Genomic DNA, 144,179 nt, shown 5'->3' on the forward strand with positions numbered 1-144,179 from the left:
GTGACGGAGGACACTTCCCTCCACCTCCGACCCGAAATTGGTGTGTGCTGGTGACCGCGGACCACAGGTGTGGCCTCCCGAACTTACGGCGATCTAAACTCATCCACGGACCTCACCGCTACGGAGCTGCTGCTGGCCTGGGCTGGCGACTACAGGCCGTGGCTTGAGGGGCCCTCCGGAATCCGAGCGTGATTGCTGCGGGGTCCGCGGTGAGCCTGCGCCGCCGCATGTGCGGACAACCGCTGGACTGCAGATGAGCTGGAGCGCGACCGAGAGCTGCGTGTGCCCAAGAGACCCGGATTGGACTGCTGCTGAGGGTCCCGGTGCGAAAGGAGGGCGCGAACTCGAGGTGAGCACGCCATTTTGGAGGCGCTTGGCTGCATTAATTTACGAGGCGGCTGGGACCTGATCTGACTCCCGTGTCCGGGGGGCTGCGATATTGGGACATTGCTGACACCAGGGAGGCCCCTAGAAGAGGCCCCCTGGTCAGAATTAATACACCCCTGGCTGCAGATAGAGCCCGCTCCCACCCGCCGGGACCTTCTCCTAGCTGTTGGGACAGACGATCTAAGCCTGCTGGTTCACCGAAGCGAAGCTCTAGTTGCGGGGAATTGCTGTGGGCCTCGCACCTACTGGTGAATGCGGAGACCTTCCTTTTGCCGACACATTGGGAGCTGGAGGTGCCCGCCGGGACCGACGCTGCGACTCTTCCACCCCCCGCCTACCTGCACTAACAGTGAACACTCGTACATAGGCTGGGAGGCCTAACTAGGCTGAATGTGACACGCGCTTACGGAAACCTACGCCTAAAGCTGCCCTGATCTTTGCTGACCGTCCCGACACAAAGGTTGTTCCGCTTTATAACATCTCAGGGGCCACTAACTTAGCTGCACAATGGGGAAAAACAACGCCAAACAGCCCAAGATTACTTTTGAGCAGAAACGCTCTGATAAACAGATTCCGCCAGACCAAGCCGAGATAACTCCACTACCGCTGGGTACAGGTGCGGGCATTGACTTTAATACGCTGATGTTGGAGGTTCGAACGAGCCTCAAGAGCATCGACGCAAAACTGGATGCGATGGCCACTCAGCTGGAATCTGTAAAAGCCAAAGTGGACACCCACGAAACAAGGCTAGACTGCTTGGAGAACAGGCAAACTGAATGCAGCGAATTTCAACAACACACCAAACAGCATGCTGCTAGCGTCGAAAAAGAACTAGAAGCCCTACGAGCCAAGGCAGATGATTTGGAGGCGCGCTCCAGACGATCGAATATCCGCATCACGGGAATTCCTGAGACGGACAATACAGGCAAGATGGAGGTGTTTGTAACGGAGCTCCTCCACGAACTCTTTGACCCGCACCTCTCACAGGTCTTCACAGTCGAGCGAGCACACAGGTCGCTTGGGAAGATTCCAGCACTGGGCACCCCGCCCAGGCCTATTCTCGCCAAATTGCTTAATTTCCAGGATAGGGACCTCATTCTACGTCTCGCGAGGGAGAAGGGTAAGATTATACACAAAGGTAATAACATCTCCTTTTACCCGGACTTTACCCCCCTGGTCCAAGCTGCGCGTAAAGATTCATGCCAGCGAAGAAAATTCTTCTGCAAGCTAACATCAAATACGCCCTGCTGTACCCAGCCAAGTTGAGGGTAATTCATGAGCATACCTCGCACTTTTTCACTGACGCGAAATCAGCACTCAAATTTGCTAAGCACATTAGTGGGCCTGGTGCGAGGCGAAAGTCGCCTAGACTTGAAACTGATTCTGATCGACTGAGTGACAATGATTAATGTGCTGGCATTGATATAGTACTGTGCTTGATATCTAATTTCTCTAATTTTGCCTTTCTGCCATAGGTTCCCTGTAAAGATGAGGCGGAAGCAGGAATTAGTTGATGGAGATTTATTCATTCAGGAGGAAAGAGCCGTCCAGCTTGAGGGAAAGACAGAGCAGCTGCAACTGCCAAAACAGGGAACACTGGGGAGGAATGTTCAGTACATAGGAATCCAATGAATCCAATGGGTGACATCACAGCAGTACAGATCACCACACACCTCCCCCCTTTTATAAAAAAAAACAATTTTGAGAACATAGAAAAGCAATAAGGAAAAGTAAATCAGATGAAATCACGATATTTGTTAGGCCTAACAGTTGCCCTAGAACTTTTCCTTAAACAATTATCAATATTAACATCCGAATCTTCAACTAAGTCATTACCAACATTGAAATTTGACGGGGAAGCAGTTGCACGGGAAGGATCTTTAGCAACCCGAGAAGTGCTCCACCAATTGCCATTAGACAGTTTGACAGCATTTTTGCGAACATCAACAACCTGTTGGGATTCAAGAAACTTTGAAAAACCTTTCTTGACTATGACAGGATTCTTGATTCTGACCCAGTCACCAGCGTGAATGTTGTGGGAAGACTTTTTTCCTGACTCCACATAGCGAGGCAGAGAACCAGAACCAGAAGATTTTTTATTGGCACACCCCCACACTTCTTCTAAATCACAGCCACGGTGGAGACTTTTGACCATCCAAAAGGGGAAAGCTTGGGAGCAAGCTTTTCTTCCTCTCATCAATTCGAAAGGAGAAAAGCCTGTGGCAACATGGGGAGAAATCCGATAAGACCATATAAGATCTTTTACAGCTTGAAAGATACAGTTATTCGATCTGAAAGCAGCTTGCACACATTCAACAATAACTCTATTAAATCTCTCAGTTTTGCCATTGCTCTGGGGATGGTACAACGGAGTTCTGGTATGTTTAATGCAGCAATTATTCAAGAAAACACCCATTTCCTTAGAAATGAATTGTACCCCGTTGTCGGTGAGAATTTCTTCCGGACAACCCTCCCTGAGAAAGATTCTGCTTAAACAATCAATAACACTCTTAGAGTTGGGAATATTGATGGGTTCAACTTCAACCCACCTGGAAAGATGATCAACAAGAACCAAAAAATATTTGGAAGTGTTGGGAAGGACATGGAACGGACCCAAAAAGTCCAGACCAATTTTTTTGCCAAGCTCTAGCGGGAGGGAGAACAACAGAATCACAAACACCTTCTAAAATGAGAACTTTGTCACTAGTGTTGCAACGTGAACAAAGTTTGATGGTTTCGACAATCTGGCTGTCCATCCTTGGCCACCAAAAATTCGATCTGACATTTCTTTTGGTAATGGTGGCTCCTAGATGTCCAGAATGTGCATCAGCAATAATCTTCTCCCTGTACACAGAAGGGGGAATGAATTTATCACCCCTAACAATTTTGCTATTTTCCAAAGAAAGTTCTGAATTAATTTTCCAATAAATTTGAAGTTCAGGAGAGAGGGATTTTTCTTTGGGCCAACCTTTTTGTATGAAAGAGATAACATCTTTGAGAATGGCATCATTTTCAACAGCCTTGATCCAATCACATTCAGCAAAGGAAATAGAACTTTGAGAAATATTGGCTACAAAACATTCCTCAATGTCAGTTTCACAATCATTTCCATCAGGTTCTTGTAAGGGTAACCTGGACAAACAGTCAGCCCGCTTGTTTTTACCACCCGGGATATAGATGGCTTGGAAGTTGAATTCCAATAGTTTAGTGGAAAGTCTAGCCAAACGTGCAGTGGTGCGATTGGTGTTTCTGCCTGACAAGATATCAACAAGGGGACGATGGTCAGTTTGAAGAATGAACGGTCTACCCCATAAGTAAGACTTGAATTTCTCAACACTCCAAGCACAAGCAAGCAGTTCCTTCTCTATAACGGAATATTTTCTTTCAACAGGACGGAGAGTCCTGGAGGCAAATCCGACAGTAAATTCTTTACCATAGGCCACCTGAGAAAGAACAGCTCCTAAGCCATATTCGCAGGCATCAACAGTGACAACAGTTTCTCTATTGCTATTAAAAGGTTGAAGAGCTGGAGCGTTGGTAATGTGCTCTTTAATGAGTTGAAAGCCCTTTTGACACTCCTCAGACCAGCTGAAGGTGGCACCCTTTTTCAATAAAAGTCTAAAACATTCAGTGGTCTTGGCATAGTCTCTCATGAATTTTGAATAAAACTCACAAAGGCCAAGGAAGGACAAGAGCTGCTCTTTGTTGGAAGGAGCGGGAGCTTCAATGATGCTTTTCACTAGACCTGATCTTGGTCTGATGCCATTTTCAGAAATGGTATGACCAAGATATTCTACTTCTCTGGTTTTGAAAATACACTTACTCTTCTGTAAGGTCACACCTCTTTGTTCTAGAATACGAAAAACTTGGTCAATAACTTTGTCATGTTCGCTCTCAGTTTGAGTGAAAATAAGAATATCATCTTGGAAGATGACTACATTGGAGAGTTCTTCAAACATTTCGGACATGATACGCTGAAAAACAGCGGCGGCAGAAGCCAACCCGAAAGGGAGGCGACGAAATTGGAAAACACCATCAGGTGTTACGAAGGCAGTGAGGTGTCGTGAGAGAGGATGCAACTCAATCTGGTGGTAAGCCGCCTTTAGATCAAATTTTGAAAACCACGTAGATGACCCTACTCGTGCTATTAAGTCTTCAATACGAGGAAGGGGAAAGCCATCAACCCAGATAACCTGATTGAGACTGCGTAAATCCACACACATCCTAAGGTCACCAGACCTTTTTCTTGCAAGAACAATGGGAGAAAGCCATAATGTTGATTCTACTTTCTCGATAATTCCTTGTTCGCATAATGATTTTAAATGTTTGGACAGATCCTCTCTGATACTGAGTGGGACATTTCTGAGTTTGTGTTTAACTGGGGTAATGTCATCTTTGACTTTGATAAAGTGTTGAAAGTTAGTGATCTTACCCAGACGATTTTCAAAAACTTTTTTATATTTGTGCTCCCACAATTTGTCATTCATAATATTGCAAACAGGGGCAGAAGATGAAGACATAGAACAAGGAAGATTGCATTCTTCAATGAATACTGGATTAGGTAAACCAGGTTTAATGGTAACACCAAATTCTGCCTGGTGAATGAGACCTAGAACATTGATGCCTCGCTTGGCAACATAAACTTTCCCTTTAATAAATTTCCCAAAAATGGAAATTTCGACCCAGAAATAACCTAAAAGGTTAATTCTACTTCCTTCAAAGGCTACAGAAAGAACATCAGGAGGAAGCAAATACTTGTCTTGCCAGAAGTGAGAATATTTTTCGTGTGAAACTATAGTGATGCGAGCACCGGTGTCAACAAGAAGTTGCACATGATGTTTTTCAATAATGGCATCAACTTCAGGATCAGGAACAAGAAAGGTATGACTAACAACATCATTGTCTTTCACAACAACTACATACTCCTGATTGGTTACATCACACTCCGGATATTCAGTTGAATGCTCAATGGAATTTAAATCAGGGGAAGATTCATTTTCATTCATAACACAACGCACATTACCTCTTCTACCTCTCATGCAGACCTTAGAAAAATGGCCATTTTTGCCACATTGACTGCATTGTTGATTGACGGCAGGACAATTTTTGAAGTTAGAAACATGGTAAGAAGAACTGCATCTAAAGCAAAAAGTACTTTGACTGAATTGTCTATTGGGCATGAAAGGTCTCCTAGTACTGGTATTTCCCATTCTTCTAAAATAACCACGTGAATCACGAGGAACAAAATTAGAAGTCTTAACAGGAGTAGGAGTTTTAGTGGAAACTGCACTAGAAATGGAAGTATTAGAGAGAGAAACTTCTAATTGTTTGGAATCCTCCAAAGTTGTTTCAATACTTTTAGCTATGTCAATAGCTTTATCTAGAGAAGGATCTTTGCAGGATAATAATTTCCCTTGAATTTGTTTACAAGAGCAACGAGCAACAAGTTGATCCCTAATAAGTTGAGAAGTGAAATTGTCAAATTCGCATTTAGAAGCAAGTATTTTCAAAGCAGTAACAAACGTATCAATGCTTTCTTCAGGTTTCTGAGCCCTGGTGAAGAATTTGTAACGATGTACAACCATATTTTTTGTTTTAACAAAATACTTGTCCAATTTGGCTATAGCTATGTCGAATTCATCAGGAGCTTCACCAGAGGGTGGAACATAAGGAGGAAGATGATCGAAAACATTCTGGCCTTCTACACCAAGATGGTAATACATTAAGCTCTTTTTCCTTTCTGCACGATATCTAAGACCGTCAATTGCACCTAAGTAGGCCATGAAAGATCTTAACCAAAGCTTCCATTCAAGGGGAGGATCTCCGGGAGTCTGAAGGAATGGAGCTGGAGGAGAAACACTTTGCATTATGATATCTTCTATTTTCCTTTAAAATTGAAAGGTTTAAATTCAAGAAACAACCTAAAACAAAAATGTAAATGTGAGAAAAAAAAATAAATGTAAACTGTGCCCAACAGAGTGCAGAAGCTGTGCACTTCAGCGTGATAAAGATGATGTGCACATTATTATGCAAAAGTAGTGTTTTGATGCTGTTCAGCGTGTAGATACTGTGTACGTCAGCGTGCAGATGCTGTGCACATCAGCGTGCAGATGTTGTAGATGCTGTGCACGTCAGCGTGCAGATGTTGTGCACATCAGCGTGTAAATGTTGGTAGAAAGAGTAAAGACTGTGCGCATCTGATGCTGTGCACATCAGCGTGCAAACGTTGGTAAAAATGGTAAAGGCTGTGTGCATCAGCGCGAAGTTGTAGTTTTATTTTTGTAGTGGGTATGAAAAAACTGAGCACATCAGCGTGAAGAGGAGTAAATGATTCAAAATGTGCTTAACCCAACGTTGTTTAAACTGTGCTTGAGCTGTGCACATCAGCGTAAATGAGTGAAGCAAGGTGCAGGAGGTTGAATCAGCGAAGGAAAAGGCTCAAAGGCTGATTAGCTATACACGGCAAGGAGAGACCTTTGTGACGTGTTGCAGTTGAGAAACCCGGCAAAGACAATGAAAACTGGAATGTAGAAATTGAAGGCTTTATGACGTGAAGACGTGGGACGTCGGAGACAAGTAGTGAATGACACGCAGAAAGAGTGTCTAAGTTTCCATGGTGACAGGAATGCGTGTTGCGTGAAGACGCTGGATAGCTTGACGACGTTCGATGTGAAGATTCTACTACGTCATCATTCTGAGGCGCAGCCCGAGGGAGGAAGAGCAAACGGAGGGAGAGCACACAGCGTGGAGAAGATGAAGGTAGAGGTAGGAAAGTCTTTAAATCGTGGCAAAACGTGGCAGGAAAATCTTGCGGGAGTCAGGTGGAAGCAGTGCGGGCTTGCGTAGAAAGTAAAGTAGATTGTACAAAGCCGGGTGAAGCGCCGTTAGGAAACGCGCAAATGAGTTCAATTGGCAAAAATTGTAGCAGGGCCAATAAAAATGAAAGGAGTTCAGAGGCTGCGACGGCTCTTGCAGAAAGAATAATTAGTAAATGTACTCACATGGCCGTGAAGATCGTAGGAAGAGAAAAAAAATCCTGAATTTCAAAATGTTTTCCTTAACGAAGTTGTTTTGAAACAGCAGCTGAAGAACCGTATCCCATCCTCTGTCGCCAATGTAAAGATGAGGCGGAAGCAGGAATTAGTTGATGGAGATTTATTCATTCAGGAGGAAAGAGCCGTCCAGCTTGAGGGAAAGACAGAGCAGCTGCAACTGCCAAAACAGGGAACACTGGGGAGGAATGTTCAGTACATAGGAATCCAATGAATCCAATGGGTGACATCACAGCAGTACAGATCACCACACTCCCCTTTTCCAATATGATATAATGGGCGTCTCGCCTGAGGGGGATGGAGGAATCTGAATGGCTACCCCACAGCGCTGTAGAGCCTTGTGGGACGCATGATGTTTTTAGTATTTCGATATACCATCCTTTTGCGGCCCTGTGCACTGATGGCTGTTAGTGACGTGGAGATTTCTAATTGAATGTAGCCACCCTGTGCAAACAGGGGTGTAAACCTGGAGCGCCGCGCCTCACGGGGTGTCTCCCACCGTTTGAGTGTCAAGTTTGCGACACGACATGGGTTTTGAAGGATGGGCTTTGTCACAACCTGATTGGGGGGTTGGTGAGGGTGGGGGGTGGAGGGGGGTGTTGCTTTGTTTGTTAACTGTTCATAGTTGGTGCTTTACAGGATACGATCATACTGCGGTCATGATTACTGTACTACTACATTTGATTTGGGCGGGGAGGATTGATGCAGAGGGCGCTGACACTGGCCCAATAATTGCTGTGCTAACTGTAGAGAAACATGGGAAGTGTTAAAATGTGGACTTGGAACATTAGAGGGCTGGGGGACCACAAGAAGGCCAGATTGATGCATGGCATGCTTGCTAGACACTAAGTCGATATATGTTTTTTGCAGGAGACTCATGTAAATTCCTCCCCTTCATCTAGACTGAAACACTCAAGATGGGCACAGGTGTATTCTGCGATCTATTCAAATTACGCCAGGGGTGTAACTGTACTCATTCGCAGAGGCCTCGACTGGCGAGAACATGATGTTGTACTGGATGGGGAGGGCAGATATGTCATTGTGCATGGTTCTCTGCAGGGTAGGCCTCTGATATTTGCTGCCATCTATGGCCCGAATGTGGATGACCCAGAGTTTTTTAGAACTGTCTGGGCCCGGATGATGCTATTGGATTGCCCACATATTGTCATCGGTGGGGACTTTAATGTTACACTTAATGATGATTTGGACCGTAGGGGGATGGGTAGGCCCACACACACTAGGGCCAGACAGGCCATTCTCGATGTGATGGAGGAGGGGGCGCTGACTGACGTGTGGAGAGCTAGACACCAAGCTGACACTGTGGGTACATGTATAACTGGCCACCATGCAGCCTGGTCCCGACTAGATTACTGGCTGGTGTCCCCGGCCGTGGCATCGTGGACGATAGACACTTCCATACAGGCTAGATCCCTCTCAGACCATGCCCCCTGCCAATTGGACTTGAGCATACCCGGGGTACCTAAACGGGCGTTTACTTGGCGGCTACCCCCGCATGCCCTAACTGACACTGTATTCACAGAGGAAATATGCGAGGACATTGTGAATTATTTTGTAGAAAATGAGGGTTCGGCGTCCTCGGTGGCTACGGTATGGGACGCCTTCAAGGCGGTGATCCGCGGACAGTGTATTGCTAGACAAGCTGGAGTGTTACGATCTATACGTCTCTCGCTGGCTAACCTCGAATCGGAACTGCGGGAACTAGATCTGAAGTTCTGCCGAGATCCCTCTCCGGAAACGGCGGGTCGGATGAAGGAAAAATTGCTTACCTATAATGAGGAAGCAAAGCGAGAGATAGCCTTCCTGGGCAAATATGCCGAGGCCCGCAGATATGGGGAGGAGGACAGGCCGAGCAGAACACTGGCGCGAATGATAGCTCCTCGCTCTCAATCAAACTACATACACTCCATCAGAAGGGGTGATGGAACGATGGTTGTTGGCCAAGAGGCAGTGCTGGAAACGTTCGCTACATTTTACGAATCTTTATACACCTCCAGGCAGCCCGAGGTCCCTGAGTCACTTGATGGCTTTCTGGACTCCATCGCCGTTGTCTGGTTCAATGACTTCCACCGCCAGTACATGGACGTCCCGATTACTGTCCAAGATATAGCCCAGGTTATTAAGAGCATGCCTGCAAGCAAGGCCCCGGGCCCAGATGGTCTGACTGCGGCCTTCTACAAGACATTTGCCGAGGAATTGGCGCCTAAACTGCATTCTGTCTTTGTTGAAGCTCTAGAGCTGGGTGCCCTACCAGAGACAATGCGAGAGGCCTTGATTATAGCGTTGCTTAAACCAGATAAGGACGGCTTGAACCTTGATTCTTACCGCCCTCTTTCCTTAATCAATGTGGACGCGAAGATCTATGCCAAGATCATTGCGGACAGGTTGCAGCCCTTGCTGCCGATGGTGGCACTGCCTGATCAATCTGGTTTTATCCCTGGTAGAGCGACGTCCCACAACCTTAGGACGATTTTCTCAGTTCTTCATTACTTACACCCCTCTACACAGGCTGCGGTGGTGTTTCTAGATGCTACCAAAGCATTTGATTCGCTAGAGTGGCCCTTCCTTTTTAGGATTCTTGCAAGAATGGGATTCAGCCCACTCTTTATAAACTTGATCAAGTTGCTATACGTCGTGCCTAGAGCTAGAGTAAGCATAAACGGGCTTGTCTCGGAATCATTTGCCATATCCCGCGGGACCAGACAGGGCTGCCCTTTATCCCCGCTACTATTTGCGATCGCAATGGAGCCCCTTGCCGCTCGAATTCGTCAACACCACACAGCGAGAGGGATACGATTCAGTTCGCGAAGCCTGCTTATATCTATGTACGCAGATGACGTCACGCTGTACGTTCTCGATCCCTTGGAGAACCTGAACCCCCTACTGCGCGAGTTTGTCCGGTTTGAGGGGTTGGCTGGGATATCCATCAACTGGTCTAAGTCTGTAATCTTCCCTCTAACTGACGCCACACGCGAGACGCCCTCTGATTACCCTTTGCGCTGGGAAGTTGATGCTGTAAAATACCTGGGAGTTTGGGTGAAGCGTGATTTGCAGGAACTGTGGTCTCTTAACTTTGGGAGAGCAGTAAACTGGCTTGAGGGCAAGGTGGAAGTATGGAACAAACTACCCTTATCGCTGGTAGCAAGAATAGCTCTAGCGAAGATGGTTGTCCTCCCCAAATTCTTGTATTTATTTGTTAACATTCCCATACCACTGACGTCGCACTTTCACGCTAGAGTAAGATCGCTACTTCTGACACTTGTGTGGGCGGGCGGACAGGCGAGGGTGTCTTGGGCACTACTCACGCTTCCGCTGCGGCAGGGAGGCCTGGGAGCTCCAGACATGAAATTATATTCGTTATGTGCACAGGCGCAGTTCCTGCACTTCTGGGTTTTTCCTACCCCTTACCAACCGCATGTTGCGGTGGAGATGGATGTGGCGGCCCCATCCCCCCTTACTGTAGCACTGTATGGAAAGGTGTCTCGCCCTACGACGGACGTGGATACGGTGGATATGCTTTGCTGGACATGGCGCGAATTGCGAAACCGGGCCAAGCTGCCCCTGCTATATGCACCTGCGATCCCGCTCCGTGGAAACCCTATGTTGCCCTGTTTGTGTATGGGCGGAGGCGTACTTAGGCTTCGAGGGCAGACACTGCATACGTTTGCTGATCTCTACCCGGGGGGCAACTTTCGAGACCTGGGTGCATGGGAGGAGGGGCACCCGGAATCTTTTTCGGACTTGCTTCTATACCACTCATTGAAGGAGACCTGTAAGGCGATGTGGCCCCAGTTCCCTGAGGAACCGCCGCAACTCGTGGCTCTTCAGAATCTGCTCTCGAGGCCCTCCCCCAAGAAGCTTGTGTCCCGACTGTACAGCTGTATGCAGGACCAGTCCCCCGTCTTGGTGCCTTCTTCCATGCAGGCCTGGAATGCGGAACTGGATGTGCCCCTTACAGATGAGCAGTGGGACTTCTGTTGCGGACAACTTGCTATGTTGTCGCCCAATTACAGGCTGAGACTAGTACATTTTAAGTTTCTGCACAGATATTACCGCACGCCGATCTCGATACATCGCATGGGCCTTAGGGATGACACTAAGGGGTCGATTAGGATCGCGGACGGACTTGAGTCCGTCCGCGACCCCTGAGGAGGAGGGAACGTCCGCATGGGCTGCAGCGTTCCCTCCGATCTGATTAGGATGTGACCGCCAGGGTGGCGGTCACATCCTCTATCTCTAACATTGCGGCGGGTGCAGCTTCAAGCTGCACCCGCCGCAATGTTAAAAATGCATGCACCGCATTTGCATGCACAAAGCGGCAGGCACCGCCCGGTGCCTGCTGCATTGTGCACGCAAATGCAGGGGGGTACCATAGGTACCCCCCATGTGCACCCCCCACCACCCCTTCACCCAGGGTGCCCGCAACGGGCCCCCGAAGTGACGGTCGGTATGCTTTTTCACGGCGGAAAAGCCGCCGTGGAAAAGCATAGAATTGCAGACATCCTAATATGCCTGGCGGTGTCTGATAGACACCGCCAGCCATGTTAGTGCTTTTCCGCCGTGGTCGCCTTCCGACCGCGGCGGAAAAGCGGCGGACAGATTGTGAGACCCACCAGTCATCCTGATTTGGCGGTGGGTCTTTCAGGCCTCCTCGGCGGATTTCCCGCATACTCCGGGCCGGCGGTGGCTTCCGCCGGCCCGGAGTATGCGGAAAATCCGCCATCATAATGACCCCCTAAATGTTGGAAATGCGGCAGCGAGAATGCCTCTTTTCTACATGTGGCATGGAGTTGCCCTGTACTGGAGCAATACTGGCTAGACATCTTCACTGCTATCAACCAGATACTCCATAGGTCTGACGCACCGTCCCCACTACTGGGAATACTAGGCTGGGTTCATGGCACATTGCCCGCGCACAGAAAGTTACACGCGCTATTGCTCCTTTATGCTAAGAGGCAGGTGGCGGTTAACTGGGGCAGGCTAGCGACTCCTACATTTGCTGCATGGGTTCGGGATGTGACATACGGTAATGCACAGCTTGATTGCTACTGGGAGCTGATGCCTTCCGCCTCCAGGCCTAACGATATCTGGGAGCCATTTGTGCTGTGGACACATGAACGTCATTCCTCTCCTGCCTCTACACAATCGATACCAGGAGAAATATCAGATGATATGGGATGATCCCTCTGTCCCTGCAGCTGCACTCGGCTGAGACGGCGCGCCTTGGGGAAAAGTTGCATTGCATGTGAGTTATCCATTTATGTTGAGGTCATGCGTGTGGCTTTGCGCCTGTGAGTGGCCAGGAAGTGGTCTGCCTTTCCCAGGCACTGGACCTTCTCCCCCCCCCCCCCACACGAGTGCACTCCTCTCCATCCTCTGCGCTTCCATGCCCCCCCCTCTACTGCACAAATTTCTGCTTCCACCGACATGTACACTCTGTGTCACCCCGCCCCAAGACATCAATACTTCCTTACACCTGGTCTGCTGCCCGTTAGTAGTTTTATCCCACGCACCAGAGTTAGGTTTTGTTCCTGTTTATCTTTTTTAGAAGGAGGGATGGGGAGGGAGGGTGGGGGGAATACATGGTAGATAGACGTTACTAGATTTGGACTGGGCTGCTTTCTGCTCTTAAGATATTCGTACGTACACAGACACCCTGTACTCCTGTTTCTTTGCCTACGGAGTGTTGCATGCCTATCTACCGGATACCTGTAACCGTTAACGTTTGTTTCTTGCTGTTGCATATGCTCATTGTTGATGTACTCGAGGCGCTGCCGCTGTTCGCATATTGCATTCTGTGGACTATGATATGTCCTTAACGTTGATCTGTTGCTTGATAGCGGCCGGCCTCAGGGTTGTTGGCATGACGCTGTGTGATTATAACGTGATCTCAATAAAAACTTTAAAAAATTTTTTTTTAAAAAAAGCATGTCATGAAGTGAATGACTAGTGGCTGGCCTCGTTCATATTTTTTTTTTTAATCAGAGTTCAGTGTAGTTGATCTGAGCAATTGTACTTGATTTCAAATTGTTGGTGCTAATGTATTAAGGTTTTGAAGATAATTGCCCTAGAAGGTCTTGTGCAGGTTGTACAATCGGTCAACATCATGGTAGTGGTTGAGTATATGTTAATTCAGTTAATGTATATGCTGGCCACTTGAGTCTGTATCTCTGAAACTGTTGTATGCTCAGTAATATTGCTGTAGTCTAGTCCCAAGAGGACCAGATATCTGTTAAGGTCTATGAAGGGAGCAGGATAAGTACGTTTTCAATAAGGCGAGTTAATAACGATTGATGGGAGCCATGTTCACTTTGCAGGCAGGATTAAATCAGCAATTTAGAGTAACAATTTTCTGATGTGAGTGCACTAGATCATGGACTGACCGTTTTTAGGTCTCGGCCTGCGTAGGCTGCACTTGCGCATTCTCGCTGGTGAGACATTTTGTTTTACAGTATGGGGGGTTGAACCCGCCCCTCTTCTCCATTGGCTGGCTTCCTAAACCGAGGCCAGCCATTGGAGGAGAGGGGCGTCACTCCGTTCAAGCCCGGATTTGGGGTGGTGTTTTTTACGTTCTTTCTATTTTCTTTCTCTCCTCTTCCAATTGGATGGAATTTTACATTCCAGCCAATGGGAAGAGGAGAGAATGAAAAACACGCCCCCCAGTCCTAAAATGTCGGGGCTTTTTCGGAAGCCATTTCTGCTGGAACGCCACCGGAAGAAGTAGAGAAGCTGCCGAGTCCTCCGGTGAGTGCTCGCTTTTCTTGCCTCTGTTCCCTGATTGTGTCCGTTTTCTGGCGTCTGCCCCCTCGTTGTTCTTGCTTTCCTGCCCCCTCGTTCTTTGTGCTTGCTCTCCTGCCCCCTCGTTCTTTGTGCTTGCTCTCCTGCCCCCTCGTTCTTTGTGCTTGCTCTCCTGCCCCCTCGTTCTTTGTGCTTGCTCTCCTGCCCCCTCGTTCTTTGTGCTTGCTCTCCTGCCCCCTCGTTCTTTGTGCTTGCTCTCCTGCCCCCTCGTTGGTTGTGCTTGCTCTCCTGCACCTCGTTCTTTGTGCTTGCTCTCCTGCCCCCTCGTTCGTTGTGCTTGCTCTCCTGCCCCCTGGCTGTGCTTGCTCTCCTGCCCCCTTTTCTGCTTGCTCTCCTGCCCCCTGGTTGTGCTTGCTTTCCTGCCCCCTGTTCCCTCGTTGTGATCGTTTTTTCAGGCCTCTGTTCCCTGTGTGTGTCTCTGTGTGTGTGTCTGTGTGTGTGTGACTCTGTGTGTGTGTGGCTCTGTGTGTGTGTGTGTGTGTGGCTCTGTGTGTGTGTGGGGCTCTGTGTGTGTGTGGCTCTGTGTGTGTGGGGCTCTGTGTGTGTGGGGCTCTGTGTGTGGGGCTCTGTGTGTGGGGCTCTGTGTGTGGGGCTCTGTGTGTGGGGCTCTGTGTGTGTGTGTGGCTCTGTGTGTGGGTGGCTCTATGTGTGTGTGGGTGGCTGTGTGTGTGTGTGAATGACTGTGTGGGTGGCTTTGTATGTGTGTGTGGGTGGCTTTGTGTGTGTGGCTCTGTTTGGGTGCAAATGCAATAGGTCTCGCATTTGCGAGCGATTAAGCTATTGGCATTGTAAATTACAATGCCATTTATTTATGTTTTAAAAACAAAAAACATAAATAAAAATAATGTCATGAGCAATGCCAATAGCTCTAACTTTAAGAATGGGAAGACCATTGCATTGTAAATGCTTGTTTTTCTTTACCGTCATTACGTAATTGACAGGATATTCAGTCTGAGGACTGTTACCAGTTGCTGATCAGATGGTCCAACTGGATCTTAAGGATGCCTTATTCGTTGTCCCTGTTCATCAGGCAAACAGGAAATTTCTTCAACTCGTGCGATTAAGATATAATTTTCAACATACAGCACTTCCATTTAGCATTTTTCTGCACCAGAAATTGATAAAACCAGCTGAATATCACTTCAGATTTAACAAACCTAGTACTAATGTATCTAGAATACACCATTCCAATGACCCAGTATTAGACAAGGCTTCGCTCTCATCATTTATCGTATTTCAACCCTGATGATGGGTTTTGGATATGCTTAATTGATGTGAATTTGAGCTAGAGGTTGAATCCGAGGGTACAATTACGTTTTGATGAATTTGAAGTAAGAGGGACTTTCTCTCAAGGAAAATGGAAAGCTTTTGGGTATTATGACTGGGCATAACTTGAACCCAGATGAAGAGATGCATAATGATTTTATGAACAGTTATACTTTTACACCAATTCCTATCCATCAAACTTGTATACACTGGTGAGAACCTTAGAGGTTCCCCACCACAAAAGTTAATGACACCATCAACCTAACCTTGACTGTACTGTCAGAAGAGACACATTCCCAAAGTAGCAAGCCATTTCTGGGTAGGTCACTCTAATCTATGTAACTTGTACTAATTCTGTAATGCTAGAATATTTTGAAATATTGCAATCATTGGTCCAGTGGTACTCCGTGCTTTGGAAAGGCCTGAGAGGTGCAGAAGACCAAACTCTAGGCTAGGCCAAAATGGTGGTTCTGGCTGCCAAATTCAGAACATATGAGGTCAGGGACAAGGCCAGCGAACTGATATAATGACTGGCAAAGAGGGAGGTGGAAACAAGATTCATCCTCGGAATCTGTATTGAGGGTCACGGCTTGGTCAATGACCCAATGGGAATAGCTTCAGCATTTGCAAATTACTAAAGAATATTATATTAGACAAGGAATCGTCCGACTGCAGTGGTACAAAGCCTACCATCGAGGACTTGCCCCATCCCAGTTAACTACCCGGAGATAGAGAGGCATTAGATCAGCCAATATCTGAAGATTAAATCTGAGTGCAATAAGCAGTATGCCTATCGGGAAAACCCTGGGTTTCCCAATTAGTTCTACAGTTGTCCTTGTTATACCAGGAGGCCCTGCTGTATGATTTCCGCGGTGCCCATGTAGTTGTCATACATAAACAAGGTAGGGGGCGTGGCTGGCCGGCCAAGACGGCAGTCGCAGCCTGATAGAGCTCCGGTCCATCTTGGGGGAGAGTTATCCTGAAGGCGCATTTCCAGCGGTGCCTATACCTGCAGGGGGAGCTGCGAGAGGCCCTGGGCGAGGAGAGACAGAGGTGAGGAGCCATGCCGGGAGCTACGAGAGCTGTCGCACTTCGGCGAGACCCAGAGGCATCCTGCGGGTGCTGAGACCAATGACGCAGCCGGCTGGCCGCTGCGGGGGGCTGAGCACTGAGCACGCTTCGCAACTGCCGGACCCTGCGGGTAGGCCTTACCGTACGACGCTGTGGTGGGCCCAGGGTCGGGGAGGAGCAAAGGAACCCGAGGGACCGGAGGCCCATCTGACTCACCCACTAGGACCTAGATGCGGGCCGCGTGGGCCGGGTCCCCCGTTGCTATGCCCCGTCTGCGACTGCTGTGAGACAGGTTGGGATCGGCACGACAGGGGAAACACCCAACTGCGATGGCGGAGGCCTGGGTGGGCCGGTGGCGGTAAAACGCCTTCCTGTTTTGTGCGACTGCGGGCAGGGGAGTGAGCTGTAGTCACCGCTGCGGACTTGTGGAGCGGTGCGCCTGCTTGCTTGGACTGAAGTGCGGCCTGCAGGGGTCTGCCGCCTGCTCCCGTGGCGGTTTGATCCGTACCCCCTTGCTGCCACGGGCTGGAATAGAGACCTGTGACTGCTGAGACGGGGATACGCATTCCTGGGACCCGGCGGTGCCACCGTGAGAACGTTACCCCCTCCCCCCTGAGGGGTGGCCCTTCCCCCCCTCCCTGTTGCTTGGCTTGATCTACCCCTTGCCTGGTTTTGGATCACGACGCGACGTCCTCGCTGGGCCCTGGCTTGTGTCACCGGTCGATGCTGGTCCTGCTGAGGGCTGCTTCAGATACCTGGGTCTCTTGCTTCTGGGGAACCCGCCTGGAACTGTCTGCATTGCCTGCGCTGGGAGCTGTTCTGGACTGTTGCGTGGTGGCCTCTCCTAGTTTGGCGGGCCTGGTTGGGGTGGATTTTCTGCCTTCATCTGGCCTGTTACCCACCTGTCTCTATGGGCAGAAATCGGACGAGGGGTCAGGACCCACGAAGTAACTCTGCTGCCCCCCGCGTCATGTCGGGCGACGCCAGCGGGAGTTCCTCGCCGGGGGCCCCCTCGACTGGCCACGATGATGGACAACCTCCGGATAAATTGGACCTGATCCTTTAAGAGATCCGTGACTCGAGGGCAGCGATGGAGCTACAACTCGGCACTCTTACTAGTGGCTTGACCCTCCTGAAGGCAGACCATGGCAAACTGGCGGATAAAGTTAAAGAACATGGCCGAACCCTAACGGATCTTACCCCGACGGTGACGGAGCATTCCGCCTCCTTGAATCAGCTCCAACAGCAGGTCACTACGCTCTTCGATCGGGTGGAGGATGCCGAGGGGCGCAACAGGCGAAACAATATATGCGTTATTGGCCTGCCGGAGCACTGTGAAGGGGCTAAAGTGGCGGAATTTATGGAACAGTGGTTTAGGGACCATGTGGCGCCGGAAGGACTTTCCCCGTATTTTTGTGTGGAACGGGCGCACCGGATCCCGGCTGGCCAACCTAAACCCGGAGTGCCACTCCGACCCTTGATTGTGAGGGTCCTCAATTATAGGCACCGGGATGTTTTGCTGGTGAAAGCTCAGGAGAAGGCACTCATTCAATTCGAAAACCACCGGGTGTCCTTATATCCTGATTACACACTGCTGTTCCAGAGACAGTGATCCTCTTATCTCGCAGTGAAGAAGAAGCTCCAGACTGCGCAACTCAAGTATGCATTGTTATATCCCGCTCGCTTGAAGGTCATTCATGGGATGAAAACGCTTCTTCGAAAGCCCTGCTGACGTTGAAGAATGGATGGAAGTAATGTGTATAGGCTCCAGCCAAGTCAGCGCCTCGGAGGGATTCACGCAAGGCTCGGGGAAGGCCTCTGAACGGTCCCCCTACCATTCCCCGAAGCTTGATCGCGGTGGCAGAGGCGCTGGCCCTTCAAAAGAACAACAGCGGAGAGACCAAGAGGGGGCGGTGGCAGCGGTCGGAACATTTCGGGAGGACCCGCACAAGATAGCCATGGACTCAGAGGACAGTACCCTGCATTCAGATTCTGAACACAGTGCCATATTGTTTCCCACCCTTACGCCTAGAGCGGCTGATGACTTACTGGATAATTGATTGGTGATACTGTATCCTTATACCGGCTTGAGCTATACATATGTACACTGTTATTGTCATTGCTGTGTTGCTTTGAACTGAACAAACGGTTTGTGCCTCTGCGAAGGGGTCTACGAGACTACAGTCGAAGTCACGTTTGGAATAAGTATTGTGTGTTGAAGTGTTTGACAGTACACCTTATGTGTGCGTTTCATAGACTTAGTGATTCCGTTGTCAAACTCGGGGGTTAGGGAACTCCCGATTGTGGTAGGCCCTTCCGGAGGACTGGAAACACTTTGCCACTCCCCCTCATACTTATACTCATGGCTTTTATCCCCCCCAGGGATGGAGTACCGTAGAGCCGTCGGGCATCTATGGCTGACTGGTGGATGGCTGTGTGGGCGGCTAGCCACCTCCCTCGTAGCGTACGTACGCTCATTTGTTCTAGGTTTTGCTTGTTGCAAAACTGTTGGGCTCAGCGCGGTTCTAGCGCTATGCCGGGTTTAGTTCACGTTCTTGGGGATAGGGATTCCTGGTTATGCTTACCTGAACGCTTGCCACGAGAAAAGCTCCTACTTTACCATGAGCGACATGGCTCGATTGGTTAAACCTCCGGGGTCCTATAATCTGGTTACCTGGAACGTAAGAGGGTTGGGTTCCATCCAAAAGTGACACCGCATTCATGCATTCCTACTTCGCCACCAAACACACATTGCGTTCCTCCAGAAGTCTCACCTTATGGAGGCTCAAACACAGAAAATGCGGAAAACATTGAGGGGATGTATTTATTCTACAAACTACTCAGCCTTTGCTAGAGGGGCTGCTATTTGGATACGTCCTGTGGTTCCATTTGTTGAAATTGAGAGGCATGTGGATGACCAAGGGAGATATATTTTAGTGAAGGGAACGCTAGATGGCTCCCTGTTGATTCTGGGGAGTATTTACGCCCCTAATTTCGAACAAGACAAATTCCTGCAGAGGCTGGGGATGGCTCTGGCGGACTGGGATGGAGTCCCCTGGGTTCTGGGAGGGGACTGGAATGTGATACTAGTTATAGGATTGGATAGATCGAACCCCCCACTTCAGGCCTCCTCCACAATTAGACTGAACGGTTTACCTCCTGGACAGACGGCTGGTCTTTATCTGATGCCTGGCGGACACTCCTTCGCACACATAAGGAATACTCCTTTTACTCCCCTATGCACAATCTTCACACTAGAATTGACTGCTTCCTATATTCTAAGGCCATTATCACGAATATGGGTGGGTCGGAATACCTCGCTAAGACCTTCTCCGATCATAGGCCCCTCACACTGATGCTGCTCTGGGGCAGGGTACCGACCCCGGTACCTACCTGGAAACTGAACCCACGGTTGTTAGAGGACGCTCCCTTTCGTTCTTCCTTGTCCACCGCTATCTCTGACTACCTGAGGGAGAACTGGAACATGGCCTCCTCGAACCTGATAGTATGGGACGCCTTTAAGGTAGTGATAAGGGGGACGGCGATAGGTCAACTGGTAGGTGGCAGGCAGGAGATACACCAAAAACTGAAGGACATGGAGAATAGACTGCAAATACTAGTAAGGGAGGTGGCCCTCGATCCCGGGAAAAGAGCAGAGTTACAAACAGCCCACATTGACCACGCTGAAACACTAGAAACTGTCAGAGGGATAGACTACAAGGAGTACATAAGCCGGAAACACACTGAGGCGGATAGACCTAGTACGTTGCTTGCCCGACTGGTCAGAGACCAGCCTGATCCACCCCACATCACCAGCATAGGCGACCGGATGGGGGTCATGGTTCAAACACAGGCGGAAATAAATACCGCATTTCGTGCTCATCTCCAAACACTCTATTCACTCCCCGAGCCAATAGACATTGAAAGGATTATGAATACCTGCAAGACCTGCCATTCCCGACACTATCGGAAGCTACTAGGAAAGATATTGATGGCCCCATCACCCAATCTGAGATCCACTCAACAATTAAGGGTTTAAACCGAAATAAGATACCTGGCATGGATGGTCTCCCCGTGGAGTTTTATCTCACATATTCGGACCTCCTCGTCCCGGTACTAGAAGCGGTCTTTAAGGCGGCGTCCGATGCGGGTTGCTTGCCTGAATCCACCATGCAGGCGCTGGTTGCATCGATACCAAAGCCCGGGAGAGATTATTTGGACATGACCAATTATAGACCCCTTTCTCTGCTCTCGACCGAATACAAGATATTAAGTAAGGCCCTTGCAAACCGGATACAATCGCACCTCCCCACCCTTATCCACCACGACCAGTGCAGATTCCTTCCAAATCGTAGTACCTGAACACTCACCACTTGCACTCGATAATGTCGGCTGCTACTGGTACCTTCCCTCAGGCGGGATGTATAGCACTGGAACTCAAAACAACAAGCATTCGACTCCCTGTCTTGGGAGTTCATGTTTGAGTCCCTAAAACGTTTTGGGTTCCCGGACAATTTCCTGAGATGGATTAGCCTACTTTACACACGTCCCAAGGCCAGGGCTCGCACTGGTAGATACATCTCGGACAGCTATGAGGGGTGGAAGATGTTGGTTCTTTCTTTGGAGAGGAGGTGCTCCTCGACCACGATTCATTCATGCAGATCACGGGCGCTCCACCTCGTTTATATCTGTTACATGCCACGGTAGCGCATTTCATTAGGGCCACCTGGGCACCACAACAAATTAAACCCACACAACACGAACTAGTACACCTATTATATTACATGGGACCGGGAGGGCATTTGGTCCGCTGGCTTTATACCGGGATAAGGACACATGCAGCGATCCCTCTCGCGGCCCTGAGAACTAGATGGGTTGACGATACAACCACAGAAATAGCAGATAGAGCATGGCAAACTATACTGGAACATCCCAAAAGGGTATCACGCAATGTCATGCTTAAATTTATTCAAACAATGGTACTCCACAGAGCATATCTTACCCCCAAGAGAATACATCTTATGTTCCCGGATTCCTCTCACTGCTGCCCTCGCTGCGGGGAGGACGAAGCGGACTTTATCCATATGATATGGTTCTGCCCACGCTTACGCGATTACTGGAGTGAGATCTGCCGAGTCCTTAACTCCCTGGCACAATTGCCGGCCCCTACTGAGGCCTTACCCTGTTTATTGGTGTTAATACGCCGTTCCGGGAGGCAGAAAGTCAGATTAACATTTACAGACTTATCATATGTTTTGGCCATTAGGACCATAACCATGAAGTGGAAGTCCCCCAGACCTCCCTCAGTACCAACGTGGCAGGCTGAGTTGCTACAATGGGGTAGAGCGGAAGGGGCGGCCCTTCGTAGGGAGGAAGAGAGGGGGCTACGTAAACATCCTATAGCATTGGAGTGGGAAGCTATGCTGATCGCCCTAGAGGCAATGGACCTCTCCCCAGCTTTAGTGGCTAAGACCCAGTAGGACACATTTGCCCTCACCCTGTAGTCTAAGTGCTACCCGGAGTACCTACGGGCAGTGTGAGTTCGGGATGGAATGACCAGGAGTGGGTGGGGGGTGGGAGAGGTTAGGCTGGGACGGGTTAAGTTAATAGATTTGTTTATTGTAAAAAAAAATGTACGTCAATGTACTGACAATCGGATTGCACATTGAATGGTCCTGCACTGATCAGATGGAGGGCGATCGCGATATGCTGTTTATATGGACAGAGGATACATCGTACTGTACATGTACAATGATTGTAATTCGTTGCTTTTGATCGATCTGAGATTGGGGAGAAAAGTGAAAATGACTGGCTATGCTCTTAATTACTCTGTATTTTTTCACATGCCAAGTTGCAGTCGATAGTAAAGTGTGTTAAAAGAAATACATAAACAAGGTAAATCTACCCTTGAATGTGCCTCCTACCACCCAATCTCCCTGATCCAATACCGTATTGCTTCTTTTGTCACAGAATACAAAATCCTTGCTAAAGTGCTGCCCACGCACCTGGTGGGAGTGATCCGCACCTTGGTACACTGGGATCAAAAAGTCTTCATGCGCAGGAGGGGCATGCAGCATTGTATACTCCACCTACATGTGTTGCAGCCAATAATCTCGATTGATTTCGAGAAGGCATTTGATACGATCGAACGGCCCTATCTGATGGCTTTCCTCGAAAAGATGAATATCGGTCAGAGATTTTGTGCTATTGTTAAACTCCTCTATAAACTCCCATGGAAAGCAGGGTGGGTGAATGGAGCGATATCTCCCCTGTTCCCAATAAGGCGGGCCCGAGGCAGGGATGCCCCCATCCCCTCTCCTGTTTGCATTAGCAGTTGAGCAGCCGGCAGAATGGATACGCATCAACACCCGGTTCTTGGGAATCCAAGTACATAGAGACCATGAAGCGCTATATGCAGATAACTCCTTACCATATATTAGATGCCCAAAGTACACCATCCCCCGCCTAATGCAGATATTAAATATATATGAGGAAGACTCAGGCCTTAGGGTTAACTGAGATAAATCAGTGGTGTTCCTTGGAGGGGCCTGGGAAGGAGGTCTACGGCCCTTTGCGGTGGGCCTCTGCCTTTAAATACCTGAGGATACATGCGCCCCTAGATCCAATGCGCTGCCAGGAACATAATATAGATCCAATCCTCAGCCAGCTACACTCCCGGTTCGATGCATGGGACAAGTTGCTGGGTTTGATCATGGACTGGCTGGGCTGGGGTGCCCTTTTTACAGTGATTGATCTATCCCAATGGCTATATCTCCTTCACAATTACTCACGTACCCTCCCTGGGGGATTCTTCACCTAACTACAAGCTACTATTATATTTCAGGTGAGAAAGCCCCCACGATGGCATTCAATAAATGTGTGCAGCACCCATATGGTGGGGAGTTGGGGCTGGCGGACATTTGAGGATACTATCATGCCTCACAGTTATTGCCTATTAATGACTGGCTATACGCCGATAAGGTGGAATCCTCCATTCAGTTGCAGGTGACTTGGGTGGGTTTACCGATGCTCATTGCACAGTTATATAGCCACAGGGTGTCCAGGGATCTGCCTGAGGTTACCTGGACCATGACTGCTTGCTGGCACAAGGCACTGCGAGACATGACATAGTGTGGGAGGCTTACTAAGCAAACCACTCTATGGTTTGGGATGCGGCTACCTGCGGTCCCTGATCTGGGAGTATTTGCAGAGTGGGAAACTATTGGGATCTCTACAATAGGTGACATATGGGAGGCAACACACATTAAATCTTTTGGTACGTTGTAGGATGAGCTTGTGCTCCACAGAACACATTTTCTTTATATCTCCAGCTCCGACATGCCCTGGAGAAATCAGTTGAACGGTATGGGGAGATTCCAGATTTTAACTCAGACCTAAGCTCAAACCTAAGCTGTTGATGGAGCGGCGAGGGGGAGAGGCCTTCTCCTCTATCTATAGAACTCTCATAGTTAACATGCCGGACCCGATGCATTTACTGAGGGAAAAATGGGAAAGCGACCTTGGTCCACTGGAGGAGGAGGACAGGGAAGAGGAGAAAATGGCATCTAGGGAGCTAGTGATACTGGTTATGCTCCGCCTCATCCAGTTCAAATATTTCCACAGGGAGTATTTTACCGCCGGTACGTTTACAAAAAATGGGAAGGAGCCCCACCCCGGCTTGCACTAAATATGGAGGAGCTGAGGGTACTATCTTGCATATGGTATGGGAGTGCCCAGCAATAGCTAGATATTGGTCAAGGATACATGCAGGATGGCTGAGGTAGTGGGCATATCCATTGAGGTCACCCCCTGGATGGTATTACTGGGAATAATGTCAGGCTGGGAAGACATTGGGAGCACTGGCCTTGATGATTGCTAAATGGGGGATAGCACAGAAACAGAGAGCAGCTTCTACCCCAACTGTGGCAGATTAGAAGAAATATTACACAATCTAGTACCCATGGTGGAATATGGTGGACTAGCTGGAAAATGGGACTGCAGTGGTGAAGGGTGAGGGAGGGTGGGTTATTTTTTGTACTAGAAGGGATGGTTGGGGCAGAAACACCAGGTGGGGTCAGCTGTATTGTTGTTGTCTTTCTGCTGTTCTACCTGCCTAGTTTTCCAGGAGAAAGTTAATAAAAAGAGTTTTTTTTAAAAAAGATTCCAATCATCAAGGCACGGATCTATCTTTTCCACATACATTGAGATTACATATCACTCTCTTTAACACATGAAACCACGGTGTAGACATATTTCACATGCAGAGTGGCCCAAATGTAGAAGGAATGTTACTCACTCTCTCCGATTATGCCGCAGTACCTCTCGGATACTATGTGCGAAACTTTGAAAATATTTCAATGAAAATGTTTTTTTTCTCTGGCAATAATGAAAATAACGTATGAATGAACTATTTCCTGATTGACAATTCTGTGTTACTTAAAACTATGCCTTGGCTAGGTGAAATCAATATTTATATGTTTTACATGCAGCGTAACCCACATGCATTAGGGAAGATAGTAGTCCTCTGAGTTTGGTTCTCAGGCCCTCTGAAATATATATTTCATTTTTTTGAACAGCTGCAAAAAACGTACTTATTTTTCAATGATGACAATGAATATAATGTATGACCAACTTCATCGCTGTGATAAAGAGATGTTACTTTAAGGCATTAAACTCCCTTTCCACTCAAACAACTGTTAAAACTCACTCAATAAATGACTAATCACTACAGGCTGACAGAAATAAACTGTCGCTACTAGAGCCACACTTGACTTTAACACCCCCTCATAAAATAGGGTACGCACCTACTCCATTTACTGAAATTAAAATTACTATTTAATGATAGAACATTTCCTGTCATAAACACATGCCTACAAAATATCTCCTATGGACCAACTTCCTAGACAATCCAGATGCCAAGTACCTAAAGTACATTATCTAAGGAAGGCTCCAGACAGTCACCCTCCATAGACCACTTCTCCCACCTCACAGAGCGGGAGGGACAATAATGAGAATGGGAAGTTCATTCAAAAAGTTAAAGAATTCCTCAAAAGTGAATATAGCGGAAAGATGGTTTTATAGTTTTAGGTGACCTGTGTATACGCATTGTGGATAGGACAATTGTGTGATTTATATGGAATTTTTTATGATGTTTTAAGAATTGTGATTTTATGATTTGCATTTATGTACTTTTAAAAACGTTTAAAGACCATTGTTCTAAATAAACTTGTTCTTGTAAAAAAAAAAAGAAAATTAATTTTGATAGAATCCATTTGACGCAAGGACTAACAACATACCCTTCTGCACTGACTGCACTCATTTTCTGCCACCAACAGGTAAGGGCTTCCTCCATGAAAGCCAAAATGTTTCTACCCTGGATTGCCCTCCTCCCCTAAGATCTAGCTACCTTCTCGAGGACCATACATTTTAGTTTCCAACAGTTCTTTCTTGGGAAAATAGTCTGTCTTCCGCAAATTATACACTTGGCCATGATGGTAATTCTTTGGTGCATGACACAAGTATACAGTGTTACACAAGTGCAGGAGAAACAACACTGCTTGCACAGTCAGTATGATGGGTGCTTTTGCGTGAGAACTAGTGCTAACTATTCCATGTACGTTTTTACAAAATTAACTTACGCACAGGGTTTAGATGAACAGGACGAAACACATATTTGCTGTTTCTCTGGAACTCTGAAATTCTGAAGTCTATGATCATGATGAAACAAGGATTGTGCAAGCAAGAAGAGTAAAGACTACACTAAATGAAAAGTGTTTATGGTCATTTGACCATTTGAATTATTACGCCAAACTCAAGATTTTCAAACTGTACAAATACCTTTACATTATAACAAAGCATATGATTATTAATTACACTTGTGGAATTTCCAAACTGTAGACCTTTTGATGTGTCCATCAATATGTCTTCTTCTTCACACTTTAGTCATCTGTTACAAAACCTATTAGGTTAGTTCGAAGACGTTATCAAATTGGGAATTCTGGAAATAAAGTCTTTGAGGATTTTAGGACAAGATGGTTTATTTCAGTCTTTTCAGTACAATTTATGAACCTTATAAAAAAATATTGGGCACCAAATTCCATAAAATTGTACAAACCAGCTTGGAAGTCCTGTTCTCACAAGTGTGAGGTATCAAACATTAATTCCACTTTGACACAGGCAAGTATAATAGGACAATGAATACTCTTTAGTTAAATCCATGGGCAATCACCCTTTAATCTACAAATTAATAGAGGTATTAGATTATCAAAACCCATTTTCCAGTTATTCTTCGATGTGGTATGTGATCTTGGACTCCAATCCTGATTTATGCATTATATTTTAATATTTGCTTTTTTTCTGTAACACAGTCCTCAAAAGTACTCTGACATTGACATGATGTGGTCCTCGATGTACAAAACCTCAACTAAATAAATAAATGGTATAATCATGAGAACAATAAAGTTTAAGCTCTCTCGCAAAGTGTATTCATCATTTGCTATCCTCTCAGGTGTTGGGCTTCAGACGCATCCTTCAGATAATTTACCTTTTCTTTACACACATACGCAGTTAAACCTTTTCATATATTATCTTGGTCTATCACTTCCTAGCAATGTTAAGCGGTGACAGTCACTGTACATCTTTGTTTCCACTGATGGGTCACAGAGTCTGAAGGCAAGCTGCAGCAGTATCTAGCTGTGCTGCCTTTGTCACCTACTCCTATCAGAACACTAGTCTTTTTGGGAAAACAGAGGTATCACCTCCATGATTCCCTCAGGTTCTCTAGGGCAGAAAGCATAGCCTTCTCTATTACGGCCTATTCCGCAACCAGAAACAGTCACTACCAACTATCGGCAGGCTGGAGCCTTTATTTTGTTTTCATGCAAATTCAATTACAGACTTACATTTTACTCGTTTTCAGAGAGGGAAAAATGCAAATTCCACTCCTGTTTTTTTTAAATTTCCAAACATTTTATCACATGCTGAAAAATATTTTCCCTGACTTTTACCCTTGATTGAGTTGTACAAGAAATTATCGATTAACTGGAATATATTACGCATAGTAATATTTTATTTCTTTTTTTCTGTTATTTTTGTCTTGCAAGATGTTCCAATAATACAAATAAATGTGCATTTACTGCTCTTTAAAACTTGCCCAAAAAACGTTATACTTGCCAAAAGAAATTGAGAGTATAAAGGGGACTCTATACAAAAAGGATTTCTAGAGTGAAATCTTTTTTTTTAATTATAATATTTTCCAAGTAACCCACACCCCTATCGTTTACAAAACACAACATAACCATTCAATAAGCTCTCTGAACATTGCCTTGTTTAAGTGGGGAACTGATTAAACACCCCACCTTGACTCTCCAGAAAGTGGGTGTTTCTACACTACTGCTCTTAAGAGCCGAGATTGAAAGACTGCAGCTAATCAGCGTAGATGGTCAATTTCTCAAAGGTTAGCGTGCATACATTCTTCACAATGCCCTACACCTGGCCATTTTCAAACAACTTACAACCATCATAGTTACTTGATGTAATGATGTAATCAACTCAAGGACTTTTGCCCACCATTTTCCTGTAACTCTTCATAACAACTGCTGTTGTCCTAGTTTGTCTTCAATTGCAAACTTCTAGAAATAGATGCAACCAGCCAGTTGTAATGCTTCATTGAATGAAACGTGCTGGTCAAATCACTGAAACCAGGATGCACACTTGTTTGAGGCACTGATTCTGGGGTCGACTCATTGAAAGTCACTAATCATAGTTGTTATTGACATAGCTAAACTTCCAATGAGTGTCACTCTCCGCAAACACAAAATTGTTCTGAATTAAAGAACATTTAAAGACCTGTTGCTTCTCCAGCAAATGATGCAGGGCCACCATTTTCAATAACATGTACTCTATTGACTGCAGGAGGAAAGTGTAGAGATGATTCAGGACTAGATCAACCAAATAACAGGAATCCCTTCAAAAGCCTCAAGCATGATCATGTGTGTAACTCTCTCGCTCTACTTCATTGCACTTCCTGAGCACAGCTGCAAGAGTAGTGCATTCCACTACTCGTCATGTATGACACTCAATGTTAATAATGACCATTGACTAATGCACGCAATATCAATAAGTCAACCAAATCTCTTTTTTCAGGATTGACCTCTTGGACGGCTTGCGCTTCTTTGTTTTTTTAATAAACTCAACCTGGGGTGTTGTGCTTTTGCATCATGCACTAATTTAATCTCACAGTGCACTTTTCTCTTGCCAGTGCTCTCCATCCAGTCAAATCTTTGATGTCCTCTAACACACCCCTCAGTGTAGTTTTAGAAGTTTTAGAAGGTTGTATTGTTCCATAAATATGGAGTCCTTCTTTCGCTTTCACACATCTCTGTCATTTAATTTGACCTCTACATATATGCACTATTGACTAATGAAACTGTGATTGCCAAATACCTCTTTAGATAAGTATGGGCAGGGTGAAGATAATAGTTTATTTAAGCATTCAAAACTGATATTCCAGATAAATCTTAAATTTGCCAATCATCCATCTTTCTGATTACTGAATACAGGGGCGCCCTTTAATACTTAGAAGACAGACCACGACTGTAGGTTTCTGTCCTAACAACTCAGGCTGGTCCTTTGTCAATAAGAGAAAGACCATTATTTGTGTTGGTTAGCTTATGAAGACATCGTGCAGCAACCTTTAGGTTTTAAACCTCTATCAAACTAATATAAAAGAGGGAAGCTTCTGAGGGCAAACATCAGTGAAACTGTTTCATATGCCTGTCTTCAGCAATGATTTCTGTTGTGCCAGCTAATTGAAACACTTTTATTATAACTATTTATCACAAGGAAAGGGAGGGGAAAGTAGGCTCTCTGAGGGTTTATCGCTCCCCTCAAAATAGATTACAGGACAAATCCCTCCAGTCCTGTATAAGCAAACAACTAAACTTAGACTGTATTTGAAGTCAATCTAATGGTTAAATATGAATCTTAATAGTCAAGAATTCTTAAGTCAAGTAGAAAAATGTATTAATTTCAGAAATTCTTCTAAGGCCTATGAAGAATTTCTGAAATTAATGAATCTTCCTCCTTGACTTGAGATTTTTGGTTATATTTAATCATTAGATTGACCTCAAATACAGTCTAAGTTTACTTTTATTATAACCACCGCTTTGCAGATGTAGAGAACAGAAATGTGCTGGTTTGCTGTGTGTATCAAAGACAGCTGCAATAATGTAAGCACAAAAGATAAATATAATATTCCCAGAATGTTGGTATAAAAAACAGGCTATTGCTGCCGATGGGTGCTGCTATGATTTCCAGATATGTACTAACTGTGGACACTAAACAGATCTACAGAGATACAACTCCCTAAAAAAGAATGGGGTTCTGTGCTTTACAATAGTCCTATGCAGATTACAATTTCAGATTTGTATTGATAGTTTGGTGCATTTTCTGCAGGGATTTGTACACAAACAGCATGTCAAATACAGATGAAGCCTATTTAGTCTTTCACACTACTGCAACCATTTAAAGTAGTTTTAAGTTTATTGGGTATTTGTAGTTCTATTTCAGATGTTGTACATATTCCTAACAGATATTGACAGTTTTAAAAGTTATAACACTTATTATTAATTAATAAGAAGGTCTAGTGAAATAGGCATCTATTTTGGATCTTAAACAATTAAAATTATTTGTATTTCTACAGTGCTGCGAAAAGATGAAATGGAAAGGAGGGGAGCCATTTGCCTTACAAGCACCTGAACAGTTGAAAAATACATATAGTTTCACCAATATTGCAAAAGCAAACAAAGTACCACAGGCAAGGATGCAGATTCAGACCAGGTGGCTGAGATGGTTTCAATCAATCATCAAAGGACGTAATTGGTTGGAATAGAGAAATCCCTATAAATACCTGTTATACCTTTCCCATAAAAACATTTTCACAAACACAGAGAAGACTTATTTCTTAGTTATGTGCTCTTTATTTTCAATGAGACACACTGGTAAATACTGTACTGCGTTAACTTCCAAAAGAATAAGAATAATTTTTATTTTAAGAAGCTGAAAAATGCCATCTATATTTACAAAGAATATTAACATATATGAAAATGCAAAGAAACATGAAAAATACAGTTTCAATATATACAATCTATGCTTTCCAAACATTCACAAACAATAAATAACATTTTATGAAGAGTCATCTGTATTTGTAACAGTCTTCAAAATATTCAAGTTTCTTGGTACAAGGAAAACATGGTTGCAATGTGATTATTAAATCTATTCCTCATCAATAACATGTTGCATTTTTATTTCAAATTCAATAGTTTTATAAATCACGTTGTGCAACGACCTTTCCATTAATGAAGCAACATATTACTTGCAACCGCCTTCTATCTTCAAGTTATGTTTACAGCCTGCCATCCATATTCGCAAGTCCAGTGATGTGAGGCTGCGAGAGATTAACCAGTGTTTCACTTGGTCCGTGCATGCTCTTTTTTGTAGGCCGCAATGCAAAACAACCATCCCTGCGATATGATTTTTCATACATAATGAATAATGTTTTTGTGTTCCCCTTAACCCCTTCGCTGCGGGGGTTATTTTCCCGCTGTGCTGGGGGGCGCGCACGGCGCCCGCATGCTCATGGCGAGCTGAGCTCCTCATGAGGCACGGCGCTCCTGTGCTCATGACGAGCTCAGCTCATCACAGGTGCATTACCTGCTGTGGAACGCTCAGCACAGCAGGGGAATTATCCCCGCATGCAAGCGTTCCACGGCTCATGACGAGCTCAGCTCGTCATGCGCACCGGAGCGCCGTGGCTCATGACGAGCTCAGCTCGTCATGAGCATGGAAGAGGCTAGATGTAGAACATAACACAATATTCAAATTGGTTGGTGAATCTGAGAGAGGCTACCAAAAAGTCAATTATAGCCTGTATCCTAACTTTTGCCCAATAATTTCTGCTCACTATGCGACTGGTTATGGAGAGTGTCTGTGGGAATGTTTATCAATAGAGGGCTGGCCTTTAGGAGTGAGTGTGGCAAACCCGTGTTTGCTTTGTGTGCAAAACTGATTTAGAAAACAGGCTGGACAGAAAGTTAAGACAGTCTTAAAAGAATAAATGTCTCAGTAAAGTGGTGATTCAATCTTCAATATCTTCCCTTAACAGGAACACCATCAATTTGGAAAACACAAAGAGTGATTTATAGGTTGTCCTTACCCAAATATTTAAGACACAGTAAATTCTAATTCTTTAATAGCAGTCACTGCAATATTCCAGCAGAAATGAAATGGATCACACTAATTTCGTACAAAAACAGTTACATATTACTTTATTTCATATCGATGTTCTGGGAGGCAGAAGTTAGACATTTTCCAGTTTGATACACAAGAATGTAACAAGTATGTAATGCTGTCCTGTAGGAATTTAGGTCCTTTTTCAAATAACCACAATGTTTTCTCAGTCTATATAGCAATACGTACTATAGTAACTTATGTATGTTTACATATTCCAGCTTTTGTATTGTAAAATGCTTCAACTATGCATTTCTTTCCAGGTCATATTAAATATACTTTCCAGTATTGTAGCCAAAACATTTAACAGTGCACCAGAGCAATAGATAGGATTTCCAGTGAAATACTGATCTGCAGAAGTAGGAAAACTGGCTATTCCTATAGAATGCGTACGCATCTGGGGCTTATATAGCACACAGCAAAGCATGCAAAAGGCTTCCAGGTGCTGTATTTTAATTTCACGCCAGGAAGTGCCTAGATCAGGGGTCTCCAACCTTTTCTGTAGTGAGAGCTACTTCTGATCAGTGAAAATCATTGTGAGCTACTGAAGGTCAAGTCGCGCGCACAATGTTAACAGACACCCCCACGCCCAGTTTCATTGAATCTAAGCCTAATGTCCATAGAGCCAAATACTCTAGGGTTTAAACAATAAACTTTGACCAGGGGCACTATGACAGGGCTGCCATGTGTGTCAGTGAGAGCACGGTCTTTGGTGGATATATGAACATGTATGTGTGTGTATGAATGGGGTATATGTACATGGCTGAATGGGAGTCTGTGTTGTAGGTGCTGTGGCAGAGGACATACCTTTCACTATATGTGGCACTACTACATGCATAACACAAACATACAGCCACTGTTGTAAATGGGAGAAATGTACAGTGCAGAAAAAAGTTCTGCAAAACAAATTCAGAATATTAAACATTTGTCTGAACGTTAAATGTTTCCCACTTACAAAATGGCAGTATTTGTCAGCTATAAATATGACACAATGTCTACCAATCACTGGGAACAAGATCCCTGCTGTGTGAAAATGCGACACTTTGAAATGGAAGAACATTATACTGAAGAATTAACTTTATGTTTGTATGAATTTCATAAACCTCATCATTTAACTTTTCTCCCATTCCAAAGTGTGACATTTACAAACAGCAAGCATCGTGCACCCAGTGGCCTGTAGACACGCTGCCATGTTTTTAACAGAAAAATACCACCATTTGTTTAAATAGGAGGAATTTAAAGTGAAGAAACATGCTTCATAAAATATTAAGACACAATTGGCATTATTGAAAGTGGAGAAACACATTGGCTCAATGTTTCATAGAAACACTTTTATCCACTTAAAATGTCTACCATTTAAACAATGACAGTATTTTTCAGTTATAAATATATCATAGTGTCTACTGGGCATTGGGAGCAAAAGGCCTGATGTTTGTAAATGCAACACTGTGAAATGGGATAAAATGAAAATGAAAAGTTGACTTAATCATTAAGGGAACTCTTCATTTCAATTGTCTCCCATTTAAAAGCATTCAGAAACATCATTTTGTTCTCATTCTTCAATATTGAGTAGACAATGATTACTTGATAGTTAAATACCTCACTGCTTCGGTTCTTCACTTTTGTGCCCTGGGTCATAAGTCAGACTCCAGCACTGCTCATTATCAGGCCCTGCTATCTGCAGCCTAAAGATAATAATGTAAAATAAACATAGCCTTCCCCATAACTTTAAAAGGGAAATGTGACCCTGTGTTTATTTAAAATTTAACTTAAGTCTGTGAGCAACTCCTAAGGTGTCTGTCAGTTACTGGTAGCTCGTGATCAACTGGTTGGAGACGCTTTGCCTACATGTTTGGTGGAGCTGCTATGGTTAAAATACAACGTCATAAGGGTAACCTTGTTTCAGGAGTGGAGAATCCATGCTGGGCTTCAGAATACCTATATGAGGTGCCATTTAAATACTGTGTCCCTAAATGGAGATTAATTGCATAGTCAATGGCTAGCCTAAAATGTGTCAAAGACTCTGTCCTCCTGGTGCAATGTTGGGTTTCCTTGTCTCAAGCTCTTTGAGAAATAGGTGCACCTATTTATTCCAGGAGGTTGCTGCGATGTGTGTTGCAGGGTACAGAGGGTAGCTCCCTTGAAGGAGAGACTATTGGCCACTTCTGTGAACTGTGCGCACACATGGAATCACAGAGGGTTAAGGCAGGAACTGTGAAAAATATAAATCTGTCATAAGAATTCAGCATTATTTTATACACAAACAGAAAAACTGAGCCACCAAGGCCACTGAATAAACAGCTGCACATAGATCAGGAAGGTGTGGATACTGAGCTGAGGGCCATATAGAACATTACGTTTCTGTGTTTTTGCATATTTCTATATTTCAGCTTCCCATTTTACCACTGCTTTACTTTAGTCACCTTAACATTGATATTTTCTACAATTTTCTTACAACAGTGGCAAATATGAACAAGGAAAACAATAGCATCCTTTTCCAGGGTTGTTCTTTTTTGCAAGATAGTGACCGTACCCTCATCCATGGTCAGTTGTAAAGCAATGTTAGTGGTTATTGAGCACTGCATTATGGGTTGGGAATATAAGGTCAAACTACAGTAAAGTAGTTCCATTTGTCTAGCTGAAGGGCAAAATGTCACTTTGCCTAGAGTTGGAAAACCCTTTGCAATAGCCCAGATTATATCTGTATGCTGCTTCAATCACTGGCTCAGAATTCTGAGATATGGTTTTATTTAGAAGGTCATGTCTAAAATCAATAGAGCATAGAGCTAAGTCTGATGCACCAGTTCCTTACTTAAACATGTGGCAATAACTACATGGCTGTAGCATAAGATCACATTTTGTACTTCGAACAAAATCACGGTGGACCAAGACATCAGAAGAGTAAACCACATGTGAGATGCAAAATGAGTATGTCATTAAAGATATGTGCTCAAGTCATGAGTACATAACAAATTAATGATGCACAAGTATTTCTGTTATTGAATAATATGCCCTATACAAAAATGTTTTTGAGCTCTTACCCTTGCTCTAATGACAGGGGAATATATATCCAATTAAGACTCAAAAAGATATGCTTATGTTAATAACTGCTGGACACTACGACCTTTATTCGGTTTTTAAATCTGATCTTATATCGTCTCAAATGATTGGCTAAAATAAATAGAATTAAATATGATGTTTAACACCCAAGATCATTCTACTGTAAAGTGGTACATCAAAATGAGAACATCAATTATTCAGGCACCGAAAACATATGAATAAGTCATGTGATTATGTACTTCTTGAACCAGTTGAGATGGGTAACTGTTTTGCCAACAGGCAATACTGGTATCAAGCTTTGTGTGTGCTTGGTCAGTAACATCAAACTCCTTCTTGATTCTGAAAGTTGAAATTGTTTTTTAAATATTGAAGGTCTATTTCTTAAACAGCAAAATGTCTTCTTCCATACACCTTCTCCACTGCTCTGCAGCAGCTCTGTATTTGCAAATCGTAATCTATAACACAAATGAAAAGCATGTGTGAATTCCAGCAAAAGTGTGCATAAATAACATGAAAGGTAAGAAACAAATCAGTAGATACAATCGATAGACTTTCCCAATCATAACACTTTGATTCCACTCCACCAATCCCCCAACTTCTGAATATACATCAATGTTAAACAGTTGCATTGTTTGGTAGCTGTAAAAAACCTGAATGTTCAAGCAATAAAGTTATGTTAAATTTATGTTATTATTACATGTGTATATTGTAAAAGTAGAAAATACTAGAAAACAGCAGTGGCAGCAATTCAAGACCAGTCAAAACATTGCCTTGAACTGAATGCTTGAACTAAACATTACTCATGCAATTTTGTGAAATATTAAGCATGCAGAAATTTCCTAAAAAATGTTTCAGAATGTTAGGGACTTTCTTGAGTCAAAGGAATTTCAGAAAGAAAACATATTCTACAAAAAATGTAATTACATTCAATTGAACAAAGAGAAACAGCGGCCTCGCTAATTTAAAATGTTGTCCCAGTGACAGAAACAATTCAACTATACAACAGTGTTCCAAATAACTTTTGCAGTTTTCAAGAGTTAATCCCAAGGAAGTGGCAATAAAAAACAACGTTTGAAGTTTCACTAAAAGATATCTTTTAGTCATGGAAAATCCTCTTCAAAAGAACACTGGTACAAGTCATTAGCGAAAGATCTCGAAAAAGAATAGACTCAAGCAGATACCTCATCAAGTTCATAAACCTTATTCTAGATCATTACCCCATTTCCTACATGGAGGAAACTGGGCCGGTAAAAGCATGTGGAAATGCAATATGAAGCGCTAAAATGGTCGTAGAGACAGTTTTCCCACATTAGAAAGTAAAAATTAGAAGAGGCAAAACAGGGCATAAAGACAGATCCAATACTGTGCACCAACTGGGGGATTTCCATGCCAAACGCTACAACAGAACTTAAAATGAGACCGTTTGCGTAACAACACAATTTCAGCATATCATTAAAGAGAGATACAGATGAATACAATGAACTTCCATAAAATAATATGTGTTTCTGTGGCATGTCTGTGCTGAATTATCCTGGGGTAAGGAAAGAGTGTTTGCCATTGATGTGGGAGCACTCAGTGTGAGGTACTGTCCATAATCACGACAGGTTTACCTCGCACTGCACCTCTTTTAATAGTACCAGCCCGGGGTCTTGAATAAACTTTTTTCTAGTCAACCCACGAGCCAGGTGCTTTTTAATTTGTTCACCTCAATCCACCACTCACATATAATATACTCACTCACTTGCACCACATATAGTCATTTCTATAAGTGCTCCCGCGTAGTCGTAGGTCGCAGCACGCCGCATCCCGTTAGAGGGGTGCGAAGTCCCCGATGATGAAGCATGACACCAAGGGGCCTTTTGGTGTGTGAGGGGTATTTTACCAAACACTGAGTGCTCCCACATCAATGGCGAACACTCTTTCCTTACCCCAGTAGGATTCCTTTTGTTTATATGAATAAGTTTGTGGAGTAAGAATCCTTCTGTGTTACTCTACCTCCCTCTTTTGTTAATTTGTATGTGCTGAATTATCTGCACTTTCCACCAAAAAAGTGATGCAATTAGCTGTATGCTGAATTTCTGATCCGTTCAGCGTAGGTCACAGAAGGCCCAATTTCCAGCATATCCACATAAGATAAACTTTCACAAAAGGAACCTAAATAAAACTCCAGGTTCCTAGCACATGCATGTTATTAGTATGTCCAAAGTGCAGCGAGGGGGTCTCGGAGCCAACAAGGCAGAAAGGTGGATCCTTGTAGTATTGTACGAGTTAAGCATTGACAATATGAGAGCCACTCAAGAATTTAGTTTGAAGGAATGGAATGAAGGCAGGGAAAGAGAATATCTTTGTATTACTGGCTTATAAATTGTACAATAACATAATAAAGATGATGGGTTTAGTCAAAGGAAGGGGTGTAAATGGAAAAATGAGAGAACCTTGTTGCACAGACAAAGGAAGTTAGTAGTGATGGCTAAGAATGCCAAGGATACCACGAAGTGATGGCGGTGAGCAGAAAAGGAAGTGAACTCTTGCAGTGTCTTACCCTCCATGCTTTGGGAGAAACCATGGACATATTGCACAGCTTGTCTACTTGAAGAAGCCCCAAGTTGAGAAGTACATTGAATGTTAGAAATGGAATTGGCAATGTTTGGGAATACCATGATTATTACATCTTTGTTGGTGTCCCTCCCATTATCAATGGCGTCTCCCATTGCCGTTACATGGGAGCACCTATTTTGTCTTACCCATACCAACAACTACAAAAAACTCTGACCAATTAGTGGGTAGTCATATTCATAAGCACCATATGCTTGCACAAAAATCTATGGTTCTGATTATACGAGCCAGGGTATCTCATTTTCACGCCCTGACGACCATGAATGTCATAATGTACACAATATTTTAACAATCAGCCATATGGTCCATTATTGAAATATTCTCTAAAGAGCTCACCATAGAGACTTAAAGCCACAAGAAGCAATCATAACTAGATATTCTGGAAAATTATTTATAAAAGTGGAATTATTTTGCAATATTTTTAAAATGAACTATAATGCAGATCTGTGGCTTTATTATGTTTTTTTAATCTGTGTTAATATTTGAGAGTGGGAACATGAGGCCTTCTTCTCATTGTTTTTTAAAAATAAAAATTCCTCCAGCAAGCTCAACCATGTGTCAATAGCTTTGCAATGGCTTTGTAATAGAAGTATGCAATGAAGTACACAATAACATGTACTGTTTGGGGTCAGTTCAAGGAAGCAGCTGTAATTGCTTCATATATTTAGAAATGAAGTTCGAAGCTGAACTTGATCGAAGAGATGGGAAGTGCCTGGACCATTTTACAGGGGGCACTCTGACTAGAATTAGTCACAAGATTTATTGCAGTCATATAATAAAGTCTATGCACTAAGGCAGTTTGGAGTACGTTAAGTACTAGTACTAATTTTCTCCTCTTTTACACTTTCTTACACGCTTTTGTGATTTGGGTCAAAACATATAAAATGCCAATAAAAGGTAAATATTGATTGGAATATTCTTATAAAGTTACCACAAATAGAAAGCGCTATGCGCTTGTTGCAACTTCACTAATCGGGATTAGATGTTTTGTGGTTGATTCACGAAAGAATGTAAGAGTACGCAAAACATTACTCCTGTAGTACTTCTTCCCCTTCTCATAAATGCTACATTGATTTGGCCCCAGATGATTTTTGTTATGATGCTAGATTGAACTTAGCTCTTCTCATTCTGTTAAGTCTTAGCTCTTAAAATGTATTAAGAGGTGCTGTAGTGCGTTGTGCATCAACTCCTGATTACTTTTACCCTTAGGGTATATTCAGTGAATTCCACGGTCTACAACCCTGAATTCCTAAGACTCGGACCCCTTGTTCAATAATTTTTTAAGCTATTCAGCATAAAATTGTGAGCAGTCCATAGGTGTTTAAGGGTGTTCTAGGTTTTGTTGGGATCTGGCAGTCTCACCACAATAGGCTGGAGGATAGTGAAGGCTCTAAAAACTAGGTCTTGACATCTACTAGGAGCCAAATTAGCACTTAAAAGGCCGACTTAATGTGGTTGCAAATCCTCGGCCTCTGTCACAGCCTAGCAACCTGATTTTACAGGAGATGATGTGGCCTTATGGCTAGAGGGGTCTACCTTGAAGCTGGGAAACTGGGTTTGAGTCTTCGAAGGGAAGCTCAATATCCTGTGATTCTGGGCAAATCACTTAATCTCCCCGAGCCTAAACAAATTAATGTGTCCGGATGTAATGCAATTGGTGCTCGAGTAAAGTGTTCTGATACCTTTGGGTTGAGTTTGTGCTATATAAAACTCCCCCCCAAAAAAATGTGGAGCCTTTTCATATTGGCAATAAGATTTGAAGAGCATACTGTGCACACTGTTGCAGGTAGTACAAAGATCTTTTCAATTCTATCAAACTCTCAATTGTCTCATGAGATTTCTATTTCATACTGCATACTTTCTTTTCACTGCTAATATTAAAGAATCAAAATATTTGAACAATTCCAGCAAAGTCATTTAATGTTCCTTCCCTTGTCACAAAAAGGAATGTTTGTTGACAACTACGCTCTTCTGGGTTTTTTTAACTGCAAAACTAAACAAAGTGAAATATTTCACATTGATATTTATAGAGGAGGTGTAATGTAGAGGTCTTACCAGTCATTCTGTTTGCTGGATGCATGATCTTGACATTTCACAAATACCACATGTCCCTTGCCCCTTTTCAAATGGGCGAGTGTGCCGTCCTTCGAGCAGAACACCAACCTGTGAATAAACAAACAGAGCCAAAGAGATAAGTCCCAAATCCTGCTCTGTGATCAAATCTATCTTTTTAATTGACAATCAGGAGTCAGATCATCGCCAGGTATTCAGAATTACAACTAAGTAAATGATTGGCATTTGAAAATTTACCATGGAGCAAGCCATAATGAACCCCCAAGGACTGAATTAATCAAACTAAGATACTTATCTCAAATGATAACATGAACATGCCATACTGAGATTCAAACAAGTTGGATCAGCAGAAACGCAAGAGCTTGCATGTAGCTGTTTCACTGGACCAGTTAGGCAGAGGTCTTCAAACTTTTTGATGCCGAGACCCCCTTGTGAAAATGTTGTAGACGTAAGGAGCCCCTCCTGACAAACATTTGTAGAATCTAATACTCCTCGTCATTGACAACCATAAACACCCCCAATTCCCACAGCAAATAATTTTTACAGTGGGGAAATAATATTAAACAGTGTTTAGCAAACCAAAGGTCAGTGAGCGTGGAGACGTGGTCAGAGGTGTCGCTAAAAACGAAGGGTCTTGTTTATGAGGAATTGGCATAGGGCAGCGCTGCAAGTGTTCTTGCTGTGCTGCCTTATGCCAGTGTGAAAGGGCAGGAATGACCCCTATTTCTGAAATACGTTGCATTCCTGTCTTTCCTCTTGCGTTGGTGCACTCATTGCTGCCTAGCACCAACATAGGCAGGATTGTTTTTGTGCCAGAAGGGGCACCTTTCTTCACAAAAACAATCCTGAGAGGTGTTTTCTTCTTTCTACGTGAGCTGCAGAATGCAGCATACATGGAAAGAGGACAAAACGAGGTGAAATTAAAACAATTCTCCTCGTTACACCTCCGCTGTAGAGGCGTACGTTTTTGGGGCCGCCCCAGGTTTACATGATTTTGTAAATATGGGGCAGCATCAAAATCCATGAGAAGCCCCATGGAACGCCCATAGAACACCTCCTTGGCGCAGAGTAAGGGAGCGCAGTGCATTGCACTGCTTTGTCTTATTCATATCTATAAGGCCATGCAAAGCTGTGCCGGGTGATATTGCACCGCCTCATAGGTATGGTCGAGACGATTGTGCCGCTGGAGTGTTTTTCAGGTCTTTCACTATCAGGCCCTTACATATAAAATAATGGGCAGCGTAAATGAAAAATAAATGTAAAAAGTTGTTACTCAGTGGGAAATGCACTGTAGTACATCATGAAACCTCTATTAGTTAATGCACTGCAGATATCTGTGTGTAACCAGAGAGACACAGAATTAAATCTTGGTTGGTGCAGTGGAGAATAGTGACTTGTGTATTTTTCGTGCTATGAGGTCACAGCCTGTGACAGAAAGCACTGTGAATATGTAAGTCGTTATTTTATACTTGCATTGCATTACACACAGTAGAAGATAGACTGATACAAAATGTGTAAATAGTTTTACGATACAAATGGTGCTTCCAAATGTAGATATTAGTCATTCCAGGGCGCTTGTAATGTATTTTTTTTCTCACATAACTGTCCCTTCAACGCCTCCTCAGGGGTACTAAGGGCTGTGTAAATACAGTTATGATTGAAAGCAAGCACTTCACAGCCCAGTTGTTAACTCTTTGCACTACCACTAAAAAAAACAAATCTTTGTCAACACAAAGCGTGAAGTGATTCACTGGTCCCAAGCACCCTTTGCACTTGCAGATTAACTAATAGGGCACATTTGCATGTCTTTCAGCCAACCAGGCAACCTGGCCCAGAACCTTTTCACAGCACAGGAGACTCAGCTGGAGGATTGTAAAATCGAAATTAGCTCTTTCAAGATGGCTGTCTTTTTCCAAAACGAAAGCAAAGATTTTCGATTGCCGGCACAAGTGAGGCTAGGGAATGTGCAACCCCTTCCCAGGACTACTCAGCCCCACTGGGGGTCGCACCCCACAGATTGAAGACCACAAAACTGAATTTTATTTGCATACTCTGAGTATGCAAATAAAATTCAGTTTTGTGGGCCCATTCAAGCATAATTTTTGTTTACATAAGGCTTTTGATTACAGGGTGGCGGTAAAAGGCATTTTTACTGTTTGGATTTAAGAGGGAGGGAGAGAATATGAAACACTTTTCAGCAGAGTTAAGTATAATCTTTTTCACAGTTTGAAATGGGGTGCTTGGAGTAGTGGGGAGGCAGTCCTGGGTATAGGAATGTAAGACAGGAAAGGGTCAGAGACCTACAAATGGCACTTTAAGAAGGTGTTTGGAAAAGGGAAAAATGCTTCTTAGGAAAAAGGTGTGGTACTTCCAAGATTCCATTGTGTAGGGTGCCCATGGGTGAGAAACAGAAGGATTACAAAGGTAAACATAGAAAGATGGGACTGTTACTATGTGGACCATTAAAGTACTATGAATGAGGGAAAATAAACACACATTATGGCTTAAAAAGCGAGAATGAATGTTGAAATTAAAGTTATATACTGTGCCGTAATAAAACATAAGGAAAATTCTGAAACTATTAAGTTTGATTTAAGCAGGAACTCACAGCAAAGGAAAAGGCCCTACTTCATCCTGAGGTAGTTAACTCCAACAGCATCCTAGTGACAGACCACCATCTAGAAAGAGGAATTTATAAGGCCTTTCCCTTAAACTCATTGAGTTAGTTTAGCACCCACAGAAGAAGCCGAAGTATCACATCCTGTACCTAGATCTTAATTCCTCAGTCCTGCACTTTATGCCTGGTGTTCCATGCATCTTGCAAAACATACCTTGGGGTGGCAGTCACCAGAGCAGTACAGGTGGTGAGAACGATCAACCACATACAATATCCTATTTCTGCAATGATTTAATTGTGCAGCACGATTGCTAAAATCTAATTTCAATATGCTTTATGATAAATATTGCAGAAACATGCTTTAATGTGATGGAGATATGATACGCTGTGACAAAAAGAAATATAGAACATAAAAGCGCCCTACCCACCTCCATACCTATACCCAAATTTCTCTCAAGTAGGATGTTGTGGCCCTTTACTTATGTGTGGTCCTTTTTGTCCAACTTGCATTTCATTTTTAATTACTCTAGAACACTTCTCAATGTGTGACTGAATGATACATAAATGTAATATAACCTGGTTATGTGATTCATCCATCTCCCAGATCTATCATTCATACGGCCTATGTAACCCCCCTGCATCCATCCCTTTATTTATCATCCATCTACAATTAGTAATGTTTAATTGTCTTTATCAATCTTTCAACGTATCAACAAGAACTGGCCTTCAAAGGAATGGTAAGTTTGTGTCCAGGGAAAACCATTCGGTTTTTTAAAAGAACCCTCACCCAACAACCTAGTTGGTGGTATGCTTCATCATCGGCTTCACACCCAAGTCGCCGACTGCACCTCAGGTGTGCTGCGATGCCTGAACTACAGCGGTGCGGGATTCTTTGGTGTGTGTAGTGATTTGTGATTTAAAACTGTCTATAGGGTCCCCCTAAAAAAAGTGTACATTTAATAATGGGGCCCTATGGCAGGGTTAAAAATTACAGGGGAAGTGAACTAGCCTCCCAAATTCCTCACTCTCTTGTTGATATTGATTTAACAATCTTTCCCCATCTATCTATACACTTTTTGCTTTATTTTCCTATCTGATATTGATTTATCAATCTTTTCCCATCTATCTATACACTTTTTGCTTTATTTTCCTAAGTGTTCATCTTTCTTTAACCCCTTCCATGCGCATGACGAGCTGAGCTCGTCATGAGTTGCGCCGCTCGCATGCTCATGACGAGCTCAGCTCGTCATGTAACGCGGCTTTTCGCAAAAAGCCGCACAGCGCAAAAATAGCGGCCGCACGCATGCGGTTAATAGTTGTATCCATATATCTTCATCCATTTATTTTAATTGATCTTCAAGTATCCATTAACCTTTCTCAGTCAACTTTGATCCTTCTGTTATCCATCAGTTGTTTCCGCTGTCTTTATCCAACTACACAAAATAATGTGTATCTATAGCATTAGTCACTCACAAAACTTACCAGAAAAATTAAATCAAATCCTTCACATTTATTAATAATGCCAGCAATGCACATTTGATGGACATATTAATCTTATGATGCCTGTGGCTGCAGTTGATAAGCTAGTAGTCAGTTAATGTTACTGCTGCAGGAAACGTCACTCACTCTACAATAATGGATTGGTTGTAGACACTAAAGTATTCTTTTTCTAACTTGATAAATGAATGACAGTGACAGAGTAGAGAAAAACAATTACTTTTTTTGTGTTTCTCCTGATTTTACTCTGACTTTCTGGATGTCCAGCGTGTAGGTGGTCCACCAGTCTGACCAACTAAAGATTGAATCTTTTTCCCACTGCATCTTCAGCATTAGCAGATCTCCAATATCCACCTCAGTGTACAGTAAGAAGGAATAGGTCTTGTTCGTGGAAACCTCCGGCCTGCAAAATAAAACAGATGTATCACAGACTTTAATATTGTCAAAGTGTTAGGTCCTAGTGACGTAGGAAATTCTCAATGTGTGGGAACAAAATTACCACATCATATCCAATGAGTGTAGTCCTGCAAAGGTAGATATATGCTAGAGACTGATGTAATGATGATCAAGGTATTAGCTTCAGTGGTTAAAAAAGAGTGAGTTATTGGGTCATATTGGGTCATGCAAAGAGCCTTCTCTTATACTAAAACACGTAAGTGATTAAATATTCCGAAACCGACTTGGTTCTGAGCTTTGTGGAACTCATCTGATCCAATTAAGGATCGACCCAAGGCCATAAAAACCTAAAAGTTAACCATAGCATATGAACAATGTGAAAATTATAGATCTGTAAGAGTAGACAATTGTTGGAGTAAACGGAAAGCATACTGCATATTATCATAAACTCATCATTAGAAACTTGGATGAAACATGCAATGATAAGGATCCGAAAACATCATGGAGTTGACTCACAATATAATTGCCATGTCGACGTGCTCGTCGTGGGTGCCGTAAAGAGAGACCAGGAGTGGCTGATTGGTCATTGTGAAGTTCTTTTTCCCGAAGAAATGCACTTTCACTTGATAATGAAACACTGCAGTGGGAGAGTAAACACATTGTAATGAAACACTGCAGTGGGAGAGTAAACACATTGCATCACTACAAGTTCCTGAATATGTTGTAGCAGAAATCATTTACTCATTTCTGTTTCCTTTCAAAATGGGTGTCAGAGATGGAGGGTCCAATGTTAGTACATGAAGCCAGATTTTGATGATATTGATCTAGGATACATTTCTATACAATGAGTATCAAAGGGAGTCCTTCACATTTTTAAGGTCAACCTGAAAATCAGTCATGGTACAGGATGGGGTTTCATATTTTCACCTACCCATTAGGCCATACTGTAAGATGCTGCAGTTTAAGTCAAACATGTCTAAACAAACCTGTATGAATCTCAGTGAAGGATAAGTGTTGGTGTTAAATATACATCTGACTTTTTGACTAGTTAGTGTACGGAAAGTTTTGAGGTGTTCCGTTAAACAGGAGCCGAGAAAAAAGGGAGGTCCCAAGTCACAAAATCCCCATGCATTTTCCATAGACTTCTACAATAAGGTCTACAGCAAAAACTTCAGAACGGAACTACACCAAATTTAGCAGGAAACTAGATCTTGGTTCGCAGATTGTGCTTTTTGGTGATTTTGTGTAAATCCATTCAGTAGTTTTTGAGAAATTAAGGGTCCGAAATATTTGTATATCTGGATGGTTGGGTCTGTGATAGTCTCGCAAGACTCTCGCGGGTGCACCAATTAAAAAATAGAGTGTTCTGATTGGCCCGGGGAGCTATTTTTTTCTTGGGCAATTTGCTCCCGCAGGACTCAGATACCCGCGGGAGCGAAAACTCTGATTGGCTGCCAGCAACATCAGATTAATGTTGCTGGCAGCCATTACAGGACTCAGGACTTAATCCCCTGTCCTGAAATTTGCACAAAAAAAATAATATAGGTGGCAGGGTATGGAAACCCTGATACCCTGATATTCTGCCCACCTTGCCTCATGGGGTGAGTGGGACCCACCCAGCCAAAACTGAAAAAAATACTGTAATTTTTTCAGCAATCCTGCTGGATTGTTAAAAAAAACAAAAGAACTTTGAGCTTCTTTGTTACCCCACAGAACCTGTGCTTATTTTCATGGATGCTTTCAAATACCTTTTAAGGTTGAAATAGCTCACATTTAGCAGATCTGCCAGATTTAGACTAAAGTGCTTGAGTGTGTTCAAAAGATTTGTTATCAACGTGCAATCCCTCCTTATTGGGTCAACGCATTCTGTGCCTATAAAGTTCCTAAGAGTATCCTCCGGCGTATTATGGCTGCCAATCCCATTATAAAAGTACTTACCAGACCCATTACAAAGCGCAATGCCTCGATTGGTGCCATCATATTTAAATTGCAAGTAGAACGCAAGATCTACCCCGCACCATATAACAATGTCAGAGGGATTTTCATCTTATATACTGTTATTAAATGGTTAAAATACCTTCTTCCCATTTCGCCATAAAGTGGTTTATGTGCTTTAACATGAATCGTAATATTATATAATATAAGAAATAAAGGAAAGTACTTAAAGGCCTCTTTTTAATAGTCATATGGCCACTTTTTCTGTAGAAGTTTGTCCTTGGGACTAGAGATCACAATACACGACTGGAAGGGGGGAAACATCCTTTACAATGCAACTTTTACCACGCAGTGCTTTTACATCGCAACTTTTACAACGCAAACCATTACAACGCATTGCGCTGGGGGGCGCTCTAGGATAGGGAATAGATTTAATTTACTATCCAACACCTTCCCTAGTGTCCACGGGAACTGGAGTTGGAATAGTAAATTAAACTATTCACTATCCAGCACCCCAAAGCGCTACGCGTTGTAAAGGTTTGCGTTGTAAAAACTGCGATGTAAAAGCATGCGTTGTAATGTCATACATCCCTGGAAGGGGTAAGCAAGTGACGAAGGAGTAGCTTATTGCGAACTACATTTAGATGTAAAACACCAAGGGGAATGCACATAATAACCAGTGCTTAATTTGTCCAGGTGATGGGCACCAACTCTAATTTTTAGTGAGTGACTGAGATTTATATTTCACCACTGGTATTGTATTCCATAATCAGTGAGAGTGAAAGAAAGAAAAGAAAGGAAAGATGGTGGAAAATGACAAATGGAGAAAGCAATCTGTAGGATTGAGATAAAGAGACAGGAAGTGCAAGGTGGTGGAAGAGAAAGGCATGCGCTGGAAGCAAGAATAGGGAGCCTTGGTATTCGGTAACCATAGCATTTGGCAATTCCAGTGGCAGGCTTTTAAGAAACGCTTTGAACTCTTCTCTTCTGTTTTTTTTCACAATTTAAGCACCAGTACAACTTCCATGGTGGGTGAACATTAAGGGACACAAAACCATTACAACGCATAGTGCTGGGGGGCGCTCTAGGATAGGGAATGTATTTAATATACTATCCAACACCTTCCCTACTATCCACGGGGACTGGAGTTGGAATAGTAAATTAAATAAATCACTATCCAGCGCCTAAAAGCACTATGCGTTGTAATGGTATGCGATGTAAAAACCGCGTTGTAAAGGTAGGCGTTGTAAAAGTATGCGTTGTAACGTCATACATCCCTAAATACAGATGGACACTGCATATTCTTTATTGTCATGAAAATCATCATTACAATGTAAAATCTACCAGCTACGACCCCATTTCTTTTTCACTGAAAATTAGAACGTGGCGTATAAGAGATCACATACAAGAGATCACATACATGTGCAATCTACCTCAATGACTAAGTAGAGCCAGTTGGTACTCAATAGCGAAGAAGGAAAATACTCTAACCACCACAGTCAGACTGCTTTAGAGACATACCTTTGTATGGCATCTGAGATCGGGTCTTCAAATACATTTTGCTGCTTCGCTTGCCCCGAACCTTGTTGACCTTATAGCCCAGGGTATTGCAGCGGTTCTTCCGACAGCTGAGACAAAGCCCCTTCTCAAACGCTTCCTTCGAGTTGCAACGATAAGCCATACTTTGCTTCTCGTCATGAAGCAGAGAGTCAATAAAGAGGTGAATGGAACGTTCATGAGAACACTTGACTAGCTGGTCAATATCTTAGAAAAAGGAAACCGGAAATAAATTAAATTGACAAAAAGTGATATCATTCAATATAAGGCATTCCTGTCATGAGTTTAAATTACAGATATTTGGTGTCTCCTCCCTACCTGTAAAAGTAGTAAACTTAAAAGTAAGATTTATTGCTATATTAGAGCCATTCAAATATAATTCCTGGACTTGTATCATGAAGTAATAAATGACCAGAGATTCACATAACTCAAATTATATAAAACCTCCAACTACTGTAATACACTGGATCTTAATACATTTGAATACATTTATAAAATCACAAAATAGCTACCCCAAATTAAGATACTAAAAGTGAAAAAAAGTTAACTGCATGACATGGTTGCATAATTATCTAACACCTATCAAACAGAGGAAACCTTCTCTCTAGATTCTTAATGTCTCCAAGTGTTAAGCTGCAAGGGCATAAAAATAGGCTTTAACAGGTCTCTCATCCACTAGAAACACCTGGAGGAATGTTTCATCATTGAATCCTTGCCCTGATACCTCTAGCATATGAGCAGGTTCTACCTTGACCCTCAAGGGAGCACTTCCTGGGAGAGGGGATCTAAGAATTACAATTTCATAATGATTTCCCAATTCTATTTAATTCACATATCCTTTGAGAAGGTTAAAGGAAAGTACAGTGCTTTGGACGGTTAATTACTCCTGCAGGTCAACTTCTATCTGAAAGGACTATGGTAGTGGAAGTGGAGACAACCCTACAGCATACTTCCCTCTCCATATTGGTTTGATTTTGTGCATAAATATCTAGAAAAACACAGCAGAATATACCTGCTTTTCTATACATATTCAACATCCAGTCTTCTGAGATATTAAAAGATTCTTGAAATTTACGAGGAAGGTTGCAAGGTCTTAGAGACTCACCATAGAAAGATAAAACCTCAGTTGTCTCATCATTTAACTCACCCACCCTCTTGTATAAGGCTGATTGATCGCCTTGACTGGAGATATCATGTTTCTTAAATATTCATAGTCAAAGAAGCAAACCCTAATTTTGTCTGTCGTCCAAGACATACATTTGGTTATAATCTTGCCCAATATCTTTGGAACCTAAATTGCCTTCTTGCTCCATTTACAGGTAAATTTATCGTAATGTAATTCTATTTATTCTAGCAATGTTGACAAACTACTTTTTGGGTAATCAGTCTTTTGCCTTTCTCTGCAAATAACACTATCAACCTATCATGGCACGTGGCCTAATCTTCTGTAATACCACTCTCTTATTATTGAGAAAAAGATTCAATTGGATGGGGGATAAAACAAACTGGTGCCTGCCACCCACATCATGGGGAACAGTTGGAATGTGTAAGGGGTTGGTCTATATTACACTGCCTGAATTACTACTGTGTTGTAAACTGTAATTACAGTAAAATCGCTCTTCTCAGCAGAGAACCTCCCAAAGATCCATCCAGTCTACAGAATCAAATGCTATTTTCTGATTCACAAAAGCTAAACATAGAGACACTTCTTAAGAACAACAGACTTCGGTGAGAAAAATGAAGAATGGAAAGAGCTTCTCTCAGTTTATTCTTGCTCGTACGCCAGCTTAAGGGGCATATATATATATATATATATATATATATATATATATATATATATATATATATATATATATATATATATATATATATATATATATATATATATAATTTATTTTTTTTGTCTGCCGAGGCAGCGGAATAAAAGCAAATTTGAAAACCACGGAGAAGTGTGCGCCGCTCCTTTTTTGCTAGAAAAGTACTTTTGGAGTAAAAAAAGAAATATATATATATATAGAGATATATGTATATATTTATTTATATATATATATATATATATATATACACACATATACACACACCCCTTAAACTGGCGTACACCCACACAATAGTAATTCCCCACAGTGCTGCTTTACTGAAAAGGGGACACGGACTACACTTTGTGCTGATCCATCGATATTTATTAATCGGATGGCAGGATATGTATATATGTATATGTTCTTTTTATCCTTCCAATGAATCTATTGAGAAGCAACTTCACAAAAGCAGTACTTAACGTGTCAATAGGATAAGGAAAAACGTGTGTCACTAAGTATGAGGTTTAAGGGTTTTCTTTTAACGGAAGGCTTTGCTGTGAAATAACTGATTATGTTCATAACAAGGATAAGGAAACCATCAAAAACCGTAAATAATCTTTAAAGATTAAATATATTAAGGGAGGTAATGCTAAACAGTCTGAGATGTGTAAGATTGCGCATCAAGTTTATAGAGTCATTGGTCAAATTCAACCTTACTATAAATGTTGTTTTGTAATTGGAAATTCAGATATGGTGTTGAAATGGGCGGTGGTTACCATCTACTTTTGGAACTTGAGTGAAACATTGAGTAATAAAGTAATTCAGATATCCTAATGGGAGTATTATAAAGGAAGTATTTGGTTAAAAATATGCACTTAATTTTAAACCATGGGTATTTATTTATGAACTAATTTCTTTTTAGCTAGTGTTTTATGTACATGAAAAATGTATTGTTTTATCGTAAAGGCCCTTTTATAAAAATCCAGCCAAAACAATAAAGTGAATTTCTCTGCAAGTCTCTGGTTTAAACATGATTATAGCCCTGTTGGTGGTGTCGCTGTTATTCAAAACTTTTTTCGGTAATTACCAATCAGAGTACATAAAAGGATCTCAGCTGCCTGCTTGGTGGAAAGTCAAGTGCTACAAAATGAATTAGGGTGAAATATTCCGATGTCTGAACCCATTGGCAGTCATCATTTTCATAAAATTACTTGGATCAGTTGAAAACGGTAACCCCTTGTGGTGAACAGTCCTTATTAGCTAATTCTTCTAAAGTGTCCTGAATTTCAAAACTAACTGTAAAAAACTTAAGTTTCCAAGAAATACCTCCAAATCCATTTCCTGCTATTATCCGTAGAGCTTCTCCGAGGTTGCACCCTGGCTGGAAACTTCCTCCATTGGGATAGATGTCTATGTGCCCGACAGGTTTTTGAATACCGATACTGCGGTCTGGAGATCCCCTTGTGTACGTATGCAGAACATCGACAAAATCGGCATCATCAGGAGAAAGGCGAATTAGGTCTTCGGCATATTCAAAGTTTGGCCCTGCAGGATCCAGACCTGAAGGAAAGAAAAGTTGTAAGTGTTTTAATTCAAACAGCAGTTAACTTTGCAGAACATATTTTCAAGTTATGTGGGTGGACAGCTGGAACGAACGAGGTAATTTGTAAATACTTAGTTATGGATCTTGTATATATAGGATAGTCCTGTTCTAGTGGTTGTTAGATGAGGGAGTTTTGCTGTAAAATCGTGGAACTCCCCATCCTAAACCATTGCCCCTGCCCCCACGTCATTTAGAGTTGGGGACACTTTTGCAGTCAGAGGTGTAGGATTCGATAGTCCACACTGGACAGCGCAGACACTGGGACACCTATAGTTCCATCCGTGAAATGCCAGGTCAAAGAAGGAAAAATAATTGATGCACAAGCTAGGAGAAAGCTCCCTACACATCATGGAGGTTATTTTTTGTTGAATTTCAGAAACAAACTCCTGCATTGGGGTTTGTTTCTGAAAAGCCAGTAGGCCTTCTTTTTTACAGTTTGGCGTAAATGCTCCTTATGGACCAGCAGTAGCTTATTTGCCAAATGTATCCCCTCCACGGCCCTCAGTATGAGGCTTGGAAAATTGCCCACTATTTCACAAATCTTGAGATTATGGATAACATGAGTGATGAAAATCTGGCCCATTACGACTTGGGGCCTGAGGGTTCATTATAAAAGGAGGAATTACTGGGAAATTTGTAAATTCGAGCCTGATCCCTCAGTAATTCCTCATTTTATGTCTGCCCTTTAAGACTGAGATTTCAGCAGTTTCCACTAGTGAAAGTCTTCTTGTTAATTTAAGAGATCTGCTGTGTTCCCACAAACCTCCCAAATCCAATGGGAACTGATAACTGATGTCGACATCCTATCGGAATTATGGGGACCCGGGGGGACATTGGCGCGAGCCGGTGTCCCCTTGGGAGGTTTTGCGCGGTGGAACAATCCACCTTAGCGTGATTGGTCAGAAGGGTTGGGAATGGGGCGGGCTTAGTTAAGTTATTTAAGGAAGTGGTGGGCGGGTATGACGTCACGAGTGAAGGCGGGAGGAGTGTGGCGTACTTTGTTTCCCCACCCTCCCTTCCCTCTTTTGTAATTTTATTTCTTTTTCTTTATTGGTTTAAAAAAAAAAATGGTCACGTTAAGACAGTTTTACAGTTTTATCCTTTCTTGGTATATAATCTCGTTAGGCGCTCTGTGGGGGGTCAGGATAGTCTAGAGCGGGCTTATCCTTTCCCTCTGGGGGTGGGGGGAGGGTAGGAGAAAAAATGGTTATGGAAAGATAATGAGGAGAAAAACAATTGTTGGGATTGGACAGTATTGGGGGTATTTATTGATAAGTTTTTGGGAATGTTTTTGGTTTTACATTTATTATGGAAAATGTTTGGGAAAATTTACCAATGTGTGTTCTTTCGATCGTAGAAATGCAAAGAAATGGATTATCTGTTTTTGACTGTCTTAAATAAAAAGTGACCTTTTTTGCTATAAATATTTAAGTGTGGATTGTTCTTATGGCGCGAAGAGGCGACTTGTAAAGAGGGACCAAGTGGCTGCACCAGCAAAATGCCCATTACCTAGCAGTCTTAAAATGGCGATCTTGTATGTAAATGACCTAATACAGCATTTTCAAAGCTCCGTTGAGGTGATTGGCCAAGAATGAATGCTCAGCTCTGGGGCAGCACGTGCACCCACTCAAGGGCCTTGCCTCTCTAGACCAATCACAGGATAGCGGAGTCTTCATTAAAACCACCTGCGCGCGAGAAGTCACGCAACAATCTTCAGTGTCATGGCGTGCTACGTCTACCCTTTAACGAAGAACGTATGAACTATAATAACCTCAGTGCCCAGCTGGAGTCAGGAATGGCGGGAAACACGTTGGCAGAAGAGCAAAGGAGACCAATTCAACTCAATAAGGGCGGAAATTACAGGCCATGCTGCTATAGATTAAAAAATAAACAATACAAAATAAAGAGGGGCCGCCAAGAAGCTTGCTTACGCTATAAACAAACAAACTAATCAAATACAGAGTTTGAGAAAGAAAACCGTGCAGCTGTGAAATGAAATGAGTAACTTTAAAAGCGGGAACAAATGGCTGGCAGAGTTTTGAACATATGTCCGCTTTGAAAAATGGCAGGTTTGACGTGCAGGTCAAGCCTGAATTCATCCTCAAAGTTTAAACAGTTACAGCTGAAAATGTGTGTCAGTCAACCCATCTTTATTCGGCAGTAGGCCATAAAAAAAATTATAAATACAAAAATAAATACAAAAATATTATAATTTAAATCAGACACATTCAACAAACACATCGATTGCAGAAGGTAAAACGGAATCATTTATAATAACATAAATGAGTGATGTTTTAAAGAGACAAGGGTGGATGAAAAGAGGGTCGAATGAGATTAGTTAACCCCTTTAAAATCGTTTCTCCTCAATTGAGTTATAGAATATTTTAGATATTTACTGTAGCGCAGAACTACAGCCTAAAAAACGGGGAGAGGTTTTTGGACACAGGACCCCGCGATATATCTCCAGATGAAAACAAGCACTGGGAAAGCAATAAGTCTGGTCTTAGCAAACTGGGTTTGACAGTTATTGTTTATTTTTGATTGCAAGGGAAGTCCAAAAAGAAAACATGATCAATAAAAACAGTAAATGAAAAATAATATTATTCGTAGACTATAATGTTAATAGAAATGTTGGGGTGCTTTCAAGCAGCCTAATGTACTTAGGATAGGTAGGTAGAGAAACCCAGATTAGTTTCAATTATCATCAGAGAAAAATATATTAATATTGATGCTTGATTTACTGCAATCTGAAGACATCATAAAAAAACAATGGTCATGGATGGGAAGGAAAAAAGGAATTGGCAAAGCAAACTAATGGCCCACCAGTGAAGCAATTGAAGTGCATTATTTCCAGGCTACCATGCACATGTCATCAGGTAAAGTGCCATAACACACAGTACAAGAGTCGATGGCTCAAATAAGCTACTCTGTTTCGCACTACTGCATGATGTGGTGGGCTTAAACAAAATGCGAATGACAGCTGAACAGACCAATAGATAAAGTTGGCTAACAAAAGCCTTGATCCCACCTATTGCCTATTTTTTCATCCACATTACACTCCCTGTCTTTTTATCTCCCCACTGTTTCATCATGGTTTTGTTACTGCTGAACTCTCTTTCACTTCCTCCTTCACTTTTCCTTTGCTACTTTTCTATCATCCTCTGTTCTCCGATTGATGTCTTCTTCTCTTTGCTCTGGGTCAAAGTCTAAAGGTCAAATGTAGTCCTGGTGGCTACAAACGTGTGCAAGTGTCCACTACCTGCAAGTACCGGCACAAATTAAACACAGTACACTTTACTGAAAACCTGATCAATCACCAAACTGAAGATCCAACTCTCGGGGAAGCATCAGTTTGAGGATGTAATATCAAAACCATCCCAATGATCAGCTGTCCTTTGGTACATCAATAGATGTTAGGAGTAGATGTTTATATATTTACTTATTTATTTTATTTGAAAAGTTTCATAAAGCGCGAACAAGACCCAACAGGCTTACCAGAGCGCTGTACATAGTTGGCGAAAGCAAGGGTACAAACATAATGAAGGTAAGTCAAGTTACAACCTGTGGGAAAACTTTCAAGTTAAGGAGTAGTGGGGTATAAACAGTGCCATATAAGACGTAAAGTAAAAATATCATACAATAGTAAGAATTAGGACATGCTATATGACTCAGGGAATTTTAACAACAGAACAAGAGCAAGATCATCAGTTAATGCAGTTCCGGAGCCAACGAGGAATAGATCATAGAAAGATAAAAGAAAACATAAAATAAGGCATTGGTGTAATACCTATATTCTAAGGTACAGTTCTATGGCCGACGGTTCAAAGATTTTGGACTTTAATGGGAAGCTTAGTTAAAAAGTTGCTCAAGAAGGAGGTGCAGAGAAGAATCCTTCTCCTGCAATGATTAGAGAACAAGGTGTTGTGTCATGGTTCAGCGGATCTTCAAGAAGGGACACTTTCTAGCTCACTGCAGTGAAGCAGTTTGTAATCTCTGCAGAGGGCGAATCAATTCTCCTTTTTGGCGATCAATGGTAGAGACTATGGAACTTTGGAGGACTTATGGCATTTCTTCTTTTGACCGTTAAAGGTCCAACCTTAACCAGTGAGCAGTTTGTGAGCCCATTAATTCCATGTCAAGACCTGGTAATTTCACTGTGGAGAGTATGTCCCAAGCGTGAAGAAAACAGAGAGGGTGAGGTGGTAAAAATTAGAGTAAATGCTGCCATCACCCAATCTAGCAGTGTTTTAAAACCTCATAGGTGGAGGAACTGAGCAACAACCCTCCTTCATGAGTTCGGATTCATTCTTACAGCTCCGATCTGAGCTCCGGTGTTTACAAGGAGAACTTTTATAGCAACTGTTCGTCCATGAGAACTCATATAGTTATTTTTTCCCTATCGGCGTTCATAAAATCATAGCAAACTCATATGTGGCCAGATTGTAAAGCATATTTGACATGCGTTATTTGTATCACCTCTGTGGTAATTTAATGTTGTGCTTGGTGCACACACCTTATACCACCATATTATGGAAGTATATTTCTCTTGAGATGATAATATGTCATATATTTGTGAATGTTTTTTGATTAGCATTCTGATGTGGTGGTGATATGTTCAGTTGTTGTTTTTTGCAGCTTGCTTCTTGTCCAGCTATATTGCAATGTGATGTGTTGTTCTGTGGTTGTTGTTTTTGTTTCTATTTTGACTATTTAATTGTACTCTGACCTTTTATCTTTTCACTGTGCTATAATGCTTTGTATATGATATTGTGTTATTTTCTGTTGTTTACAGTAGCTGTTCTCTCATGACAATCAATCAGTATCCACTGTCTAAGGTGGTAAAATAGCACCGCTCCAGCTCTTGAACTTTGTAAAGTACAAGTCATCCCAAAACTTTGGAAGAGTCCTTGTCTTAATTAGAGTTTGTAGCCCACACTATACGTGAGAAGGCCCATAGTGTGCTGTATTTTATATTCACATCAAAGATAGCAAGGCGTGAGGACTAGCTGTGCCAAAAATGCATAGAAACTCAACCCAGGGAGAAGTCTCTTGTGAAACCCCATTCCATAATCATTTCCAGTGTTTGCAGGAAACATCTGAAGCAAATAAACCATTCCAGCACTCTGGCTGCCCCATTCACTGAAAGACACTGTAGCCACTCGCTGTGAAATGGCTGAGAAGTCATATACATAAGCTCTTTAGATGCCTACAAGCCTGGCTGGTACACAAAAGAGACAATATCTGCACAGCAGATGCACAGTGACCTCCCAGCACCAACCGAGAACAGAATAAGCAGATTAGGTCGAGGGAAGAGGCAGCCAAACTTCAGGGGTGCAGTCCTGAAATTGACAAGTCTTTAAAGGCACATCCCTTCCTTTTAGGATCCCATTTTCTATGTAGGCCAGCCCACCTCTATGCCATTCAAGTCACAGGGTATCAAGAGCAAACCACAAGGGGACGCTCCAGCACTATTGCAGCTGGGGCTCAACCAAAGTGGTGCCTATTCATCCAGAAGCCGTAGGTCGTTTTCCGTCCATGCTTCCTGTTGTATCAGTTATCTTATTACCCAGTTACAGGACTTTTGGTCCACCAGGAGGCATGCGCTGCAGGCACTTACAGGCATGTTATCTTAAAAAACACCAAAACCTGGTTTCTGAGGCGCCTCCTTGTAGGTTCAATACTTTTAAAAAACGTATGCGTGTTACTGTTGATTTCTAAATTCCATACGCTCCTCTTTTTTCCTTTTTATGAGGTAGCCACAAAACGTTTTCCGCCTTTTCTTAAAACCCAATTTTTACAATTGATAGTCTCCTAAGTGTTGAATGCAAAGTCCTTTCAACTTAACTCTGTGTACATTCAAAACCAAAGTGATTTCCCGAATCAGCAGGAAAAAATGTGTGAAAGACAAAATGACCCCTCACGTGTGCACCACCAACGGGGTCACTGGTTGGTACTCACCAGTTGTGCCCACACACAGGCATAGCAGGAAGTTGCAGGACCTGCTCATGTGGCCTGTGATGTATGCCCAGGAAATGGGTACTGCACATAGGTTGTGTCATGTGTAGCTGGAAGCAGAAGCTACACTATGTCCCGATAAAGCGCGCGGTAAGGCAGGAAGAAATAGATAATCTCAGAACCTGTGATGGAGCACGGACCAAGCACTGTATGCAGGCAGGTTGTCATGCATGCAGTAAGATGCAATAGCTGCACTATGTAGTCTTAAGGTGTGATGTGGTCCAACAATAACCAAGAGGTGGTCATAGACTCTTGGGTGTATCATGTGTCGCATCGAAGTATGCGGAGTCCCAGACTCCTGCACATATATTCCTGCTTGGACTTCTCCTGTCATTATAGTCAAGTGATATGATCAACAAGTTAATGCAGGTTAAATCCTGTGCTCAGAGGAGTGCATACTACCCACATAACGTGTCAGTGTGTCACATGTCAGTACACCTCCACCATACGCGCACTGCACCAGCACCCTTCACACATCCTCCAATCTAGCACATACCTTTTGCAAAAGGAGTAGTCCAAAATAAGTCTGACAGCGCTAGACGATGGCAGAGTTCATACCAGCTACTAGAAGAAACTGCATTTAGAAACTATGTAAAGGAGCACTGGCCTTCAGGGACAAATGGAGGGCTTGCCTCCATTTTAAAACCCAGCGGTCTGATGCACAATGTTGCGGGACGTGTTCTCAATGTTGCAGTGTATGCTCTGCACATCACAGAGAAACCTAAACAGGTTTGCCTGACTTTTGTCTTACAAAAGTGTTAAACAAGTTCCGGTACACATCAACAGGACACCTGAAAGTACAGATTATCTAGAAATTTCAGGAACCATTCATTCAAAGTCTCTGCTTTCAAGTTGAGAATTTGAGGCGGGGCCTTTCCTCAGAAAGATAGGGTTGTTGACAAAAGCTGTCATTATCTCACTGACTTGCAGATCCTCTAATGCATGGGTACTCGCAATCGTTTTCCCAAGGGGCCGAAACGTGTTGCTGACAGTAGGGTGAGGGTCAGTGTGGTATAAGATGGGCATGGGGGAAGCGAAATATGTAGATTTTTTTTTTTAAACAGATTTTTATTGGCTTTTCAAGGTGACATCATAGGAAAAACAGCCCAGAGGGCACAACATGTGATCAAACGGTGCAATTAAAGTCCAGTGCAGTTACCCCCCCCCGCTCATTGTCATAAGGTCCGCCTTCTGAAGCATGTACATGTTATGGACTGTGACTGATGGTGTTATTTTGAGGGTCAAATTATATCCTTCCTATGCCTTTGTCCCCTCAATTGCCATTATGTGATCGAGGTTGCTGCACCACAGAAGGCTCGAGTCAGATACCCGGCTCTGACTCAGCTCAAGGTTCTCTGGGATCCCCGAGCCCAAAACTAACCAAGCCTTCCTGTGGCTTCTGCCTGCTACCCACACTCTAACCTCATAGCCAACAAGCATTGCAAATGCAATAGGTCTCGCATTAGAAAAGTTGGAGTTATTGGTCTTGTAAATGACATTTTATTTATTTGTTGGTTTTTAAAATTGCTAAATTGATGGCTTTGTCATTTACAATGCCAATAGTTATAACTTTCGCGAATGTGACACCTATAGCATTTGGAATGCAACATGTTTTGTATTTACGTGACTTAGATGGCAGCTCTGGTCGTTAGGCCACATCTCTAGAGAGCAGGAGAGTGCAGCAGGGGAGAGAAGCACAGCAATGCAATAGGTCTCGCATTAGGAAAGTTTGAGCTATTGGTATTGTAAAGGACAAATTTTTTATTTATGTGCTTGTTTTGAAAATAGCGAAATTAATAGCTTTGTTATTTACAATGCCAATAGTTTTATCTTTCGCAAATGTGACACCTATTGTAACACAATATGTGTTGTGAGGGTGGGTGAGGGTGAGGGGTTGAGGGTGAGGGTGAGTGAGGGTGAGGGGTTGAGGGTGAGTGAGGGTGAGGGGTTGAGGGTGAGTGAGGGTGAGAGGGTGAGGGTGAGTGAGGGTGGGTGAGGGTGAGTGAGGGTGAGGGTGAGGGGTTGAGGGTGAGTGAGGGTGAGGGGTTGAGGGTGAGTGAGGGTGAGGGTGAGGGTGAGTGAGGGTGAGGGGTTGAGGGTGAGTGAGGGTGAGGGTGAGGGTGGGTGAGGGGTTGAGGGTGAGTGAGGGTGAGGGTGAGTGAGGGTGAGGGTGAGTGAGAGTGAGGGTGAGTGAGGGGTTGAGGGTGAGGGGTTGAGGGTGAGTGAGGGTGAGGGGTTGAGGGTGAGTGAGGGTGAGGGTGAGGGGTTGAGGGTGAGTGAGGGTGAGGGGTTGAGGGTGAGTGAGGGTGAGGGTGAGTGAGGGTGAGGGTGAATGAGGGTGAGGGGTTGAGGGTGAGTGAGGGTGAGGGTGAGTGAGGGTGAGGGTGAGTGAGGGTGAGGGTGAGTGAGGGTGAGTGAGGGTGAGGGTGAGTGAGGGTGAGGGGTTGAGGGAGAGTGAGGGTGAGGGGTTGAGGGTGAGTGAGGGTGAGGGTGAGTGAGGGTGAGGGTGAGGGTGAGTGAGGGTGAGGGGTTGAGGGTGAGGGGTTGAGGGTGAGTGAGGGTGAGGGGTTGAGGGTGAGGGGTTGAGGGTGAGGGGTTGAGGGTGAGTGAGGGTGAGGGTGAGGGGTTGAGGGTGAGTGAGGGTGAGGGGTTGAGGGTGAGTGAGGGTGAGGGTGAGTGAGGGTGAGGGGTTGAGGGTGAGTGAGGGTGAGGGTGAGGGTGAGTGAGGGTGAGGGGTTGAGGGTGAGTGATGGTGAGGGTGAGTGAGGGTGAGGGGTTGAGGGTGAGTGAGGGTGAGAGAGTGAGGGTGAGTGAGGGGTTGAGGGTGAGGGGGTGAGTGAGGGTGAGGGTGAGGGGTTGAGGGTGAGTGAGGGTGAGGGGTTGAGGGTGAGTGAGGGTGAGGGTGAGGGTGGGTGAGGGTGAGTGAGGGTGAGGGGTTGAGGGTGAGTGAGGGTGAGGGGTTGAGGGTGAGTGAGGGTGAGGGTGAGGGTGAGTGAGGGTGAGTGAGGGTGAGGGTGAGTGAGGGTGAGTGAGGGTGAGTGATGGTGAGGGTGAGTGAGGGTGAGGGTGAGTGAGGGTGAGTGAGGGTGAGGGTGAGTGAGGGTGAGTGAGGGTGAGGGTGAGTGAGGGTGAGTGAGGGTGAGTGAGGGTGAGGGTGAGGGGTTGAGGGTGAGTGAGGGTGAGGGGTTGAGGGTGAGTGAGGGTGAGGGTGAGTGAGGGTGAGGGTGAGTGAGGGTGAGTGAGGGTGAGGGTGAGTGAGGGTGAGTGAGGGTGAGTGATGGTGAGGGTGAGTGAGGGTGAGGGTGAGTGAGGGTGAGTGAGGGTGAGGGTGAGTGAGGGTGAGTGAGGGTGAGGGTGAGTGAGGGTGAGTGAGGGTGAGTGAGGGTGAGGGTGAGGGGTTGAGGGTGAGTGAGGGTGAGGGGTTGAGGGTGAGTGAGGGTGAGGGTGAGTGAGGGTGAGGGTGAGTGAGGGTGAGTGAGGGTGAGTGAGGGTGAGTGAGGGTGAGGGTGAGGGGTTGAGGGTGAGTGAGAGTGAGGGTGAGTGAGGGGTTGAGGGTGAGTGAGGTGGTGGATGTGGTGGTGGATGCGGTGGTGGTGGATGTGGAGGTGGTGGTGGATGTGGTGGTGGATGTGGTGGATGTGGGGTGATTGCGGCTTGCAAGCTTATTCCGCTCACGTTATGCAGTTTCAAACATGATTGCCACTATTACTCTCAAATTCACTTGGCAGCAAACTGGTGAACTAATTAAAAGAAAGTCGTATTCAGCGTTATGGCCGGTACTTTATTCCAGCAAAGTGGCAAGCCAGTACACACCAATGAGCTAGTAAAGCTAAAAACACACCACATGGCACAATTGCTGGCTGAGCGAGCAGAAGTAAGCCAAACAGCTTTCCCGTAGCTAAGGAGAGCTGAGCTCTTTTTGTAGCAGCACGCATAAGAAAAGTCCCGTATTTTCACCAAAACACTCTCTGATAATGATCAGCCGAATTCAGAAGGCTTCCTGCCCTCATATATTCTCAAGAGAGCAGTAATCTTATAAGGAAATGCTGTCATCACACCTAAAGCTACGGATGAGGAGAGCTTGCTGGAAGACATTCAATTAATGAAAAAAAAAAAAGAAAAGGAGACACGGCCGGCCGGCCGTGAACTGAAAGCACGGCCGGCCGGCCGTGAAAAAGCCTTTGATGCCGCAGGGGGTAATTAGGGGAGGAGAATGGCTGGGCTGAGGCACAGCGCCAAGCCTTTGATGCAGCAGGGGGCGGAGCGGGAAGAGCTGCTGGCGGCACTAAGCTGACGATTTGATGCTGTGCACGCGCATTTTAACTAATTGCGCTTGCGCATTGAGTTAAAAGTGCACATGCACTTCATCAAATCGCCAGTGAATCGCCAGTGTAGGTAAGCTTTGTTTAAGCCCCCATAGTCTCGCTCTGCTCAATGCGCATGCGCATTGACAGGCGAGACCTAAAAATGAAAGACAAAGCATTAACTTTGATGTAAACCGTGAAATTGAAAGAGATACCCATCTAGTGGCTAAATTGTACAATATGAAGCCGGAAGACGTGGGCTCAATACCGGCTCCACCACTTGATCAAATTGTGTGATCCTAGGCAATTGTTTTATTTCACTCTGCCTCCTTTCTCTTCGTTATGAAAGTACATTGAAATACATACGTTCAGAATATGCTTGGTGAAAACTTTTTCTTGTGTTTGATTAAAGAAACTATACATTTGTTCCAAGTACAATAACAACCTTTTCCACCCAGAGGGTGCACTTGACAAATAACTTGTCTCTTGGTTGACTTAATGGTTTTGTTGGCAGGGCGGCAGAAGGCATTATTGTTTCCAATTTCATGTACGAAAATTATGCTTCTAAAACTGCCTCTCAATGCAGTGATATAATCTTATGTACTGAAGTGAAATGCTTCCGCATGTTAATGAAACACAATTTTGAATTGTGAAGAGAATTTCTTTGTTTGTTGCACAATGTTCTTAAAATTAACACATCCCTGAAGATGAGGCTGCAGGACACCTTTCTTGTTTCTCCTCATTTAGTTTAGTTAACATGTAAATAACTGTTTGCCCCTTTAAAAGCTTTCTAAATGCCAATTCTCTGTCAAGTAAACAGCAGCTCAGTGCTGCTGTTCACCAGGGGGTACATGTAAAGGGAAGCGGGGATGCAAGCGTTCTCTGACCCTTCCTTGAGTATCCCTGCTCTAATGAGTGTTTCCGCGAGCCACGAACCCCACAATTCCAGGGTATAACCCCTTCCCTGCGGGGGTAATTCCCCCACGTTGCGGGGGGGGGGGGCGAGCACGGCGCCGCGGTTGCTCGTGACAAGACCAGCTCATTATGAGTCACTGTGGAGCTGTGCTCATGACGAGCTGGTCTCGTCATGACCCCGCCCACTGATTAATTCACCCGCACAGGTGGGGAATCAATCGCGCGTGGGCGGCGTGGAGCCGTTATGACGAGACCAGCTCGTCATGAGCACAGCTCCATTGTGACTCATGATGAGCTGGTCTCGTCATGAGCACCTTAAGAGCAGAGCATGTGAGTGAGGTTAGCAGCCAGGGCCGGACTGGCCGTAGCGGGCACCGAGCAATCCCCCGGTGCGCCGCATGGGTGGGGGGCCGTTTTTGTTACAGGGCCGTTTTTGCAGCATAGAAAATCGGCCCTGTAACAAAATCGGCCGAAAACCGGCCCGGCAGAGAGCTCGGCGGCACTTCCAACCCCCCGAGTGGGGAGGGGGGCCGGTCGAGCACTTTGCCAGGGCCGGTTTTGGCTCCCAGTCCGGCCCTGTTAGCAGCAGGGCGATCTTGTGGAAAGTCTCTTCACCTCTTTGTAAACCAAAGGGCCTGATTTTGAGCTTGGCGGTATAGATATTTAAATCCACACTGCTAAGACTGTGGTCCACCCACCTGATTTTAATGCGACAGAGCTCTGGTTTAACCACAGGGGAGACTACCCCATCTCCGCCATAATTGAATCCCTCTGCCGGAGTAAGGGCTGTCGAAGGCTGACTTCTAGTTCTGCCCACCTAAATTAAATGGGCAGAATTAAAGGTCAGTTTTCACTGCCTGCTACCACCTGGAAAACCCTGGCGTTAAGAGGTAGTAAAATCATATAACACTCCCCTCACCATGGAAGAGGTCTCCCATGGGAGCATTGTCTTTTGTATTTTCAAGAAGACAATCACATTTCGGGATTTTGTTTTTGAAAAGAAAAAAGAAAACAGTTTGCTTAATGGCTCCATCATGCTTGACGTAGCCATGCATCAAACTGCAAAAAGAATTGACGGAAACCGCCGTGACAGTGGTTCCTTGCAATGCTTTAAAAAATGACCGCCCACCTGACTGTGGTTTCGTAAATTGGCGGGCGGAGGTGCAGTCAAGGCAACAGAGTAAATTACTCCATAGTCAAGACTGCCAAACATCCATCCGCCAAATTATGATCGGCCACTCGGTGTTTACAATTGTGGGTTGTAAACTCAGCTGTATCACCAGAAATTGTTGATGAGCTTACCTTGTAGGGCTAGATCAATTATAACTCACAACTAATTAATGCTGAAGCCAAGTGGGATTTGTATCATAACAAATAACACCTGCACAGAGAAATACATTTACAGACAAAGAACTGCAGAAAAAGTAATTACAGAGAAATAACCATACAGAGAAACCCTTACAGAGAAAATTAGTTTCACAGAACAACTTTACAGAGAAGACCCTACAGAAAAAATAAGGCTTCAAAACCTATGTTTACAGTGAAACTACATCAGAGAAATACCCTGTCAGAGACTCCCCTACAATGAAAACCAGATACCGAGAAATGACTTTGCGGAGAAATGACAATAACGAAACTTCAACAACCACTTTTCTTTTAGCATTAGGAATACTGCAACCTCTAATGAATTTATTGACATTAAAAAAAGGTGTATTATCAACTGTCTCTTACATTTTTACCTACCCTAATTCCGAACCTACCTCCAACAATCCCTGGTTAACCGTGTATAAAATATGGATAACCATAGTTTGTCCATGAAAATGTAACCTAATCCGTCCATCCTACAAATTTCCAAGAGTAGGGGCATTTGTATTGCATTTGCAATGGGCGCGTGTCCTGGACATTAAACATGGTGATTCCCTTTGTTTCTAAGAAGCCACCAGTGGGACTTTGGTGCAGATGATTTCACCACTTCTGCTCTCCTCAGGGTCTCAGACCACTTTGAGTGTTGCCCTCCTGCTTAAAAAAGTAGGCAGAATAGGCAAGTGTTGACACTAGGGCGGAAGGAGATCTTAGCGCCATAAACCTGCATGTTTGCTTAGCAGCCCTTTTAATGTAGCCTCTGTGATCAAGGGACAAGATGAATGAGGCCAAAACTGGCATACTAGCTATGCAGCTACCAGAAATGTAATAGGACATAAGATACTGAGCCTTTTGGAAGGGATGATTGGCCTCCGGCAACCTTAAACTCATCATTAAGCTGAAGATATATTGGGTCTCATACGGAGGGAGAGGTTCAGCAATGCCGGTCGATCCCCTCACCATTGATGAATGAATGAATGAGCGATTTACACAGTGCACGGCTACCCCGAAGAGTGTGTATGTGCTAATGGGCTAAGCCCAGGTATGTACAAACCAAAAAAAACGTATTGCCGTATGAAGAAAAGACAGGTATTAGGTATTTTTCGGAATATGGTCTCAGAGGGGATCAGGCGAGGTTCACGAGGAGCTCATTCCATTCCTTGGCAGCAAGAAAAGAAAAGGCCCTGCCTCCCTTTGGGACATGTTTGGAGCATGGGATGGACAGAGAGGAGGCAGAAGCAAAGCACAACAGTCTAGAAGGAAGATACTGGATGAACTCCTAGATTATGTTGCCACCCCTTTGAGTCCACACAGAACTTGGGCAGTGGGGGGTATTAACTACTTCATAAAAAGTGGTACACTTTGGGGTGCCTCCCCCAACATAAAGGGTCAGCTCTCAGTGGGTTCATCGATTGGGGTCTACTGCAGACCCGGTGACTATTAATGTCTGCCTACAAGTATCGTCTAAATATTTGTGCTCTTGGAGTGTAGTTTCCGGATGGAATAAAGATTGCCTTTTGCAAATGGCAATACCAAAAGACATCCACCGGTAGCATAATTCACCTCTGGGCACTGCTTATGCCTGTATGGCATGTGCTTAAAACTGTAGGATACAGACCACCCAACATCACTAGGTATCTGCCACGCCTGCATAACCACATCTTTTCCCGCTCTTTTCTCCTACACTTGTGCATAGACGGTGGAACGTGCTTACTGTGACATGGTTTGAGCCATCTCAGCTATAAACGTACAACAGCAAAACAATTTCCATGTATGCCAGACTACAGGGGTGTAACACAGGCTCCTGCAGCCCGTGTGGTGCAGAGGGGTCCTCAACCCTTCAAGTGGACGACCCCCAACTCAATTCAGCCCAAAACCAATGAAACCTTGGAGGTTCGGGCCACCATCACATGCTGCAGTGGGGCTCTATCATTTTCCGTTACGCCACTACCACACTACACTCAAGTCCTTTCTATCCAGCCATAAACCAGCATCTATCTACCACTCACTACTTTTGGCAACATGGTCGTGCGACAGAACAATAGAACCACAACATCAAAAAACTATCCACATACGCCACACAACAGACACACTTTTCCATTCTAATCACTCCAATGGAGCGTGGTAGGCAAAAACAAATTACTTTGGTGCCTCCTTTGGAGTATGGAGAACTACATAAATGCAAGAACAATAACTTGAGTGGACGAAAATGGTAGTGTGGGATGGCAGCACATGCGCCATTTTGTGTCCCATCCCACGCATTGGAGACTCTTCGGTCCTTGAATGAGTGGCATTCCATTCTCGACTAGTGTTATAGGAAAAAGGTCTCAGAGGATAACATCACCTGAGACAATGAAGGCCCCTGCAGAAACTCTGGAGACTCTTTAAAAGATGCACCAATGGCAGACACAGATGAGCACGACATGATACCAAGCAAGAACTAGAAGCATTGCTAAACAAGTACGCAGCGACAGGGGAACACACTGAAATCAAGATTTCACAGCAGTGGATTCCCTGAACAACCTTTTGAAGATACATGGGAAACCAAGATCTCACAAGGGAAAGTGCTCATCACAGAGGTTCAATTCCAACAAGATAAGACTAAAGTCTTAGAAATGCTCTCACTACAACAATGTCCACTTGGTTGGAAGCCCAGAGAAATCATAATTAGGTCTTTGAAAGAATATCTGTAGCATCTCTTCATAGACATGCTTGGCCTTTATGTGATCCTGAAAGACCCCAGAATCAAGGTGCAGAGATTTAAACTATGTCCAAAGTGTGGATTCAGATATGACTTCAAGAGTCCGCTAAGGCTCTATCTAGGTTAACAACAACTACCAGGAAGGTGCTTATAGAGTTTGATCTAGAGGCCTCAACCAAGTTACTGTTAGTTTCCTTCCCAGCAGTGACTGTCCACTTTTTTGGGGAGACCAACAACCTACACGGAGAAATCCAGAACGTATATCGATTATTTGATTTCTGATTACACACCCTTCTTGTTTATCATGGCGAGCTAAGTGGGTTCCAAGGACCATAACGTGAGGAAGTGGTTCAGGCTAACTATAGGTAAGAATTATAAAAACAGGCAATTTGCATTCCATTAGGATTCAGCTACGAAGGCCTTGCCGGTATTCTGTAAAAAGCTTAACCAGAGATGTACGTATTATGAAGGAGGAGCAGAGCCTGGGAGAGCCTTTAGGTTATCAAACCCCAGAATATCCCTATGGAGAGTTCCATCGAGCTTTCACATCTCACCGCTCCGTGACTCCTCGAAGATCACCAGAAGGCATTCATGAAGCAGAAGAGCCAGAGACTGTACTTAAGCCTTTCCTGATCCTTTTATTGAAATGATGAAAATAAACCTTTGGCAAGGAACTGCAATTCCTGGTTGCATTTCCTGTTTTATTTTTAATAAACAATGACATCCAGATACTCGCTAAAGGGCGAGCCAACATATTGCATTCAGACATGCGCTCACCAGTTAATGAAAGCCAGATCATCGTCATCCCTTGGAAGTCGTTGCTGAGCAGCCTGTACCACGTATGCGCAGTTCTCAATGCAGATTCTAGTCTAACAACAGCCACTATTCCAGAGGCGAACTTGGAAGCATCCGAACTGTACAGACCAGCGACAGATCTGACCCAATTAACATATTCAAAGATACAGGTGGCTCTTGTCCATGTATTGTGCCTCATCAGTGGAAGGGGTAGACTAAAGCTACATCCTGGGACCACTTGAGTACTATCCTCTAACCCACCCTCCCTTGGGATGTGAAATCATTCTACAACGTTGTCGGTGATCTTTATGCTGAGCAACCCCAAATCTTTTCTTTCCCAATTCTTATGCCCTAAATTCTAGTCAATTGCTATGAATGGCCTTTAAGGACAACCAATCAAAGTGGCTCAAGTCGCTCTGAAGTGTTTACAGATATGCGTGTGAAATAGCGAGATGAGACTGAACTGATCTAATTCATCGCTTAACTTGGCGGGGAGCCACAAGCTCCAATTGAATAGGACTCCCAGATTCCACGCGGGATGAAAAATTAAAGTGGACTAATAAGTGCAGGCCGATCGGACAGGAAGAGTCTGTGTGTATCTGAGAGGAGGAGGATCTCGGTCATGCTGCCACTGGGACAAGGCCAGATGCCCAGCTTCCAGGAGCTATCTTCTGGTTGTTAATGGAACCTTGACTTAGCTTGAGTGTGAATTGTGTGACACTAGTGTACCTCCTTGTTAGAAAATCATTATCTGCGAACAGGTTGGCCAGTGGTTGCATGCAAATGTCAAAGAAGCAGGGAACAGCAGCAACCTTGAGGCATTTCTCTTTGCACTTTGCCCATCTCAGATACAATTCTCCGAATCTGACAATCCCTACTTTGAGCTCACTAGTTGACATGTGTTCATAGTAAACATTGTCATGTGCAACATAAAAATATTGCAGGTGAATGTTTGCACTTGATTATGATGTTGATGCAACGCATGAGACTTTCCGACAAGTTACCTTTGAGCAAAACAGGGTTTCGTGCAAATTTAGGATGGCGCGTTTTTTCTCCTACAAAACCCGACATTTTATTAACTCTTCTGAGTTCCATGTGAATCATGATTTGTGCGCAAACAGGAGTTTGTGCACAAATTAGCATTCTGTGTTGTGTAGGCAAAACCAACACAGCAAGTAGTTTTCTTCCACCCACCACCCCAATATTTCTCAATTGATACCCAGGGAAAATACCAACAGTGTAAACAAAAAAAACAAAAAAAGGCCAAACATGTAAATTGAGCCAAATCTACTATTTTTATTTTGATCTCACATTCTAGCAGAAGTACTACGAATCAGACGAGACGAATGCATAGTAAAATAGTGTTGTCTGAGGCACTACAATTTGCTGGGTGTGGCATTACTGCATGAATATAGGGGCAACTCATAATAAAGCCTATGGGGTGGTGGGGGTTACCATTGGAAAACTTTGTATTACCCTTGCACTTAAAATGAAATGAGCAATAACTTGGATTGATAGTTATTGCAATTATTTCCACATTCTGTTGAATTAAAAAATACTACTCTAGAGTAAACACTGACCCTCTTTTACTTTTGGCAATTTTTGCCTCTGCCGGGCATTGCTTGCCGCGGTATTTCCATGAAGTAACGCAGCATTCCCAGGATTACTTAAGGTTGTTCTTCTGTATTGTTTTAACTAGTAGAATATTAGGATTATATGGTAATCTGGCTCCCACATATTCCCCTCATTGTTGTGACAATTTAAGTTAGGGCCCTACTTTTTTTCCTCCCCTAATGGTGAGATGTATTTGGTACACAAGACAATTGCAAGTACTTCAGCCAAGGGACACCACAATGTCATAAGTGCTCTTACCTGTAATTCTTTGAACTTTCTTTTTAGTTAAACTTCCTGCAACCCCAGCAGCGTGTGCACCAAGACTATATCCCAACAAGTGAACATTATCAACTGGATAATTAAACTCCCCCTTGGAAAAGCAAAACAAAAAAAACTTGCATTTTAGAATGTACCCGCAAATTTGGGGATATCAATTTTCAGATTAAAACAACATCAATAAATAAGTGGAATTTACAAGAACAAATGTACAGTTTTTTTCATCAGACATGGAGGTTAAGGTTTACTATCTCTTAGAACTGTAAATGGTCTGTGAGTGGGGTGATGATTTTTATGGTACCAACACAGAATAGGCAGATGTTACAGATACATATGTCAGATTTCAGGATCTCACAGGGCTTCAAGTCATGTGGGCCAGTGAAGGCCTTCCATGCCTACCCAAGTGGAGAAGCTATCACCAGCCTTGGGTCAGAGTCCCCGCAGGCCACCAGCCCAGGTCTCCAATCCCCGGCCTCTCGGGTTGTATGCTCAAGGCCGGACTGGCCTTAGCAGGCACTGGGCATTTCCCCAGTGGGCTGGAGGGGTGAGGGCCGGTTTTGTGGCTGTGGGGCCCTTTTGTCGTGAGTACAGTGTTGCAATATCGGCCCTCTGTAACAAAATGGAGATTGGTGTTTCTTACTAGCACACACCCACTCCCAGGACCAGTCGAGCAGCAATCTGCCAGGGCTGGTTGCTGTTCCCAGTACAGCCCTGTGTATGTTGACCTCCTACGGGTCACCAACCAAACAAAATAGTTTGCTCAGTGGTTGCTACTACACCTTAGGGTCTCAGTATTCTGTAACAGGTCAAACTAATTTTCTTTAGGATTTTTTAAGAGCATTTTATAGCACTGCCCTGTATGCAATCGCCTTCACATCTTGCTGTCTTTGAAGACTCATTTTGGTGGATTGAATTAATCGCTCAGTACTCATCTCTGCCATTATCTAACAATTGTAGCAACGGCAAATCACCCTTGCATCCTTCCCCGTCAGCGAACTGAGTATTGTTTAATTGGGACTACATGTTATGTAACAGTACTCAGAAGTGCAATATTCAGCCCTTAAGTCATAGGAAATAATACTACTATCCAATAGCAATTATATCTCAAATCTTATAGGAGTCGCCACAAGGATTCCAAGTTCATCAATGGTTTGCCTAGATTTCTCCTAACCCCATGGAGATCCACTAGGGATTATTAAAGAATGCCACGCCAAAATAGTACTGGACAGTGGTTAAGACACAAATGTGGCGCTACGAATCAAACATAATTCAATGCAATATGACTTCCATCACAAGCTTTCCAAGGCACTTACCTCCATCCAGTCTATAAACTTGGCAACATCCTGTCCCACCAGCTGCGTGTATCCAGCAGATACCGGATAGTGCTGCTGAGCGCGGCTGAGCCAGTCCACCACCACCACGTTAGAGTCAGGCTCCCGCTTGTACAAGGCATCTACCAACTTTGGTACCCAACTCTCGTACATTCCCGTCACCTGAAATTGATAAAAGTTAAATTTTTGCTTAAAGATGCAGGAGCAGTAGCGTCATCACAGGCATACCTTTAACAAATGGTACATCTATATCAACAAAATATACACTGATTTTTATAATTTCATTTTTTAAATATTTTTAAAGAGTACAGGACTTCTTAAACAAATCTTAGATAAACTTCAGGCTGTAATGGAAATGGTACAAAAGTTACTAAAAGTATTAAATACACAAAGACAAAAGGAAGGAGGCATCATCATTAAATAATTAAAATCCTCCAATGCCTAATATACATATTTGACATACACAGAAACTTCAAACATCACACTGAAATAAACAAGTATACGCTACACATCAAAACAAATATAATTTTAAGCCTATGCAATAGTTTACAAAACAGTAAACTGTGGCAATCTATACATTTAAGCTCCCTATTCAAGCAGTGTCAATATCTAATTTTGAAAGGATTTAAGTGTTGTTCTTCTGTGGACATAGTGTTTCGGTTAGGCATGTGTGAAGTTTTTATTACACGTGAGAAATATCGATTATCACCCTACCCAAAGTTTTGTTGAGTTCCCTGCTATGATCCATATTTAAGCCCTGGTAGAATATTTTCCCGCAAATGTGCAATATTTCCAAAACAACTCCCAAAAATGAGTTCCCCCGACTTCTGCTAGAATCATTCAGCTCCCACTGAACCGTTCAGCATATCCAATTGCCGTGTAAATACCAGCTAGACAGCTAGGATATTCCTAAAATCATGGTAAAAGGATACGTCAACTTTCTTCCCGATCTAGCGATACACACGAACACCTCTCTAAAGACCAGCACAATTCCCATGCCTAATGCCTAGCAAGTGGTGACCCTTCATCCCACGAACAATCCTTCAACTGCGCAATACTACAAAACTTGGATCTCAACAATACTTGGAAAATGAAGACCATGGATCGGATTGCCTTTGTTGTTGGAATATAATCCCACATGACAACAGTGAAATCTGAGCTTTCGTCCCAGGATAGGGGATTGTTCTAGTGGCAGGATTAGGGTCAACATCCTAAATTCTGGTGGACCCACACTTCTTATTCAGGATAATCTCTCTGCTGGCATTGTTACAATTCTTCAAACCACTATCACTGGAAACCGACAGAACCCCGGGATCACGAGTATGCCCATGGATTACAGGTCACGGCAGTATCAAGGACAGGAGATCTATTTTCCCTCCATGACACCACTATTAGTGCATCTTACGTAGCATGTACTTTCTACCGGCCTATGCAAACAAGGGCAGGAAACACGTTCCTGCTGAAGGTATGATCTGCATAAATAAACACCGCAGTGATACTTAACTGAGAGGCACCTTAGACTGGGTTTGGCACCACATCTTGACCATGGATTACTCCGCAACTCTATCAAAAGCTAGTCTACTGCGTCAGCCGTTTACTCAACTGAGAAGGATTCAGCATTGGTAACAGCAGTCCAATAAGGCTTCAACAAATAACCATGAGATCCCTCAAACGCCCGAAGGCCTAGCCCTAATGTACACAAAAAATACCTTCCCAATACTACTTCCCCATAGAGCACCAGAAGTCTAAATACAACTTAAAAAACTTTCTAACACACCATTGATCTGCCATCTTTAGGGCGGTGTGACGGGTGCCACCGCACAGGGTGCTGACTTCCTGGGGGTATGTTTGTTTTGAAAGTCCCTGCTGCCACTTTCCTTGCCTCCAATTTTCAGCCAACAATAAAAATATGAAGATAACTCCAGTGATTAATGTTCTGTGTTTTGTCTAGTGGAAGTATTGACTCATCATAAAGTAGCGCAGAGGGTTTATCTGCCTGCTGCAAAGGACGTATACCATGCAGATCCCGAAGTTAATATAATGTAAATAGGCCAGTAGGTTATGGCTTTTGTTGGAGAGATCCTTTTCTGAGTTGCAGTTTATAAGTTAAAATCCTAATATCGAACAGTGAACTTTTAAAGGGCTTTCATTATTCCAATGTTGCAAGAAGGATCATTTGGGTAGATATCAATTCTTAATATTAAAGAGAACACCCAACTGTGGTGCTACATTTCAAATTCTGAGTCTGTGCTTATTTAACATTTACTATACACTGATTTACACACGTACGATTTACTGTCTCCATGTGTGTGTGTGATGTAAATTGCTCTGACACCCTACACTGGTATGAGTGACAGTATGAAACTAACTAAATGCATCGAAGAGAGTGGTTATGGAGACTCGATTACCACTGTTAAAGGGCGGCAGTGAGGGAATCCGTGGCGGAGGTGGTCATTGGGGGGCACTAACAAGCATTACTGCACCGGGTGCCAGCAGTGCCAAAGCCGACCATGATCTTGCAACCAGTGCCTACAAGCTGCCAATTCTGAATGACTCAGAAGACAAAGTCACTCGGCCAACTTAACTTGTTGAAAGCTTTGACAGCTCATAAGGCCACACACTGGGCTGTATCCTTATGAAAAATTCCAGTATCAAGCATTTTAGCATAGGCCAGGTTAACCTTTTTGACAGCCACACAACGCACGTTAAAAATCCAAACCCACAAAAGCTAAGCGACACAAGACTCCCTCAATCAGGGGACTAATGAACGACAGGAGCAAGACAAGGCTAACCATGATGCCCCTTCTTAAAAAAATCTAAATCATATTGTTGAAGCTCTGACTGAACACAGGTGAATTCACACATTTGTCTTCTTACTTCACCGCCTCTTTTCTATCAATTACTCTACGCTGTCTGTAAGCCCTCCTGTATCTTTCTTACTTTATACTGTCTGTACTAGCTATCTCTGCATCACTTCTTTTTCAGTTTTACTTCTCGTTTTTCAGAGTTCCCGGCTTTCTCCTTCTTATGCTCATCACATTCTTCGAATGTGAATACATTTGAATATTTTTCTCCTAATCCAGAGATGGTTTCAATATCTGTGATTATGTTGACTTGTATAACATAAGAGAGATATGTGTCAAACATGCTGATTATTCAGAGCTATACAAATATATAAAATAAATAAATGAGTTTGATTACCATCAGCCTAGCACCAATGAAACAACAGACAAAAAAGCCCAAGTCCTACCGAAAATGGTTGACACAGGATCTAAAAGAGCAAAATCCTGAACTCTGGTGACAAGAAAAGCCCTGGTGAAGACCATCATAACCAAACATCAGTAGAAACCAACTCATCAGTCAACACCAGAAATAGCTTAGGGCAAAACTGAAGATCAAAAGCCTATTCTAAGCATCTGATATTATCCACTATCAACATTTAGCTTGTCAGCTTTCCCCCGCCCAACCTCCGATTTACAGTTGGTGACGACACTTCACGGAAATTGAACCAGCGGGACTTTTTCAACAATTGAACTCCAACACGTCTGGCACCGTCCAACAAACTTCAGATATGGTCCACCCGGTTTCCCATCCTGTTCCTGGACACAGTGAGCTCATGATCCAGAAGGACCTCGGGACGTGGGTTTGAGTTATTTCCCGGCATGCTGCGCGGTCAAGAAAATCACACCTTCTTCAGAAAAACTGGGGCACCAAGAAATAGAAAAATTAGTTATGTGCAATTTGAGGTCCCAGTTCTTCTGGAAGGCACCTGGATCTGAAGCCACAATTAATTTTATTCATTTTTCATAGTTTCCCCAGTTTCTAAGTGTAAGAATGAGGAAGCCGGTGGAAGGATTACCTCCTACAGTTCCTACCATGTCGCACTCTTTCCAAACCAAACCACATTCCCACAAACGCGGTAATTAAATGATTAAAACGAGCAGGCAAGCCAAAAATATGAAGGCTACATAATTAAAACAAGGGGTGGTCTTTTTAACACAGAGCTGAGCTGGAACTACATAACATCAAACGTTTTACTACAAGAAAAGGGGCACAGCATACAGAATACCAGCTAAGAAGATTATCCCACATATTAACAACCGCTCTTCACCCTCCAGAGAGTTTTCTAACAGGGATTATAAAATAGGGGCATTCCATAACTTCTTGAGTCTGCTATAAAAAAATGAAAACCTCATCCTAGATGAGAACAAGGTCTGCTGGGCCCAGGTGAGGATATTGAAGCTGAAATGTGAATGAGCCCAGTGTTCAAAGCAATCATCAGGGTCTGGCGACTTCAACTCAGCTACGCATAGTAAGTCTCCAACACTACTAGAGGGAAAGAGCAAATCCCACTTATATACACAAGTCTGGAACAAAGTAAGAATAGCAGCACTCCAGACAAAATAGGTTTTCGCTACTGGAGGACTCCCCATCGACTAACAAAAAAGGATTATTTTTGGAGTATTTCTTCTGATTTAGTGTCAATAGAAGCCTTCGGGTTCTGCTACTTTTAGGTGCCAGCTCATACACTCATCAATGTGTGACCTTGGTCCTGTAGTTGTTTAAACTGTTATGAACCAAGAATAGCAAAAAGTTAGGGAGACTTTGGAGACTGGTGTAAGGTGATCAGCCCCCCCCCACACCGAGTACAGGTGAGACCGCCACTAGGAGGCGTTTAGTTGTGGAAAATGTCTCCGGTGATGTTTTGCCGCCCTAAGGTACTTGTCTTTACTAGTTTCAGCCGACGGCCGCAGGCAAAAAGGCGGAGCTACAAGGTCTGAGAGGAAGGAATTTGTTTAACTAGGTGCAAAGGTGACACTGGTGTACACAGAGAGAGACTCAGTTGAACAAAGAGTTCATATGTTTGTGGAAGGGGACTCTGTCCTGGAGGTCTTCAAGATATGGGATTCTGAAGGGAAACAAACTTTACAACGCAACTTTTACAACGCACTACCATTACAACAAAACTTTTACAACACAAAATCCATTACATAGCTTGCCATTACATTGCAACCATTACAACGCATGACACTACAATGCATACCATTTCAACCCATGTCATTACAACGCAGTAAATACAACGTATACCATTACAACGCATACCATTACCATCCAACACTTACCCTACTGTTTCACCCCCTGGAGTTAGAATAGTAATTTTTACCCCTACACTATCCAACTCTTACCCTACTGTTGCACCCCCTGGAGTTAGAATAGTAATTTTTACCCCTACACTATCCAATACTTATCATACATGCAATGTAATGTTATGCGTTGTAAAGGTAGTATGTGTTGTAATGGAATGCGTTGTAAAGGTAGTTTAAAAAAATTCATTGTAATGGCATGCGTTGTAATGGAATGCGTCGTAATGGATGTTGCGTTGTAAAAAATGCGTTGTGAAGGTGTGCGTTGTAAAAGTATGCGTTGTAACGTCATACAACCATTCTGAAGGATGTGGTTGTTTCAGGACTGTTTGAGCCTCTGAGTTTGAAATTATATTGCCCAAACCTTGGTGGTGTACTGTCTGGATTGGAATGTCGGAGGCATCATGGGCCAACTTGGGTTATCAGTAATTGACTTATCGATGGATCTTGTTTTGTTACACCCGTTTCTATCGCTATCTCACCCACAGCCCTGCACATGTTTCTCCTTTACGTATGTTGCCGTAGGGGTACTGTTTTTGATTGACATGGGGTTGGAGACCGGTAATTCCATGTATTTTCATTTTGAGGTGATTGGCGACAACAGTTACACGTAGAGTATTGCGGAGTGATGTTGCTGAGTTTTTCTTACAGACATAGGGGTCGTGAACAGGGGCGGCCTTAGGCATGTGCAAGCTGTGCACCTGCACAGGGCCACCAAACCCCAGGGGCCGCCACGCCAATATATATCCTTAATATAATAATCCTCTGAGGATGGATACATATTTGCGTGGCGGCCCCTGGCAGGGATTTGGCGGTCTCCAGCTCTGTTCCACTTCCAAACACCCTGACCCCCCCCCCCACCTCTTCACTGGCCTCCACGCTCCGCCCCGCCCGGACCCCCTCTTCCAGGGCCCCGTACCTACGCTCCCTGCCCAGGGCCGCCATGAGTCTAGAGCCGCCCCTGTCGTGTAACTCTATATGTTTTGTATTTTCCATTGGAAAGATTTAAAGAAAAAGCCCAATTGGAAATATAGGTTTCTAAAATTCTCAAAGCACTCCTCCCCCATGTACAAACGTCTATACTTCCAACTATTGACAATTGCTACTGTCGCGATATGCCTTAAAACAAAACATCTGGAATTAACCCTGAAAGACAGATTGGAAGAGAAGAAGGGTGGCCCTGCAAAGATTACCGAGGGGCCCAAAAAACCCTTCTACCAAACCTGCTGTATGAACAGGCGTCAAGTCAGAAGGGATGGACGCGGGTGTTTTCACATCTATCACTCATCTGCCGGCCCTTCCAAAATTCTGAAACAGGTCTCCTCTGGCACTCCGGCTGAAATAAAGGACTTAACCTGCCAGCTGCCAATGGAAGGTAGCTAAGAGTCCAAGGCGGTGAAAAGTGCACTGAGCATGGCTAAAAGTCATCTGCATCAGAGCCGAGATTTGCAACATGTGCTTCTTAGTAGGCATTTTCATACTGGACATATATTATCCGTATCTAAATAGAAGAACCCCAGGACCAGTGCATGTATGTGCCTACATGTGTTTTCAAAACTCTCCCAGATCCTGAAATCTTCAATTCTAAACAGCCTAATGTTTATTTTTAGGAACTAAGAAAAGAGCTTTCACTGTACTAAAGAGAGAGGGGTTAGACTCCGCCCACACTTGTTTTACCCGGGAACAGGATTTGATTCGTCAGACTGGTGTGTGCTTCCACTGAAAAGGAGTGCTTAAGTTTGCACTTTTTGGCTTTTAGCAGAGCTTATACTCAATACAAGCAGGACTGAGGTTTTTTTATGGAAGCAATTCAAAGAAAGGTTATAGGCCCAGACTTGCCAACTAAAACAAACATTTAAACGTGTAAGGATGGAGCTGGGCCCGGGAGGGGCAGGACCTAATGCCAAGAAGTACCCAAGAGGCACTTTTGCTCCAATCCCCTACAACCCCCAAATAAAACAGATAAAAAAGGATATTGAGGCTGGTGCCGATGCCCTGGGGTGTTTTCACTCCCCTTAATGGAAATCGGGCAATTCAAAGCCTTCAAAACGAGCTAAAACGCCACTGTTAACACTGGTTTTCTGCTCTTACCTGTGACCGTGACTGTGTGAGTTCTCAGTTCTGTATGGATGTGCTCAGATTTCACTCATACAAAACCACTGAAGTTCAGCAGTTAGTTACTTAAGCTAACTATAACTCAGGCCTCTGCAATGCACTGCTTATGACCTCACATATTACATCACTCATGACATGGTCAGTGACATACGTAAAAATCTGTATTTGTAAAGCACAAACTACTCACCCTTAAGGGTCTCAAGGCACTGGGGGGTGTTGTGGAAATTAAGTGAGCTATTGCCCAGAGTCACATGGTGCCGAGCTTAGTTGCTGCCGGAGCTGGGGGTCAGACCATGAACCCTGTGCTCCGAAGTCAGCTGCCCTGGCCGCTGCACCACACCTCTCCAGTGACATCTCTGATAACATCTCAAATGACATTACTGATGACATCATACACAGAACCACTCTCACGCAATGTACTTTTTTTGACCACACCCCCCCTTTTTCTTGACCCCCCCCCCCGACGAATCCCTCCAAAAATGTCCATGTGCAACACAAATTACCGGCACACTCTTTTGGCAAAATTTCAATAAGTTTCGCCAAACTGCGGCAAAGTTATAGGCAAGTCAAAAAATGCTGTTCCTATGGAAACATGGTCCTAACTATAACTACCTACTGGCAGTTGCCAGTAGGTGTAATATATATATAACCTTAAGTATGTTTGTGACTGCACAAGCAGCAACTAAGCACTCAGTGGTAACTAACTCACTTCAGCTGATGGGAACAACTTGCAAAGTGAAAGCGGTGAAGACGGATCACTTTCACTTTGTAAACAGCTGCTTCCATCATCAGCTTTCCCCTCTATTAACTGTGTCCTTCTCGCACTAGGACAGCTGTGGAATGAGTTATATGTTCTGTGACCCCGTCACCCTGGGGGCAGTGCGGTTACCTTATAGGCGCACTGAGAAAATGTGTTCTGGGATACATTTCTGCTGTTTCTTGCAGGGCTGCGGCCAGGGCCAGACTGGGAACCGAAAAAAGCCCTGGCAAATTTTCTCAGACCTGTCCCCATATGGTGCATAGAGAGTGAGCGAGCCGGACCACTACAAAGGGGGTTTTGGGGGGTTTCTCCCGGACAAAATCTGGGGGGAAAATGGTGTATTCTACAACACGTGTCATTATATACTCAATTGTACTAGCTTTTAAAGCATAGTAAATGATGACCCTACAGTGCACCATGATAAGGCAATTTTTGGGGGTTCTTCAACTATTCCCTCATTATCACACCCCAACGGTGCCTCTCATCTCTCCATAGCCCCTCTCTCTATGTGTGTAATTTTTTTATAGCACCTCTCATACCAGTGTAGGGTGTTGAAGCACTTTATATCACACACACATATAATGACAATGAATCATACATGTATAAAGCAGTGTATAGAAAATGGTACATAAGACAAAGGGGACTACAAGGAGTAGTATTCACGTCATCCAAACTCATAGGCACTTTTTAAGAGTGCTTGTTCTGGAGATGAAAAAACTCAGGATTCAGAACATAACACAGTGGTTAGGCTTGGGTTTAGTAACAAAAGAATCTCTGTGACAAAAGCAGTAACCCACTGAGCTATGCACATAAAATACTGTTCTTTGATATGCATGGTACACATTCTTTGCAGCAGACATATTAACCCTCTGCGCTACCTTAGATGAGTCAAAACTGCCACTAGACAAAACTTCCATCTCTCTCTAGCAGGTTCACTGTTCACCAAACTTGACACTTTAATTGCTGCCAAAAACTGCTCAATATTCAAGGAACTTTGCAGTGCTTTTAAAACTGCTGCACTGCTACAAAACCGGCCCCTCTAACAAAACTGGCCTCTCACCCTTACAGCCTACCGGGAAATGACCAATGCCCAGTACGGTCAGTCCCGCCTTGGGGCCCAGCTTCAGTTGCGGAGGCACACAGGCAGTGGTAGGCTGCTCATTTTGGGAAATGACGCTAATACAGCACCGTGTGTAATTTTCGTGCTATTCTTGGCAAAAAACTGACACACGTGCTTGGGAACAATGCAAACTTCCACACTCGAACGGCTGCACTATGGGGCCTTTCTGGGGCTGAGGGGGCATTTTTTGTGCCTTTTTTTTACTTCAGAAAAAAATCACGTAACCCTAAATCACCTCACCGGATCCTGACTTTGCGTAGTTACGCGTAATTCCGGTTAGGCCTGACCTTTCGCGCACTATGTGGCATATTACCAACAACTAGCGATATTTATTTATTTTTTATCGCCAAGCATCGCCGGATATTATCGCAGAGATAACGTGCTATTAGCAACGTTTATCTCTAAAGCGATAAAATATCCGGCGATAGCGGTGAAATGCGTGAATATCGCTGAGAATACAGCGATATTCACGCATTAACGCCAAAAGGGTCTTAGCCATAATATCCACCTCCCATTGGATATAATGGCTAAGAACTGGTCTGAGCAGGCGTTAGCTTTTGGAGATATTCGTGCTTAGCGCGAATATTTCCATCACTACGCCTGCGTTCATAATAGGCGATAGCGATGTTAGCGACTGTTTTTAGTTGCTAACAGGTTGGGTACGCCCACTTTGCATGTCATTAGCGATAAATATAGCTGACATGCAAAGCGGGCCCCAAACCGCTCGCTATCGCCTCTAAGCTGTCGCTAACATCAGTTAGCGACAGCTTGCTAATAGGGCGATATAATTATTGCCGAAAGCGGCGATAATCTAATATCGCCAGGCTTGGTAATATGCCCCTATGTTCGCTTTCATATAAACTGTTCATGCTTTCTTATTAGCATTGCTCAGTATTACGCGCAATGACAAACCCAACAGGTGCCCCTTTTGAAAAGTGTGACTGAGGCCTTCTCTGTTCCGACTTCATTTTACTAGTCACTTTGTAAACAAACCGTGGCCTTTCAAAGGCAGCTGAGCACTGCTGAGGTTCGAAGTGTGCAAGGCTGTGACGGGGACATCCGGGGACTCGAGAAGCATTATTGCGCGAGGCTTCTCAGGCCCCTGAGTAGACTCCGCCCACAGTCCAAATCTGTCTCATGAATATTCATGAGTCGGCCTGTACTTGCACAGCGCCGCTCTATAAATAATATCGCTGCAGAGGTCTGCCTGACTGAGGTGGTGACGTCGCAGCGGGTACACACAGGCCTACATCTGGCCGCCTGTGGCCACCTGGGTTAAATTATTGGCAACTACAAAGGGTTTTGTGAATTTCACAATTTCATGCATTTGCTGTTCGGTTTTAAAGGTCAGAGCTTCGAAAGAAATCAGTTCCGCCAGCTTCACAATGAATACCTGATGTGAGTCATCAACATACAGATGCATGCACGCACGACAAGATGTATCCTGCCGTGAGCTTTGATGCATTCTGGGAAATGTAGTCTTGGTTTGCGTCCAAGAAACCAAGTGGAGCAGCATACATATGAGGAAGCTTAGTACCTGAAAAGCACTGTCTGAAAACAAGACCTGCACTGCCAACATGCAGCCAGCTGGCAGACACATATTCCGTGGTGCACCACCCCGAAGCTTTTTTTTCTAAAGGATATCAGCAGTTGTTGCAATTTATTTCTAAAGGTTTTCCACAGAGCTGCTATGGTGACTGGAGTTATTTGGGTGCAAGGTACGATTGTGTGGTGCTGGTAAAACAGTTTTCTTTTGTTTAGACATTTTTGAGGTTCTAAAATAATTTTTCTAAAACTGTAAAAAATAAAACTGGTTGTAGTCTTCCCTCTATTTCTAAGTCAAGGGCACCCACTGTTGCTCCAGACTGATGCCATATTTGAACGAGATGCATTTATAAACAATACAATCTAAACATTACTCATTTACATAATCGTATATTTATGTGAACATGGGTCATAGATTTGGCTCTCTTGGACATACGTTGGACACCTGCCTGATCTATGCTGTTGGGGGCTATGACTTATCGCTTGAGGAAATGGATTGCTATTTGATAACCACTTAACATCTTTGTGCCTACAAGAGCTTTGTTATTGATGAGGGTATCAGTGAAAAAGAACGGCTCATGCACCCTGTTGTGAAAAGTTAGAATGTGGAAAATCACAAGAAACAAACAGACAGGGTCTTAATGAGCCTTTTCAGAGAAAATTTATCTTTGGATGATATCTAAAAAGATTCGAAACATGGCCACCTCCACAGAGGCGGGAGTAGACTTTCTCTGTTCTGTCTGTAATCGTCATACCAAAGGGCGGTCTGGTGCAAGATCCATGCCAGGTTTTCAAGGCAGCTATCTCCTATGTTAATGATGAATTAAGATTCACAGTGATTGGATGAGTCGAAACTGGAGGGAACAAAAAAGAGTGACATCACAATGAGCATGTGACCTCCCCCACAACCTAGATATCCCTGTAGTAACTTGTTTGCCACATCCTGCTTGAAACCCAAAATGTCAGAAATATCTGGAGGCTAGCTTTCAACAAGCTCTATTCTATCCTTTACAACGAGGTAATGACACCGCAGTGCCATTACAACGCGGGTTTCACAACGCAAGTCGTTACCACGGTTTGCGCTGGAGGGCGCTCTAGGCTAAGGAATAGTAGATTTACTATTCCAGCACCTTCCCTACTGTACGTAGGCTGGTGTTGGAATAGTAAATCTTACTATTCCTAAGTCCAGCACCCTACAGCGCAAGTCGTGGTAACGACTTGCGTTGCAAAACATGCGTTGTGATGGTCTGCGGTGTTTTATACCGCGTTGTACCGTCATACATCCCTCAATTCATATTGCGGGGGATGAAGTAAGCTTTTGTGTCTGCTCTTGGGAACTTTCTGTCCTTCCTCAGGGTTACCTTGGTACACTTGTGCTATAATTTGAGAGGTGTGCCACTTCTGGCAAGCTCTCTTTATAATGATCACATGCAAATTTATATTCTGTGTAAATTGAAATTCGTTTTGTTTCAAAAACTTTTATTTCCGTCACTGGGACCATAAAATTCTAATAGAAACCGGGCACGCCATGGACAATGCTGGACACCCATCCAGGAATACAACTACAAATCTGGTGTCAGCCTGAGATGCTAATCCTGGTATTAAAAACAGAATTTATATTCATGAATTAGTATTTGAAAAAGTTGCACTCAAACTGGTGCTTTGGGATGTTTTGTGCTTATAAAATTGAAACAAGCCTTAGAAACGCTGTAACAAAAATGTATTCAAGTATTTACCTATATTCTTTTTTTTTTAAATGTGTATAGTTTTTTGAAACTTTACTGGACAAAAAACCCCTAACTATTTGACTAAGTATTTTCCAGGTAAGTACTCTGCTTCAGGGGAGTGTTTAATTGTTCTGTACCCAGTACTGTACTAAAATGTTTGGTACACCCTGGTAGGTGCTGAATGTAAACCAAGGAGGCTCAAAGTTTTTTTTCCTCCTAGGTACTTTTTAAATTTTTTTTTTATAATTCTTTTTATTTAAACAAAGCATCAATAAAAATATACGATGCAGAGCATCCATGTCACAAAAAGCGAGTTACTTGCCTCCTGGGTACTTTTTAAAGACTACAAAAGCAGAATGTTGGTAGGACTTTTACTATCTTTTGGCTTAAGAACGGTTCATTATATATTTACGTTTGCTAAAGTGTATTTTCCCTCTTTGCTGCCATTGGTCACCGGTAGCACATTCGATCGATGACAAGCGGGCAAGTTGCTTTGACAACTGACTTTGTGATGTATGTGCTTTAAGGTGCTTAGAAAAAAATAAAATAAGTGGAAAGGTCATGTTTTTTTTGCCCGTCAACGGTCCTCGGCTCACACCTTTGCCTAACATACTGGGGCAGAGTTCCACCTCTTTGTTTTACTGATTTGGTTATCTGTAGATCTAAGAAAGGTAAGGACAAACACAGTGTAAACATTTAAAATCTACAAAAATATTTCAAAAGGTTCTCCTCTGCGTTATGAGGGCATGAGTCTGAACAGAATGTTCTCAAAATAGTTTCCCAAGATTTAGACTGGCCTGGCGGGAAACTGCATTCGGTTGAAGCTTGTTCCATTGCCAAGTTTGACACTGAAAAACGTCATCACCATGAAGATCTTAGGTGCTAAAGGTGAGTCGCATTGTGCAGGAAACAAATATGTAATATACCACACCAAGAATGCTAAGATATGTGCATTGGTAAATTTGGAGATGCTTAATAGTTTCTAGTCTGCAAAATCAGGTTCTTCTTTAGTCCTCACAATTGTATTAGTCACTTTACCAAATCTAGGACAAATATCCAAAAATGCTCATCCAGTTAGTAAAATAAAAACACAAGTGAAAGGAGCTGTCACAAAAGACACAGTGGTGGCTCCTCCGTTAAGGCAGAGGTGCGTCGCCCCACCGCTTTTCACAGTGTAAACAAAGCAAAAATAAAATGAGAATAACTCGATGTTATTAGCATTTTCTTATTTCCTGCTGCAGCAGCTTTGCGGAGCAGGGCGGGGCTACTCGGCTCACAGAGCAGGGAGAGGAGTGTTGGGCACTCTGTAAGTGCGCATGAATGTTTAGCCGGCCGTCTTGGGCCGGCCACACAGTCATGCTCACTTTGCATGTTCTTCACCAAGGTTTTACTACAGCCTGAGCAGAAGACATGCCCAGGCTCCCAGTCCCAGTCTTAGCACCGAACCACAGCGCTCAGACCAAATCACAACGCTGCATTGCAGCGTTGTGATTGGCTTAGGGGAGCATGGGTGCTTCCTGTTCCGGCTGGACGCGGAGAGTCGACTTAGAAGAGTCGCAGCAAGGAGGTACGTTTCTTTTTCTCCCCCCCCCCGCCCTCTGCCCCACCACCCTCAATCTGTGCCGGCTGCCACTGAAGACACTTTCCCAGGATTCATAGAAGTCTTTGTGAATGGCGCTCCCATCGGTATCACAAAGATCCAACTGAATATCATCTGAACTTCCTGAAAATACAATTTTGTGCCTTTTACCTCTAAACTGCATGCACTTTGTGAAACTTTCAAAACCAACGCAACATTTTAGGTAAAACTTCCTCTCTTTCTATAAGGAGAATGCTCGCCATATACCCACGGGCGGCTAATCCGCTAAGGTGGAGGAGCGCCGCCCCAAACGAAAAATAAAATGATACTAACAGCATGTTATTATCATTTTATTTTTCAGTACTCCTCTGTAGGGGCGGGGTGGACTGCCCACAGAGCAGGGGGGAGGATGGTGGCCTCCCTAATTCGCATGACGGTTTTGCCGGCCGCCTTGGGCCGGTCAAGTCTTCATGCACACTTGGCTTGTTCTCTACCGGGCTGTGTTGCACTGCCTGGGTGGAGAACATGCCAAGGCTCCCAGTCCATGTCTGCGCGCTGAACCACGGGGCTCAGACCAATTACGACGCTGTTGTTATGCAGCGTCGTGATTGGCTAGGGGAGTCTGGGAGCCTGGGTACTTCCTGTTCCAGCTTCCTGGCGTTGACGGAAGAAGAAGAGGATAAAGGAGAAGCGGTGGCTGCCAATGCCTGATAAGGCTAGAGTTGGTAAAATTGCCCAAAAAGTATGAGTTTCGTTATGATTTTTGTTAGGTATGGACAGACTGGTTCAAGCATCCATTTCTAGGGCTCTTTAGAGTTTAGACATTTGGAAGTATTGTAACAATAATACAAAGGGATAATCACTCATTACCTGACTGGGTCTCTTTTTAATTCAGTGTAAGTCAACTCTTTTTTTTGTGATATCCTGAAAATCGGGCCCGGATTTTGCCCACCTGGACCGGCACAGGACACATAGCCATGTTTCATGTGTTTTGCACTGATTGTGCCGGGCCTATAATACTGTGCACTTTCCTCAGGTCGGAGGTCCTCAAAGATGGTTTCTCATTTATGCTTGTCTCAATACACTTATTTCTTTGCATTTATTATTATGGTTTATATTTATCATCAGTATTGACAGTGTGGTTCAATTTCTATACTATAGTGTACCTTTAATAGTGTTCCCATTTACATATAGAGAGTGCATGTGTAAAATGCTGGAAAAATTCGCAGGAGCTTTTTCTCACATTAGATCAGTAACGACAATGTTTTTTACAAAGTATTGCGAGGCAGATTTACAAGCCCCTTGCGCCTCTTTTACGCAGCCGTTGGCAGCGGCGGCGCAAAAGATGCACCATGCTGCGGGGTGTTTACAACGTGACGCATCTGGGAGATGCGTCACGTTGTAAAGCCCTGTGCCAGAAGGAAGCGTTCCTGCACAGGGGGGATGGGGGGGGCTTCCAGCGCAGGAACGTCTCCTAAAAGTGGCTGAGTGAAATCTATAAGATTTCACTCAGTCACTTTTGAGCCCATGCTGCGTCAAAACCCTGCGCCTGCTTGAAGCAGGCGTAAGGATTGACGCAGCATTGCAAAGATAGGGCCCCCCAGAGCATTGCTGGAGTTGCGTCACGCTTGCGACACAACTCCAGCAATGCGCATCTGTGCCGTATTTGCCCCATGGTGCACCGCATTGTAAATGCGGCGCATCTATGGTGGCGGAGGCGTGGTGCACAATAACTGGCGCATCCCTGTTGATATACAGGGATAATCTGCCCCCATGCTTAGATTATAGTAGTTTCGCCAGAAGTAAAACACGGGCAAAGAACAGCCGGGACTACACTTCTTCACGCAGTGTTGCAGTCTCCTCGGCCATGGGAACACATACCTGCCACCACTTTTACAAAAGCATTTTATTTATGTGACAAACTTTGACACAGAAGGCAATGCTAAACTGACATAGAAGTACAAAATCTTCCCAGGCCCTGTGCTTGTACCACAAAGAGCAGCGCCTGCTTGCCTGCACTGCCATTTGCATGTATTAAAATATATTTTTACTTCAATGGGCACAGGTTTGGCCATAAATGAAAAACAGCCAATGATAAAGCCAGTAGGTCTTGCTTCAATGTGCTAACACGTTTAATCACAGACATTTACAAATGCTGTGTACATGCGTTACATGCACAAATGTTAATTTTGCACATTAAACCACAATGTTAGGCTTTACCAATGATGGTAAAAAAAAGTAGCAAAAAGGATTGAGTTCTATATAAAATGGTTGTATAATATATTCGAGAAAGAAATGAATGTGACAAACAGTGTAATGATTGTGTGAACTTTCGAGAGGTAAATTAGTCCATCGTACATTCCCATTTGGGGCGGTTTCTAGAGGTTGAATCGGTGTTTTGGTCTCGAGCTCCACGCAGAAACCATACAACGTAGCGTGCTTGTCGAAGCACGCAATTAATCTTGGGTAAAAAAAAGTCCTGAGTCAAGAAGGAACGTTTGCCTACTGCACGTGCCCCCCACATATCCCGCCCAATCAAGCAGCAAGGAAGCTGAGGTCGAAGATTTTTATTTGTTCCTGGACCAGCCACCAATGTCCTGCCAGCACAGCTGCTTCCCCCTACAGACTCCTCGACATTCCCTATGACCTCACACACTTCTGCGCCCTGACAAAGCACAACACACAATCACACGTGACACTTTACCAACTGCCAACACACCAGAGTAACACTCCAATAATGTTGTGTCTGGATATCTGTAACATTTTCCAGCAAGACATCTGAGCATCAGTCTATTCCTGGGCATGCAATGCGTCCAGGAGAAGCAGGTGGAAAAAGTGCCCTCACTAAAACATACGTCATGGGGCTGCAGCTCAGCAGACCACCACGAATTCCCTGGCACAGCAGGGACTGAGCCGGTGCTAACGTCAACGAAGCAGCACCGCCAAGTTTCCCAAGTCCACACGTGTCCAGATTCTTTATTTGAATTCTCGAACTTGTGGTCTTGTTTATGGCATTATAACACAGGACTACAAGTCCCAGGATTCAAAGAAAAAAACGGGAATGGTGCAGCACATCATGCATGGACCTAGGAAAGTTGGCAAGCTATGTTGATGTGACCATTCTTTAAAGTTTTTGTTACATTTTTAGGGCCCTTTGCTGGCACTAATGGACTATTTTCGGCTCTGAGGCTATATGCTTCCAGGAGATGTGTGTGTGTGTGCTGGGGTAATCTGCAGAGTTTCTTCCAGTGCTTAATTTGAGCCGGCGGTGTCTGGTGCTCAGCACAGGCACTTAACCTCTTCGGTGCTCATGACGGCCGGGCAATGGGTGATGTTCGTAAGTGTATTTGTACTGTCACCGGCAGAGCTAGCCGGGCAATGGGTGGTGTAAGCTGCAGAGGCCTCCTGACGACAGCCCTGGCACTTATTTCTTTACAAATTAAGCTCTGGTTTCACCATATGTATGCGGGAACTTCTGAAATTAGATGTTCAGACAATGCAGACATTTCGGCACTGAAGTTGTAACAGAGTGCAAACAATGTGCTAAAATATGTATAACATAATGTACATGGCTTGTTCTATTTCTACTGGAACCATAACTGACATAGGTGCAATGCAGTAAAAATATTTTTGCATGTATGTGATATTCATATGGTTGCCAGGAGACTTAATGTCACTTAATGTCACCAAGGACACCGTGCCCCCATTTGGGGGTTTTTGTTTGGCAGTCTGATGCATTATGGTTCTTGAAGTCCTTGTTCATTTGAGATGATTCATTATTACTAAAACACATGAAAACAATGATCTATAAAAGAAATGCCCAGGAGAGGAGTTTAGACAAGGACTCTTCAGGTAACCTAAATTCTAACCGTTAGAGTGGTTTTCAGATCAATTCATAAAAAAGAAGTAAATCCGCACCTGTAAAAGCATCTACGAACAGAAGCAGATTTGAACCTTTGTGAAATCTACGAACAACTGCAGTGGTACGCAGGCCCGGCTCCAGGAATTTTTATTTGGGTGGGCCAAGGGTGCATTTGGGTGGGCCACTGCGGGCTCGATTTGTCGCATATATGTCTGGGCAGGCCTGCTTCAGGGCCCTCCTTTATCACTTCTTAGTCTGACAAGGCCCTGTAAAACACACTCTTTTCTAAATCTCTTTCTACATATTATCACTCTCAAAAAGTGTTTTTTCCATGCAATGTTCCTTTGATGGGAAGAGGAGGTTTCTGAGGTGGGAGTGTCAGGCAAGCGACACTTCTTGGGCTCCCTCTGTGCGAGTCTTCAGGGAGAATCCCTCTTCATCACTACTTCCACCTGACCCCAGACTCTGCAACGCACTCCCTTACAGGCTTGATTATCCACTACTCCTCTCCAGTGCACCTTATCTCACAGCTGACCTTGAACCCCAGCCCCATATCAGACACTATCGGGCTCCACTTTCATTTTTCTCGGTAAAAACATTAGTAAAGTCACCTTCAAGCTTAGAACATTGAATATAGCAGTAAATATAATTAGCACGCACTTTAAAGTATGTTCCACAGTAGTCCTTATGACCCGACTGCTAATTAAATAAACCTAAAAAACAGAAAGGCCATGACAGGGCCGGCTTTAGCACTGATGCGCAAGTCTTTTTTAGCGCCACACCAATGACCTCTTTCTAACATAAATACCTTTACTACCAACTTGCAACAGTCCCCCTCATCCCTCCATTACCCCCCCCTATTGAACTCCTCCTCGGATTTCCACACTGCCACACGCCACAAGTGCACTCATGACCCCATAGTCCCCCCCTCATGAACTCCTCCTCGGATACCCTCACTGCCACCCTCCAACAGTGCCCCTCATCTCTCTGTAGCCCCTCCCCTTCATGATGTCCTCCTCAGAATTCCTCACTGCCACCCTCCACTGGTGCCCCTCATCTCTCTGTAGCCCCCCTCATGACCTCCTCCTCAGACTCCCTCATTACCACCCTCCACCAGTGCCCCTCATCTCTCCCTAGCTCCCCCTCCACCCCATGACCTCTTCCTCAGATTCCCTCACTGCCACCCTCCACCAGTGCCCCTCATCTCTCCGTAGCCCCCCCATTGACCTCCTTCTCAAACTCCCTCACTACCACCCTCCTCCAGCGCTACTCATTTCTCCGTAGCCCCTCCGTCAAATGAATTTCATTTGTTGTATAGCGCTACTCATATCAGTGTAGGGTGTCACAGTACTTTACATCACGCACACATTATAGAGACAATCAATCATGCAGGTATGTAAATCAGTCTGCAGGGAATGTCATATAAGCCATTGAGGATTACAAGGTGTAGGAATCACATGTCATCCATACTGGTGGGCAGGATATTTTGAGAGGGTTTGGTCTAGAGAAACACAACCTTAGGATTTAACCCCTTCGCCACGGGGTAATTCCCACGCTGTGCTGGGGGGAGTGGGGGGCCCGCACAGCGCCCCGGTGCTCGTGATGAGCTCAGCTCGTCACGCAGCACGGTGGCGCTGTGCTCATGACGAGCTGAGCTCGTCACGACCACACCCGTTTCCTCAGAACGCTCAGCACAGCAGGGGAATTATCCCCGCGTGTAAGCGCCACGGCAGTTATGACGAGCTCAGCTCGTCATGAGCACAGCGCAACCGTACCTCATGACGAGCTGAGCTCGTCATGAGCACGCCTGAGGTTAAAGAGTATTCCAAGGGGGTCAGCTTTACTGATAAAAATGTATATCTGCCCCAAGATACTCATTTAATGAAAGACTGAGGCAGTTCTAACTATATCCCAAAACAAAAGAAAGCGAAGTCCTAACTATACCATTCATGTTTGTATGCAGCTCTTTGGTGACAGTTCATTGGTCACTGTCCTATGTTAGGATTGTAACTTCCGACCCGCAAGTAACACAAGGATCTCTGTGAAAAAGGCAGTAACCCACTGAGCTTCCACATAAAATACAGTTCATCTGTACTAACAGACAAACGATTGCTCTCCAGCAAGATCATTAATCACCAGGGTTATCTGGGCATTTTGTATTGTCTTATTGTTGTCCTGCATCAAGCATGATAATGATAAAAACTGTTCAAATGAAGCACACATGAAGTATGTGTCCTGCTGGGCCAGTGCAGATTTTAAAAAGAAAAACAAATAGTAACACATTCTCTTATCTACTCCTTAAAACAAACTTTGTGTCACAGCCTGATCAGATAAGCAGCTGCAGGGGTCAGGAAAGGTGAATAGGAATGAACCAACTTATTTTCTCCTGCACTGCATAGAAAATGAAATATCCACACAGCAGAACAGTAGGCAAAGGTGACCGTTGTCAAGGAAAGGATTTGTCGCCTTTCGCCATGTGGAGATAAAAACTAAACAAAGCCTCAGTACTCGAGTGTGACAATAATCTAAAAAACTGTCTATGTGTGTGTGTGTGTGTGTATGTGTGTGTGGGCCCGGGAAGCTGTCTCAGCCCGGGCGCACACACACACAGACAGCCCTTTGAGCCCAATGCCGTTGCACGCCTGCCTTCAAGCCCTCACTGCAAGGGCCAAGGCTCCTGTTTGGATGGGTCAGGCTCATGTTTGGGTGGGCCTGGCCTACCCGGCCCACCCGCTAGAACCGGGCCTGGTAGTACGCCTGGAAAGATGCAGCAGTCCTGTCCATCTCAGGGGACATTTTTATGATTTGCTGTTTCGCCCATCAAGAAGAATTGCGCTTTGGGAAATGGCAGCCCACTGTGCAAATGCACATATCTTTTTTTGTCTACTCCGGGAATACATTTCCCTGTGGAAAGCCCATTGACCTCACGCCATCAAGACGTTTGGGAGTGTTCCGTAGGCCTGGAAGTAAATTTACTCTAGCCGTTTTCTGGGGGACACCTCCATCATTTCCAGGGTGAGAAGGGCTCATAGACAATTTTGTGAATGTCCACAAGGGCATCAATTTATAGGGGTTCATAACTCTCATGGCAAAACACATCTGGATCGGACATACTGTGTATTTATAAGAGCGCTCTTACCCAAAGGGTATCGTGGTGCTGAATAACAGATGTTTGTTGCTACCCAACTCAACAGTACTCATTTTATCGACCTCAGAAGGATGAAAGGCCGAGTGGCCCTGCAGGGATTTGAACCTGTGACCATGAGGTCAAACACAGGTCCCTACTGCTGGCGCATTAGTTCACTAAGCCTACATACTCCATCTCTTGCGTGAGGTTGATTATAGTGCATATGCACACAGTTGTGATGGAAAATTCCACAGCAGGAAATGAATTTATGACTGCTAGAAATTCTTCAGTGGACACCTAACAGGTGAGCAATTTTCAGCCACAACCCTATATTTACATCTAAAAAAGGCCTTGTGCATTGAAACATTTATGTTTATAGAACAATAAAGCATTGCTACCACTACACGCCAACTGTGCTAGACAGAAGGGGTCCTTACCGTCCATCCGTGGATCACCACAAAGGTCTTACTCGTGTGGTTGAAGTTACAGCGTGAGACAGAATCTCCTTCGCCTGGGACCAGGAAGCAGAGATCTTCCTCGGGTTCTTCAATTGTCCTCAGTGAAAATTTGCTTTCGATGTCATTGAAGTCAACTGTGTCCTGGGTGGGGTTGACTGCAAGAGACACATGCAAAGACAACATTAATCTTCACAAACTAGAGGAAATCACCTGTGGCTTCTCAATAAATATAAAGATCCAGGTTTTAGTCAGTTTTTAAATTCTTAAACTGTTGCACATATAGTAAACGAGCACTTGGAGATAAAGGTGGTGCGTTACTACTCCATTCGCAATCCATGAATGTACAATTTGCACACTATCTGGTTGGCGAATGGGACTACAATTTGCGATGTAACATATGTACTAATAGGTCATATCATAAACTGAACATTTTTAGTGGGTCACAAAATTATCTACCTAATGAATATTAATTGGGCCTGTTGCCAAAAATCCTCCCAATATGTCGAATTCAATACATCCACTTTCCAGCCAGGAATAACTCTTCTAACAGCCAAGTATAACATTAAGATTAAGCTAAACTTTAGGACTGCCATATTAGGAAGCAATGGTTGCTTCGAGCTCTCTCCCTCCCAGGCCACTTCCTCTCATTAGCTGATCATTTGAAAGATCAGCCAATTGAGGAGCAGGCGCGGACTTGAACGATTGGCTCACCTCCCATCAGGGCTCTGGGTGAGCCAATTGCTTGTCCTGGCAAAAACGACCACATTTGGTAATGCCTGCCGGCTTACGCGACTGCCTCACAGACATGCAGGTCAGGAAAGGATACGACCATTTTGAAATCACCCATCCGGACATGCCCAGTTTGGGTCTCTGTAAAATGCTGCACAACCCTACAAGTGTCTGTCAAAGTCAAGAGTGGGACAGCAGCAGACCAGTCTGCCAGCCACCCCCTGCTTTGTGTGGGAGTGGTGGGCAATATTCTGGTGAACATTTTTCTTTCACACTTTATCACAGTTCATAAAGTCATGTCCCAACAATTTCTAGTCCTATTACCCTCAGAGATGGCAGCTGTAGGGCACACTTCCTGGCAGGTACCTGCAGTAATGCATCTGTATATGCTACTTAGGGGAATCCATATCTGCCACATTTTCCGTCCTTTGGCGGGTAAATCTACACATGTACCAAGGTGAGAAGTAAACTGCTTCCAGCTTACATTTGTCTCAATTTTCTCTTGTTTTAGTCAACGTTACCCCGAAGAGTGCTAATATAACCTGGACTAGTCCACCCAATCTTCCGACCCATGATTCAGCCATCGGTGGCTTGGTCGGTGTGCCAGGCATCTCACCACATTGAAGTAAGAAAACATATACCCAGCTGTTTTCGATAAAGCAGAGTCAGAAAACCCACAGATGTCTACACCATAATGAGTCGCAGTTGCGACTTGGCACTGTAATCCTAAATTGCTGTCAAGTTTGGTGTCGAACCTAATGATACTTCAAATTGAATGAAATAGGAAAATGCACTATTTGAGACTCAATGTGGTTTTCCATTTCCTCATCTGAACAGACTAAGTTCTAAAATTGTCAAAGTTCTGGGCATGACTCAGCACTGTAACCCCTATAAGAAATTAATATTCCACTTTACATTCCTGGGAACCCAAACTTTTCAAAATCTTCAAATCATAGGTACATCAAAAAAGAGTTCCCCAGTGTGCCTTTTATAAAACTTGAAGAGTCCCTTGAAGCACAAGAATAAATATTACTTTAGCAGCGGAACATATCGATACTCACTGCTCATTACCTTACTGACTAACTTTGCTCTACGCGCAGGGGTCTCCAATCTGGTCCTGGAGGGCCGATCCATGCCAGATTTTGTGCATATCCCCATTTAGATACATGTAGTTATCAGGGCTCGAGTCGGAGTACCACGCGGGTGACGGCATCCCCCCACTTATTTTACCGGGGGAACGCCATCCCCCTGCCAAACAGCTGGACTTCACTCTTTGGCCTCTCTGGGACGAGGAACTCAGCACCTTTTGTGATGTCACTTCCTGTCGTGACGTCACTTCCGGTGACAGCGTCCCCCCCACTTCTTTTTTTACGACTTGTGCCCTGGTAGTTATTTTAAAAATCTGGCATGGATCTGGCCCTCCAGGACCGGTTTGGAGAACCCTGTGGCTACGGCATACCTGCGGATGCATCACTTAATAGCAAAAGACAAAAAAAAGAACACTCATTTGTTTTTGTTTTTTAAAACTGGAATATCTACCCACATACATTGAAATGGCTTTGTGTGGGCATGACATTTTCTGAATGATTTATGGTTCAGGAGTCGGAAGAGACGGGTTTCTGCAGACAGGGCTTAAAGTATCAGGAAACCGGTTATTTAGTTGCAGACACAATGTTGTATGTTTTGTCACATGACTCTTTTTTTTGCTCCCGTGGACTGGCGTGTTAAAGGGTAAGTCTTCGATTCAGGCAACACGAAGTATTATTTGATGATAGATAAAATGTGATTACTGCACATTTTTTTGCAGATGAGTTTATATACTTCAGAAAACTCTTCTGAAATAAGTGAACCTTAGATTCATAGCATCTATATACTAGATTGGAGAACATTTTGAATAAGTGCAACAAATATAAGGAATGTCCTAGTAATTTACCACCATGTTCTTGCTAGCCTTGCTATATATCCAACCTGTGTCTTCCACACACTGCTGTTTTATTGTAGCTATACCTCGGAAAATGACCATAACACATAGGTCAGTCAAAACAGTTGACAAGCAACGCAGAATTTAAAGTGACACAACCCCTATTTGTAAAAGAATACCACAGGGAAACTAGTCTAGTTAAGAATCAGAAATACAACTTAAAAGTGTTCCTCAAACCCTGAAGAAGGCTAATCACAAATCAAGGAATAGCAGAAACATTTTACCACAATAGCATATTTTTCTGCAAGCTAAAAAGCCTTATGTCATTCGTGACAGTCAACTGCAAAGGATTATTACTCTGTTCACACTGTTTCACAAGTCAAGCTAAGCATGTGCAGTGGAATTAGTTTTTACGAAGAATGTGAGGGCGAACCCACTGTAGTCCTGAATGAGCTAGTCAATGTATACTTTTGCAGGAGATGAGAACTGAAAGTTACAATATGTTTATTAAACCGTATTGTTTTAATGACTATTTTATTCTTCCTATGATCAAATTGTAGTGTTTGTTCTTTCGCTGTATGTGAAAGTCAAAGATCATTTCACATCAGGAAAAAATGTACTAATCATCACCACTTCATAAGATCTAGTCTACCATATTCACATTACTAAGAGTCAGACCTCTAAGTAACAGGGAAAGGCATATTAAGATTTGACCTTTTTGTCAAGAACTTTTAGTAATATTTGTAAACAAGCAGATGGTACATTGACACACAAAAATCAGGTTGGAGAGGGCGATTCGGCAGACGACAATGAGGGAAAATTAAAAAAATAATTTCCCCTTGTCGTCTGTCAACATCCTCCCCCCCTCCCCAAGCTGGCCCCACCGCTCTTACCTGCACGGGCCGCGACTGGGTTGGACTAAAGGGTTGGGGAAGAGAGGGAGAGAGTACAGGTTCTAACCTAAATTCCTAATGATAGCCTGCCGCGTCATCAAAAGAGCCATCACTGAACGATGATATCTTGTTGTTTTGCACAAGTCTACCATGTTCTCCACCGTGCCCGGGGCCAGTGTAATGGCGTAAAATCAAACCCTGCTGTGGCACGTAATGGACAGCATGAGCACAGTGAAAAAAGGAGCATGAAACATGAAATCATATGGTGGAAAAGCAAACAGATGTTACTTCGCTTCGATCCCGCGGAGATCAATTGAAGCCACGTTTTGCCAAGTCTGATCCAAATTAGCGTGTGCAGATTCTGTCATTAAAATAAAAGGCTCCTAAAAATACATAGCATTCCTTCGATTCTTATGTAGCAGTTTAGGGGCCACTAGCTACAGCCGAACTGACGGGGCAGTCTACCATCCTGTCAGGCGGGAAGTGTCTACTTAAAGGCTGAGGGGCCCACTGCGTGCCTGTCCTTATAATCCATAGTATGGACTGGAATTTCATTTGTAAAATGTATCGACCAGGGCCTAATTTATATCCCAGGAAGAAAACCAGGGCTTCCACCATCTACAGCCCCTGCTAGGTCGGCCAAATACTAGTTCCTGTGCTTACTACCAAACATTACACTGATTCAAGTGTGATATTTTCCTCTATCGCACATCACCTAGAGTTGTAAGGATGGAGTAGATGAACTATTTCATTATGTTTCTAAGTATATGACCTGGCAAATACCGGCTCAAAATAAGCACTGGCGTGGACATCGAGGGACCCTCTAAACACCCCATTTAAAGTGAGCCGAATGACTCACCCCTTATTGTTTCCAAGGTCCTTTTCTGCAAATATATTATGGCTTGGTAATAATTTTATTTTCACCTGTCCTAGACTATGTGGCTCAGAGCATTCACATAGGCATCAAGTTAGCTAGCTGGCATCTGGAGAGCGTTGTCAGGGCAACCAGCCATGAGGCAGCCAATTACTTGAGAACATGACGAATAAGGTTACATTGATTCAATTGTTGGTAGGTGCAAGTAGCAATTTTTCCCTATCTCTTTAAGGGAATGCAGCGAGCAGCACAAGCTAATCGCAGTTGGAGCTCTGAAGCCGTGAAGGACAGGAGGTGAACATTTGGTTGGTTCAAACCAGTTGGCACTATCTCGTAGTTCATCGTGTCCGGGATAATGATCCCGTCCATCCCCATATAATGTCCTTATGGGGTATTCACAATTTCCATACAAGCCTGCCTACCCATCAAGTTGCCCTGTTGGACCCGGCCTCATGGCGTGGTCCTACCCCTCCCGCATGGCGGGCCCAGGATGACATCGGCCCTCCACCCAGCATCGGGCAGCCCTTTTGCCCGACACTGCACGCCCCAACATTGCTGGTCCAGCCACCATCCCGGACCCCCACTACCAACCTGGCTCCAGCGTGGACCCCTCACGACCTAAGCACGAGGCCGCGCCCGACTCCATCTTGGGCCCACCACGTCACGACTCACGACCACGTGGCCTCGGCCCCGGCCCAGGCCCCAGCGCAGCCCAGACATCGAGGCACCAAGATCCACCCAGGTGGTCGAGTGGCCACTCGACAGATCCCGGAGAAAAGGGGGTTTCGATGGCCCTCCAGCCGTCCCCGGACGCCTGGTTTCGATCGCCCTCCAGCCTCCCTGGGCGCTGGCTCCACCCCCCTGCTGGGTGTCTGGACACCATCATCCCGGCCCCTCTGACCCCCAGGCGCGAGGGTCCGGATATCAAAGGACTCCAGTCCTATATCTGGGCCAGCCCTGGATTAGAACGTCAGTTGTATCCTGGACTGGAGAGCCCTGCTGACGCTGTCACGGCCGACCCCAGAAGAACTCATTTCCTGTAACCTGAAGAGAACCTGAGAGCCTGCTGCCGCTGCCGCGGCCCACCTTTGCCGAACCATCTTGAGAGCCTGCTGGCGCTGCCGCGGCCCACCTTTGCCGAACCATCTTGAGAGCCTGCTGGCGCTGCCGCGGCCCACCTTTGCCGAACCATCTTGAGAGCCTGCTGGCGCTGCCGCGGCCCACCCTTGCCGAACCATCTTGAGAGCCTGCTGGCGCTGCCGCGGCCCACCTTTGCCGAACCATCGTGAGAGCCTGCAGGCGCTGCCGCGGCCCACCCTTGCCGAACCATCTTGAGAGCCTGCTGGCGCTGCCGAGGCCCACCTTTGCCGAACCATCTTGAGAGCCTGCTGGCGCTGCCGCGGCTCAACCTCTCGGAACCCCCGGCTCGAGGATTGAGAGCTGTGCGCAAGGTATCCCTGCCTACACCCCAACCGAGACTGTCCCGCTACCCTGATCCCCTCTTGCGAGACTTTACAGACCCCTCGGTCTGCTTGTACATATCACTGAGAACCAGCAACCTTTATTTCCTGATAAAGCTTACGAACTCGACTTCTGGTGTGGTGTCCATTTGTAGTGTGTGGTTACTCTGCTGTGCGATCCTAGGAGAGGGCCCTCACCCAGGAGGCCTCTCAGTAACGCTCGGCTACTTCTTGACGGAGAGGTGGACCTAGGGGTGGTCAGTCAGACATCTTCTGCCTCCCCCGGGGTCGCCTTTCTAACATGCCCACACTTGGTGTTAGTCGTCATCTTTTGAATTATATCTGCCCGAGACTTTTTAAGGCTTGGGCAAAGTGAGCTCTGGCCCGGGGACCTAGCCTTTCAGGGGCCCCCTCATAGAGCCAGTTCTGTTCTGCAAAGAGTCTTGCCCGGAAGACCCAGAAGACCTTTAATAATTTTTTAACAAATTGTTTTAAACGCGGTTTCCCTAAATAATTTTTAATGTGGGTGATGTGTGAGTCTTTTACAATTTGCAGAGAAATGTTGTGTTAATGTTTCATACAACATCCATGTTTTTTTTTTGGTATTTTAGATCGAAACAGGACCTGACATATTAGAAATGGGACGGTGTCACAGAGACTATTTGCAGTAATCTGAGTGACCTGCAACCTTGTTACAATATTGAGAACACACGTCACTGTCCCTGAATATTACATGTAAACACTTTTATCATTTACATGAGTGCTCCTGTGCACTGTTAGTGATTTGGCTGAAAAGGTTCTGAAAGAGTTGAAAGTGGTTCTAAATGTAAAGCTGTTTTGAACAGGGGCCCCAAAATACGTTTGGCCCAGGGCCCCCTCATCTGCCCTTCTAAAAAAGGACCACGAATCCATATACTTCAGAAGGTTACCCTCTACAATCCATTTGTTGTTTCAGAGGATTTATGTTTTTATCTATTGTGCCAAATCGTTAAGTACGTGAAAATGTCACAAGTTTCAGTCTGAATTATTTCTAAAAGCTATGGATTTTCAGCTATTATACTCCCCAATTTAGCTCAGACCCAAAGGCTGAAAATAGCTGTTCTTGAATTACAATTTTCAACAACATTGTCTGAAATGTTTAGAGGCAGACAGGGAAATTGCAGCATAAACAGGGGTAATAGTGTAGCACCTTTCATTTGCCTGTCTTCACTCTGGCAGCTAAGCAGTCAGAGACATTCAGGAGAAATTCTTGGAAGTAAGGGGTATTAACATCCAACCGCACTGGAATTTCTGAAAATGTTATCTTGTACAAAGAACAAAGTTCCCTTTGTGGAACTACCTGTTGGCTCTAAATAACTCTCTCAGTTGGAAAATTGTTCTGTAACACTAAAGCTTAAGGACACTTTAAGAAACAAGAATCTTGGGGGGACACGCCCCAAGTCCCTCTATCTATGCAATGTGAGGTGCTGTTAAAGAACTATCCAGTCCTCCCTACCTTGTCTATTCTATCTCCCCCCTCTCTCCCTAACGATGGTATTTCCCTTCCCCTTCTAGCACTGGAGGGATATTCCATCGTTGACAAAGCGGGTGTTGACAGTTAGAATGTGTAAAATCGCAATGCTGGAACGTGAATGGAGAAAAAAAACAACACAAAACATAATATAATGCTATTAAACTGCCTTTTGTGCTTAAAGGCGGCCGAACACAAAACGGAACTGCCGTCTCTATTTCAGTACAAAGAACCGCCTGAGGGAACGACCGAAGCTTCTCGAAACATGAGCGCTAGGAGGCAGTTAAACTGTCAAGTGAACAATTCGAAGGAAGAAAGAAACCGTGTCTGCCGGTGTTTGAAAGGCACGTTAGCACTCAAGAATGAGGGACGGCCCTGTCACCCACGACAGCCGGAAATCAATACTCCCGCCCAGCACTGGGATCCCAGCAGCAGGCGGCTGAGCGGGTTCTGTACTCACCTGTGACCCTCTGCAGAATCATAGTACCGAGACGCTATGCAGAACTTCCTCACACAGGTGACTCAAACAAGTCCAGTTTGACACTTCTGCATGCCCTCCGCTCACATTTTGCTTTTGCTCAGTACATTTTTATTTTTATTTCAAAAGGTAACTTTATCTTATTTGTTAATGGCGGTGTTGAGCCGTCCAGGCCCTGACATGGAAAATATAGGAGATTGGTTAAGTAGCAGGGCTGATTACACTTATCTAACCCCGTACTCTCTCCAAGGGACAGGCCTAGAAAAGATGCCACATTGTGCTGCCCTGTTCTCCTCAGAATTAAGTGGCTGCAACAGTGCATTGATGCTGACAATGAGAAACAGATGGTGACCAAGTTTGATGTGAAGTTTCTCCTCCCTGAGATGAGGGATGTATTTTTTTCAAAAGTCACGTGCTGGTCAGGTGGGGTTGTGTAGTCTCAGTGGACATCAAAGTGTACTTGGATCCTTCTTAAATCTGAGCAGCGTAAAATAACAGCCTTCAAAGAGCGGTGCAGGTGGTGAGGCGCGTGCATCATGGCCCCTATGAAGAAGGACACACATGTGTCTCCCTGGAAAGGTAGAGACAGGTGAGAGAGGCACATGTTATTATATATGGGGCCCTATTGGAGGTGGCAAGCAGATCCCAGTGGACGTGTACCTGTGTAGAACAAGAGATGTGAGGAGGGCCGGACTGGGAACCAAAACCGACCCTGGCAAAGTGCTCGGCCGGCAACACTGCAAAAACGGCCCTGTAACAAAAAGGTCCCCCAGGGGCCAAAAACCTGCCTCCACCCTTGCGGCGCACCGGGGGATTGCCCGGTGCCCCGGCGGCCAGTCCGGGCCTGGATGTGAGATGAAGCTGGTTAAATATGACACTGTGGAATAACGTAAACTAAAGGCACTCCTGAGAGAGAAGAATGGCATATGCAGTGTGCAATTATCTGCAAGGATGGCACAGTGGAAATCAAAAACAAAACTGAGGCACGTAAAGTGAAAACAATATATATTTAAAAGAGCTATAAGCTGCATAAGTCCACAGTAAGTGAGTAGAATGCTAGTTCACAATGGCGAGATACATGCCAGACTTTCAGGCTATCAAAATGGGAAAATATACATTAAATACATTTAAATTAAGGAAGTATCACCTTGAGAATTAAACATGTAGGCCACTGGAAGGAAGAGAACTTCCTTTGTGTAAAATGAAGAAAGACTAATATCTTGGGGGTAATAGAAATTAAGAAAACACTCTCATTCAATTTATGTTTGTTGACACAAAACTCTACAGGTGTAGCCTAATCTACATGTAGGAATTGGATTCAATACCAGTTTTACATGCATGAGGTGCTTGTAGTTTATTTAAAATTTAAAATGACATTTTTGAGACAGGTGGTGGCCAACTCACTGAGTAATATATTTTTATACAATTAATTTGAAAACAGTTAAGGGGGAAAGGCATTAGAAATAACTGCTCACTTTAGAAAAACACAGTCTTGCATTGTGCACTTTCTGAGAGAGACTAGAGGCCATACTTTCGGTGCCACCACACTGAAGCAAAATTTGGGAATTTGATACAGGAGAGACAGGGGGACGTCTCTGACTTCAATTTCTGAAGAAGTGAATTATAATGCCACATTTCAATCCATTAACAAATGAGCACATATCACGTCAAATGTGCCCTTTCCGCTTCTTTGCCACATGGAGTAGATTCGTTCCATATTTTCCTTCCATCCGTCTTCCACTTTTTACCTTTAAAGTCCCCGCAATGTGAGACGCCAACTGAAGCCTACAGGCTTGGCATCTGAAACTTCCATTTCTACAATAATTTATTGCAAATATGCTACTGGGCATTTAAGTCTCACCACTGCTACTTCCAGTGAATATTTCTTCATCATGGAGCAGAACTTTGCTGGCAACAAAGAAAGAGGACTGGCACTGCAACTGTTATTGTTAGTTACTGCCTCATGCTCTGGTTGTGATTGGTTGATTAAAAGCCAATGAGGATCAGTTTGTAGGAGATTTCCGGCCAGGTTTAACCGAACAAGCACAGAACAAAATAATTTGAGCACTAGATCTACAAATAGGAAATACTTGGAGAGCATGCTCAAGAAAGTAACACAACTTGTCAACCTTCAAAGGAGCAATGGAGGCAAGACTTCAATGTGGACTTTAACGCTCTTCAAGACAAAAACCAAGACCTCACCTAGCCCACTTATATGGAGGGACCAGATACCTCCAACAAGCAACCTCAATACATCAAATAGGCCATCGCCAGCCTGATAAGAGAATCCTGCAACCTCCGACACACATCTTCTACCACATCCAATGGAAGACTCCTCAAGGGGTCCCAAACCGAACAACTTTCCAGTGAAAATGCCAGCAAAGTGTCACAATATCAAACAACTAAATAAAAAAAAATCAAATGCTATTCTTCCACCTTTTGTTTCTCTTTGTACTTTCAATGTTATGTAAACACTGCTGAAAGATGAAAGATGAATTTATGTAGTTTCGCTCTTTTTCTTCGATAACACTGTGGACGCAGTCTGCGATCCAGCAGCTGATAAAGTTATAACATGGCCATGATTTGACGCCAAGTTCCAGGACTGTATTCTGCGTTGCACAATCTCGAATAGTGTGGAAGTCTGCGCCACATATTGCGATTTCATTCCTTTGAGTAATATCAAAATTTCTAGTAGGCTCCTGTCAACAGATCTTCTCAACAGTAAATTCCCACAGAGGCCTTTTTCCATGTTTTTCATCAGTATTTCTACTCTCACATATATTTGTTTTCATCTATATGGAGCGACTTGACACCAGTGTCCAGAAGGATCCGAAGACGGACATCAAGTGACTATCAGAAACTTTAGAAAGGATCAGACATCTTTGAAAGTCAAGGATATCTTTGAAAACCATCTATATGAAGGGCCTGCTACATATAGGTGGTAATAACTCATGGCGACAAGATATTCACAGTCAACAAGTTTCAGGTTTTCTATCTAAGGTGCAGCAGCAGGGCGCGCTTGTTGGTTAGCAAAGCGCTTTTAATATCATATACCATGTAATACTTGTTCACTTGCTGGTGGTGGTGTTTTTAGGATAGAGTCAGAGCCAACATTTATACCCAGAGGTCCAATTGTTAGCAATAATACTCTAGCTCGAAGTGAGCATCTCTTTCCGCACTCTCTCAGCAGAACCTGTGCTCTATGCATGTCTCACTGCCTTTGCTATCTCTGTCTCTGCTGCCTGGCTCCCTCTTTTCTCAGTAGTTCATTCTCTCGCATTTATTCCACCTCTCCCACAATGTTCTTGCCTTTCCTCCACCCTCCCCACCTGAGTGTTCGCTCCGTCTTCGTCTTTCTCACTCCCCCCAGTTGTTGTTGCTGGTTTCATTTAGTCTCTTCCTCTAACGTGATTGGTCCCTGCTCTATCTGTCCTCTGGCCCCATGCTCTCTACAAGCAGTGTTATCTTAAGAAGTATTGGATCCCTGGGCAATACTTATTTTGGGGCCCCCTGTTCGGAACAACTTTGAAGTTTATTACACATTTTCCGCCATTTGAAGCATTTCTGAATCCAAAGATTATATTTAAAGTTTCAGAAATGGGGTTACACAAAAATTGATTTATTAGTTCTTGCCTTGTGCCCCACAAATTCTTAGCATGGCACTGGATAGAGATAGAAAGAGTGAGAAGCAGAGGTAGTCAGTAAAAGGGGAGTGGTTGAGGGGGAGAAAGAGAGGGAAAGGAATATCACTGGGGGGCGGGGCCGGTAGGGGTAACTCTTGCTCCCCTCCTCACCCCACCTCAGCATTACCTCCTCTGAATTTTTCTCCCTATCCATTTTTCAGTTTTAAATAGCGCTTACTCGACCCGAAGGTATTGGAGCGCTTTACATGAGCACCAGTTACATTACACATGAAGCTCCTGCCCTCCCTCGCTCTTCCATTGTGTGATTGTGTGTGCTTTAGCTTTTTTTTTTTTTTTGCAGATTTGTATAGCGCGAACTCTGTTTTCTCTCTCTCTTCTCTCTGCACTCCCTCCAAAGTTCCTCCGTCTCCCTCTCCCCGCCTCGACCCTTCTCTCCAAGCCCTGCCTCTCCACAGCACCCTGGGCTCGGCTGTGGTATGATTCGCATCCCATGACGAGAAACCGACCAATCAGCGGCGAGGAGGGGGGCAGGGTGACCTTGGCGCCGGTTCCATTCATGGGAAGTAACTTGCTCCCGGGGTAACTCTCGGTCACAGACTGCACACAGGCACACCGCGCCCCAGCGGTCTCACAGTACCCCCAAAGAGCCCGGCTCACACCACAGACCCTTCTGTAAACACGCGCACAGACCAGATCTGACCACCTCCGAAAGCCCTCTGGTGAAAGTTGGGCGTTTGCACGAAACATTCAACATTTTGAGTAAAACAATTGAATGTGTTTGAGCAGGAGACCTCGAATAACAAGACTGTATTTATTTAAAAAAAGAAAAAAATGAAAGAAAGAAAATAGGTGTCTCCTTAAAAACCCTGACCACTAACCAGTGAAAGCAAAATTCACTGGCTGAGATCTGCTCAGAAGACGCAGACACCCCGAATACACCCCCTCCCCCTTCCCCCGCACACCAGGAAGCAGACGATCTGTTCTAAGAAAAGTAGGAACTCACTTGAACTTGAAAACGTAATTGGGGGAAAATGTATGAACGCTCACAGCAGGGGACTGGCAATTGTACTGAAATGAATGAGCGCGTGTCCCAAATGAGTGTTGTGTGAGGCCCCAGTCATCAATAACACCTGATCCCCTACAAGTGATTTTGTGTGTAAACACAAACAGGTCGTCTAGAGACGCAGATGTCTCGCCTCGGACGTCCTTTGGGAGAGACGCCTAGAGGCACCAAACCCGGGACACTCCCCTCACACATGGCTCCTCCTAGCTGCCACTCAGGAGATGCGCTGTCTCTAACATAAACACAATCACGTCTTGTAAACTTCCCTGACTGGCCTCTCACCTGTATCCAACTTCGGGCGCCCCCTCTCATAGACGCACCCACAGGTGAAGTCTAAACAACAGACGCTCCCATTCGGCGGATATCCCTACTCCCAGGAGACACCCTCAGACACTCAAAGAAATCCCATCTCGTGAACGCCACTCAACGGGGTGCAGCAGGTGCAGTGGCACCAGAGCCCAGAGGGGCCAACCAAATCTTGATTATTACTGTATTGTACACCTCAGAGAGCGGTATTAAGGCCCGGTCCATCTGTCTCAGCATTCCAGGCGAATTCTCTCCCGCGTGCACCGCACACATCTCAGAGCCATCTTCTAAACACCCCCACGCTCATCCCAGGAAGCCCACTGACAGATGGCCCCTCTGGTGGGTGTTTCAGCAGACAAGCCTCTCTCAGGTACCCCGTTTCGAATACCCCGAAGGTCCCCCCGTCACGCACATCTCACCTCTCACGTCCCTCTAGCGCTCACATACCCCAGGCGCCAACTCAAGCACTCACTTCGAGGTGAGGCTACGGACATGTATTTTCACAGCTACCTACTACATCCAGCGCTCTGAAGCCCTGACCTACTCAAGTCAAGTTCGCGCTAGATAAGACAGCCAATGAATAAATAAAGGCGAATCTTCTCACGCGTGCACCCATCCCACAGATACCCTGCCTCGCCTCTTTGAAACACAAAGAGATCCAGTGACAGGAACTCCGTGGGCCCTCACATACACCCCTCCCGATGGAACCTCCCAACAAACGACCCCTTCTCGAGATATTCCTCCTTGGGCTCCGGTATCACTGCACCTGCTGCACCAATAGTACCCACGCCCCGAGGCAAATGCATCCTCTCAGACGTCAGTGCTCACAGACGTCCAGATACGTTCCAACTCAGCTCTCTCGGAGGTTTTCAAACCTACAGATGTACAGCGCGCTCTGAACACCCGGTGGGTGAAGTTCGCGGTATAAATACCAACTAATAAATAAAATAAAATCTTCGCTCATACATGAACGAATGCGAAAGTTACTTGCACCACTTCAAAAACGTTTGAACACCAAAAGTTACAGTCTTCTCAGGGACGCTCCGGCCCTCACAGAAACCCCTCTCTGCTGGATTCCCCCACACCAGAGACATCCCCACCTTGTATGGAGCCCCGGACGTCACCTGTCACACAGACACCTTCTCGGACGTCACCGCTCCGAGAGGTCCACAGACACCCTCAAGGGTGAGACCGCTCCAGTGTGAATTCAGTCACAAAGGCGCCCACCTCACACAAATCCACCTCCCTGCCTACAAACATTCCGAGTTCGGAATAAGACACCCATATGCCCGTCTCTTAAGCCTCATATATTCCTCCGAACTCTCTGAAGGTTTTGAAATCAGTAAAAAGAAAAATAAAGAAAGTTCTGTGTCCTGCTGACAGCTGTAATCCTGCTATTGAAACATCCCTGTTAAAGGTGAATAAAGCAAGGTTAATTTGTATCAGGGCTGCTGCATATCCACCCACTCCCCGGGCACAGAAGGGGCAATCTGAAGTTCGTGGGCACCCCTCTGTCAAAGCTGCATGAATCCGGACCTAAAGCCAGGACGCGAGACTTGATTGGTGAATCTGCTCAGAGTGAAGTGCCGCAGGGCACACGGTGCGTCAGCCTTACCTGTGCTGGAGGCGGGAGTCTGAGGGCGCACCCCGGGCAGGGCCCAGGCGCAGAGAGTCCAGGACAGTAGGATCCAGGTGACGCCGCTCCTCATGGTGCCCAGGATCAGTCTGTGTGTGTGCGGAGCAGGCAGGCAGGGAAGCTATAGGGAAAGTCCTGAGTGACAGGGCCTAGAACTTAAGAGAGGGGCCCAATGAGAGGGGGCGGCGGGCTGCCCTCCCACGGACTGCCCCTGGCCACTCCCCCCTCCAGCCCTCCCCTGAGCACTTCCCTGCCTCCGGGATTTGCTCCCTCGACCCTAATCCCCTCCAACCCTCAGAGCCCTCCCAGGGCGGGGGCTCGCCTCACCCCCCAAGTCACCTCACCCCTCAGCCTTGAACTCTACCCAGCCCCTGCCCCTCCCCCACCTGCTGCCTTCCCAGCAGGGCTGGTGGTGTGCCACCACCAGAGTGCCAGGGTGCCTCATGGCAGTGCAGTGTGTTAAACTGTAGTGCACACTGCACAGTGTCTGGGTGTAGTGTGCACACGCACAGACTTCGAGCAGCCGTGTGAGCTCCATACTCGTGCACACACTGCACCAGATTGAAACACCGTGTGTTAAAGTAACTCTGATCGCCCGTGTGCTGCTGAGTGAGCCGGCAGTGGGTGGGTGGTGGGTGTGTTCCTGCTTCTCGCCCGGGATTGGCTGCCGCGACTGGGCGCTGGCGCCTGCTCACGCGAGAAACCACGCGGGGGCGAAGCGCTGGGATCGGCTCCTACTTTCCAGGAGTCGTGTGAAAGTGGTCACATTAGCACACGATTGGAACTCGTGAGCTGCGACGGCCCCGGCCAGGAGCCGGGAGGAGACAGCACCCCTGGAGAATGTGTGGGGCCAGCGCCCTACAAATGCGGGACCCGCTCGGGGGTTCGGAGAAGACTTACAGTGAACACGCGATGGAAGGAATAGAAGTCTGTGGAAAAATCACAGCGAGGGAGTAGATAGGGAAATAACATTCATACCCGTTTGAACCACATATCCTAGTGGCACTGAGTGCGTGCAGAGTGATGCGGGTGAACCTGAACCGAACCAGTCAGCCCGGCAATCCATCCATCAATCCATCCATCCACACACACATCCATTCATTCAGACATCGGCCCATCCAACCAACCACTCCCCCTCAGACACACACCCCCATCTATACATCCATCCATCATCTGTTCATCCGTCTATCCAACCACCCATCCATTCATCCATCCACACACCCACCCTCACACATTCATGTATCCATCCATCCACCGTCAGACATCCACCCATCCAACCACCCACCCTCTCTCAGACACACATCCATCTATAAATCCATCAATCCATCTATCCATCCATCTATCCATTCATCCATCCACACACCCACCCTCACACATTCATGTATCCATCCATCCACCATCAGACATCCACCCATCCAACCACCCGCCCTCTCTCAGACACACATCCATCTATAAATCCATCCATCTATCCATCTATCTATTCATCCATCCACACACCCACCCTCACACATTCATGTATCCATCCATCCACCGTCAGACATCCACCCATCCAACCACCCGCCCTCTCTCAGACACACATCCATCTATAAATCCATCCATCTATCCACCCATCTATCCATTCATCCATCCACACACCCACCCTCACACATTCATGTATCCATCCATCCACCGTCAGACATCCACCCATCCAACCACCCGCCCTCTCTCAGACACACATCCATCTATAAATCCATCCATCTATCCATCTATCCATTCATCCATCCACACACCCACCCTCACACATTCATGTATTCATCCATCCACCGTCAGACATCCACCCATCCAACCACCCGCCCTCTCTCAGACACACATCCATCTATAAATCCATCCATCTATCCATCCATCTATCCATCTATCCATTCATCCATCCACACACCCACCCTCACACATTCATGTATCCATCCATCCACCGTCAGACATCCACCCATCCAACCACCCGCCCTCTCTCAGACACACATCCATCTATAAATCCATCCATCTATCTATTCATCCATCCACACACCCACCCTCACACATTCATGTATCCATCCATCCACCGTCAGACATCCACCCATCCAACCACCCGCCCTCTCTCAGACACACATCCATCTATAAATCCATCCATCTATCCACCCATCTATCCATCTATCCATTCATCCATCCACACACCCACCCTCACACATTCATGTATCCATCCATCCACCGTCAGACATCCACCCATCCAACCACCCGCCCTCTCTCAGACACACATTCATCTATAAATCCATCCATCTATCCATCTATCCATTCATCCATCCACACACCCACCCTCACACATTCATGTATTCATCCATCCACCGTCAGACATCCACCCATCCAACCACCCGCCCTCTCTCAGACACACATCCATCTATAAATCCATCCATCTATCCATCCATCTATCCATCTATCCATTCATCCATCCACACACCCACCCTCACACATTCATGTATCCATCCATCCACCGTCAGACATCCACCCATCCAACCACCCGCCCTCTCTCAGACACACATCCATCTATAAATCCATCCATCTATCCATCTATCCATTCATCCATCCACACACCCACCCTCACACATTCATGTATCCATCCATCCACCGTCAGACATCCACCCATCCAACCACCCGCCCTCTCTCAGACACACATCCATCTATAAATCCATCCATCTATCCATCCATCTATCCATCTATCCATTCATCCATCCACACACCCACCCTCACACATTCATGTATCCATCCATCCACCATCAGACATCCACCCATCCAACCACCCGCCCTCTCTCAGACACACATCCATCTATAAATCCATCCATCTATCCATCCATCTATCCATCTATCTATTTATCCATCCACACACCCACCCTCACACATTCATGTATCCATCCATCCACCGTCAGACATCCACCCATCCAACCACCCGCCCTCTCTCAGACACACATCCATCTATAAATCCATCCATCTATCCATCCATCCATCTATCCATTCATCCATCCACACTTCCACCCTCACACATTCATGTATCCATCCATCCACCGTCAGACATCCACCCATCCAACCACCCGCCCTCTCTCAGACACACATCCATCTATAAATCCATCCGTCTATCCATCCATCCAGGCATACGCACGCGTACTTGTGAATGTGCGTGCATTGCGGAATGCGCGTGCGAAATGATGCTCTCTGGCCATTTTATGCATCTTGTTAGAACGTGTGCACACAAACGAGGACGCTGAGTATACTCCCCTTGACCTCTGAAGAGTGGGTGTGTGCAGAGAATGCTGCCTCGGTACTGTGCACGTCCACTGCGGACCGCTAATGATCTATGTGTGTGCACGTCAGAATGTGTGTGTGCACATATGGTGTTCAGTGTATTGGCGTGTGTGCATACTTCTGAATATGAATGGTGTATGTACATACTTAAGAAACTGTGCATAGAGAGTGAGCACTGTACCAGCTTATACGCATACTTAAGAACGTGTGCACGAGGGGGCTCACTATACTGGCATATGTGCATACTTCGGAATGCGTGTGCACGGAGGATGCACATTGTGTTGGCAGTTACGTATACTTCAGAATGTGCGTGTACCAGGGGTGATCTCTGTACTGGATGCATACCTCGGAATGTGTGCACAGAGGGTGCTTACTCTCCTGGCATATAAGTGTACTTCAGAATGCGTGTGCACAGAGGGTGCTGGCATATAAGCATAGTTCAGAGTATGTGTGCACAGAGGGTGCTCAGTGTACTGGCATATAAGCGTGATTCAGAATGTGTGTGCACAGAGGGTGTCTACTGTACTGGCATATAGCGCGCTTCAGAATATGTGTGCACAGAGGGTGATCACCGTACTGGCATTTAAGAACGCTTTAGAATGTGGGTGCACAGTAGGTGCTCAGTGTACTGGCGTATAAGCACGATTCAGAATGCTTGTGCACAGAGGGTGCTCTTATACTGGCATATACCGCACTTCAGAATGTGGGTGCACTGAGGGTGCTCACTGTACTGGCACATACACGCGCTTCAGAATGTGGGTGCACTGAGGGTGCTCACTGTGCTGGCACATACACGCGCTTCAGAATGTGGGTGCACTGAGGGTGCTCACTGTGCTGGCACATACACGCGCTTCAAAATGTGGGTGCACTGAGGGTGCTCACTGTGCTGGCACATACACGCGCTTCAGAATGTGGGTGCACTGAGGGTGCTCACTGTGCTGGCACATACACGCGCTTCAGAATGTGGGTGCACTGAGGGTGCTCACTGTGCTGGCACATACACGCGCTTCAGAATGTGGGTGCACTGAGGGTGCTCACTGTGCTGGCACATACACGCGCTTCAGAATGTGGGTGCACTGAGGGTGCTCACTGTGCTGGCACATACACGCGCTTCAGAATGTGGGTGCACTGAGTGTGCTCACTGTACTGGCACATACACGCGCTTTAGAATGTGGGTGCACTGAGGGTGCTCACTGTACTGGCACATACACGCGCTTCAGAATGTGGGTGCACAGAGGGTGCTCACTGTACTGGCACATACACGCGCTTCAGAATGTGGGTGCACTGAGGGTGCTTACTGTACTGGCACATACACGCGCTTCGGAATGTGGGTGCACAGATTGTGCTTAGTATACTGGCACATAAGGGGGCCTCAGAATATGTGTGCTCAGTGGGTGCTCACTGTACTGGCATATAGCGCGCTTCAGAAAGTGGGTGCAGTGAGGGTGCTTACTGTACTGGCACATACACGCGCTTCAGAATGTGGGTGCACTGAGGGTGCTTACTGTGCTGGCACATACACGCGCTTCAGAATGTGGGTGCACTGAGGGTGCTTACTGTGCTGGCACATACACGCGCTTCAGAATGTGGATGCACAGAGGGTGCTTACTGTGCTGGCACATACACGCGCTTCAGAATGTGGGTGCACTGAGGGTGCTTACTGTGCTGGCACATACACGCGCTTCAGAATGTGGGTGCACAGAGGGTGCTTACTGTGCTGGCACATACACGCGCTTCAGAATGTGGGTGCACAGAGGGTGCTTACTGTGCTGGCACATACACGCGCTTCAGAATGTGGGTGCACTGAGGGTGCTTACTGTGCTGGCACATACACGCGCTTCAGAATGTGGGTGCACTGAGGGTGCTCACTGTGCTGGCACATACACGCGCTTCAGAATGTGGGTGCACTGAGGGTGCTCACTGTGCTGGCACATACACGCGCTTCAGAATGTGGGTGCACTGAGGGTGCTCACTGTGCTGGCACATACACGCGCTTCAGAATGTGGGTGCACTGAGGGTGCTCACTGTACTGGCACATACACGCGCTTCAGAATGTGGGTGCACTGAGGGTGCTCACTGTACTGGCACATACACGCGCTTCAGAATGTGGGTGCACTGAGGGTGCTCACTGTACTGGCACATACACGCGCTTCAGAATGTGGGTGCACTGAGGGTGCTCACTGTACTGGCACATACACGCGCTTCAGAATGTGGGTGCACTGAGGGTGCTCACTGTACTGGCACATACACGCGCTTCAGAATGTGGGTGCACAGAGGGTGCTCACTGTACTGGCACATACACGCGCTTCAGAATGTGGGTGCACTGAGGGTGCTCACTGTACTGGCACATACACGCGCTTCAGAATGTGGGTGCACTGAGGGTGCTTACTGTACTGGCACATACACGCGCTTCGGAATGTGGGTGCACAGATTGTGCTTAGTATACTGGCACATAAGGGGGCCTCAGAATCTGTGTGCTCAGTGGGTGCTCACTGTACTGGCATATAGCGCGCTTCAGAATGTGGGTGCACTGAGGGTGCTTACTGTACTGGCACATACACGCGCTTCAGAATGTGGGTGCACTGAGGGTGCTTACTGTGCAGGCACATACACGCGCTTCAGAATGTGGGTGCACTGAGGGTGCTCACTGTGCTGGCACATACACGCGCTTCAGAATGTGGGTGCACTGAGGGTGCTCACTGTGCTGGCACATACACGCGCTTCAGAATGTGGGTGCACAGAGGGTGCTCACTGTGCTGGCACATACACGCGCTTCAGAATGTGGGTGCACTGAGGGTGCTCACTGTGCTGGCACATACACGCGCTTCAGAATGTGGGTGCACTGAGGGTGCTCACTGTGCTGGCACATACTCGCGCTTCAGAATGTGGGTGCACTGAGGGTGCTCACTGTGCTGGCGCATACACGCGCTTCAGAATGTGGGTGCACTGAGGGTGCTCACTGTACTGGCGCATACACGCGCTTCAGAATGTGGGTGCACTGAGGGTGCTCACTGTACTGGCACATACACGCGCTTCAGAATGTGGGTGCACTGAGGGTGCTCACTGTACTGGCGCATACACGAGCTTCAGAATGTGGGTGCACTGAGGGTGCTCACTGTGCTGGCACATACACGCGCTTCAGAATGTGGGTGCACTGAGGGTGCTCACTGTGCTGGCACATACACGCGCTTCAGAATGTGGGTGCACTGAGGGTGCTCACTGTACTGGCACATACACGCGCCTCAGAATGTGGGTGCACTGAGGGTGCTCACTGTACTGGCACATACACGCGCTTCAGAATGTGGGTGCACTGAGGGTGCTTACTGTACTGGCACATACACGCGCTTCAGAATGTGGGTGCACAGAGGGTGCTTACTGTACTGGCACATACACGCGCTTCAGAATGTGGGTGCACTGAGGGTGCTCACTGTACTGGCACATACACACGCTTCGGAATGTGGGTGCACAGATTGTGCTTAGTATACTGGCACATAAGGGGGCCTCAGAATATGTGTGCTCAGTGGGTGCTCACTGTACTGGCATATAGCGCGCTTCAGAATGTGGGTGCACTGAGGGTGCTTACTGTGCTGGCACATACACGCGCTTCAGAATGTGGGTGCACAGAGGGTGCTTACTGTGCTGGCACATACACGCGCTTCAGAATGTGGGTGCACAGAGGGTGCTTACTGTGCTGGCACATACACGCGCTTCAGAATGTGGGTGCACTGAGGGTGCTCACTGTGCTGGCACATACACGCGCTTCAGAATGTGGGTGCACAGAGGGTGCTCACTGTGCTGGCACATACACGCGCTTCAGAATGTGGGTGCACTGAGGGTGCTCACTGTGCTGGCACATACACGCGTTTCAGAATGTGGGTGCACTGAGGGTGCTCACTGTGCTGGCACATACACGCGCTTCAGAATGTGGGTGCACTGAGGGTGCTCACTGTGCTGGCACATACACGCGCTTCAGAATGTGGGTGCACTGAGGGTGCTCACTGTGCTGGCACATACACGCGCTTCAGAATGTGGGTGCACTGAGGGTGCTCACTGTGCTGGCACATACACGCGCTTCAGAATGTGGGTGCACAGAGGGTGCTCACTGTGCTGGCACATACACGCGCTTCAGAATGTGGGTGCACTGAGGGTGCTCACTGTACTGGCACATACACGCGCTTCAGAATGTGGGTGCACTGAGGGTGCTCACTGTACTGGCACATACACGCGCTTCAGAATGTGGGTGCACAGAGGGTGCTTACTGTACTGGCACATACACGCGCTTCAGAATGTGGGTGCACTGAGGGTGCTCACTGTACTGGCACATACACGCGCTTCAGAATGTGGGTGCACTGAGGGTGCTCACTGTACTGGCACATACACGCGCTTCGGAATGTGGGTGCACAGATTGTGCTTAGTATACTGGCACATAAGGGGGCCTCAGAATATGTGTGCTCAGTGGGTGCTCACTGTACTGGCATATAGCGCGCTTCAGAATGTGGGTGCACTGAGGGTGCTTACTGTACTGGCACATACACGCGCTTCAGAATGTGGGTGCACTGAGGGTGCTTACTGTACTGGCACATACACGCGCTTCAGAATGTGGGTGCACTGAGGGTGCTTACTGTACTGGCACATACACGCGCTTCAGAATGTGGGTGCACTGAGGGTGCTTACTGTACTGGCACATACACGCGCTTCAGAATGTGGGTGCACTGAGGGTGCTTACTGTACTGGCACATACACGCGCTTCAGAATGTGGGTGCACTGAGGGTGCTTACTGTACTGGCACATACACGCGCTTCAGAATGTGGGTGCACAGAGGGTGCTTACTGTACTGGCACATACACGCGCTTCAGAATGTGGGTGCACTGAGGGTGCTCACTGTACTGGCACATACACGCGCTTCGGAATGTGGGTGCACAGAGGGTGCTTACTGTACTGGCACATACACGCGCTTCGGAATGTGGGTGCACTGAGGGTGCTTACTGTACTGGCACATACACGCGCTTCGGAATGTGGGTGCACAGATTGTGCTTAGTATACTGGCACATAAGGGAGCCTCAGAATATGTGTGCTCAGTGGGTGCTCACTGTACTGGCATATAGCGCGCTTCAGAAAGTGGGTGCACAGAGGGTGCTTACTGTACTGGCACATACACGCGCTTCAGAATGTGGGTGCACTGAGGGTGCTTACTGTACTGGCACATACACGCGCTTCAGAATGTGGGTGCACTGAGGGTGCTCACTGTACTGGCACATACACGCGCTTCAGAATGTGGGTGCACTGAGGGTGCTCACTGTACTGGCACATACACGCGCTTCAGAATGTGGGTGCACTGAGGGTGCTCACTGTACTGGCACATACACGCGCTTCAGAATGTGGGTGCACTGAGGGTGCTCACTGTACTGGCACATACACGCGCTTCAGAATGTGGGTGCACTGAGGGTGCTCACTGTACTGGCACATACACGTGCTTCAGAATGTGGGTGCACTGAGGGTGCTTACTGTACTGGCACATACACGCGCTTCAGAATGTGGGTGCACTCAGGGTGCTTACTGTACTGGCACATACACGCGCTTCAGAATGTGGGTGCACTCAGGGTGCTTACTGTACTGGCACATACACGCGCTTCAGAATGTGGGTGCACTGAGGGTGCTTACTGTACTGGCACATACACGCGCTTCAGAATGTGGGTGCACTGAGGGTGCTCACTGTACTGGCACATACACGCGCTTCAGAATGTGGGTGCACTGAGGGTGCTCACTGTACTGGCACATACACGCGCTTCAGAATGTGGGTGCACAGAGGGTGCTCACTGTGCTGGCACATACACGCGCTTCAGAATGTGGGTGCACTGAGGGTGCTCACTGTACTGGCACATACACGCGCTTCAGAATGTGGGTGCACTGAGGGTGCTCACTGTACTGGCACATACACGCGCTTCAGAATGTGGGTGCACTGAGGGTGCTTACTGTACTGGCACATACACGCGCTTCAGAATGTGGGTGCACAGAGGGTGCTTACTGTACTGGCACATACACGCGCTTCGGAATGTGGGTGCACAGATTGTGCTTAGTATACTGGCACATACACGCGCTTCAGAATGTGGGTGCACTGAGGGTGCTTACTGTACTGGCACATACACGCGCTTCAGAATGTGGGTGCACAGATTGTGCTTAGTATACTGGCACATAAGGGGGCCTCAGAATATGTGTGCTCAGTGGGTGCTCACTGTACTGGCATATAGCGCGCTTCAGAAAGTGGGTGCACAGAGGGTGTCTGCTATATTGGTGTAGGTATAGCATACTTCAGAATGTGTGTGCACAGAGGGTGATCACCGTTCTGGCATATAAGCATGCTTTAGAATGTCTGTGCACAGAGTGTGCTCAGTGTACTGGCACATAAGCGCTCTTCAGAATGCGTCTACTGGATGCTGTGACCGGTACTCAGGAGGCGCTTTGCGGACGCTCACAGACCGGTGTATGCACATTTCCAAATGTTTCTGCAAACATGATTGTACTGTGTATGTGCAAGCATGGCACTTCCAAATGTGTGCATACTGATGTATGTATGTCCCTATCTCGAATACCATGACTCCGGATACGGTCTCTTCTCCATTAGGTCGACCTACCTAGACTTTGCATCCCTCGTACTTTACATTACCTAATAATTGTAATTACATTTCTTTAACTTCTGTTACTTCTATTTATGTAAATAAAATTGTTAAATTAAGAAACGAATGGCTTGCGCAATCCTTTACCTCAACCCCCTCTATTAATTTTGTGTGGTTTTCATTATACGATGTTATAAATATATGTATATTTATATATATATATATATATATATATATATATATATATATATATATATATATATATATATATATATATATATATATATATATATATAACCTACTGGCGGTCGCCAGTAGGTATATATAGTTAGGATTTTTTCCCTATGGGATTTTTGAAAATTCTATGTCTCATAACTTTGGCGTTTGTGGACGGAATTGGCTGAAATTTTCTGGAAAATGGAACATTTTGTTTCTGAGCAGCCCCTGGAAATTTGGGGGGGGGGTTCGTCAAGGGGGGGCCGAGAAAAAAGGGGGGTCCCAAAACGTGTTTTTAACATTGAGTTTTCCATAGGGCGGTTGGCCTCACTTTTAGCCCGAACGGCTGAATGGATTTCCACAAAACTTGGCAAAATTGTAGGGACTGGTAGCCCGATGTGCCTTTTCTAGGTCTCAATATATGTGCTTCAGTGGATTTTGAGAAATTAACGTTCAAAAAAAGATATATATCTGTAACAGCGGACCGGGCAGCGCTCCGGTTCGCGGACTTTACGCGTAACGGAACTTCGCGTAGCGAAGCTGATTGGCTCTCCGGTGTCTGTCAACATTCTAAACAGTCCGGAGCGGCCGCCATCTTGTCTCTCGGTAGGATTGAGAGACAAGAGGAGGCCAAAACAAAGGGGGAAATGACCATAAGGGGGCATAGTAGATCCTCCCTGACCCCCTAGGTTTAATGTGGAGGCTTTAAAAGGTCCCCGCGGGGCAAAAAAAAAAAAAAAATTTTGTTTTTTTTGCGTGGGTAGCGCCCGGTTCGCGAACCGGGAAGCGTTCTGGGCAGCGTACTATAAGGAAAAAAGAATGATAGACTTTTCAAATACTGTATGTTAATTGATTGTTGGTTTTGTTGATTATTTTTTAATTTTTTTTATTTTTTAAGCAATTATTTATTATTGTGATTGTGTTTGAAAATTTAATAACATTTCTAACATTTAACTAGTTTATGAATTACATATAAAAATGATTAAAGACTCAAACAATTTTTTAATATTACATACAATTTTATTTTTCGGATTGTTTTTCAAAATTTAATAGAACGTCTAGCATTTGACTGTCCGATATGTCCTCTTGTTGAGTGAACATAAGTTCCCAAATTTGACCGTCATCATAATGAAGTAAATGATCCACAGATTCTACACATTGAACTAATTCATGGTCCCGTGATTCATCCATGAAATCTGAGTCATCATTGTCCTCAATATCTTTTTCTGTGTTGTTCTCCAGAACAATTTCGAAGGAAACATTCTGCTCACCTTCCATTTTATTGCTGTAATTTGCATAAAAAATAAATATATCAGTAGAGATAGGGCACTGTTGGGTTTAAGTTCAGACAGGTACTTGTGAGTTTATAACAGAGAAGTAATCTATGGGCACTGTATGGTTTCAGGCGTGAAGTAGTACTATTAAAAAGTGCCTGTGAAGAAGCCTAAGTAAATTCATAATTATACCACAGAAACCTAAATCAATCCATAATTATAATAAAGAAGCCTTTCTCAATGTCTAACTCTTACAGAGGGATAGTATATAACTATCTGAAAATGTTTTCAAATTTATAAAATAATATCTCACCTTCTAAAAAGAAGTTTAAGTTGTGAGTGAAAATGATCTTGCAATGTAGTTCAGGTAGTAGTAGTTAAAATGGCTGTGTTTCTCTCTCTTCCTTTATATATATTCAGGTACATAGCCACTCAAATGTCAGGTAAAAAAAGTAGAAAATGAAAGTAACATTTTAATTGGTTGTCAATTCCAACACTTCAGATGTGTTTTGTGAAGTAATTTACCTCAGGGTATTTAGAGAGGTCTACAGGCTAAATGGTTAAATGGAATTTCAATCAAATTTGTGAAAATGGTAGGCATTGGTATGTAGTATGAGGTAATCTATATTTGGTGAAATTGTCTCCAGTCGCTTTTCTGTAAACTACTTTCCCACCTTTTTTGATGGTGCGCTTCCCAGGGAGCGACCCGGTACGCGAACTGGCGAGCGCCCCGGTTCGCGAACCTTAAGCGTTACGGGAGTCCACCATTTTGTGTTTCGGTCGAATTAAGATACAAGATGGAGGCCAAATAATGTTCAGAATGGGGAGAAGGGGGCACGGTAGACTTATCTTGACCCCCTAGGTTTTCTGAGGGTGGCTGAGGAGGCCCATATGTGAGAAAAAAAAACATTTTTTTAAAAATTTTGCGAGGTTAGCTCCCGGTTCGCGTACCGGGTAGCGCCCCAGGGAGCGTACTTTGTTGAAAATTAGTGAAAAATGTTAGAGTAAAATAATAATTGTGAGTGATCAGATGTAGGGTAGCTCTGAGAAGAGCTTTTGGGTTTATGGTACATTTAGGTACTTATAAGTAGGTACCAATGCACAGTCTTAAATTCAGAATGAAAATTCTGTTGCCCTGATCTGAGAAGTGAACTCCATCTCCTCTGTAGATATCTTGCATGTAGTTACGCAAGTTATTGTTGTACAGGGAGCCCATTCCATGGTCTCTCATGTAAGCTGAAACAGATTTGTTTACATGCTTCCTCGACTTCTCAATTTGTGGACAAAATTGGTTTGACCACCTCCATTTCTGTCTTTGGCATATACTTGAATATACCAAGGCAGTCTGAGGAAAAAGTGCCATCAATTGCTCAAAGGTGTCCTTTAAAAGCATTTCCAGACCTACCCCAGTCAAAGTGCCCTAATCATTACCTCCACAGTGCACAATTAACAGGTCAGGTTTTGGCAAATGCATAAAGGTTTTCACCAATGGTATCAATTGGTGACATTTTAATCCTCTGTGGCCAAACCACTTAATTTCCACATCTTGTAAATTGAGGTTAGGTAAATTCCTGTTCTCAGCATACCTCTGAGCCCAATAGATGTAACTATGTCCAACAATCCAGACAGAAAACATGGTGAGAGAAGGTTCTCCTGCAGTCAGATGAAGTGTGGCAATGAAATGGCAGTTGAAAAAATAAGAGTTTAAAATGAAAAAAACTGTGGAGTTTCTGTGTTAATGAAGCAGTAACAGTGATTGGTGGATTTTGATTGCTGAAAACAGAAAGTTAGGGTGCATGGATGAGTTGTTTGAAAGATGTATTTTGAGTGGTCAAGAAAAAAATCATTAAATGAAAGAATGCACTGGATATGAGGTGCACTGAGAGTTCAGAGTTCAATTGCAACATTGTTGTGTGAACTTGCAAACACCAGAGGTCTTCCAAGACGTGGTTGCCATGCAGAAAAGGCATGAAATGGCAGAGGGGGGAAGGGTTTTCATTTGAAAAAAAGTGAGGGAAGAGTTTTGATTGGGTGACATGAGAGATATGTGTGAAGAATTACAGCATTTCTGTGCTTTTGATAGCTGCAGACTCTGGAGTGCATACCTTTTGCTCTGCTGAAGACAAATTGGTGTGTTTCTGAGACTGTTTTGAAACTCAAAGTATTTGCTAAGGTGAGAAAAGATTTCTTTAATTTAGATAGAGAATAGTGTGCTTTAAGGAGAAAATTATGAAGAAAGTTGTGTTCTTCAAATGTTGCTTTGTCTCAAGTGTTTTACAAATAGATTTTGTTTCTTTGAGAAAATGTAATTGGAGAAAATGTGAAGTATTAGTACTGACAGGGTGTTATTGTGCATAGGAGCTGTGGAGTCTTTTCAAATTATGACTTGAAAATCGTTTTTGAGGAAAATGAATGGTTATAATATTTATGACAAGGACATAATGGTGTATGCTTCATTATAAGGCAATTGAGTGTCTCTGATGTTATTTTTCCCATTTTAATGTAAGACCTTTCTCTGTGGAGCAAATTGCTTGTAAATATGCTCCCATCTGTGCATGGCAAATTTAGATTTTGAATGTTTGCGTTACATAGCCATGTTAAAAGTGACACAAACACGCTGCAAAGGCAATCAAAAAACGCTTTTATGTGTCTTAAGGACATTTTAAGTCATTTCTCCATGTGCAGTGTTTTGAAATTATGATTTGAAAATCGTTTTTGGGGAAAAGGAAGGGTTTTTAAATTTATGACAAGGACATAATGGTGTATGCTTCTTTATAAAGCCTTTCAGTGTCTCTGATGTCATTTTTCCCATATTACATTAAAAGACCTTTCTCCGTGGGGCACATTCCTTGTAAATATGCTCCCACCTGTGCATGGCAAATTTAGATTTTGAATGTTTGTGTTACATAGCCATGTTAAAAGTGACCCAACCATGCTGGAAAGGCAATCAAAAAACGCTTTCATGTGCCTTAAGGACATTTTAAGTCATTTCCCCATGTGCAGTGTTTTCAAATTATGATTTGAAAATCGTTTTTGGGGAAAAGGAATGGTTTGTAAATTTATGACAAGGATATAATGGTGTATGCTTCTTTATAAGGCATTTCAGTGTCTCTGATGTCATTTTTCCCATATTACATTAAAAGACCTTTCCCCGTGGGGCACATTCCTTGTAAATATGGTCCCACCTGTGCATGGTAAATTTAGATTTTGACTGTTTGAGTTACATAGCCATGTTAAAAGTGACCCAAAAACTTGCAAAGGCTTTAAAAAAACACTTTCATGTGTCTTAAGGACATTTTAAGTCATTTCCCCGTGGGCAGTGTTTTCAAATTATGACTTGAAAATCGTTTTTGAGGTAAAGGAATGTTGTTAAAATTTATGTGCGCCATATGCCCCCAAATTTCTTTTTCAGGGGTGCAGCAGGGTGTTCTTGAGACACCCCTGCACCTTTGGAAAAATTCGTAATTTGCGATGAGCTAATTGCTAATCGCAAATTTCACCTTCATTCCTATGGGCCTCCTGGCCCATGGAAATGAATGGGTAATTTGCAATTAGCAATTTGCTCATCGCAAATTAGGAATGGTAAAGAATCGCTATTTATTCCTTAAAATTCGCTATTTAGGAAATGCAAAATAGTTTGATGATACATATGGCGGTTCATCTGTAACAAGATAAGAAGCTTAGGGATACATTTATGATGACTGGCGCAATGAAGTGGACATCACTTACTTCATTGGTAGAGCTTTACATGTATTATCTCCTCTGTATTCTTCATCAAGCGTAACTTTCATCTGCAATCCTGAGTAGGCCTCACCTTAAACAAACCTCTGGATAGGGCACACCTTATCGTCATCCTGAATTAATCATTTAAAATGCTAGGGACAGATTTATAATAGGTGTATGCCTCTTTTGCGCCACTGTGCGTCACTTTTGTGATGCAGTGGCGGTGCAAAAGATTTGCTATGAGGCGACAAAATTACAAATTGATGCATTTAGGCAGATGTGTCATGGTGTAAAAAACACCGTGCCACATGAAACTGATGCAGCAGTGATGCAAAAGATGCACCATGTTGCAAGACAGGCCTCACTTGGGGCCATATGTATGAAGCTAATTAGCATTTGCAAAGGCCGAAGTTCTGTGAATTTCGGCCTTTGCGAATGCTAATTAGACAAATGGTATGTATCAAACAAGTTTGATGCAAAATAAGGAATAGCAAAATTTGCTATTCTTTATTTTGCGATTGCACTGAAGGATTTGCAAATTTTGTGATTTCTTAAATGCAATGTATCAAACAAAAAATATGCAAAAAATGCCATTAAGGATTTGCAAATTACCACCAACTTCTAGTTGGTGGTAATTTGCGAATTCTTTTCAAAAAGCTTTTTTTCCAAAAAACAAAAGGTGCCATATGACGCCCATACATGCCCTTAGGGCATGTATGTGCACCATATGCCCCCAAATTTCTTTTTCAGGGGCTGCAGCAGGGTGTTCTTGAGACACCCCTGCACCCTTGGAAAAATTCCTAATTTGCGATGAGCTAATTGCTAATCGCAAATTGCACCTTCATTCCTATGGGCCTCCTGGCCCATGGAAATGAATGGGTAATTTGCAATTAGCAATTTGCTCATTGCAAATTAGGAATGGTAAAGAATCGCTATTTATTCCTTAAAATTCGCTATTTAGGAAATGCAAAATAGTTTGATGATACATATGGCGGTTCATCTGTAACAAGATAAGAAGCTTAGGGATACATTTATGATGACTGGCGCAATAAAGTGGACATTACTTACTTCATTGGTAGGCCTTTACATGTATTATCTCCTCTGTATTCTTCATCAAGCGTAACTTTAATCTGCAATCCTGAGTAGGCCTCACCTTAAACAAACCTCTGGATAGGCCACACCTTATCGTCATCCTGAATTAATCATTTAAAATGCTAGGGACAGATTTATGATAGGTGTATGCCTCTTTTGCGCCACTGTGCGTCACTTTTCTGATGCAGCGGCGGTGCAAAAGATTTGCTATGAGGCGACAAAATTACAAATTGATGCATTTAGGCAGATGTGTCATGGTGTAAAAAAACGTGCCACATGAAACCGATGCAGCAGTGATGCAAAAGATGCACCATGTTGCAAGACAGGCCTCACTTGGGGCCATATGTATCAAGCTAATTAGCATTCGCAAAGGTCAAAATTCTGCGAATTTCGGCCTTTGCGAATGCTAATTAGACAAATGGTATGTATCAAACAAGTTTGATGCAAAATAAGGAATAGCAAAAATTGCTATTCCTTATTTTGCGATTGTACTGAAGGATTTGCAAATTTTACGATTCCTTAAATGCAATGTATCAAACAAAAAATATGCAAAAAATGCCATTAAGGATTTGCAAATTACCACCAACTTCTAGTTGGTGGTAATTTGCGAATTCTTTTTAAAAAGCTTTTTTTCCAAAAAACAAAAGGTGCCATATGACGCCCATACATGCCCTTAGGGCATGTATGTGCGCCATATGCCCCCAAATTTCTTTTTCAGGGGTGCAGCAGGGTGTTCTTGAGACACCCCTGCACCTTTGGAAAAATTCCTAATTTGCGATGAGCTAATTGCTAATCGCAAATTGCACCTTCATTCCTATGGGCCTCTTGGCCCATGGAAATGAATGGGTAATTTGCAATTAGCAATTTGCTCATCGCAAATTAGGAATGGTAAAGAATTGCTTTTTATCCCTTAAAATTCGCTATTTAGGAAATGCAAAATAGTTTGATGATACATATGGCGGTTCATCTCTAACAAGATAAGAAGCTTAGGGATAGATTTATGATGACTGGCGCATCACCAGGGATGTGCCAGTCATCCTGCGCTGCTGTTCCGCCACACATGGTGTGCTGCATTTACAATGCGGCGCAGCATGGGGCAAAAATGGCACAGATGCGTGACGCATCTGTGCCGTAAAGGTGGCGCATTGCTGGAGTTGTATCGCAAGTGTGATTCAGCTCCAGCAAGGCTCAGGGGTGCCCCATCTCCACAATGTTGCGTCAAGACCTATGCCTGCTTCAAGCAGGCGCAGGGTTTTGACGTAGCTTTCTCCTATCTGATTGTAAATGCGGCACACCATGAGTGGCAGAGCAGCGGTGCACGTTAACTGGTGCATGCCTGGGGATGTGCCATTTAACATAAATCTGCCCCTTTACATTTAAGTATGTGCAGGGGACACAGAGTCGGTGAGGCTTATCCAAGGTTAAGAAGAGATGAGTCCTGTTCACTGAAAAATTAGACATAGGCTTCACCTGCTCAGCATCGTTGGACATGGCTATATAATAGCTGCAAAATGTTACTCTTGTTAAACAATTTTACTATTATAATCTCTGAGATTTGTCTCTTACTCTGCAACATCTCATTGTTGTTATCTTTCTTTAAAGATAAAGACAACATCAACATGAGCGACAATCAGCAATCAGTTGATTTTGACCTCATCATTGAACTCGTAATTGAAACATCAGTGGATGTTGATCCCTTGGATGATTTAAATCCTGAGGATGAAGAAGAACGTGATGAGGATGCAGATTTGTCCGAATTATATGACATAGGATGGGAAGCTGACGTGCTTGAGCCTATGGAACTATAAACATTTATTTTAAAAATGTATAATAAATAAAAAGTAAAAATGTAAACCGTTTAATTTAAAAATAAAGACACCTTCAAAAACAGGTTATGTGTAGTGTCTTCAATAAAATATTAAAATATGCTCATAAAATTAGATCAGATTCACATATAAAATAGCACAGGTAACATGAATATAAATTCCATTTCTTTTCTGCTATTTCTGTATTCTAAATTTGCCAAGCATTAAGTAGTGTTTTAAGTTTTTGATTACTGTTATTGATTTACTGTTGGGTAATAGTGGTTAATAACATTTTTTATTATATTTTACCACAGATTCAACTGCAGATCATTTCAAGATTTCAGCATGCCAACCAAAGAAAGAGTGAGAAAGGCTGCAAAACGTCAAAGACAGCAGGTTAATGAAAAAAAGCAGCAGTCCTCTAACAAAAAGATTTGTCAAGTCACCAAGAAAGCACCGGGTAAGAGTACAAAAACATTCATAAGAAATATTTGTAGTAAAAAAAATATTACTACAGAAAATGTTTCAGTCCAGAAAAAGAGAAGCAATTCAAACGGAAAGGAAAGGCCAATGAAAAATGTTACTGCTAGAGCAAGAGATAACTCTGTGCATGATAGTAGAAGGAAACAACAGTTTAGGGACATTCGTAAACGAATGTTCCGCAACAGGATAATTGGCAATTTGTTAAAAAATATTAAGAAAGGTCAACAGAAAGTGGTTTTTTATAAGAGAAAAAAAAAAGTTGAGAAAGTTATTGATCAGGCATTTGAAATTAAACATAAGTTATTTATTTTGATAATCAATAGAATTAGGTAGCTAAACAAGGCAATTTATGATTTCAAAAGAAATAGTAGATGGAAGAGAATAGTTAATCGTAGTAATTTTTGTGAAGTTTTTTCTGGAGAATGGATGCATAGTTCAAGCTGTGAGGCATTTTTTAATGAGGAGAGTTATTTCCAGGATAATGATTTGGTGCATGCAGTTGACACCAGTGGTCGAGCTTATGAAGTGAAAGATGGTTGTCCAGTTGAAAAAGAAAAACTTGTGACAACAGAGGCAGAAGAGGTGTTAGGTAATGAGGTTTTAGGAAGACGTGCTAAGGGTCCTGTGTACACCTGGAAGTGTAGTAGTATTTGCAGTGTGCGACAGGATTCCATCAATTTGCTTTGTGATTTTGTACGGTCATTTAATAAGAAAAGTTTGAAGCAGAAAATGAGGTTGTTGCAAGAATTAGATCCTTGCAGAGTGAGAGAAGTGACAGGTTTGCATGGTCATTCACTGGCTTGTCTTTCCAGGAGAGTATGCCAGAGTGTTTTTCATCATTTCAGGATGCTAGCAGTGCATCATAATAAAGTGAGGAAATTAGTTAGAATGTTGTATTATGCTAAGAGTCCAGCAATTATGCTTAAACAATTATGCGCTGCTCTTTTGCATGGTTCTGAAATAGATGTGAAGAATATATGTGAAGAAATTGAGTTTTGTTACTTTGGAAGTAAAGAGGAGAATGTTGAAATTGACCAAGAAGAAGCGGGTAATGTGGAAGATAGTGTACAGGTTTCCAGTACAGATAATTTCCAGAGGGAAATTGCGACGTTTCAGGTCAAATCAAGTGAGAGGCCAAATTTCACTTGTGTGTGTTGTCGACGCACTTATTATAAGAATCAGACTAAGTTAGTGGATTTATATGCAAAAAGTGAAAGGGAAAATAATAGTGAATGGAAGGATTTCGCAACATACTTGATGGCAGAAAATTGTTTTGATTTGGGATTGGATCAACATGTGTGTACTTATTGTTGTTGCAAATTAAATCAAAACCAGATGCCTGCTAGAGCAGTTCATAATAATCTGGAATTGGTTGAGATTCCTTCTGAATTGAAGGATTTAAATACTTATGAATCTATTTTGATTCAAAGTATCCATCCCTTTCAGGCTATTGTAAGAATGGAGCCAAAGACAGGGAAATTGCCTCCATCAGATTTACAGAGAGGATTAAAGGGAAGAGTTGTTTATTTGCCTCTAGATTTGAAGAAAAACATTAACACAATTGGAGTAGAAAAAGTGGAAGAGGAACCTCTGGTTATCTTAGTTAATGGGGTTCCGACAAAGAATAAGAAAATATGGCAAGATTTATTGGATGTTAGGAAAGTTAAAAAGGCAACATTGTATTTGAAAAAAAATAATAAATACTATAAGAATGTATATGTTGCAGAAGAGGAAGTAAGTGAGGAAGAGGATAGCGATTTGTGTGCTGGTCAAATTGAGAAAGTAGAACCCTCTACGAGTGAAGAAATATATGAACATTATAGTGTTCATCCTTTGCATTCCAAGGAAGTCATGGGGAATGCTATTGAGTTGTTTCAAATGAAACAAGCCAAAGGGAGTCCCATTAGTGTTTGGGAGGAAAGTTTGGAAGCTCGGTGTTTCCCACAGCTTTTTCCAACAGGTCAGGGAGGAAGATATGATGAGCGACCTCATCAAATTCCTACTTCTGAATACCGGACTTTGCGATTGTATGCAGGAGATGCTAGGTTTCGACAATGCATTCCTTATTTGTTTCATCTCCTGTTTGAAAGCGATCTGTCTGGACTGTCATATGCAGTGAACCACATCTTGAAAAGTGGTATACACATGCAAAACATCTCAGCAAGTGACTTTATGGATAAAGTCAATGTCCAAGACAGTATTTTGGATTCTCACCTGATTAATCTCATGGCGTGTCAGCGTGGTACTAATGAGTACTGGTACCGTCGTCATGGTGATTTAAAATGTATGCTGAGGAACTTAGGAACTCCCACATGGTTCCTCACTCTGAGCTGTGCCAAATATGGCTGGGAAGACTTACTTGAATTTCTACGAGAGGCAAATGCTAACGTAGAAAACATCGAATTCAAGACACCCGGAGAACTGTGCTCTTTGGATCCAGTCAATGTATGTAGGTACTTCAATCATAGATTTGAAGCTATGATGTCTTTCATCATGAATAAGAAGAATCCACCTCTTGGAGAGGTGTTGGATTTCTTCTGGAGAAAGGAGTACCAAGCAAGAGGTGCTCCTCATATACATATGTTGCTGTGGATCAAGGATGCACCTAAATTTGGAACGGATCCAGAAGACTCAGTGATGAGTTTTATACAACAGTATTCTACGTGTGCTGTTCCAAACGCAAAGGAGAAGAAAAGCCTAAGAGAAAAAGTTCTGCGTTTCCAAAGCCATCGATGTGGAAAGTACTGTCGTCGTAAATTCCGAAACAAGGACAAGTTCTACACCAAATGTCGTTTCGGCTTTCCACGACCGGTGATTTCTAAAGGAAGAGTAAACAGTTTGATGTCTTCGCTGCGACATAATGTGATGAAGAAATCACCTAAAAACACATACAATTTGAAGAGGAACGAAGAGTCCAAGTACATCAACGACTACAACCCGGTGATTTTGTCCATGTGGAATGCTAACATGGATATACAGTTTGTGGCTGATAACTGTATGGCTGTGGCTCGGTATGTGACGTCTTACATCACCAAAAAAGAGAAGACAGAATTGAAGGATATGTGGGAGGACATTTCCCATGAAAAGAGCCTCAGCAAGAAGTTGTACAGTTTCAGTCTGAAGATGTTGTCGCATCGAGAAATTGGAGCGTACGAATGTTCTGACCGGTTGTCTTCAGCAAGTCTCTATGCCAAGTCCAGGAGTATCGTTTGGGCGAGTCTTGGTCTTGCTGTAACGCGTAATCGGGAAATTGAGTATTTGGCAGAAAAGGAGCCAAACAGTACCGACATTTTGAAGACCAACATGTTGGATACATATTATCCAAATCGAAGCATTCACCTCGAGAATGTTTGTCTGTATGAGGTTCTTCAAAATTACATATTCAAGAGGAACATCAAAGAAGATACTGAGAAAGGAGTGTATGCTGTAATAGGAAGTGAGGGATGTCTGGTCAAGCAAAGAAAATGCCACTTGGTAAACCATCGAAAATTGAGTGGCAAATCTCCTGAAAAAAGGAGTTTTTCTATTTAGCACTTTTGCAACTTTTCAAGCCTTGGCGTGCAGAAGAGGAACTGCTTGGAGATTTTCTCTGTTACGAAGACTCTTTCAATGCCGCCAAGGAGACCATAGAATGTCCTGCTTTTCCCAAATATGTAGAAATGTTGAATGCGGAAATTGAGCAGGAAGCAATGATTGCAGCCGAGATTGCCAGAGACAGTTGTCAGGACAGTCAGAGTTCTGCTTCATTGAGTCAGGATCCACTAGGAGGACCTGTTATCGAAAATGAAGCTGCCACTGCTATGAATGAAGTGGAAAGAGCCATGGCACATGCTCAGGAGGATGCGGTTAACTTAGAAGAGTTGGAAAGACAACTCAACGTTGAGCAGAGGAAAATATATGACGAAGTTACCATGCAAATTGATCATGGATTAAGTCATGACAAGAAAGAGTGCTCATGTACGTCGTTGAAGCCTGTCCGACTGTACGTGAGTGGAGAAGCGGGAACTGGAAAAAGTTTCCTTATTAAAGCAATTTCATGTTATTTGCAGGAAAGGACAGAGTCATCGCTGTCTTGTGTTGTCACCGCTCCAACTGGACTGGCAGCACATAACATTAAAGGGATTACTTTACATCGTTTACTGATGCTGCCAGTGGAGCATGACAACAAATTACAATATCACAAGCTATCTGGAGATGCTTGTTTTGAAGTTTCAAGAATCTTGAGGAAAATGAAACTTCTTATCATTGACGAAGTAAGCATGGTTTCCAATGTCATGCTTGCCTTTGTGTATTTGAGAATGCAAGAAGTTCTCAAAACAGAGTATGATGTGTTATTTGGTGGCAAACACATCATTGTTTCCGGAGATCTTCTGCAGCTGACACAAGTGAAAGGGCAACCTGTGTTCAAAATGCTCACGCATGAAGATACCAGGAAGTGCCTAGGCAGCATTGGCAACGTCAATATATGGTTAAACTTCAATTATGCTGAACTGCATGAAAATATGCGTCAGGCGAAGGATGAAGTTTACAAGACTATTCTACAAGATGTTAAAATTGGAAAAGTGTCCGAGCATGGGAAAGAAGCTTTACATGCACGATTACTGTCAAATTTATATCCAGAACAAGATGTTGTGCCTGAGAATATTTTTCAGAAAATTACTGAGAAGAAATCTGGAATATGTTTGATGCCAACTCTTGCAGAATGTGCCAAATTCAACAACAAAATGTTGCATTTAGAAAAGCAAGAGATTGTGAAACTGGAAGCTATTGACAGAGTAGAGCATATGGGATCAACAATTATTTTGTCTGAGAATCTGAAAACAAAATTGGATTCATTAGAGAAGAGTATATCTAAAACTGCAGGTTTTGAAAAGACTCTGAATGTGTGCTTGAACTGCCGTATAATTTTAAGAAGGAATTTACATGTTGAAAGAGGTCTGGTAAATGGATCAATGGGTAATGTTGTTGATTTTGTAAAATACAGAAATAGAGATGGAATTGAATTTTTAAAAATTAAATTTGATGGCATTGAGGAAGTACAGCTAATTGGTCGTTGTTCTGCTAGATTTTTGCTTGTAAAAGACTTATATGTTCGCCGTAAGCAGTTTCCTGTTTGCTTGGCATATGCGGTGACAATCCATAAATCGCAAGGTTTAAGTGTAGACAGTGCATTGGTGAATATTGGCAGTTCTGTGTTCAAGGAGGGTATGGCATATGTGGCATTGTCAAGAGTTAGAACTTTATCGGGATTGTACTTGATTGAGTGTGATGTCACAAACATTTGTGCGGATCTAGATTGTGTTAAGGAATACAATAGGTTAAGAAGAGAGTATGCGCCACATTTGCCTCAATATCCTTTGTTTGAGAAATGTGTGGTAGGCCGGAAACGAAGAAATGTGACCAATACTGGTGAGGTTGTAGCAAAAAGACGAAAAGTCGATGAACCTGAAATTATAAGCAGAAACAAAAAGGATTCTGTTGAAGATGTTGTTGGTTTTCAATTTGAAAACAGTTCTGGTGTCAACTGCTATGCTAATGTAGTGGTTAATGTTTTGTTTTCTCTAGAAAATGTAAAAGAAGAGATTGTGGTCAATTCTGATCAAAGATTTTGCAGTTTGTTAAATTCTGTCTTAGAAAAATGTAGCACTGATAGAACAAACATAGAAAGTGTGTCTGAAATTCGAAATCTGTTAGACAGATGTTCAGGCCAAACACAATTCTCTCAAAATATTCAGCAAGATTGTCAGGAGTTTTTAATGTATATGCTTGATGTATTGCATGCTGAAGGTGCAGATGTAGATCAGCTGTTTGGGCTTTCTTATCAATGGCAGCATGACTGCGAGAACTGTAGGGTATCAAGTACTACTAGTGTAGACTCAGAAAGATTTATATATTTAACTTTGCCAGACAGTAAATCAGTCTCCTTTAATAAGCTAGTAAAAGCAGCTGATCACAACATGGAGTGTAGCCAATGTAAATCTGAAATGATGTCCACATTATTTATACGAACATATGGCCAGTATGTCATTTTAATGTTCCAACGATGTAGGCCTGATGGAACAAAATTGACAACTTTAATTAAAAATTTTGTGGCTTCGCAGTTGTCAATATCAGGAAGGACTTTTGTAACTGCAGCAATTATATATCATGACGGTCCTTCAACAACATCAGGACATTACACAGCTTATTTAAAGTCTAGAAATGGCTGGTCATTCTGCAATGATTCTGTTTTAATTTTCAAAAAAAAATTGCCGTATGACCTTAAAAACTCTTACCTGGTGTTTTTAAAACCAAAATTTTAGGGAAAGAATCTCGGGATGTGCTCTGAGGAATTTCAAGAAGTTCTAATGGCTCCTACACGATTTGGCCTTGAGGATAAGTGTAGTTCAGAGACATAACTTCTAACGATAAGACTGGACGTCATGGAGAAATAAGTGCACTTTGAATGAGTTCAGAAAAACTATTTCTTTTTATAAGCTAATTGAAGCAGCCAATCAAAACATAGAGTAGAGGGAATGTAAGTCTGCAATGCTGTCTACTGTTTTACATTGCTTTGTGATTAAAAGTGATGTAGAGAATTAAATAATTGTAGTAGTCATAGAGGTAGTGTAAGTCTGCTTCATAGTAAGCAGTATCAGTGTCATAGGAAATGTAGAACATGACTGAGGAAGAAGGGGAAGATATTACTAGTCCAGGATTGTGAAAATGATCTTCAACATTTTAATTCTGAAAGTTGCGGAAATGCCAAATGACGGGATTGGCTTACAAGAAATCCAAGAGTTATAAATGGCTCTGACAAGATTTGGCCTTGTGGAAACTTGTGGTAGAGAGCAAGAAGTCATTTATTGTATGTAACATGTTTTTCAAAACGATGGAGGTTTTCTTTCAGAAAGTGGCGGGCTGAAAGTAATAACAGCACAACAGAGTGTAAGCTGTTCATAGGACATCTTTTGACGTCATGGAAAGTAAGTTAACTTTAAGGAGTTCTGAATTCTGATTTGTTATGTTGTATGGGTTTTTTAAACACAATCATTTTGATTGTGTTTTTTTTCCCCGCTGTTATATGATGAATACCTTCAAGTCACTGTTTTTAGTGAAATTTGATACATTCTGAGAACAGCAAAAATAAACCATTTAACATGTATAATTAATTCTGAACTGTTTCCATTTATGATGTACATTTAGAACTGTGTAAGAGGCATTGAGAAGGAGAGGCTTCTGTAAGTGTCAAAATTCTTGCATACCGTTCTCATATTCTACGTAGTCTTTCATATGATAGACTACATTTCCACAATGAGATACCTAAGCAAAGGAAACACAGGTCATATGATTGTGGAATGAGCAAAAAAAATTGCATGTTTTTCAATTATATTACCTGTGTTTCCTAACATTACACACCACATTGTGTAGATGAGGTTTAGGCCTGTTCCTGGAGACAGAGGAGGTCTGACATTTGTTCAAGAGTGCAGTGGACATTACTCACTTCGTTGGTAGGCCTCCACATGTATTATCTTCTCTGTATTCTTCAACAAACCTAAATTCCATCTGCAACCCTGAGTAGGACTTACCTGAAACAAATCTGTGGATAGGTTACACCTTATTGGCATCTTGAAACAATCATTTAAAATGTTAGGGTCAGATTTATGGTGGCCGTGCGCCTCTTTTGCTCCATTGTGGGTCACTTTTGTGTAAAAGATGCACCATGTTGCAAGATAGGTTTCAGTTCATCTCCAGCAAGATACCATCAGTTTAAAATGTATATAATTAGCATTGTGTAGGGGGCATGCAGAAGCAAAAGCTTTTATAAGTGTCAAAGTTGTTGCATGCAGTGCTGCACTTCTAGGTACTGTTTAATATGCTGGACTACATCTGCACTATGAGATACCTAAGCAAAGGCAACACAGGTGATGTGATTGTGAAATGAGGAAAAGAAACTCCACATTTTTCAATTACATCACTTGTGTTTCCTAAGTTTTTGAATGACATTGTGCAGATGAAGTTTAGGTCTGTCCACGGACACAGAAGAGGTCTGGCCTTTGTTCAAGAGTGAAGTGGACATGACTTACTTCATTGGTAGGCCTTCACATGTATTATGTCCTCTGTTCTCTTCAAACAACTCGAAATTTCATTTGGAACCCTGAGTAGGTCTCACCTCAAACAAACCTCTGGATAGGACACATCTTATTGGCATCCTGAAGCAATCATTTAAAATGTTAGTGTCTTGCGACACTTTTCTGAGACAACAGCAGTGCAAAAGATGCACCATGTTTTAAGATAGGCCTCACTTCATCTGCATCAAGATACTGTTAGTTTAAAATGTATATCTTTAGGACTGTGTAGGGGGCCTGGAGAAGCAGAAGCTCTTGTCAGTGTCAAAGTTGTTGAAAAACTGTTTGTCCTTCAATCTTTTCCCTTGTCTTTTGTAATTTTTAAATACATGTTTTAATATTTTTCAAATGTTTGTTCTCTCTTTCACAGATTGAAAGTATAAAAACAAAAAGTGAGTAATTTAACGACAATTATAAGGTAAATGTTTTGTATTCTTTTCGTTACATTTCTATCACATTCACCTACTATTAGTTCCACAGCTTCATTTCTTTAACCCTCAGTTTCCTGCCTTTGCTACTTTCCTCATTCCTTTCTCTATTACCTACTTACTCAACTCCTTCCACTCTTTTTCTCAGTCCCTCTCTTCTCATAGTTCCTCACTCTTGTTCACTCACTCCGTCTCTATTACTCTTAGTGTCTTTGACTGATCACTTTTTCACTACTTGTTCATAATGCTTTCTCTGTGTAGTTGAAGCACACTAAGGGGCATATTATGAACACAGCCAATAAAATTATTGCTGTTTTTATTGGCAGAAAATTGGTGCAAAAGTGGTTTTAGCGGCAGTTTTCTGCCGCAAAAGCGGCTTTGGTGACATATTTCTGCCGATAAAAGCTGCAAAACTTTTATTGCCTATGTTGATGATATGGCTCTATGTTATTTACATTTCTTTGCTGTTTCAATTAATCTTTTTCTGTTATTTTTTGTTTTCTGTTTTCTATTTTTTCTCTCTGTTATTCCCCATGTTTTAATCTTATTTTGAACATTCACTCACATTCTCCAAGAAACTCTTCTTTGTTATTGTTCTACTCTCTTTTTTTTCTTTCACTTCCTTATCTATTTTGTTTTCCACAATTATACCCTCTTCCGTCTTTTCTTCGGTAAATAGATCTATTAAACAGTATCTCTGGTTTACTCCCTATAGCTGTCTTTCTTTTAACATCACTCTCTGTTTACTTTCCTTATACTTACTCTTCTTTTTTTTTTTTTTTTGGTTCGCTCCCGGTTCGCGAACCGGGAAGCGAACTGGGAAGCGAACTAAAAGAAATAGAGCTTGCCAGAGTGCTAAACATTCTAGCAATTTTTTTTGAAAGGGGAGGTAGTTCTGAAAAGAACTTTTTTTAATGTTTTTGTTGTTTTATATATATTTTTTTTAACATTTTTTGTTTTTTTTGTATTTTTTGAACAATTTTATATTTTTTTTGTTTTTTTGGGGGGGGGAAACAACAAAAAACAGGCATTGAAAAGGGCTCAACAGGAGCAAAAAAAAAATTACTGTCTGGGGCGGTTAGGGCAATTATGATTGTTATAAGCCAGGTTGATGGAATTAATACTCATGTTACCACATGATATCAATGCACCACAGTGCAGACAAGTAAATTTCATATGCCCAAAATTATCCTGGATGTTTGGCACGGTTTCCCGTGCCTCTGCTGCTGTCAATGATATTAACGATGTTGACCTGGCCACAGGAGTTGCTGTTGGGTTTTGTTCCATGTCACGAATTTCCGCCCGGCTGTAATTGAGTGGATGCCACCTGTTCATGTGCCTATGCATGGTATAGTTCCCATAGCTATACTTTTTATCAGTCCCTCTTGATAATTTCTCTTTGCAAATGAGGCAGGTGACATACCTCGCATTCACTTTCTTCTGCCCTGGAGGGATTGAAAAAAACTGCCAAATGAAACTGGCTTTCCTATGGGAAACCCGGGGCACCTCTTCCAAGAACTGTGGTCCTTCTCTCTCCTCTTCCTCTATTTCTTTCTCTTCCTCCTCTGTGTTGGTGATGACCTGGGGAGGTGGTCCTCTCTTCCCATGAGGAGGTGGAGGTGGTGGTGGGGGTGCACCAGCTGAAGCAAGTACTGAAGCCATTGCTCTACTATGAATAAAGGTCTTCCTCTCACAATGATGAAAGTCAGAGTGAGGAAAGAAGGAGGGGTTTTCATCATTTGGGAAAAACAATAGTTCTAAACCAATGAAAAGTGTTATTTTTAGGTCACCTGACCTAGCCTTACATGATTATGAAACCAAAAGTTAAATGAACCAATGAAAAGTTTTATTAACAAGTCACATGACCTCTCACGCTTATGTTACGCGCTGCGGAACGCGCCCCGGGTCGCTGCGCTTCGCGCCTCGGTTCGCGTACCGGAGCACTTCCGGGTGCGCTAACGCAGCGCGTCATAAGACGCATTACGCGACAACGTGATACGTCGCGCTTCCGCGACGCGTCACGATGTTGATTTCTAACGCAGCAGTTGCGCTAACGGAACGTTTACCGGTTCGCGGACCGGGTCGCGGCATCAAATTGAGCTAACGGAAAGCTTCCCGGTTCGCGAACCGGGAGCGAAACAAAATAAATATTAAAAAAAAAAATTATTAATAAACATATAAAATATATTTTTGGATTTAAAGAAGAATACATTTTACAGCTACAGATATTAGCTTTTAAAAAACCAATGAAATTCACTGAAAAAACCATAGGTTATAGACCATATATAGTTAGGAATTAGCATTTACAAAACCTTGAAAATTCACTGAAAAAACCATAGGTTATAGACCATATATAGTTAGGAATTAGCATTTAAAAAACCTTTTTTTACTCACACAAAACCATTGAAATTCCATATATAGTTAGTAGTACTAACTATATATCGCGCACCCGCAATCCACTGCTGATCATGTCACATATTACATCATTCATGACATGGTCAGTGACATCACTGATGACATCACTGATGACATCTCAAATGACATCACTGATGACATCACTGATGACATCTCAAATGACATCTCAAATGACATCACTGATGACAACATCCAGTGACTGTGTATTTCTGTAAAGTTAAAATATGTCTTACATATTGAAGAATGAGTGGATGTAGAAGTGTCTGGATGAAGGATTTAGTAGGTGCATGACTGACTGTATGAGTGAGTGGTTAAATGTGTCTCACTGAGTGCATGGGTTAGTGACTGAACTGTGTTAATTTGTACATCATTATGTTTGTTGTTCTGTAAACTGCTGCATGTGTTGATCAGTAGCTATATGAGTAAGTATATGGGTTATTGATTGGTTGCTCAAGTATTTGTATGGGAGACTGAGTGTGTGTGTGGGTGGCTGGGAGGTGTATGACTCTGTGCATTGGTGAGTGAATGCATATCTCAGTGCTACATGTCAAAGTAAGTACATATGTAAAACACAGTACATGTGAGAGTTGGCATATATAAATAACTGTGCATAAGAGCCAGTGAATGTGTGAGTGGCTGTATGGATGATTGTGAACTTGTATCAGGGATTGTAAAAGAGAGTAAATATGTGTTAGTATATGTTTGAATAAGTAAGGTGTGTATAACTGTATAGTTGAGGAAATGGAGGTGTGATTGATTCTTTGCATGACTGACTAGGTGTGTAAGTACCTCCATGGATGAGTGACAGTCTGTGAGTGTCTGTTTACACTGAGTGTATCTAAGGTTATATTAGAGTCTGAAGAGGTTCATCGTATTATCACATGAATGATGTCATCAGTGATGTGATCAGTAATGTCAAATGAGATGTCATCAGTGATGTCATCAGTGATGTCATTTGAGATGTCATCAGTGATGTCATCAGTGATGTCATTTGAGATGTCATCAGTGATGTCATCAGTGATGTCATTTGAGATGTCATCAGTGATGTCATCAGTGATGTCACTGACCATGTCATGAATGATGTAATATGTGACATGATCAGCAGTGGATTGCGGGTGCGCGATATATAGTTAGTACTACTAACTATATATGGAATTTCAATGGTTTTGTGTGAGTAAAAAAAGGTTTTTTAAATGCTAATTCCTAACTATATATGGTCTATAACCTATGGTTTTTTCAGTGAATATATATATATATATATATATATATATATATATATATATATATATATATATATATATATATATATATATATACACAAATTCTGAAATGTAATAAACTTTGTTAATGTAATTTACGTTTTTGGATTACTCTCAATATTATAACGAAGCCAAACCTTAACTCCAAATATTTTTTCTCATTCATTTATGTTTTTTAATTATAATAAAGAATTAATTTAGCATAGACATTAGGAAATTCCCCCCGGCCTTCCCTCACCATCCCGTCTATAATTAAATGAATGAAAGACAGTATTCACATTCTTCTCATGAATTTACACTTTTAAATAAAATGTCCGTATTGTATTCACTTTTTTAGTCACCAGTTTAAAATGAGTTAGAATCTCTTCAGCTGGATACACCTTGAAGTGGAAATTCATTGTTGGCAGCGACGGGATATAATTATTGACTGTGAAGAGGGAGTGTGTAATTGTGAAAGCTGTGCTAGCCCTTTTCACCTCCTTGGCACTAGGCCCCTCTCAGGCCTTTTGTTTTACTTTGGTATTACAGTAACATTCAGTGCCTCCAGTTTCTTTTGTGGATAAACGAAGGAAGTTTAATATAAAAATAAAAATGATGTCACGCTGGGAAACCTAGATCATCAGAAAATGTTTACACAATATAATAGGTGAAACTAAGGTTATAGTTCAGAGGTTTGTCTTGAGTGTACAGAGAGCTATCAAGATGCGAATAGCTCTGGCCTCACGCTGGAGAGACCGTGCAAGATGGCGGATAGATCTGGCCTCACATTGGAGAGACCTTTCAAGATGGCGGATAGATCTGGACTCACACTAGAGCAGAGGTCTTCAAACTTTTTGATTCCGAGACCCCCTTGTAAAACCTTTTTAGGCGTAAGGACCCCCTTCCGACAAAAGATTATGGAAACTGGTATTCCTCATCATCAACAACTATCGACAACCATAAATGCGCCTGTTAGACCTCATCACATCCATCCATCATTCATCCACCCACGCTTTGACACATCTATCCATCCTTCATCCATCCACCCTTTCATCCTTCCATCCATACATCCATCCTTTACCTATCCACCCGTCCATCCATCCACCCATCATTCATCCACCCACCTTTTCACACATCCATCCATCATTCATCCATGCAACCTTTTATCCATCCATCCATCCATACATCCATCCTTCAGCCATCCACCCTTTCATCCTTCCATCCATGCATCCATCCACCCTTTCATCCATACATCCATCCATCCTTCATCCATCCACCCTTTCATTATTCCATCCATACATCCACCCACCCTTTCATCCATACATCCATCCTTCATCCACCCACCCTTTCATCCATCCATCCATCCACCCATCATTCATCCCCACCTTTTCACACATCCATCCATACATCCATCCTTCATCTATCTACCCTTTCATCCTTCCATCCATACATACATCCACCCTTTCATCCATACATCCATCCATCCTTCATAAATTCACCCTTTCATTATTCCATCCATATATCCATCCACCCTTTCATCCATACATCCATCCTTCATCCACCCATCATTCATCCCCCACCTTTTGTCACTTCCATCCATGCATCCATCATTCATCCATGCAACCATCCATACATCCATCCTTCATCCATCAATCCATCCACACTTTCATCCTTCCATCCTTACATCCATCCCTCATCCATCTACCCTTTCATCCTTCCATCCATCCTTCATCCATCCACCCTTTCATCCATCCATCCTCCACCCACCCACCTTTTCACACATCCATCCATCCTTCATCCATCCATCCTTTCATCCTTTCATCTTTACATCAATGCACTCATCATTCATCCACCAACCTTTTCACACATCCATCCATCCTTTCATCCTTATATCCATCCATCCATCCTTCCATCCATACATCCATCCTTTCATCCATACATCATCCATCCACCCTTTCATTATTCCATCCATATATCCATCCACCCTTTCATCCATATGTCCATCCTTCATCCACCCACCCTTTCACCCATCCGTCGTGGCGCTGTAGACCGCTGGGGAACCCGTCCTGGCTATCCCTGTGAGATGGTCCCTACTGGGTATCTCCAAGGTGAAACCAGGCATCCCCGGCGAATGTGGGGGGCCGTTGTAGAGATGAGGCAAGCTAATGCCCAGAGTTGCCGAGTGTGATCCCTGGTTAGAGTAGGCACCGAGGCGAGAATTATCGAGTCTGCTGACCCTGGTCCATGACCCTGCCGCGTCGGGAATTGAACCCTGGTCCCGGGCCGTTCTCTGCTTCCGGGTCTGCCGCTTCTAACCAGTGAGCCACACCACTCCACTCCCATCATTCATCCACCCACCTTTTCACACATCCATCCATCCTTCATCCATCCATCCACCCTTTTATCTTTACATCCATGCACTCATCATTCATCCACCTTTTCACACATCCATCCATCATTTCATCCTTACGTCCATCCATCCTTCATCCTTCCTTCCATATATACATTCATCCTTCATCCATCCACCCTTTCATCCATCCACCCATCATTCATCCACCCACCTTTTTATCCATCCATCCATCCACCCATCATTCATCCCCCCAACTTTTCACACATCCATCCATCCATCATTTAGCCATGCAACCTTTTATCGATCCATACATCCATCCTTCATCCATCTACCATTTCATCCTTCCATCCATACATCCATCCTTCATCCAGCCACCCTTTCATCCATCCATTAACCGATCATTCAGGCACCCACCTTTTCACACATCCATCCATCCATCATTTAGCCATGCAACCTTTTATCCATCCATACATCCATCCTTCATCCATCTACCATTTCATCCTTCCATCCATACAACCATCCTTCATCCATCTACCATTTCATCCTTCCATCCATACATCCATCCTTCATCCAGCCACCCTTTCATCCATCCATTTACCCATCATTCATCCACCCACCTTTTCACACATCCATCCATCCATCATTCATCCATGCAACCTTTTATCCATCCATACATCCATCCTTCATCCATCTACCCTTTTGTCCTTCCATCCATCCTCCATCCACCCACCTTTTCACACATCCATCCATCCTTTCATCCTTACATCCATCCATCCATTCTTCATCCTTCCTTCCATCCATACATCCATCCACCCACCCTTCATCTTTCCATCCATCCATACATTCATCCTTCATCCATCCACCCTTTCATCCATCCATCCACCCATCATTCATCCACCCACCTTTTCTGTGCCTCTCTCATGGGGGGGGGGGGTCTCTCTGCGTCTTCTTTCTTATTCTTCCTCTCTCATGGGAGGGGATCTCTGTGCCTCCCTGCTTGTGGGGTGGGGGGCGGGGGCAGATAGGCTGTATAAACATCTCACCATTAAGAACAGAGTCTCAGGCACATTTCTCCTGCACAGGCGCCAGGTATGAGGGCTCGTGAGACATGAACCAATGATTGTAATGTCCTTCTGCTGTTTACTGTGTTTTTGTAAAGCGCTCTGATACCTACGGGTTAAGCTAGCGCTATATAAAACGTTAAAAATAAAAATAAACCCCACAGCTAAGTCCATTGAACTCAAAGGGCTACAGCCTCCTCCCCCAGCCCCCCCCCCCAGCTTGTGTATGTGAGCCTGACTGACACAGCTTCGGGACACACACAAAGGCACACCCGAGTACTTCACAGGTCTTCAAAAGACCTTTACTTGTTAATGAGGCTTTGATGTTTTCCACCCCTCGGTGTGAATTAGGCCTCTGCTGTAAGCACCCTTAATCAGCCTGACGCCAGTAACTGCACTCAGACAGAATCCGCGACCCCCTTCCCAGGACTCCACGACCCCCCTGGGGGTCACGCCCTACAGATTGAAGACCTCTGCACTAGAGAGACCTTTCAAGATGTGTACAGATCTGGCCTCACCCTGGAGAGACCTTGCAAGATTGCGGATAGATCTGGACTCACATTGGAGAGACCTTTCAAGATGGCGGATAGATCTGGACTCACACTAGAGAGCCCTTTCAAGATGGAGGATAGATCTGGCCTCACACTGGAGAGACCTTTCAAGATAGCAGATAGATCTGGCCGCACACTGGAGAGACCTTGAGACCTTTCAAGATGGTGGATAGATCTGGCCTCACACTAGAGAGACCTTTCAAGATGCAGATAGATCTGGCCTCACACTAAAGAGACCTTTCAACATGGCGGATAGCTCTGGCCGCACACTGGAGAGACCTTGAGACCTTTCAAGATGGTGGATAGATCTGGCCTCACACTGGAGAGACCTTTCAAGATGGTGGATAGATCTAGCCTCACACTGGAGAGACCTTTAAAGATGGTGGATAGATCTGGCTTCACACTGGAGAGACCTTTCAAGATGGCGTATAGATCTGGCCTCACACTAAAGAGACCTTTCAACATGGCGGATAGCTCTGGCCGCACACTGGAGAGACCTTTCAAGATGGTGGATAGATCTGGCCTCACACTAAAGAGACCTTTCAACATGGCGGATAGCTCTGGCCGCACACTGGAGAGACCTTTCAAGATGGTGGATAGATCTGGCCGCACACTGGAGAGACCTTTCAAGATGGTGGATAGCTCTGGCCTCACACTGGAGAGACCTTTCAAGATGGTGGATAGATCTCGCCTCACACTGGAGAGACCTTTCAAGATGGTGGATAGATCTGGCCTCACACTGGAGAGACCTTTCAAGATGGTGGATAGATCTGGCCTCACACTGGAGAGACCTTTCAAGATGCGGATAGCTTTGGCCTCACACTGGAGAGACCTTTCAAGATGGTGAATAGATCTGGCCTCACACTGGAGAGACCTTTCAAGATGGTGGATAGATCTGGCCTCACACTGGAGAGACCTTTCAAGATGCGGATAGCTTTGGCCTCACACTGGAGAGACCTTTCAAGATGGTGGATAGATCTGGCCTCACACTGGAGAGACCTTTCAAGATGCGGATAGCTTTGGCCTCACACTGGAGAGACCTTGCAAGATGGTGGATAGATCTGGCCTCACACTGGAGAGACCTTTCAAGATGGTGGATAGATCTGGCCTCACACTGGAGAGACCTTTCAAGATGCGGATAGCTTTGGCCTCACACTGGAGAGACCTTTCAAGATGGTGAATAGATCTGGCCTCACACTGGAGAGACCTTTCAAGATGGTGGATAGATCTGGCCTCACACTGGAGAGACCTTTCAAGATGGCAGATAGATCTGGCCTCATCCTGGAGGGACCTTTCAAGATGGCAGATAGATCTGGCCTCACACTGGAGAGACCTTTCAAGATGGCAAATAGATCTGGCCTCACAATGGAGAGACCTTTCAAGATGGTGGATAGATCTGGCCTCACACTGGAGAGACCTTTCAAGATGGCAGATAGATCTGGCCTCATCCTGGAGAGACCTTTCAAGATGGTGGATAGATCTGGCCTCACACTGGAGAGACCTTTCAAGATAGCGGATAGATCTGGCCTCACACTGGAGAGACCTTTCAAGATGGTGGATAGATCTGGCCTCACACTGGAGAGACCTTTCAAGATGGTGGATAGATCTGGCCTCACACTGGAGAGACCTTTCAAGATGGTGGATAGATCTGGCCTCACACTGGAGGGACCTTTCAAGATGGAGGATAGATCTGGAATCACACTAGAGAGACCTTTCAAGATGTGGACAGATCTAGCCTCACACTGGAGAGACCTTGCAAGATGGCAGATAGATCTGGCCTCACACTGGAGAGACCTTTCAAGATGGTGGATAGATCTGGCCTCACACTGGAGAGACCTTTCAAGATAGCGGATAGATCTGGCCTCACACTGGAGAGACCTTTCAAGATGGTGGATAGATCTGGCCTCACACTGGAGAGACCTTTCAAGATGGTGGATAGATCTGGCCTCACACTGGAGAGACCTTTCAAGATGGTGGATAGATCTGGCCTCACACTGGAGAGACCTTTCAAGATGGCGAATAGATCTGGCCTCACACTGGAGAGACCTTTCAAGATGGTGAATAGATCTGCCCTCCCACTGGAGAGACCTTTCAAGATGGCGAATAGATCTGGCCTCACAATGGAGAGACCTTTCAAGATGGTGGATAGATCTGGCCTCACACTAGAGAGACCTTTCAAGATGGTGGATAGATCTGGCCTCACACTGGAGAGACCATTCAAGATGGTGGATAGATCTGGCCTCACACTGGAGAGACCTTTCAAGATAGCGGATAGATCTGGCCTCATCCTGGAGGGACCTTTCAAGATGGCAGATAGATCTGGCCTCATCCTGGAGGGACCTTTCAAGATGGCAGATATATCTGGCCTCACACTGGAGAGACCTTTCAAGATGGTGGATAGATCTGGCCTCACACTGGAGAGACCTTTCAAGATGGCGGATAGATCTGGCCTCACACTGGAGAGACCTTTCAAGATGGTGGATAGATCTGGCCTCATCCTGGAGGGACCTTTCAAGATGGCAGATAGATCTGGCCTCACACTGGAGAGACCTTTCAAGATGGTGGATAGATCTGGCCTCACACTGGAGAGACCTTTCAAGATGGCGGATAGATCTGGCCTCACACTGGAGAGACCTTTCAAGATGGTGGATAGATCTGGCCTCGCTCCAGACAGGAGGTAACATCCCTGTAAAGACTACAAGTCACTTGGGATTTACTTGTAGTCCAGTGAGACATTTGCAAGAACCTCTAAACAGAGTAAGATGCAAGAATGGCAAAAAAGAGCAAGGTGCAAGGACCTCAAACAGAGCACGGTGCAATGACTACTAAATAGAACAGGGTGCACGGATTTCTCAACAGCTCAAAGTACAAGGGACACTCAATTCTGCAAGGTGCAAGGACCTCTAAACAGAGCAAGGTGACCTCTAAACAGAGCGAGGTCAAAGATCTCTAAACAAGGCAGTGTGCAAGGTCCTCTGAGCAGAGCAAGGTGCAAGGACCTCTGAATGCCGCCAGACCCGTGTAATTGCATGAACGTCACACCACACATTATGTGTAACTAATCTATGATGTTGTCCCAACAAATTGACAGAATCTCTCCACAAATCCAGTACAACTGACCCCTAATTTATTTGTCTTCTCGTTCAAAAAAGATTCCAAATTCTGAGCTGGTATTTATTGCCTCTCCTAATAATGTTGTCAAACTCTCCGCCAACTACCAC

At 44.1% G+C, this 144,179-nt stretch overlaps 1 protein-coding gene across 1 annotated transcript; it reads right to left on the minus strand.

The window, feature by feature from the left end:
- Window positions 1-31,825: 31,825 nt before the first annotated feature.
- Window positions 31,826-106,429, minus strand: LOC144799048 (lipoprotein lipase-like). The gene is made up of 10 exons (XM_078670210.1): window positions 106,274-106,429; window positions 91,760-91,935; window positions 70,326-70,505; window positions 68,995-69,106; window positions 50,754-50,987; window positions 47,596-47,838; window positions 44,656-44,776; window positions 43,964-44,146; window positions 39,612-39,719; window positions 31,826-35,395 (listed from the first exon to the last, which is right to left on the minus strand). Coding segments are annotated over exons 1-10 (1,452 nt in total). The 5' UTR covers window positions 106,368-106,429; the 3' UTR covers window positions 31,826-35,394.
- Between the last annotated feature and the right edge of the window lie 37,750 nt (window positions 106,430-144,179).

This window comes from Lissotriton helveticus, chromosome 12 (assembly GCF_964261635.1).
Source record: "Lissotriton helveticus chromosome 12, aLisHel1.1, whole genome shotgun sequence".
NCBI classification, from domain to species: Eukaryota; Metazoa; Chordata; class Amphibia; order Caudata; family Salamandridae; genus Lissotriton; species Lissotriton helveticus.

Coding starts and splice junctions, on each gene's coding strand:
- LOC144799048 (XM_078670210.1), bottom strand. CDS start 106,367: ATGAGGAGCGGCGTCACCTGGATCCTACTGTCCTGGACTCTCTGCGCC. Junction 70,506..91,759: donor TGGTGATCCACGGATGGACG/GTAAGGACCCCT, acceptor TATCAATTTCAG/GTGACGGGAATGTACGAGAG. Junction 39,720..43,963: donor TCAGGAGAAACACAAAAAAA/GTAATTGTTTTT, acceptor GTTTATTCACAG/GTTGGTGTTCTGCTCGAAGG.